The following is a 112727-nucleotide window of genomic DNA, read 5'->3' on the forward strand; positions in this document are numbered from 1 at the left end:
CATACAAATGAATTTAGATAAACCTTTTCTTAAATTCTTAAATGCTTTTAAGAACACACCTGGAAGCTTTGCATCATCACACTGTACTGAGTGCTATAGGCTGGTAAAGCAGATATAGTACAACTCTGAGAGAGACTTGGTGCTGGATAGTTCTAACCTGCAATCAGGATGGGTGTGTGATCTTCTACATAATTGCAGTCCTAATGTATTAAGCCACAAACTACTATGTGTGTTTAAATAATGTTAAGGCACACTCACCAAATATGGAAATTCAGCATCACAGGGATGTAACTCTGTATTTAGCTCACCCTGTTGAACTAGTTACTACAGCACATGCAATATGGTTATGTAAAATGAGCTATTTGGAGATTCCTGCAATGCTTAGCATGATACGAGTTAAGACTAGGGTTTAAGCTTTAACTCTGACCCTTGTTTTTAACTTCCTAAAAGTCCCAATCCACTAGTAGTTATGGTGGTATCTGATTGTGCCTTTTATCTCTGAAAATCTTTCCTTCTAAAATAAAATATTCAGCAATGGTATCTATGCCTGACATATGGAAAATGGACACAAAGGAAGGATAGTTTTGTGCTTAATGCACAAGACTGGGAGTCGGAAGACCTGGATCCTATTCATGGCTTTGCCAGAGACCTCCTGCAAGTCACTTAGGCTACCATTTTAAAACCCGGATCCTAGTTACTTGATTTCAGGCAACCAAATACTTATTTAGATAGTTAAATAAGTGACCTGATTTGTGGCCTGATCCAGCACTCATGGAGGAGTCTTTACGATGACATCCATCTGCTTTGTATCAGGCCCTTTCAGAGATAATGAACTCTTGCAGATCCCATTGAAGTAAATGGGAGCTGTGGATGCTCAGCACCTCTGAACATCAGGCCATTTTTATTTAGGTGCCTAAAGATGGATTTACAACCCTAATTTTACACACCTAAATTTTTACTTTAATGTCTTGTGTGCCTCATCCTACACCGAGGAATCTAAAACTTGCCTCACATGGGTGTTTTGTGGACAGATGTTTGTAAGGAGTTTTGAGATGCTTTGATAGAAGGAGCTGTAAGTGCAAGGTTTTATTAACTCACTTCTTGAGATAGATAAAAGGAAATGGGGTCTGACTATATTTTAGGTTTTTGATAGCAGCACCGTATTGCAGGGAAAGAAACATGAATGGAAGTTAATGAGAACTGATATGAAACACAGAGCTCTCACTGGCTGACTACAGGTTAACTCAGGTGAGGACATAGCCATACAAATTTTTAAAAAAAGATTAATTACTTTAGGGCCTGGTTTGAGGAGTAACTAGGAATGATGAGGCTGAAATTAAGAAAAGAATAACTCAGGCGGAATATTAAGAAAACGTTCTGAGAATATGTTTGGTAAGGCTGGGGGGAGGAGGTCCATCTCTTAGGGCTTTAGTAAATAAGTCAAGAAAAAAATAGATATTATACCTGAGGGGACAATCCTGCATTGACAAAGAGATGAATTGCATTAATTTAAGAGGTCCTGTAATTTCCATATTGTGACCCCTTCCTCACATTGGTGAGCAGTTACTCACAGGGAGTCCCACTGAACATGAGTAAATGCTCCTCCATGTGAGCAAGAAAATTGCATGATCTGAGCCATCAAATATTAATTTTTAAAGATCATTAGCTATTTGGATGTTAATTTTTATTTGCCAGACCTGTCTATTGCTAGAACAACTTAATCAAATACATGTAAATTTTGCAATATTTGTTAAAAGTTTGGTACTTCATGTCCAAAATCTATTTGGGGGTCCAATAGAGCACAGTATACACCACTGACCTCCCCCCATTCCTCAGGATTCTGCACTCACTTATATCCTTGCCACTGGATTGACTTAAATGGGGTTACATGAGTATAAAGGAGGGCACTTTTTAAAGTGTTGTATAAGTCCCTTGCTGGGCTATTCTGATATTACCCATGATATGAATATTGAATGCAGTTAATGAAAACAGGTTACTGGATTATGCATGCACAGCATAGTAGGTGGTTTTATAACCATCAATAACACAGCTGCTCTGGTGACCAAAATAGCTTAGATCTACACTCTGCAGGACATTGTGGTCTGCAAAAAGGAGACATTTCTGGGATGTTGTTCAAGCGTGCACAAAATGCATGGAAAATCAGAAATAGTCTATGGCTCCCGTCTTTCACTTACCGTTACTTGTGCAAACAGTCCCCAATGTTGTGTCAATGTGACTACTCCCCTGAGTAAAGTGTTTGCAAGATCAGAGCCAATACCACTTTGATCTAATGGGGTGGTAGGATTGCATTAAACTTTTTTAAAAAAAACCTAAATAAATGTACCTCCAAGGCTGAGTCACTGTATGGAAAAGTTTGATCTCGAACAAATTTTTATAACTAAATTGTAAATCTTAACTGTGGAACAGTATAATGGTGCCAGGATGCTTCCAGGACTGGCTCTAGACCAAATGGCAGCCCAGGTGACGAGCGTCTTCAGCACCCCCTCCCATTTGGCTAAACTTTTGAATACATATTTTTATTGCATTTGTAGCCCATTTCATGACTTTGATGCACGATTTGCACGTGTGATTCATCCCTGTCATAGAAGATGATAAATCTGCACACTATGATCTGTAAATCTGTATTTATTCATGCCATATATAAGCAAATAAAAAAATCATTTCCTCTAAGCTTACAGAAACTTTTTAATTTTAAGAATAACTGAAATGTACTAACATCAATAAATTGAACTGTGCACCAACATTGGGTGGACCAGTATTAAACAGTGTTATAGTAGGTGACAGCCTTATAATGTTAATTCTAGTCCCTTAGTTCAAAGGTTGCTTTTTGCACATTTGCCCTCACAAAGCACAGAGTCAGAGAGATCCAAAGACTGGCCAATGGCATTTTCAAGCAATAAAATAGCAAGCAATGTCAGTGTCTCGTCAGCCATCATCGCTCAAGGATATGTTTTAATGAGCCTGAACTTCAAAAGGCTGTACTCACCACTCATGACTGTGATTGGCAGCGTGAGCAGAATCATCAAAGCTATCCACACTAGGAAAAGTGTCCTTCAGCACTGCATCATGAATGAATTGGAGAACTTGGAGTGGAGAGTGCTTCCCATTTGGCAAAATATGATGGATGTTGTCCAATTCAATATCTTTATCATTGACGTCCGAACTATTCCCCAGGTGTCAGCATCTAGTGAAGACCTGTAAAATTGTTTAAGAGTGTTTTCCAGTCTGTTGGCATACAAAAAAGCCCCCAGATTTTTTTCATGGTGCTTCATTTGTCGGAACCTTTCTTCAATGGACACTTGAGCAGTGTCAACAAGCGAGCAAAAAAACTGCCTCTTGAATTTTTCTTGAGAGCTTTTTTCCCAGGGCCGCCCAGACGATTCAGGGGGCCTGGGGCAAAGAAATTGTGGGGGCCCCTTCCATAAAAAAATTGCAATACTATATTCTCGTGGGGGCCCACTTGCTCCCTCCCCCGGGCGCCCCTGGGAAAAATAAACCTTCCGCATCTCAGCACAAACCCAGTTTTGAGAAAACTTCTTTACAAGGTATCACTGGTTCTCAGCATCAGCTAGTGGTAAAAGGCACTAAAGCTCATTAAAAGGGCTGGACAAATATTTTCCATCAAAACTTTTTCTGGATCGAAAACTATGGGTTTTTAAAAAGCAGAAAAAAATCACGGACAATGTCTGCTTTCCTTCAAAATTTGTTGAGTTTTTTTTTAAATTGAAAAGCTGAAATTAGTCTGCCAAAACCTGAACATGGTTTGAGGTTTCAGAAGTGTGTGGCCAAATATTTGCTGCTTGCTGTGTTTGATTGTTTAAAGAAACAATAAAAAAATTCTGCTTAAAAAAAAATCCAAAACTTTTGAACCACCTCAGCTTGTAACCAAACGCCCAGGGGCGGCTCTAGAAATGAGGCTGCCCCAAGCAGCGCGGTGCGCTGCGCCGCCCTTTCCCGGTCCTGTGGCGGGTCCCCTCTTCCCGCGGCTCCGGTTGAGCTCCCGCAGGCATGACTGCGGCAGGTCCACCGGAGCCCGGGACGAGCGGACCTGCCACAGGCATGACTGCGGCGGGTGCCGTGGTCCCGCGGCTCCGGTTGACCTGCCGCAGGCATGCCTGCGGGAGCTCACCCGGAGCCGCGGGAAGAGGGGACCCGCCGCAGTCATGCCTGTGGGAGGTCCAGCCGAGCCGCGGGACGAGCGCCCCCTCCGCAGTCATGCCTGCGGCAGGTCCACTCGTCCCGGGGCTCCGGTGGACCTCCCGCAGGCATGACTGCGGTGGGTCCCCTCTTCCCGCGGCTCCGGTTGAGCTCCCGCAGGCATGCCTGCGGCAGGTCCGCCGGTCCAGCCTGCCACCCTCCCCGGCGGCAGGGGACGCCCCCTACATTTTGCCGCCCTAGGCACCAGCTTGTTTTGCTGGTGCCTAGAGCCGCCCCTGCAAACGCCTGAGCCCATCCAGGCAGAGATTTTTCCAGGTTTCTGATACTCTGCTGGCTTCCGTGACTCATATCTGTCTCCATAACTTTGGGTTAATTTAGGTTAGAACATAAAAACAGCCATACTGGGTCAAACCAAAGGCCATCCTGCCCAGTATCCTGTCTACCGACAATGGCCAATGCCAAGTGCCCGAGAGGTAATGATCAAGTGATCTCTCTCCTGCTATCCATCTCCACCCTCTGACAAACAGAGGCTAGGGACACCATTCCTTACCCATCCTGGCTAATAGCCATTAATGGACTTAACCTCCATGCATTTATCTGTTTCCTAGAGACTGGCTCCATGGGGTCCCTCACAAACTGAAGACGGTTACTGTGGGTTTGTCTTTAGTATAGCTTATGTACATAGTCCACAAACTGAGCATTTGAGCTTGTTCCAGAATCTGGGATGAGCCTATGTTGTCAAAACTGAAATGCTCAAAATAGGACATGCATGTGAATGGACACAGGGTGCTAAAATTAAATTAACCCAGGGGTTCTCAAACTGGAGGTCAGGACCCCTAAAGGGGTCACAAGGTTATTACTGGGGGTCGTGAGCTGTCAGCCTCCACCTCAAACCCTGCTTTGCCTCCAGCATTTATAATAGTGTTAACTATATAAAAAAGTGTTTTCAATTTATAAATGGGGGGGGGGGTCGCACTCGGAGGTTTGCTATGTGAAAGGGTCACCAGGACAAAAGTTTGAGAACCACTGAATTAACCCCTCTGAAGCCTCAGGGAATGCAGGGGAGGGGGGTCTCCCTTGGTAGGGTTGGGAAGGATATTGCTCTTCTCGTGATCCCTCCCCAATGGCTCATTTTAAATGAAGCTACCCTCCCCTGACATGAATCTCTCTATGGCACTGAAATTAAATATAAACTATAGTTTGGCATTTGAGAAGTGAAAGGGTTGGTAGCCCTAATGGAAAAGCTAATAGCTTGGCTCTTCTGCAAGCCTCAAACTGCTGAATGAGCTTTAGAGTAGGGAAGACTGTGCCTCCCAAACAGCCTGGCCCTGCCCCCTATCTGACCCCCACCCACTTCCTGCCTCTTGACTGCCCACCCCCTCCCAAAATCCCCAACCCATCCTGCTCCTTGTCTCCTCACCATCCCCCAGAGACCCCCCACCCCAGGACCTCACCCCTGCTCCCTGTCCCCTGACTGCCCCGACCCCTATCCACCCCCCGCCACTGAGTCCTGACAGACCCCGCCCCCAGAATGCCCACAATCCAACCCCCCCCATTCCCTGTCCCCTGACCGCCCTCCCCAACCTCTGCCCCCTCCCTGTGCCCTGACTGTCCCCAAGACTCTCTGCCTCTTATCCAACCCCCCCGGCCTCAGCCTCTTACCCACAGCTCCCCCCTCACCTGGAGCCTCAGCGCTTCACTGAACAGCTGCAGCGTGTGTCCGGCGGAGCCTGAGCTCCGCCCCGCTCAGAGCCGCGTGGTGAGGGGGCGGGGCTGTGAGCTCCAGCGAGGCCTGAGCTTCCTCCACTCAGAGTGGAGCTCGCAGCCCCGCCCCCTGACCACGTGGCTCTGAGCGGGGTGGGGCTCAGGGGCCCCGCCAGAGCCACGCTGCAGCGCTGTCCGGGGACACTGCTTGATGCGCTAAGGCTCTAGAAGAGGGGCAGAGGTGGGGGTAAGGGGCCGGGGCGGGACCCTCAGCCGTTGTCATGGGGGCCCCTGCAGAGCCCGGGGCAAATTGCCCCACTTGTCCCCCCCTCTGGGCAGCCTGGAGCTTCCCATCACTTCATCTCTGCCCCCCGTAATCAAACTGTCTCTTCTGCGCATGAATACAAGTTTCCTTGAAGACAGGCTCAACTCCTAAATTTTCTACCATTTCTTTGGCAGCAGTGATGGCCTCTTCAAATCCATTGTCACTATAGGCCACAATGAAACCAGGGCAGCTTCTCATCAAAATGGTAGTGGGCACGATATCCATCGACTGAGTTTGTAATACCTTGCTTACAATGATTACTTGGAACAGGATATCGTGCCAAACAACAATTGAGACCAGAAATTTGAAGTCAGTTATATGGTTTGCCAGGCTTTGTGCCTTGGGCCCGATTCTGGCTTCGGCTTTATGCGACTGTGCCAGTTCCATCAGGGCGTTATAAACCTCAGTCACTTGGTAACTCACTGGCCTTACACTGTCAATGGGGCTCTCCCAGTGAGAGTCACTTTGTGGCTTTGTGGTCAGATTTGTAACAGTGTCCATGGGGATCTATGACTTAATATGATACTCCATCATCATTCTAGGAGGTTTGAGGAAAATGTTGTTCTCAGAAAGTCTGGAAAGTTTCACACGATTCGATAAAGGCCCAGAACATTCTAGGAGGTTAGTGAACAATGAATCCACATAGGGAATACCTGAAACATGTTACTTCAAACATTCTGTTTTCCCCTTTCTCGCTAACAACAAGACCAGCACCCCAAGCTGGGCACCTGGGTCACGTGTCCCTAAATCTGGCCCTAGATGTCCCCATAATAAGAACACATCAGTCTTGTTAGAGGTCTCGCTGTCCCCCGTTTTTAGCCTAAATGCAACTCTAGGTGACCGTCTCCCATCTGGCTGATTATCTGTAATATAGAGTTGTATTGTACAGAAGCAACATCAGCCCCAGGGTGACTGCCCCCGTGGTGTCCCTGCATAAATCCAGTCCATCCTTCCCGACCCCGTCTCTGCACCAGACGGAGCGGAGTGATCCCGTGAACGCCACCCCCACAGGGTGTGCGGCGCCTCCATCCCTGCGTGCAGTGGTATCTCCTGCATCTCCCCGTGGCGCCGCGGAGAGTAGTGCAGCCTGCGGAGCTCCGGGCTCTGCCCGCTTCCTGGCTGGCTCAGGTTTAGCTGCCTGGGAAGGTGCGAGCAGCGCAGCCGGGGAAGAGGCGGAGCGGGGAACAAAGCGCAGAGGCAGCTGCAGGCGGCAGAGGAGCAGGCACAGGAGACGGCTGAGAGATGGCAGCGGGAAGGGGCTGGGGGCTGCTGGCGCTGTGCGGGGCGCTCAGTGCCTGCTGCTGGCTGCTGTGCGCCGAGGCGGCGGAGCCCGAGGCTGCCGCCGGGGCGAGCCGGCGGCGGAGGCTGAGCCAGGAGGACGGCATCTCCTTCGAGTACCACCGCTACCCGGAGCTGCGGGAGGCGCTGGTGGCCGTGTGGCTGCAGTGCCCCTCCATCAGCAGGATCTACACCGTGGGGCGAAGCTTCGAGGGCAGGGAGCTGCTGGTCATCGAGATTTCGGATAACCCCGGGAGACACGAGCCTGGTAACTGCCACCCACTCTCCGCCCTGAGGTCCCCTCTGCCTGAGCCAGCATTAGCCCTGGGAGGAGGGACAGGCACTGCCAGGGCCGGGGGATCATGTCAATATCGCTTACAGGGCAGCGGGAATAACGGCAGGCTTAGCACTGCCATGGGGCGGGGGATAGGCATCATCCCTAGCCGAGATAGGGAGAATACACGAATTAGTAGTTCTTAGGCAATAGGAATGCAGTAGTATTTATTAGTACATGTAGGGCAATAGCAATCATGTAATATTGGGACTGTGGAAATAGTAATTAGTATATCAAGGCTACATGAATCATTGAACAATTATTTCTTATAAGGTATAGGAATCATAGATTAGGCATAATAACTACTTGTAGTGCTATAGACAGAATAGAATGACACTTGCAGTGCTTTAAATTTTCAAAGCCCAGTAATAACATTATTATTAAAATCTTCGCTTTGCTAGCAGGGATAAATATATGGAAGCTTCTATCAGTCTTTTTGTTGATCATGTTTTTAATTTTATCATTAAAATGAATGCCATATGATTAACATCCAATAAAAGTCATATTAAAAATCCCAGAAAACATTGACCCTGATAGGTAGGGTGACCAGACAGCAAGTATGAAAAATTGGGACGGGGGTGGGGGGTAATAGGAGCCTATATAAGAAAAAGAACAAAAATAGGGACTGTCCCTATAAAATCAGGACATCTAGTCACCCTACTCATAGGGACTGAAAGATCTCCCTTTAATTCTGATTTATGAGGGAATACCATGTGCAGGCATATTGGAAATTACCTTCTTTATTTCCTGACCTAAACAAAATTACAATTTAAAATCTAACATGTCTGTGCATAAATCTAGGTCACTGTTAAGTGTGTAAAATGCTGTGTTGTCTTTGGGAATAGTAGAAGTATATATTGTTACAGCTAATGATTAGCAGTTGCACCAGTTATATTATGGGGAGAGAAATTAACAAACACCTTGTTATTATTTGTACTTACCTTTTGAGATAGTTAAAGCAGGTGATTCCAATGACTTTTATAGTATATTGGTTTTATATATGTACACAATGTATTTCTAATCAGTGGAAGTTTACTCATTTGTATAAAAATTTATTTCCAAATATTGTGTTTTTAAAGGCCTAAGCCTGAAAGGTGCTAAACAGCTGAAGTCTGATATATAGCCCTTTGCAGTCAATAGGAGTCTTTCCATTGACTTCATTAGCTTTGGGGGCAGGCCCACCTACATTAGCACTGATTTCAAGGGGAGGTATGAGTGCTGAGCACCCATCAGGTTCAGGCCCCACATGATTTGAGCTTTATCTTTAATTGTCTTTTTGATCTCAGGTAATTATACCCCTGCCTGGCATTCTTTGGGAGTTACATTGCTTTTGACAGCACCCTGGCTATTGATAACCATGTTAACAATGAGAGGTGGTAGGATATCTGACATAATAAAAAGGCAAAATAAGGGGGAAATACAGGATAACACTAGTATAGTTTTGGAATGAAATATAAATACCAAAACTGGAAGTGAGTTAAGGTATTTTATCATTGGTTTTGGGGCCATCTTGACAGCAAGCATGATATTTAAAATAAGAGGTAAGTACCATTGATGATGATTATTTAATGTACACATTTGAATGATGTGCAGATGTTACCATGGCTTTCTGAGAGTTATTGCTTTTTATTATTATGTACTTATCTAGCATTCACTCAAACTATTTAAAATAGGAAGAAAAAGACAATTTTACATATTGTGGGGTGGGAGAACATAATTTGCATGGAAGCTCTGATCCTGCCCCCTTTGAACTCACTGGAGGCTTTGCTACTGACGTCAGTGGAAGCAGGATCAGGCTCTATATCATTTCCTTACTTCGTCCTTTAACAAAAACATTTTAATGGACCACGGATAGGGAGCTTTCTTTGGGATTGACCCTGTAAATGACTGCAGTGAACACTGAGGATGTTCACCACTTCATAAGAGGATCCCCTTGCTGTAATTAAAATGTTCACGCTGAACATATTGTTTGAGAGCCTCTGATTCAAATATGTGTAATATGACATATCCTAGCAAGTTGTAGCAGCCAATGCTGAAAATGTGTATTTTTTCCCCTAAAGATTAACCAGGATTTAAACTGAGAGAGTTTATTGTTTGGATAAAAGCCTTAAGGTCTGATTCTACAAGGTGCTAAGACACCTCTTGAGAGGTGCTGAGCTCCCTTTATGTTCAGTTGCATTCAAGAAGCACTCAACACCTTGCAGGATTTTCTTAGGATGTCTAGAGAGTAATATCTTGTGTCTGGATATATACATTAACTAAGGGCTCGAACCAAAACCCATTGAAATAATTGGATAAACTACTAATGACTTCAATGGCCTTTGGATCAGACCCTGACGGCCTAAATACTATTAATGGACATTTTAGAAATGTGTTCAGTAATAATAAAAATGCTAGAAACTTTCTTCAGATTAGTAAACAATGTCACTTTTTATTTTCCTATGTATGCCTTTGTGATATCTATAGCAAAAAAAGTGGAGCCCTGTATCAACCCTGCTAGAAAATGAGAGTATGATTCTGCAACCTTTATCTATGTGAGTAATCCTTGCTTACATCAGGAGTCCACACTGAATTCTTTAGAGGGTGAAGACTAGCCACATGAGTAAGGATTATTCATGTAATTAAGGTTTGCAGGATCAGACCCTATATAATTTATTTTAATCTATCATTCAATTACGATTTACAGAATTTTGTGACACACTTCGGAGTTGTGATCCAGCCTGTCCTTACAATAAAAATACCCTGAGTCATTGTTTTTTTAAAAACATAGTGGCCAACAGGGCAGTGATTTGCAGAGAGCTGATAACTGTAGAGACCTGATAAGAATGCTAGGCTACTCTTTGAATTATCCAGTCAGCTGCTGCAGCAATACAAACATTTTCTGTCTGGGTGCATACTTCAGGAAGTTCACATTTCTTAAAGAAACTCTGATTATACCTTTTGAGTTGCAAAAGTAGCATCTTTTTATAAGTAAAAGCTGTACAGAATCTATTTGTGTTGTTGGTTTTAATGACCGTGAAGGAATAAAGAAGCACAAAACAGGACATCCTTTGATTTATTGTGTGAAGCTGAACCAAAAGGTTGGTTGCCAACTTTCTAATGGCACAAAACCGAAAACCCTTGCCCTGCCCCTTCTTTGAGGCCCCACCCTGCTCACTCCACCCCCCCCTGTTGCCTCACTCTCTTCCACTCTCACTCACTTGCTCATTTGCATTGGGCTGGGGAGGGTCCCTTTTTTACTGGGTGTTCTGATTGAAAACCAGACACCTGGCAAACCATAAACTTTGTCAAATTTTTTATATATCTAAACACACATCAACAGGCAGATGTCACCTAAACACAGGCATTAATATATGCACACAGGCACAATGTGCATAAGCATGTGCATCAACCTGTGGTTTTAAGGAATTATTCATGAAAGGAAACAATTTAATTTAGGTGCAATATAAGAAAACATGAAAAATGGAAAGGACATTTATGTAAGCATGTATTAAATTACCCAAGCAACTGGAATGATTCTTTAAGATCTCATATTTGCTGGGATAAAAATAAATTAAGAGGTTTTTTTTAAAACCCATAATATGCACATTAGGAACAAATCTGGTTTCTTGCATAAGTGTAGGAAGTATTTTGGCAATCCTTTTGAAAAAATAACACAGATTATGCACTAGAAAACAAGAATGACTTTTTCTGAACTGTTCTCATAGATCTGCTAAATGTTAAAGGTAGGAGAATGCCAGGTTTTACTTTGCCAAAAGTTTCTGATTGTGAATTAAACACTAGCAGAATGTGTTGCATTTTGTGCAAGCCTGAATACTATACAATTTAAGCAATTTAGGGTGAAATGTTTTTCTATGACTCTCTTGTGATCCATGACCATGAGAGTGGATTCTGACTAAAAGGGAATTAAATGTACTTTTGATGGTGGCAGTTCCTTTTTGAGTACTACAGAACTCAAACAGGAGAGTAGAGCCCATTGCCATTGTCAGAAAAGGCATGTCTGAAAAAGTAGATGAAAATTTCTGGAACTCTATCAAAGAGTTTCAGATAGAGAGGGGAGTCAACACTGGTAGCATCAAAGACAGCAGTATTCTCAAGGAGATGGAGAAGGAACCAGAGTAAGCTGAAAGCAAACCATTGATCTAGAAGGGCAGTTTTATTGCTGTTAAGGTGGTGGAAGCTGAACCCAGTCTAGAAATGATCAAGGACATAGTTTTGGGAGAATTGGTTAGGTGAGAAAAGACAACTTTCTCCAAGCTCTTGCCAAAAATAGCAAAAGTGAAGATGGGACAGTAGGCAGTGAGGTGTGGGAAATTCTGGGGCAACGGCTGACAATAAATAACTGATTATTACTCTGATGAGGGATAATGGGTGAAAATCTGGCCCCATTGAAGTCAATGACAAAACTCCCATTGACTTCAAAAGGGCTCGGATTTCATGCAATGTTTCTTCCCTCTTTTGTAAAATGCTTTGAGATCTTCAGATGAAAGGTGTGTGTGAAGGGTACCTCATTATTTTATTATATAGAGGGCCTTGGTTGAGAGGCTAAGGTGAAAGGAAAAAGTATGGCATTGCTTTTTCTTTAATGATTGTATGTACTCTCTCCATCTTGTGTATGAAAAAAGCATTCTGTTTATTAATTAAACTAACAAACAAAGTAAAAAACCCATCAGTATTTTGCTGTAATTCAGTTGCAGGATAAATTTGCCTATTGTTCTAAGGATTTTACAGGGTTTCCCTTCAGTTTAAAAAGAAAAGCGATGGGCTTAGCCTCTGGAAATATGATTTCCAAGGGGACAAACACAGTAGATGCAGATGGAATCTTTGTGACTGGGGATAGCCAAATCCTATGCAGAAGATTTTTATCTGGTAATAGCAATGATATAGAGGGGCTGATGTTGCACCATTGAAGTCAATGGGAATTTTGCCATTGATTTCAATGAGAGCAGGATCAGGTCCATATCATCCAAGAGAATAGGTTTCTGGGCCCTGTAACCATAACTTATACAGTTTAATAATAATATATTACTACAGCATTTTGTGACTAAAATTTAAGTTAATAAGTAATCAAAACCTATTTGCATTGGTTTCTCAACCATTAATCTCCTGATCCTAGTCCTCACTGAGGCAAAGCTTTTAGTGATTTCACCATGAATTTTGCCTGAGGAAGGAACAAGAAAGTGCAGGAACAGGAACTAGCTCTGTACCTTATTGCTCTGCTTAGTGCACCTGAGAAAATGGGTAGGCTGGGGCAAAGGTGTCTCTGTGTCTAAATAAGTGGCCTGATTTTTTCAGAAGTACTTAGCAACCAGCAGATCACATATGTGGATTAGGAGTCTAACTTTTGGCATCCATTTTTTGGCAGTCTTGACCCTAAATAACAAAACCTAAATGTGGGCACTATAGTTATTTGCACCTGAAAAATTTTAGGTACAAAAAAAGGGAAGCCTCTTTAAAGCTGGACCTAAAATCAGGCCTACAATATATTTTAACAAACAGAGCAAATAAAGCTACTGCCAGCCAGCAAAAAGGCTCACACCTGATGCTTAGACTCTCTGATGACATCTTATTTCACAACTTTCATAGCTCACCTTAACTGATCACTCTCATTATAGTGTGTATGGTAACACCCATTGTTTCATGTTCTCTGTGAGTGTGTGTGTGTGTGTATATATTCCCTCTGTATTTTCCACTGCATGCATCCATTGAAGTGGGGTTTAGCCCACGAAAGCTCATGCTCAAATAAATTTGTTAGTCTCTAAGGTGCCACAAGTACTCCTGTTCTTATTTCACAATTGTGACATCAGCAGAAAATACAACCTTTTCTCCCAAAGGTTGTAAAGTTGATAGTAAGTGATAGATTACTTGGCAAAATTGCCTGTGACATTAGAATTTTACTGCCTCATAATGACCCATTTCATAATGCTTTTAAATCAGTTTGTAAGTTTAAAAGACTCTATACAAATTTTAGAAAAATGGTGATCAGTTTTATCATACAAAAAACAAGCAAATATGGGGGAAGAGAGAATGATCTTTAGTACACTGTGTGAGTAATTTTCTGTGCTGTGTCTCCTAAGAGATGTAGCACAGGAGGAACGGGGGTGAGGTGTATGTATGTGTGTGGAAGGTGGCTTTTTGCCATCTTTGTGCCATATGTGCTGCTGTGGGGGCTAAAATGCATCCAGCATAAATTAAAGCAGCCTATTTTAATTTATGGGAGCCTTTCCCCTGGCTGCCTATGGGCTGTGCTGCAGCCAGGAATCCCCTACTACTAAGGAACCCTGAAAGGTCATTGAGTCCAGCCCCCTGCTAAATCCAGGGTTGTGAGTTCTATCCTTGAGGGGGCCATCTGCGGCAAAATCAGTACTTGGTCCTGATAGTGAAGGCAGGGGGCTGGACTCAATGACCTTTCAGGGTCCCTTCCAGTTCTATGAGATAGGTATATCTCCATGTATTTGTTGGCTGTATTTTAAAGAATCCTTATTGAGGTTGCAGGAAAAAAACATCCTGATGTATAGAAAGAATAGTAAATACAGCAGGAGACCAGCTTGGCTTAACAGTGAAATCCTTGCTGATCTTAAATGCAAAAAAGAAGCTTACAAGAAGTGGAAGATTGGAGAATTGACCAGGGAGGAGTATAAAAATATTGCTCAGGTATGCAGGAGTGAAATCAGGAAGGCCAAATCACACTTGGAGTTGCAGCTAGCAAGGGATGTTAAGAGTAACAAGAACGGTTTCTTAAGGTATGTTAGCAACAAGAAGAAAGTCAAGGAAAGTGTGGGCCCCTTACTGAATGAGGGAGGCAACCTAGTGACAGAGGATGTGGAAAAAGCTAATGTACTTAATGCTTTTTTTGCCTCTGTCTTCACGAACAAGGTCAGCTCCCAGACTGCTGCACTGGGCAGCACAGTATGGGGAGGAGGTGACCAGCCCTCTGTAGAGAAAGAAGTGGTTCGGGACTATTTAGAAAAACTGGACAAGCACAAGTCCATGGGTGCTAAAGGAGTTGGCGGATGTGATTGCAGAGCCATTGGCCATTATCTTTGAAAACTCATGGCAATCCGGGGAGGTCCCGGATGACAGGAAAAAGGCTAATGTAATGCCCATCTTTAAAAAAGGGAAGAAGGAGGGAACTACAGGCCAGTCAGCCTCACCTTAGTCCCTGGAAAAATCATGGAGCAGGTCCTCAAGGAATCAATTCTGAAGCACTTAGAGGAGAGGAAAGTGATCAGGAACAGTCAGCATGGATTCACCAAGGGCAAGCCATGCCTGACTAACCTAATTGCCTTCTATGGTGAGATAACTGGGTCTGTGGATGAGGGGAAAGCAGTGGATGTGTTATTCCTTGACTTTAGCAAAGCTTTTGATACAGTCTTCCACATTGCATCCGACGAAGTGGGTATTCACCCACGAAAGCTCATGCTCCAATACCTCTGTTAGTCTATAAGGTGCCACAGGACTCTGCTGGTCTTCCACAGTATTCTTGCCGGCAAGTTAAAAAAGTATGGACTGGATGAATGGACTATAAGGTGGATAGAAAGCTGGCTAGATTGTCAGGCTCAATGGGTAGTGATCAATGACTCCATGTCTAGTTGGCAGCCGGTTTCAAGCGGAGTCCTGGGGCTGGTTTTGTTCAACATCTTCATTAATGATCTGGAGGATGGCGTGGACTGCACTCTCAGCAAGTTTGCAGATGACACTAAACTGGGAGGAGTGGTAGATACGCTGGAGGATAGGGATAGGATACAGAGGGACCTAGACAAATTAGAGGATTGGGCCAAAAGAAACCTGATGAGGTTCAACAAGTACAAGTGCAGAGTCCTGCACTTAGGACATAAGAATCCCATTCAGTGTTACAGACTAGGGACTGAATGGCTATGAAGCAGTTCTGCAGAAAAGGACCTAGGGGTTAAAGTGGACGAGAAGCTGGATATGAGTCAACAGTGTGCCCTTGTTGCCAAGAAGGCTAATGGCATTTTGGGCTGTATAAGTAGGAGCATTGCCAGCAGATCGAGGGATGTGATCATTCCCCTCTATTCGACATTGGTGAGGCCTCATCTGGAGTCTAGTTTTGGGCCCCACACTACAAGAAGGATGTGGAAAAATTGGAAAGAGTCCAGCAGAGGGCAACAAAAATGATTAGGGGGCTGGAGCACATAACTTATGAGGAGAGGCTGAGGGAACTGGGATTGTTTAGTCTGCAGAAGAGCAGAATGAGGGGGGAATTTGATAGCTGCTTTCAGCTACCTGAAAGGGGGTTCCAAAGAGGATGGATCTAGACTGTTCTCTGTGGTACCAAATGACAGAACAAGGAGCAATGGTCTCAAGTTGAAGTGGGGGAGGTTTAAGTTGGATATTAGGAAAAACTTTTTCACCAGGAGTGTGGTGAAGCACTGGAATGGGTTACCTAGGGAGGTGGTGGAATCTCCTTCCTTAGAGGTTTTTAAGGTCAGGCTTGACAAAGCCCTGGCTGGGATGATTTAATTGGGAATTGGTCCTGCTTTGAACAGGAGGTTGGACTAGATGACCTCCTGAGATCCCTTCCAACCCTGATATTCTATGATTCTATGAGAGGGCACTTAAATTGGCCTTATGCTGCTCCTGAACTGAGGAAATTCTCCCTTGGCCCATTATGACCTGTTTAAAGCTGCTATTCACTGCTGGAGTGGTGTATATGGACCAAGGCAGGGGCTAGACCTGGGCAAAATTTAAGTCAGGTTCAGCAACACCAAAATGTTTTGCAAATTCATGAAGATTCCACAAATTGTTCATTTAAATGTCCCAGCTACCCCATTTAAAAAAAAATATCAAAATATGCCCTTTCAACATTTTCAAAATGAAAATGTTCAGTTTTTTGGTTTGAAGTGACATTTTGTTTCAAAATTTCCTTTAATGTTTTATTTTTTAAAATAGAAAAATATTTTAAAATGGTCCACATTGAACAAAATAGTTCATTTAACTGAACTCAAAATGATTTTTAAAATGTTTTTGATACACTAAAAAATTGGACAATTTTTGTTTTCAGTCCAATCTGGAATTATTTTTTTTCTGACTTCTCGAAATTATGATGGTTCACTCAGCTCTAGAAGGGACTAGGACCCAACCTGTGAATTTAATTAAAATACTTCTTAAAATCTTGACTGAATTGATCAGAAGTGTATAAAACATCTTACAGGAAAACTTTGAATTAGGCAATAATGAATACATCATCTTAGGCTAATGTTAACAATAGAAACCACTTAAGCCTCATTTTCTTGGTTACCATGAAGTCATCAGAACATCAGATATTATTACTTATAGCCTTATTGTTTACAGTTAATTGCACTTCATTGTATAATATTTAGTTCCTTTCTGTTTCTGTCTCTGTCAGTCTCTCTCCATCTAGAAATAGAAATCCCATGTGTTATTTGATAAAATCTATTATTATCTCCTGTTCTGGTGAAGCATTAATGCAAATTGAATATGGCAAGTGACTTGTTTTTAACCCTGAACATTAGAGAAAGGCTCATTTTATCATATCTTTAATGTTTAAGTAGACAGCACTTTTTGTTAAGTGATAGTGTTTAGCATTATCTTGCTGGAGGGAGGTCATGGAGAACATGGGGCCAGTCTCCTATATGCAAGAGCACCGATGGTGGAAACTGAGGTTATATTTCTCCACTGAATAAAGCCGGGGAGATTACAAATACAATGAAGACAGGAACACAAAGAAAATACTTTGACGTATCTTGAGTATAAGAGGTGCTACAGAGTCACCAAATTACTCCATATGTTCTCTGTAATTTGTTGTTCAGTTTGTTCTTCTATAGCAGCTCATCATTTGCAATCCTCTTAAAACATGTACCAGCCTTCAGCTAACATCCCCCACAGTGACTCTTTCCACCTTCCTGTTTCTTAGTGCTGATCTTCCCTCTTCTGAACTGGGACACTATTTTCTCCCCATTCTTCCCTACTTTCACTGAAAATAATTCCAAGGCAAACATTTTTGTTGTCATACGGACACACACAGGCTCTGAAAATGGTACAACTGCCAAAAATATCCATTCTCATTCTCATTTAAAAGAAAGCACCAGAATTGTTGGGGGGGGGGGGAATCAACCAAGTCCTGGGAGGTGCTGAGCATCTGTAGTTCCCAATTAAACTGGAGATTTGTCTTTATAGAAATAAAATCCTACAATAATACAGGCCCAGATCATACCCAAGGATCTGCACCTGGATCTCCTTTGTGTGTGTGGAAAGGAGAAGGTTACTATTTCTGTGGAAGTCCTCTTCTCTTTCCCACCCACCCCTGCAGAGCACTCTACAGGTCCAGAGAATTTGTTCACTGTGAGGGAGTTGAAAATGAGGAGGGCTAGTCTGTGGCCTCAGAGGAACAACCAGCAGCTGTATTAACTTTCCTGTGAAACCGCCTCTGTGCTGGCGCAACTGAGTAAACTGGAGAGTCCCAGTGCAACTATTGGTGAGGAGAGTTCCCAGCAGCATGGTTTTAATGGATCCCAGAACTAGTGTGGGATGGCAATATGTCCGTAGCAGATTCCATAATGTACATGGATCTCATGAGATCTGCAGGGTTTGTGAGCCAGACTCCTGGTTTCTTCAATGAAAGAACAACACCCCTGAAACAGAAAAGTGTGGCGTTCACTCCAAAAAGGGAAATGCAGAGTTTCCAAGCTCTTACATGGGTACTTCCACACAGTCAAAATCTGCCCCATAATGTTTTAGTAACACTTTGTTGCGGCTTAGTTATTCCTGTTCTGAGGTTTAGTTATTCCTGGAGTCAAATTTTGAGCAGCCGCATGTGAAACATTTAGTACAAATTATTTAATGAGATAATTTGCACATTTAAAAATTTGCATATAACAATAGACTTCCGTTTATGATCAGCACTCCCTGCACCAAACAGTGGTGAGAGTAAGTCACGAAGCAGCACAGAATTTGGCAGCTATAGTCATAGTTGGGGTGGGTAGGTGGATGCTTGAAAATGGATGGGGCCTTTACCTTCTGCCAACTCTTCAGCTTGCTCCTGCTGCCTCTTTCCCTTCCTGGGGCTTGATGCTTTTCCCATGCTCACATCCAGCAGGAGGAGCGGTGAGATGAGAGAAATATGGGTGCCGTGTTGCTTAGTAGGCACCATCCTAGTTGCTTGCAGCAATTCTTGGCCATTCCGTTCTCTCAGCTGGATGCATAGGATCTCAGTTGGGCTGCAGGAATGTGTGACACATGGCAGCAGCCTAATAGTTTTCTTTGACAGGATAACAAGCCTTGTGGATAGGGGGGAAGCGGTAGATGTGGTATATCTTGACTTTAGTAAGGCTTTTGATACTGTCTCACATGACCGTCTCATAAACAAACTAGGGAAATACAACCTAGATGGAGCTACTATAAGGTGGGTGCATAACTGGTTCCAGCACCTATGCTCACTCAACACATAGAATCATAGAACTGGAAGGGACCTTGAGAGGTCATCTAGTTCAGTCCCCTGCACTCAAGGAAGGACTAAGTATTATCTAGACCATCTCTGACAGGTGTTTGTCCAACCTGCTCTTAAAAATCTCCTACTTCAGAGTATCGTGGGTTAAGTGAGGACATCTACTAGAAGGCATGAACTGCATCTTCCCAGCACATCTATCTTTTGTAATGAAGAATTTTTAAAACTTTTTTGACAGGAAAAGCAGAAAGCACTTACTGGTTTGGGCCAATTCTGTTTTTTGGTCATGATGCTAGTGCTAGAAAAGCAGCTCTTGGAACATACGTAAAATTCAGGTGAATCTAGGATCCAAACTTGTACTCCTTACTCAGGCAAAACTCTCTTACTTTAATGGGAGATTTACCTATGTGAAAAATACAGGCTCAGGCCTTTAGATGCAGATTTTAAAAGGTCCATGCTAGCTAGGGCCTGATTTTCAGATGAGTTGAGCACCCACAACTCCATTTCATGTCAATGGGAGCTGCAGATAATCAGCACTTTTGAAAATCGGGCCAGAGGCACACAAATCCAAATGATGAAGAATGGGACCTGATGCCTGACTCACGGGTATCCTTTTGAGAACATGCCTGTTTGTATATCACTGATGAAGGAAGGTTTGAACTTTCAGCTGTGGCTTGGCTGTAAGCCCTGTGTTGGGACAATTCCTTTCTCATTTGCTGTGGTGGGGTGGGAGTAGTAATTTACTCCTGGCCTATACTAGCAGCAAATGATGACAACTTTTGTGCTGGCTCAGCTACATTGGTTGACGCATGAAAGAGAGGAGCCAAGCTTTGCCCTGCCCTGCCCACCAACTATTTGAGGGGGATTAGCAGATGTACAGCATCCTCCTCTTGAACACTTATCTCCATAGCCTGAACAGGAATATAAGGGAGGTTCTTCTCCCTTAAGCCCCTATATGAGCAGGTAGTTCAAGTCACAATCTAGCCCTGTATATTTGTGGAACACTCAATATTACCTTGATGAGCGCCATAGAAATGCCTATAATTAAACAAACCACCAGATGGAAAGATCAAAACTTCACCTGGAGCTTCATGTGATAATCAAAGTAAATGAAATTCTGTAGCTGTAGCCAATGAAAAATGAAAATGCACCTGCTTGCATCAGACCCTTGGCTAGAGAAGTTTTAGAGCAGGCAGACTCATTTGACTTGAAAATTGAAGAATTGTCTGAAATAGATGTTGCTATGGTGACAGAGAGGATTAGCAGTCTGAGACTGATTTCATTGGTCTGCTACTAGCACAAGTTGCTTGTTTGAGTAGCATTAATATGTTGTCTCCTGCTGCTTTATATGCCGAGACCATCTGGTGTTGGTTGTATTTAAAGGTGCAGTTCTGTTGCAGAAAGAATTGGCCAATGTGATTTGATTTATGTTTAAAATGCATCTTATAAGAGTAAAGAAGTATTTAAAAAGAGTACTTATGACTTAAACATATTCTAAAAAGTCACAGCATGTACAATGATAGAGAATGAGGTGCCAGTTCTAGGCAGCAGCACAGGGAATTTCTGAGATTTGTTTAATATTCAGTCAATGCACGTTTTAAAATATTCATTGCAAATGTACTCCTGCACATTTCTTTAGGGCCTGTGCATTTACAGCTATATTTCCCTTTTCAATAGTAATTCTTGTCAATGTACACTGGAAGACACTTTCTAGCTTGAGAACTATACATGAAAAGTCCCCAGTAAGTGCTAAGTGTTGTTATTTTGTGTTGGAGTAATGCATATCAGTTTAACTTTAAAAAAACAATAACTTATAATTAACTAACTTTGGGGTCCTTTTTTCAAGAAGGAATCAGTGCCCATTTTATTTTGGAATGAATCTACAGAATTTAAAAACATTTAAAAATATTTTTAAAAAGAAGAAAAATAAGATAAAATCCCAAATGCCATTGATCTTTTAATAAGCATGAATCTTCTTTTGCCTTTACCGTTGTCTGCAAGCTGTAGCATGGGAATTGCTATCCTCTGAAGAGCTGATTTACCTAAAATTATAGTACACTACTGATTTACACAGGATGCTTTTGAATTTCCATTGATTTTTTTTCCTGGTGATTTGTATCATAGTGTTTAATTATTCCCAAGACTGTAGGACTAGATAAGTGAATCAAGCGGTGTCAAATTCAGAATAAAACCAGCTCCCATAGAAAGCTTAAGCATTATAGTTTTGAAATATGCTCTTTAGACCAAACATTGTGTGGATTTACATCCTTGATGTCAAAGAAGGATTGCAGGGGGAGTAAATCAGCACAGAATTTCGTCCTCTGTAATGTATTGAAATCAACTTCAGTCTTGATTATGAACATATGAGAGACATTATATAGTATGATAGAAACATTTTCATATTCTAAACTTATTAACAATGACACTGCATAATGCTACTTTGCACTTTGATCTCAATGCATTTTACAGAGGGTAATCACTTTGGCTTAGTGTGCAATAGTGCAGTTACATACTAAAAAGGGTCTTGGAGCTACTTCACAAATCCTTACTGTTAAGCCGCCTTCCTGAAGTTTTGGCTTTAGTGCCCAAATCATTTTTGATTATAAAGTACACTTGAAATACAAGGCCTTATAGTTAAGCCTGTTGATGCTTTACATAATAACAGGTGCTCTGTTTTGTCTTCAGAAGGCTTTAAAGAGGATCATTTTTGATCCCTATTGTATTCACAACTCAGTCCTAGCATCATTCCTACTATATTAATTATAATTGTTGATGTATAACAGCAAAAGGTTATATTTTGTTATCTGAACTTAATTTACACTTAACTGATGTAGTTCTAGAGCAAATAATCTTGGATTGCTGATTGTCATGACTGAAATCATATTGTGTAGATTGTTGGCCAAATGCTACAGTGTTCCTTGTAAATATATGTGTAGCATTGTCAGTGGTGCTGGAACAATTTTTATTGTGGGGGTGCCAAGGTGGATTTGATTTAAATCAAATTGATTTAAATCATAATTTAGATCATGATTTAAATCACGAGTCAGGAAGACTCAAATTTAATCATGGATTTCTACATAGAAGTGCATTCTTGTTGGTTGTTATAAGTCATTGGGAAGTGAACTATCTCCAATTGAACAGGTTAATCATTAATATTTGGAGGATTTTCTTGCCAGGCTGTATTAGGAGGAGATCACCACCAGACAGATATTTAAATTGTTTTATTTAACTAAAATAACACCATTATGTATTCTGGATTTTTTTCTTCAATAGCAAACATTTTAACAAAACCAGCATATGAATTTTTCGTTTTAGTTAAACATTCAAGTTTTCAAAAATCAGGTTTGTTTTTGTTAAAATTGTTTTAAACTAAAATAGTTAAATGAAATAAAAAAAATTAAATAGACTATGTCAGTGAGGTCAACGTTAGAAACTTAAAATATTGACTTCTGAAGCTAACTCAGTCATCTTCATCTTCATTTTCCTGTTTGTTCATAATCTAGAAAAGAAAAGCTAGTTTTCCTGCTTTTTCAGGTCCCAAATGATTTCTCAATTTGGAATGAATTAGTCCAAAGGAAGAAAATATTTTTTCTACACCAGCAGAAGAAGCTACTGCTGTTAAAAGTGAGATTATCACTTCACCTGTCTCTGAATCCAAGTGCTTAAGTGACTTCCACCAGTTCACTGGTGTGACTGTCTTCAAAACACCATCAGCAAACATATATTTCTTGAATGGTTCACCCTTAGCTCTGAAGCTTATTGTAGTTGGCATTATGGAGGGATGATTGTTGGGTGTTCATGTCATAGCCATCTCCTCTTCTTCAGCAGTTAATGTTTGACCCCCTGGTACAGAGTGTTGAGAATATTTGCAAGAAAATGAGCTAGAGCTCAAATAGGACAAACACTTTCTTTTTAATGCTTGTAATTTAACTCTGCCATTGCATATTTATCTTTTTAAGATTTCACTCAGTTCCTTCCAAATTTCAACAGTGTCGGCACTAAAACAGCTATTTCCCTGCATTTTGTTCAGTGCTACAGAAATAGGCTTCAGGGTACTCAGCATGTGTTCAACATTTCTCTTAAGGCCAATGTTGAGAATTTTGGCTGTGACAGTGCCATCTATTTTTTTTCACAATTTTGTTCACAAACTGTCATCAGATTAGGTCAGTTCTTGATCTAGTGCTCAAAACAGTCCACTACTGAGTTCCATTGCATGTCTTGTGGGAGAGTTAGCTTGGTTCCTCCCACTTTTTTCAGAGCAGCTGCTGCAAAGTGCTTGTTACGGAAGTATTTTGCAATTTCAACAACATTAGCCTTTATTTCTGGAACACTGAAGTCTTTGGCTAGGAGGTGCATCAAATGAGCATTGCAACTGTATGTTATTAGCTTAGGACTCTCTTCTAAATAATTTCTTCTCATTCTGGATACATTTGCGGCATTGTCCATGACCAAGCTTCGTACTGGACATTTGAATTTTTTTCCCCACAGTTTATCACTTTTACTGCTACTTCTTGTAAGTATTCTGCTGTGTGTGCATTTCCTGATGTATCAATTGTTTCTGTATCATTCCTTTCTTCTGTTGTCACACGAGCACATACAACAGGATCATTGTGGACATTACTCCACCCATCAAGACTCAGGTTAACAATGTTACCCTCTAGACCTTTTGCACACTGCTCAATTTCTTTTTCATACACTTTATCCAGCAATTTGCCTGAGATATCTGCTCTGTTGGGTGGACTGTATCCTGGTCTTAACGACTGAACCATGTTAATGAAGTGTGGGTTCTCAATCATACAGGAAGGACAGTTTGTTGCATAAACAAACGGGGCAATTTTTTCATCAATTACCTCTTTTTGTAATCTGCTGGTTCTTATCACAAACTTCTTTATGGTTGTTTCTGGATGATGGAGATTTTTTTTCTTTTTGCTACAGGTGATATACTGTGACTATGGCCTGGTCTACACTGGGTTGGGGGGGTCGATGTAAGATACGCAACTTCAGCTACGGGAGTACCGTAGCTGAAGTTGAAGTATCTTATTCTGACTTACCTCACGGCGCGGGATTGACGTCCGCGGCTCCCCTGTAGACTCCGCTACTGCCACTCGCTCCGGTGGAGTTCCGGAGTCGATGGGGAGCGCGTTCGGGGATCGATATATCGTGTCTAGATGAGACGCGATATATCGATCCCCGATAAATCGATCGCTACCCGCCAATATGGCGGGTAGTCTGGACGTACCCTTTGTAACATACATGATGTGATTGAAACACTATCATTGGCAGATAACTCTGAAATTATAGAAAATGATGGTGATTTTGAAGGTGGATAGTCTTCAGAATCCTGTATGTTGAGGATGGATTCTCCTAAACAAAATAAGCCAATGCAGTTATTTAATTATTATTACCATACTGCTCATTTAGTATTACTCATTGCATTCACTGACACTCAGTACTACTTCAAAGGTGAAATTGTAAAAGGAAGATCTGCCTATTTGAGCTATATATATTTTTTTAAATCACAACTGCATCTAAAATGCTAGTACCATGGAGTAACAACTATATTTTTTGCTGAAACATGAGAATTCAAGAATAGTCCAGAAGGAAGACAGGCAGTCCTTAAGAAAAAAGTATGAAATAAAAAAGTTTACCAACCTGAAGATCCTGCATGTTCAGACATGTTCCTTTCATCATCTTCAACGCAGCTTCCTCCTGAGAAGGAACACTTCTCATGATGTTGTTTCATTTGGGCAACCAGGCCTTGCATTTATTTGTTGCACTGTTTGCATTTTGCACCCATGCCTGCCTTACCCACAGGTAGAGGAACTTCATTAAAATATTCCTAAACTGGGCCTCTCTTATGGCCTGCTGCCATTATAGGTTTTCCCTTTTAGTGAGAGAATGGTATGGTAGAGCTCAAATCAATGAAGGCTACACTCAGGCCTCAAGACTTCTGGAATATGCTGCTCAAACAGTTTCACTTTTGTTTCTACTGCCTGTCCCTCCCATCTCACATTTATCTCCAGACTTCTTCTCCTTGTCCAGATCTATTCCGCCTCCAACAATCTTGTATTCATTGAACTTTTTGAAACTTTGCACTTTTAGAGAGAGGTAAGGGATTGACTGTGTACACAAATTTGCAGAGGGACAATAGGGTTGAGGTCTGTTATTTCTCACTTCTATATATTTATTTATTTAAAAGCATTTTTGCTGTTAACAAGCATGTTATCTCTGGAGACACATCCACAGTTTGAGAACTGCAAAACTAAGCATCTCTGATGGTATCTTCTAGACTGGAGTACTGAGTCCCATTGGGTAGATAGAAAGATTAACCTAAATAATCTCTACAGAAGCCCCTGGAACACCATAAGATTGGGTCCCTAATCCATGAACTACTGGAACTCATTTACAAAACTTTTCTTAAACATTACATGAGTATATTGTCTCATACTATAGAACTAGAATTTATAATCCTTATTCCATTATGAGATATCTTTGAGCTATAATAGTTTTAATTAAGATATATCTTTAGGTAGGTGTTTTCCTCAAAAAGCATTTTATAAAAAAATCCGATTTCAATAAAAAAAAATCCTATTTTTTTTTTAAAAAAAATTGTGCCAAGGGCCAGCATAGGGCCCAGGGTCCATTTAAGGGCTCATAAGAGTTTATATTGTGTTTATGTGAGACATATCATTCGTAGTCCTTGTGCTCTGCAAAATTAATCTTTAAGCAGCATCCAGTGCATAGTCCCAGTTAGTAGAATAGAATAGCCTTGAAAATCAGGGAATAGTCCAGCAGTGAGGATGTTAGTCTGGTACTTGAGAGATCCAGGTTCAGTTCCCAGAACTTCTACAAAACTTCCTTTGTGACCTTTGATAAAGTACTTCATCTCCCTGGTCCGCAGTTCCCCATCTGTAAAACAGGGATAATAGCACTGCCCTACCTTGTAGGAGCACTGTGAGGATAAATACATTAAAGATTTTAAAGTGCTTAAATACTTAGTTAATGGGGGTGGTGTAAGTGCAGTCCAACCATGTTTCTTCCCCTCTTCCTATACTGGGCAGTAGAAACTGGTCTAGTGTAGAGCCGTGTAGTAGATTCAGCACTCACTGCCACAGCACCTCCTGCTGGTCAGTCTCGGGAATTACCTCCTCAGCCTTGGAGTGCCCCCTGCTGGCTGGTGTCTCGCCTGCCGCAGGCCCCCGCTATCCCTCCCAGACTCTGGTACCCTCTTATATTGGGGTTCTGCCCCACAGCAGTCCCCACACTCTGGGTCTCCCCTCCCAGGGGAATCCCCAACCCTCTATGCTCACCTTGCCTCAGTGGCTACTGCTGTCATCATCTATCCCCCTTTCTCTGGGGCAGACTGCATAATGGCCACTCATCACTGGCAAAGGGGTTGGACCTGCTGCCTTTTTTGGCTCAGCTGTCTCCTTGCAGCCCCAGTACCTCCTTTGGCCTTCAACAAGGCCTCGGCTTGGGGAGTTGACAGGGTGGAGCTCCCCAGCTCCTCTTGCCCTTCCCCAACACTGTGCTGCCTCAGGTACCGGTGCTCCCAGGCAGCTAGGCCCTTCTCACCCCAGGGCTGGAGTTAGACTGTCCCGGCTCCACTCACAGCCCTCTTGTCAGGGCCAGCTGGGCCCTGGTTGAGCTGGCCACACCTCAGCTGCTCTCACTCCTTTTATCCCAGGAGCAGGGTAACTGCCCTGCTACAAGCCATTACGTAGTTTTACATAGACCAGGATTATTATAGTATCAGAGGGGTAGCCATGTTAGTCTGGATCTGTAAAAGCAACAAAGAGTCTTGTGGCACCTTATAGACTAACAGACATTTTGGAGCATGAGCTTTCGTGGGTATTCACCCACGAAAGCTCATGCTCCAAAACATCTGTTAGGGTACGTCTACACTACGGGATTATTCCGAATTTACATAAACCGGTTTAGCAAAACAGATTGTATAAAACCGAGTGTGCGCGGCCACACTAAACACATTAAATCGGTGGTGTGCGTCCACGGTCCGAGGCTAGCGTCGATTTCTGGAGCGTTGCACTGTGGGTAGCTATTCCGTAGCTATCCCATAGTTCCCGCAGCCTCCCCTGCCCCTTGGAATTTCCGGGTTGAGATCCCAGTGCCTGATGGGGCAAAAATCATTGTCGCGGGTGGTTCTGGGTAAATGTCGTCAGTCACTCCTTCCTCTGGGAAAGCAATGGCAGACAAGCATTTCGCACCTTTTTTCCCTGGATTGCCCTGGCAGATGCCATAGCATGGCAATCATGGAGCCTGTTTTGCCTTTTGTGACTGTCACCGTATGTGTACTAGATGCCGCTCACAGAGGCTATTCAGCAGCGCTACACAGCAGCATGCTTTTGCATGACAGCAGAGATGGTTACCAGCCATACTGTACCATCTACCATACCATAAATTGGTAATAAGATGATCATGGTTACCAGTCCTGTTGCACTGCACCATTTGCTGCTGTCATAAGTGCCCCTGGCTGAGATCAGCCAGGGGCGCAAAAGCCAAAATTGGGAATGACTCCCTGAGTCAATCCCTCCTTTTTGGTATCTAAAAATAGAATCAGTCCTGCCTAGAATATGGGCAAGTGTACTAGAGAACCACTGTATCATAGAACCAGAGAGCACAGCTGCTCTGTGTCAGATCCCGCAGAAATTATGAGCTGTATGCTATTCACAGGTGGTGCTCCTGCAACAACCCCACCTGTTGATTCCGTTCTTCCCCCAGCCTTCCTGGGCTACCGTAGCATTGTCCCCCCACTTGTGTGATGAAGTAATAAAGAATGCAGGAATAAGACACAGTGACTTGTTAGTGAGAAATGAGTGGAAGGCAGCCTCCAGCTGCTATGATAGTCCAGACAGGACCTTAAGCAGTGTGGAGGAGAGGAGCCCAGCATCCCTCTGCTAGTCCAGGGGCAATTGAATCTTTTCTTTACACATGAAGGGTGGGGGCTGATGGAGCTCAGCCCCCTGTTGCTATGATGAGGACGGTTACCAGCCATACTGCACCATCTACCAGGAAAAATTAGGGCCAGGCGCCCTTGATCGACCTCACGGATGCTAGTCGGCATGGTTACCAGTCCTTTTGCACTGCCCCATGTGCCAATAGGCTGATGATGATGATGGATATCAGCCATATTGCACCATCAGCCACCCATGGCGGGGGGGGGGGGGAGCAAGGATGTTGGTGTTGAGTGCTGCAGCATCGTGTCTATCTGCATCATTCAGTAAAGATAGGGTGACATGTAAAAGAGTCAAGAGAGGATTGTTTTCCCTTTCACTTCTGGGGGTGGGTGGTGGGGTGCGTAAATTGCCGAGCTATGCCCTGACCCACCGCGGACACTGTGTTTGACCCTAGAAGCATTTGGAGCTCAGCCAAGAATGCAAATGCTTTTCGGAGACTGCAGGAACTGTGGGATAGCTTGAGTCCTCCAGTCCATGAGCGTCCATTTGATTCTTTGGCTTTCCGTTATGCTTGTCACGCAGCAGTGCGCTGAGTCCCTGCTATGGCGTCTGTCTGGAGATTTTTTAAAAATGATTTTGAATTTCGTCTTCTGTAACGGAGCGCTGATAGAACAGATTTGCCTGCCCTTACAGCAATCACATCCGCATGGTCCATGCTGGAGCTCTTTCTTTATTTTGATTTTTAACTGCATCGCCACCCGTGCTGATCGGAGCTCCACGCTGGGCAAATAGGAAATATTCAAAAGTTCGCGGGGCTTTTCCTGTCTACCTGGCCACTGCATCCGAGTTCAGATTGCTGTCCAGAGTGGTCAGTGGTGCACTGTGGGATACCACCCGGAGGCCAATACCGTCCATCTGCGGCCACAGTAACCCTAATTCGATATGGTAATTCCGATACTAGCGCTACTCCTCTCGTTAGGAAGGAGTACAGAAACCGGTTTAAAGAGCCCTTTATATCGATATAAAGGGCCTCTCAGTGTGGACGGGTGTGGCGTTAAATCGGTTTTACGCTCCTAAAACCGGTTTAAACGCCTAGTGTAGACCAGGCCTAAGTCTATAAGATGCCATAAGACTCTTTGCTGCTTTTACAGGATTATTATAAGGGATCCTGTTCTGCCCCATATAAATGTCCCTTCTATTCTTCCAGAACAGTGTAAAGGAGTCTTAGTGTAACTGAGAATCAGGCTTTTTGTATATAAAGGGAGCTTCTTCAAATGTTATTACCTTCCTTTTTGTTTTATGCATTATATCACTTTCATGTAGTATGGAACACAACATCTCTCAAAATCCCTTATTCATTTTAGACCATAATGTATTTCAAATTGACTTAGAGGCCTTGCTGCATAAATTAGGTTTTTAGTGCTACATACTAGACAAGGCCTTGATTATTATTCTGCTAGCCAAGCAGTGTATTAACAATAATTATAATTCCCCAGTGTAACACCAGCAGAAGGTGAAAATTAGGAATGAGTTTTTAGCAGGGAATAGAAGAGATTCCTCCCTGAACCATAGCTCATTTTTAGATGCAGAATCTTATTTAAGATCCTAAATGGTCAGATGAACATGGGGAGTCTCTTATCTGAAGAAGACAAAAAAACGGAAAGTGGGGAGGGTAATATATTACTGTGCTCTCCCTCAACAGGCAGACCTGCATGGGAGCTGGGGTGAGGAGCATGTGGAAGGATTCTGGAGGGATGGTTGTATGTTATGAGCGGCAAGGCTGCAAAAAGATGGATAAGCTACCAGATCTGAACTGTTAGGGGGTTTGCCTATCCCTAGCTGAGCTATCGCCTGCGAGCACTTTCCAGTAGCAATGAGCAAACAATCTTTCGATTCAGTGGCCAAACTAGAAAAAGAAAGGTTAGTTTCAAACTGAAACTGAATTTTTTTGTTGCCTAAATCAAAAACCAAAACGAATTTGTTCAGGTCAAAAAAATGTTTTGAATGTCGATTTCAAAATGAAATGTTTATTTGACTCAATTTCATTTTGAAGATGTTTTGAAACAAACGTTGAAACGGTTCATTTTGATATTTCTGAAATTTTTGTTTTAATTTTTTTTGGCCGAAACCATTAGTTGATTTTTTTCCAAATTCCCAAAAAGTTTCCGTGCCCCCAGAATGCATTTTTTTTTTTTTAGGAAATACGCCATTTGCTGTGAAAAATTCACCCACCCAGTAGACCCCTGTGCAGATACAAATTTATATCTGCAGATATAAATCAGTCTCTGCTCTACCAGGAACAGAAGCGGAGAAAGGAGCAGCACATTGGAGTGCCACTCCCAGGAGCCAGCGCCTCCAGCATGGCTGTACTGCCTCCAGCCCCGTCCCCTCACCTTGCCCAGTGGGCACCAGGCTCACCAGCAGCTGTCCTTGGTCGCGCCCATGTGTTCAAGTGCCTTGCACGCTCCTAGACAGGAGATGCAGACTGCTGCATGGAAGGGACTCCTGTCTGGGAGTGTGCAAGTTGCTTGAACACACAAGCACGACCAGGGACAGCTGCTGGTGCCTGCCTCAGTGGGTTAGGCTGGGCAGCGCGGTGCACTGGGCTCCTGGGAGCAGCACCCCTGACATGCTGCTCCTTTCGCTGCTGTGGTTCCCGGTATAGCTCTGCACCTCCACGGATACTGACGTGTATCCGCTGATATCCGCATCCGTGGATATAAATTTGTATCCGCACAGGGCTCTACTCCCCAGTCTGTGTAAATATAACATGTTAATTACATGACCATTGACTTGAATAGACCTCATCACCTACTACTGCTGTCAAAAATCTAGGGTGTGACCTTTATGCACTCTCAGTTCCATTTTTAAATTAAGTGTTGTGCACACTGGAAGCCACTGTTCTGTATGCATTTCTTCATGGGAAGGAAGGTTTAACTTTTAAAAGTAATTAGAATATTTCTATTCTGTTTCTTCCTCCCATTTTTTCCTCCATCTCCATTGCTCTTTCATAACTCCTCTTTTACCCTTTCTCCTCTTGTTCATAAAGAAGCCTCTCCAAAATGCAGAGAAGTGGGACAATGGAGAAGAAGCAGAAGAGATTGAAAAGAACAAGTTATAAGCATTGCTGCAGATTCTGCAGACTTATCAGAGCAGGCCCTAATTTCTGTTTCACCCAGTCTTCCATTCTGCAGTATATGGTATGGAATGGAGGAGAAGTCCAGGCCCTTTATCAAGAATTCTGCTACCCAAAAGGAAGCTATAACTATAGTTTAGAACAAGAAAGAAGTGAGCTAAAAAGTAATCAATTTTCAACATTGTAGTTTAGAGCAGAATGCACCTTTTCTCTAAGGAGGCTCATTAGTGGATTCTGAGGAAACTCAGAGCAGCTCTGAGTGAGCATTTTAGAAGGAAGTGTACATGAAAAATGCTGGACAAGGCACCCAAGAGATACAGTCAGTAATAGTTCTGTTATTAAAGGCTCTATTCATATCTCTGAGCAAAGAAAAATCACACCTGTACATTTAGGTACATACTGGAAATAGACAGAAATAACAACAACTGCTGTTCAGATGATTACAGCAGTTTATAACATTCCAGAATCTGTTATTTTAGTAAGTACCCTAATAGAAGCCTCCCTAATCACACTGAAGGCAGTGAGTATATGAGGTATCCAAGCCATACCTACTATGCACCTACTGAAACAGTGAGTTTTAGGAAACAGCAGTGTGCTAGCTTTCAGTGTATTGGGTTCCTACAGGAAATCATAGAATCGTAGGACTGGAAGGGACCTCAAGACGTCATCTAGTCCAGTCCTCTGCACTCATGGCAGGACTAAGTATTATCTAGACCATCCCTGACAGGTGTTTGTGTAACCTGCTCTTAAAAGTCTCCAGTGATGGAGATTCCACAACCTCCCTAGGCAATTTATTCCAGTGTTTAACTACCCTGACAGTTAGGAAGTTTTTCCTAATGTCCACCCTAAACCTCCCTTGCTGCAATTTAAGCCCATTGCTTCTTGTCCTGTCCTCAGAGTTGAGGAGAACAATTTTTCTCCTGCCTGCTTATAACAACATTTTAGATACTTGAAAATTATTATGTCCTCTCTTAGTCTTCTCTTCTCCAGACTAAACAAACCCATTTTTAAAAATCTTTCTTTATAGGTCATGTTTTCTAGACCTTTAATCATTTTTGTTGCTCTTCTCTGGACTTTCTCCAATTTGTCCACATCTTTCCTGAAATGTGGTGCCCAGACACAATACTGCAGTTGAGGTCTAATCAGCGTGGAGTAGAACAGAATAATTATTTGTCATGTTGGTAAAGATGGCACTGATTTGTTTACTGTGAATTTCTTACCAAAACTTAACTCAAGTGAAGGGAAACCACTTTCATCCACCTTAACTGAAGATCTCTTTGATCTTATTGCTGTAACCCTTGTCCTCCATCACCTCTTCCTTTCTCTGCCTTTGTGTTACTCCCTTTACTCACGTCATATCTAAAATGATATTGTTAGCCCTTTGGGATAGGGACATGTTCTTTCTACTTAAGCTGTTGGGTAAATACTGTAAGATGCACAGAAAAAAAAACAGATAAAAGCTCTTCATTTTAGTATTATTTTTTTCCAGCTGTGGAAATGACTGGTTATTATTCTATATTTCATAGATTCCAAGGCCATTGTCTGGTCTGACCCCCTGTATAACACAGCCATAGCACTTCCCCAAAATAATTCCTAGAGCATATGTTTCAGAAAAACAATCAGTCTTGATTTAAACATTGTCAGTGATAAAGAATCCACCACAACCCTGGTACATTGTTCCAGTGGTTAATTACCTTCACCATTAAAAATTTACCGCTTTATTTCTAGCCTGAATTTGTCTAGTTTCAGCTTCCAGCCATTGGATTGTTATATCTTTCTCTGCTAGATTGAAGAGTCCATTATCAAATCTTTGTTCCCCTTGTAGGTATCTATAGATTGCAATCAGATCACCCCTTAATCTTCTCTTTGTTAAGATAAATAAATTGAGCTGATTGAGTCTGTCACTATAAGGCATGTTTTCTAATCCTGTAGTTGTTCCCATGGCACTTCTCCGAACCCTCTCCAATTTTCCAATATCCTTCTTGAATTGTGGACACCAGAACTGAATGCAGTATTCCAGCAGCAGTTGCACCAGTGCAAAATACAGAGATGAAATAACCTCTCTTTGCCTATTCAAGATTCCCCTGTTTATGAATCCAAGGATCAGATTAGCCCTTTTGGCCACAGAATTGCACTGGAACTCTCATTCAGCTGATCAGCCACCATGACCTCCAAATCTTTTCCAGAGTCTCTGCTTCCAAGGATAGAGTTCTCCATCCTATAAGTATGGTCTACATTCTTTGTTCCTAGAAGTATACATTTATATTTAGCCATATTAAAACACATATTGTTTGCTTGTGCCCAGATTAGCAAGTGATCCTCTGTGTCAGTGACCTGCCCTCTTCATTATTTAACACTCCCTTAATCTTTGTGTCATCTGCAAACTTGATCAGTAGTGATTTTATGCTTTCTTCCAGGTCATTAAGAAAAATATTAAAAAGTGCAGGGCCAATAACTGATCTCTGTGGGCCCCAACTAGAAACCCACCGACTCAGTGATGATTCCCTGTTTCCATTTACATTTTGAGATATATCAGTTAGCCAGCTTTTAATCCATTTAACGTGTGCCATGTTAATTTGATATAATTCTATATTTTTATGCAAAATGTAATGGCACCAAGTCAAACGCCTTTCACAAGTCTACGTATATTACATTAACACTATTAGCTTTATCAACCAAATTTATAATCTCATCAAAAAAAGGTGTTCAGTTAGTTTGATGGGATTGATTTTCCTTAAATATGTTGATTGTCATTAATCATATTACTTTCCTTTAATTCTTTATTAATCAAGTCCCATATCAGTCACTCTATTATTTTGCCCATGATCAAGGTCAGACTAACAGGCCTATAATTATCCAGAACATCCTGTTTATCCTTTTAAAAATTTGGCACAACATTAGCTTTCTTCCAATCTTCTGGAACTTCCCCAGTGTTCAAAGACTTATTGGAAATCAGCATTAATGGTCCAGCAAGCACCTCAGCCAGTTCTTTTAAAATACATAGATGCAAGTTATCTGGATCTGCTGATCTAAAAATGTCTACTTTTAGGAGCTGCTGTTTAACATCCTCCTAAGATAACAGTGGAATGGTAAGAGTGTTATCATAATTATATGATCAGACTCCATTATCTATTTTTCCCCAAATACAGAACATAAATATTTATTGAACTCTTCTGTTTTTTCTGCATCATTATTGATGATTCTACCATTTCCATCTAGTAATGGGCCAGTACCATTGTCAGGTTTCTTTTTGTTCCTAATATACTTAAAAACCAGCTTCTTATTATCCTTAACTCTGCAGGCCACAGAGTTCTCCTTGTGTCCCTTTGCTTTCCTAAACAATTTTCTAAAATTCTTAGCTTCTGACTTATATTCATTATTATCAACTTCCCATTTCTTCCATTTGTTACATATTATATTTTATAGCTGCCCTTCACTTCCCCTCTAAACCAGGTTGGTTTTTTTAAACAGTACAGCCTTCCTTGTTTGTGGCTTTTGGGGCATTCAGTAAAATGTTCTTAAACAAATCCAAATTATCGTTCACATTATTCTGATTAAATTCTTTGTCCCAGATGATCTGGCTCATAATTAATTTGAGCTTTGTGAAATTGGCCCTTTTAAAAATAAGTATTATTTATTTGGACTTTATTCTGATTTCTGGACTCTGTGGCTTTATTTATTTTAACTATAGAGCCTGGGCCAGTTGTAATAACGGCACAGTAGACTACATTAAAATATTATTTGAAATGTACATCAAGTAATTTTTTCCACAACTGTTTCCTAATACTCTTGTTTTGCTTTTGTCTTACATTGATCATTGTACAGTGATTATCTTCCAGAAGAGCTGTCAGTGGTATCTTAATATTGTTAGAAAAGAAGCTTCTAATAGATCTCTTTTGGAATTTTCAAATCAGCTGAAAAAGTACTGCATGACTAAGACTGATATTTTGCAATTTGAAAGTCTTTTTCAGTGTGATATAATGGCAGCAGAAAAATGAATGGCTGAAAAAAAATTACTGTTATTTCTACCAGGGGACTGCTTTTATGATAAAATCTTAGATAAGAAATTGGCACTGACATAATAATTGCTAGTGTTTCAAAATCTTTGGTCCTTTTGGCTTTCAAATTAGTTTTTACAAAACAACTGATTGATTATCATATTGATCAATACAACCTTAATTGCCAAGATGGCTAGCAGTTTGCTACTGATCTCAAATGTTAGAGCATATTACAAAGGGAATGAACAGCTCCTTGTCTCACTGAAAGTCTGAGAGAATAACTTGATTTCTGCTGCCCTGCTTTTTTTTTTTTTAAATGTATTTATAAAATGTTTGGGATAGATCCTGCAATCCTTTATCCCATGAGTTATCACATGTCCTTAGTCAGTAAAGACTATTCCTGTGCATACTCTTTTCTCACCACTATATTGTTTAATAATATGCCTCATAGATAAAATCCTGGCCCATGGAAGTTGATGGCAAAACACCCATTGAATTCAGTGGAGCCAGGATTCGACCCCTATTTGTTTTGATGCTGTTTGATTGTGTATTTCTAGAACCAATTTCCATAGGACTTCCAAATCTCCTTTTCCAAACCAGTCTTTTCTACTGAGCTTTTTAAAGACCCTTTTTATTTTTAAATCCTTAGAGAAGTTGTTTTGTTTTTTATTCCCTTGAATTTTGCCCTTTCAAAGATGACCAGGAAAGAAAAAAGGATTGAGCCTTTTTTTCATCTTTATAATGTTTAAAGAGGGACACAAAGGTCCCTTTGCGCCCCAAGAAATATTGGGGATACCAAGTCTTGCCTCTCGTTCTGTTTTGTTTTGTTTTGTTGGCTGACTTCATGAATGGCTCAGAACTGTGTATTGGGAGCTTTTCCCACCTTTTTTTGAATCCTGAAGAAAGATTTTTCTTAAAAGTGTTTTGGTTAAATGGATTTTAACAAAAATAAACAAGTAAACCAAACCAGCCAACCAATAAAAGACAGTTTTAAATAGTCTGAATAAAAATCATTTCCCTTCTTGATTAATCAACTTTCAATTCCTTGGTACATGTGATGTCATCATCCTGCTAACTCTACAGTTATCCATACAGTTTTCTAGATGGTGGATTTCTAATGTAAAACCCTGCCATTATTAAAAAAAAATCTTTCAGGCCTTCTTTAGGCATCATGCTCTGAGCATGTCTAAGACCTGATATTTGCCAGACTCCAGAGCAGGAGAGCTGGATGAGGCCATCGATAGGTGTATCTGTGGAGGGGCAGCACAGCACCTATTAAAAAAAAAAGATATCTGGGGTCATGGGAACACAGAGGGTCAGTGTGAGAGAGGTATTGAGCATGAGCAGGAGAGAGAGGGAGAGATTATTTTGACTGCTAGTTTGTGGGCTACCTAAGCAGCTGACTTAGGTGCCTGAGTTCAGGGTAGTGTTGATGACTGAGGATCCCAAGCAGAGGGAGGTGCCTATCTCTGTCCTGTCAGCCAAGAGCACCAGATCAGACACTTAGGCATCTAAGCCCCTCTCCTCTCCTCACTCCTGGCTAGCTTAGATGGCTGGCTTCTGAGAATTCCTTTCTTAGGTGCCTGATTCTCCCCATGCATTGTATATGGATCCTGGGCACCTAACTCAGGGCTGTGGATTCCATTGGGTGGCGGGACACTAACATTAGATGTTGCATTGTGGAGTGGAGCAATGCATAAGTACCTTTTGAATATCTGGAAGTCCTGCCCATATATATGGGGAAGAAAAGTATTGTCAGTGGACTGATGATGATCTGCTGTTTTCCACTGTGGACTGGAGGCTATGGACCTAATCTAAGGTGGTCATGTCTGCAAAATCAAAGCTAGTACATGTTTGTGGCAACACATTTAGGGTTGTGGTATACTCAAGGGCTATGCATTCTGGCTCCTTTCTTTGATTCATTCAATCCTATTTTGAAAAGCTCCACCAGGAGCAATATATAAGGTCACAGAGAGGCAGTACAGAGGGATCACTAGGTGCTCATCCTGCCGCTACATGCTCCCACCCCCCTGGGAGGCTTCATCAATTCATAAAACCCATGTTACAATGAGGTCACCTAACAGGTTATCAGAGACTTTGATTTTGAACAATGCGTTGCACAAACACATACTTGCTATGTATTGAGTTTGAAGCAGGGGTGTTGAAAATATGTATATCAGTGCAGCAATATGTCTTGAACAAACATGAAACAGTTACAAAGAAACAGAATATTTTGGTTGATGAAATGAAAAACCAGGACATTTGGGACATCTGAGAAGACATACTTAGGGTACTGGGGCATCATCTGAAAACCAGGGCTGTCCCAATAAAATCAAGAGGTATGCTTAGTTTATTGCAATGCTGCGTTGGAATCCAGTAGCATTGATGTGCGTGGGGTTCTGCATGGGCTCTGGGGTCAGCGCATGTGGAGTAGCTTGCAGGGTCAAGGCTAATACATGCAGCACTATGGAGAGAGCTAGTTGAAGTCAATGATCACTAAAGAAACTACATAATTATTTATAAAATAAAAAAAAATTACAGGGTTTTGAGCATCAGTCACTTAATTAAACCTTGGAATAATTTTACTTCCATAATTCTTTGAGTGAAGCTAGAGGTTTCCAAATGCTAAATAGAATAAAGGAAATTTAGAAGTTCCTATTCCTTTTGGTTGTGATTATAGCTATTTTTATCATATTATGGCCAGTGCTGTTAATTGTGGATGTTTTATCCATGATGTCCACACTCTCAGGAGACTGTGCCTCCTTTCCATGGCAACAGACGCAGTGCGCTTAGAAGTAGGAGTCCCTAGACATTGTGTAGTGCACATAAGTGAGGAGCTCTCTAATTAATGTAAGTATTTCCATTTAAGTAACCGTTTGAATTCAACCTTGAAACTTTGTTGCTAGGCTTGATATCTTTTTGTATTTTTCCACATACTCTATCCCAGAGTGATCCAATATGAAACAGTGTGCTTTTGCATATCTGGTAATTTTTTGTGAAAGGCATATTTTATAAGTAATTCCTTTAGTGGTCATTGTTGACTCTCAGGCAGTTCTCAGTTGTCATATCACGAAGATTACACATACATACAAGCTACTACATTACGCATTGTATCTCGTGCTTTGGATTCTAAGATTCACATTAATTTAGAAGATGAGATATACTGGGGTAGAATGAACATGTAGCTCTTTATTTTGAAGGACACATTTGACACTCACGTGTATATGCATTGGTAATCTAAAAATGTATGCTTAATGGATCTCTACAAAACATTAATAAGTGCTAGCTTAACAATTGTGTAAGGCCTCCAAGCAGTAAGAGGCAGAAAGGAAATCAATCAGGATATGTTTAAAGACACATGTATGGCCATGTGCCTGTAAGGCTACATCAGGATTAAAGTAGGGGAGATAGTATGTCAGTAATACCTTGCACGTATATAACTCCAAATGAAGTCAAGGGAGTTGCAGGTGTTTAGCACTTGTGAAAATCAGGCTCTGTTTGTATATTGTATAAGGCAATGAGGCCACAGTTTTGCTGGGGTCTCAAGGTATCACTAAAATACAAATAAATAATAATAATGGAACTAATTCCAGGAGCTCATTCAGAACCCGGCCTGATGGAAATATATACAATCACAAATAGAAACAAACCAAATTCCAAGGCTAAAGTTTGACTGCAACTGATGAGTGAACACAAGAGGAGGCACAACCTGCACCGTTAGAGTGAATGAGAGCTAATGTTCAAACTATAGCATAGCAGATTTAGATTAAATTTTAGGAAAAACTTCCTAACTATAAGACCAGTAGGACAATGGAACAGACTGCCTAGGGAGGCTGTGGAAGCTCCTTCACTGGAAGCTTTCAAAAGGAGGCTGGTTAGCCATCTGCCTGGTTTAGATATAACTTATCCTGCATCTTGGCAGAAAGTTAGACTAGATGACCCTTGGGGTCCCTTCTAACCCTATGATTCTATAATGTCATGAGTGAGTGAAAACAGGTTGCTTGATGAGCTGAAAGCCATGGAAAACATTGGTGTGAATCAGAGACAGGGGGCTTGATCCAATGCTTTTGCAGTTGAAGGGCGTTCTTTCATTTACTTCACTGGATTCTGGCTGAGACCCTGGATGAGCTACTCAGGAAGCAGGAAGTCATAAAAGGTTTTAAAGAAATAAACAAGATTTTACACAGTTGTCAGGTGGCAGAGGAGACCAATAGGAATTGGAATTAAAATGTTTGTGCCTACAAGGTCTTAAATGAAGCACAAATCATGTTAAAGTAAAGAGTTTTGTATATAATTTGGTGATTTCAAAGGGAAAAGTGTGACTAATTGCTGGAAAATTAAAAGGGGTCTCAGAGAATGGGAACAGAATATAAAAGGACAACTTCCTAAAGTTTTCTCATATGCTGAAGGGGTAAATATAGGTAGGTTAAAGATGGGTTAAACCATAAGGTGTATCTTGAATAAGCATTTTGTTTATTCCCCCATAATTGTTAATAAAAAGAAATAAAACAATCAACATATTTTAAGGTTTGAAAGCTCTTTAGATTAAAAAGAAACAAAAGAATTCTACTGACAGTGTTAGTGTGACGCTATGCGAACAACTGTAATTTAGTAACTGAAAGTGTTTACTATGTACTCGTTATTCTAAGGGGGATTTCTGTAAGGAGTATCACAGGATAAGGATTAGTCTTTTTGATGCCCTCTAAAAAGATTTGAAATTTGTTGGAGAACATTTGCTTTGAGTAAGTCAAGACAAGCATACTTATACACCGCAGACAAGACCTTTCAAAGCTGCTGAAGAAATGCTGACAGTTTCATTGTGTAATTGAGTTTTAATACTGAATCAAACTTAAAAAGTGTAAGGGTAACTACTTGATATCAATATCTGGTGGGATTGTTTTCTTGGCAATATCCAAGGCACAACTTTATTCAGAAAGAAGGTTTGAAATAAAAAGGCAACTCTGTAGTGTTGAATGTTTATAGATCCATAAAGATAGAAGTTATTGTTATTTATTGTATTTATGTATTTCAACATTATTAATTTACAGTGTTCTTCAGTGCTTAGTCCTGAGTTGTTTTAAATGACTCACATGGAGGAGCTTCCATCTCTTTCATTAGGAGACTCTTCCATGGTTGAATTGGAAATCAGATTGTCAGACAATTTTTCCTGTATGTTCAGTCTCTATCATTACTCTGGTTTAAATCTTTATGCATTCCTTTGTTACACTAGGTAAAACTTTCTAAAGCACCTAAATACCATTTTCAAAAGGGACTTAGGCACTTAGAAGCCTAAATGGAGGCTTGAAATAAAAATGTACTCCTAAATTTCTGTGTCTCCCTCTCTGTAAAATGGGATATACTTATGTTCCTCATTAAAGTTTGCAAAGCACCTTGAGATCCTTGGAAAGAAAGTGACATATGTGAAGTATTATATATAGGAAGAATAATTTCATTCATCACAGGAATGCACAGGGTGCTACAAAACAGAAAGTCTTCATGCAGTGTGATTGCTCAAAGTGGAATTTAGACAGTAGACCAGGGTTAGTAATTCTATTCTTGTGCAAAGTACCATGGGATTTTTAAGGAGCAAAAGTGGGTTAAATTCTTATGTCTACAGCTCATCTGAAAGGTGTTAAACTCAGTTTCAGAGCATGCAACGTAATTGGCTTAAAATTTATCAGAGAAAATTGTCATCTACTGAATTATTAACATTTCTTATTACAACACCCAGGTATTCTTTGGAAGCATGCTATTATAACCAGGTCACACTCTGCTTACCTGGTGAGAACTGATGAGCTCATTGCCTGAGACGGAATGACTGTAAGCCCTCTTTGGTTTTGCGATATTTAACCCTGGATAATACCACAGAGATACTATGGAAGAGCCTTAATAACTTATTGATACTGCACTACTGCTATATTATTTTACAAGGACTAGTCTAAATATTAAAATTTAGTTTTATTGTGCTGAATATGTGATTTAGTTCTAATTTTTCCCTTCTCTAAGGAAAATCATGATTTTGGAAATTAATACACAGACCATACTCATATTAGTTCAGGGTTTCCTTCTCCCCAATTTTTAAAATTTTTATCATTGCACTTGTAGGAAAGGCCTGTCGTTTTGATTTTCTATTTGATGACTCAACAAATAGTCACATTTTCAGTTCCAAATACTTGTCTCCATGGGATTTCCTGAGGAACCAGGAATCCTGAACTGCAGTTGCAGATATACTCTGTGGAATTATATTGCATTGACATGGTGAATGTAAGCAATGAATTATGAAGTGTTTAGAGTAAATTGTTAAGCATTATCTTTTCTGGCACAAACCAGAGGAAGACCTGGAAAAACCTTTTAATAATTTTCATAAGGATGAAATCACAGTTTACTGATTAATTTGACATTTGAAAGTGCCCCCTTAAGTGAAATATGGTGGCACCAGTTTAAAGGAATATTTGACATGATTGTTAGATATGTGTTAGACAAGTTGTCCCATAAATTATTTTTAGCTTGTAAATGAGGTTGTGTACCAAAATATGACTGCAAAAATGTATCTTTCTACTAAATATACACATTATAGCAGCTTACTTATGACAAACAGATTTCTGCTCTTGTTAGCACAGCAGAGACAACCCAGCTGGGGAAAAATGAGCTGGGATCTATTCTGGCTTGTGAAGCATCTACCAAATTAAGTGCTAAACTTTGATTGCAAAATTTGTATTATTGGTAATGACACCCTGGTGATGAGTGTAATATGAAAACACAGAGATGGATTAGATAGGGTATGGAAAGCACAGTTTAATTTTTAGATTCCAGTTTAAATCTGCAGGGCTGGCAGTTGGGAAAATTTAATCTTTTGATATGTAACCTGAGCAACGCTTTTACAAACCGCCCTCCAATGTGTAAATAAGGGTCCCAAAATCTGCACAGTACTTAGAATAGTGGGAGTCCATTGAGGCCTTGTGGCAGGCCCAGTGCTAGTGATTTTCAGTGCTTTCCTCTCCAACAGAAGTCTGTGTGTGCTAAAGTGTTTACCAGGCAGTCAGCTGATAGTTGTTGAGCAGGCAGCAAAAGTGACATCTTTCTCCCTGTACTTCCAGTAGGCATAAACAATGCAGGGGCAACTGAATCAACTGGCAAACTCAATGAGTAGCAGTATGTGAGGGGAAAAGGAGCAGGCACTGACTGAGGGAGGAGATGGGGGAGAGACAGAGGAGAGACTAGGAACAGATATTAGGGATAATTAAAGAGGAGAGAAACTGTAGGAAACTGGAGATAGAGACTAGTGGGGAGCAGAGAAGGTGCTGGAGCCTGAGGGGAACCAACAGAGGAATAAAGTGGATGGCCAGCAAACAAGGCCAAGAGTAAGGTGCCGGTCCATTATGGAACCCAGGAAAGCAGGTGGATGTGCTTTGGAGTTGCAAAAGGGAGATAATGAGAAAAGGGCCCATTTAGAAGTCCTGTAACACTCTTAATCTTGTGCTTCATATGGGGAGCACCCAAATCTCTTCTGAACTTCATAATATTTGTATGGTCACTTTCTAAATGTAACTGCACTTTCCATATTACAGTGCTGCATGCCCACCTCCACCTCTCCAACTTTGGCTAGAGTCAGCTTAAAACAAACACTTGATTTACTGAAAGACGTAAACAGAATAAACATATACACATTATCACCTGAGGCGTACTCCACTACCGAATAAATAAAGAATACCAGTAATCATCCACAGGCTATCAGAAAATAGAGAATTTCACAAATTAATATATCTGCCATATTAGGAGGGGCAGCATATATTAAATTAGTCTATCCCCAAGGCACTAATACCCAGTGTGATCAGAATGTATATTTTTCTTTGTGGAAAAAATGTATTTTTTTCAATTATTGCATTTGAATCATATCATTTGCACTAAAGAAAAGGAGCCGTGGAGTATTGCTGAAGGGAAAGTTTCAGATAAAGCGGTATAGATACCCACGTCTGAGCTGTGGAATACATGCTACTTCACCACAGATCTCCATTAAGTAGACACTGATTACTGTGCCAAATGCAGTATTTTTTTCATGTGGATAAATCACAACAAAAGACTAGGCTGAGACTTTGGTGAGATCACGCTTATGTACTGCTTTCAGTTCTGAACACACTAATAACAGCACGGTGATGACAAACTGCTGGAAATTTAGACAAGAGTAGCAAAAATAAGGAAAAAAAAGTTTCTGAGACAGGATTAAAGGAACTACATAAGCCAAACACTAAGTAGGAGAATGGCATGAAAATCATCTGTACAGATTTGAAAGTTGTGACTCCAAAGAGGCAATTAGTTTAAGGTATTACAAAGGAGCACGGGTTTGTTGGAGTTAGTGTGCTGGTGCTGGCCTGTGATATACAGGAGGTCAGTCTAGATGGTCTGGTGGTCCCTTCTTGCCTTCAACTTTATGACTCTGTGAAGTTGGCTTCACAGCCTATAGAATCTCTTCTTCCCCTGCCCAAACCAGAGCACTGTGGGGGTACAAAGAGGAAGGGAGAGAGCCCAGTGTCACTGGGCCAGGGATCAGAGCATGAATGGGGAAGTAGCAGGAGGGAAAGAGTTGCATCTTCCTCTCCTTGCCTGGGCTACTGTTGGATCTTAAGAAGCGTAAGATTCTTCCACTGGGCATTCCCTCTCAGCCCACCGGTGGGGAGAACGCATTTCCACCTCACTATTTTATATTAGGGAATAGTCTCCCAGGATTAGTGATGGAATCTACAGTTCCATCTTGAAGTTTTATGACATTGTGACTTAAGTGTTTTCTACAGTAATCTCCAGAGGAAAATATGCTTTATAGTAACATACTTTCTTCAGTTTTAAAAAGGTCCTGCTTAAACAGTTGCTTCTCCTATCCCCTCAGCTAGCATTTTAATTGCTCCTCTCCTTTTAAATTATAGATTTATTTATTTAATTTTTGTAAAAAGGAGAATACGTTGAAAAATGAGAAGGGCAATTCTGATGGTGGGTGGGCGGGCGGGTAGGTGGCATGTACTAGGAGTGCACAGAAGAAACACCTTTTGTGTTTAATACAACAGTGTATAAATCAGTCTAATTCTGAATAAAGATGGGTGATAATTCCATGTTCCTAATTCCTCAAGGGTCAAAAGATTTATCTTTCCATCCATTTGGGCCTTGCATTCCTGGCCTATTCAAAACTCTTAGGAAGTTTTGGGTGCACAACAATGCAAACTTGGGTCAATAGAGACCATGTAACCTTCAGCAAGGTGGGGTGCATATGATGGATTCACCATAGGGTTGCCAACCCCCCTGGAGTCTCCAGGAACCAAAGATTAATCTTTAATGAAAGATCACAATCCATAGCAGCCCCTAGCATGTCCTAATCTCATCTTTTCCCCAACTACCCATGACTTGCGGGTGGACTACCACTTACATTGTACAAGATATGTGATTAAAACCCCTTTCTTCTCTACTATATGTTAATTTTCACAGTTGTCAAAAACCTACTATGCTCTTTACCAAAACAAAAAGGACTAAGACCTGATTCTGCCCTCATTTATATGGTGAAACTCCCTTTATAGACAATGGAAGTTACACCATGTAACTGAGGGCAGATTTTGGCCCACATTTCATTCACACCCTCCGCTACATATCTGTGGGGCAAAACTCAGAGAATAATTAGAAAAAAATATATAATATAACACAGGGGTAGGCAACCTATGGCACGGGTGCCGAAGGCGGCACACGAGCTGATTTTCATGGGCACTCACATTGCCCGGGTCCTGGCCACCGGTCCGGGAGGCTCTGCATTTTAATTAATTTTAAATGAAGCTTCTTAAACATTTTGAAACCTTATTTACTTTACATACAACAATAGTTTAGTTATTTATTATAGACTTACAGAAAGAGATCTTCTAAAAACATTAAAATGTATTACTGGCACGCAAAACCTTAAATTAGAGTGAATAAATGGAAACTTGGCACACCACTTCTGAAAGGTTGCCGACCCCTGATATAACACATTCTGCATGGAATGGGATTGGAGTCTCTCCTATAAGAATACTAGATCTGTCTCGGTCCATCTCACTTTGCCTGTGTGGATTAGTGGGCTTCACTTTGGCTCTTAGTGTATCTGCCCAGGTAAGTGTTTCTGAAAAAAAAAAAAAATTATGGGACCAAGCCTACAAAAAATAGTGAGCACAGTGCTTACTCCCAGGCTCAATAACTCTTCATATTGTTGTAAAAGTATATTGATGCAAAAGCAGAATCTAAATTCTGTAAATATGACAGAAGGAAATTTAATGTATAGAACATGTCCTGTGGGGTTCTGTCTTTCTTCTTTATTGTTCTGAAATTAAAAAGTCACAGAGAGTAAATTATTTATGAGAGAAACATCTGTTTTATATGGTTAACTCACCAGCATAGTTAGGTTCTACGTTCTGCATGTGCTGCCATCTGAAAACAGCAGAACCTCCCTTTTTTATGCCTAGTATCTGTAATTATACATAAAATCTAAACAATCATATCTGACAGTAACAAAAAACAGATAAACCCCTCAAAAATAAAACAAAAAACAGAAACAAGCCCAGCAAAACACAAACCAGATCAACCAAATAAATAAAACCAACTTTGTATATAAACTAAAGTAGTTGTTATTATGGCAAGGTAATACTCTACATTTTGCCCTGATTCACCACAGGACTTAAATGTTTATCATTAAGCATGTTAGCTGTGGGGGTTTTGCACCTTTTTCTGAAGCATCTATTACTTGGTACTGTTGAAAACAAGATACTGGAGTAGGTGGACTACTGCTCTGATGCAATAGGGTGGTTCCTATCTGAGTTGTTGCACTGGCTTCACTGGAGTACTTTAATGCTGAAAGTTAGGCTCAGACTTAAGTACCATGCTAAATCACAGCCTTAGTACTTCTATTCAGACAACAATCCTTTCCTTGTTCATATACAAAAGGTGAGGCACAGAGTTTGAAGTGAGCGTGGCTGGGCAGGAACTCTATCATGCACCTTTTTGATGTGCAGAGTTCTCAATTTCTGCAGAATTTTATGTTTTCATTAAAATTAAGTTGATAGCTCTTCTTCTTGTGCTAATAGCTTTACAAGTATGAACCAAAGCAGTACTGACTTTCTGAGTCTACAGACTCGAGCAATAGCTCTAATAGATATTAACTTTTATCTCAACATGGAGTTGACTCTAAATCCTAGTGATGAGAGTTTAAATACCAACACTGGCAATGTTGGTCCCAGGATATTAGAGAGACAAGGTGGGTGAAGTAATATCTTTTATTGGATCAACATCTGTTGGTGAGAGAGACAAGCTTTCCAGCTTACACAGAGCTCTTTGTGGGGTCTGGGAAAGGAACTCAGAGTGTCACAGCTAAATCAACATTGTTAGCTATTGTACTGATGATGATTTTAGCAGAGAGATCCAGATAAGATTTGTAGGAAATTGCAAGTACAATGTACTCCTCCTCCATTGATACGTATTTGTTTGGATACTGAAAGTTCAGGCTGAACACAATCTTTTAATTTGTTTGTGGAACAAACAAAACCCTACTTACACTTTGGATGAGATCCTCAGCCCAGCTGTGACCCTTTACACCATGTAAAATAGCCAGATTAAATGAGCCCTAAAAGCTCTGTATACAGATGGAGGGAGGATTCATTCAGTGCAGGCAGTATGGAGGACAGCCATAAGGCTGCCTCTGAGGACACCATGGCATGGGGGACATGCTGGGTTTGGGGTTGGGAGGGATGTGCAGCGATGGAGAGATTCTGGGCAGTGCTGTGGCCCATAGGGCAGCATAGGTTACGCTAATGGGGCTTTGCAGCCCCCAGAATAGCCAGGATTGGGAGAGCACAATGATGGGCTTAAAGCCACCCCAGGCTACTCTTCCATTGGGTTGAGTTCTGTGCAGTGCCTCTTGCAGGGTCACTGCAGAATCTCACTCTTTATCTGTCCATTTTAGATTGTAAAAACAACAAAACCATCCACAATTTCATGCTTAGCTCTCTAGGCTAATAATCACTTGCTCTGTTTATAAATGCAGGCACACAGATCAGGAGTGGGCCCCCTTGGAATAATATGTCCATTGGGGCAGCATTTTTGAAAACATTATTTATGTCCCTTCTCTTCTGTTTTTTATATGTATAAAATGGTTTAGCTACATTTAGCAGCTGCTTGTTTTGAAAAGGGAAGGTCCCTGCCCAGCACTGCTTTGAAAGGATGTTGATGATAATAGATAGGTTAGGTAAGGTGCTTGGTTAGAATAGGAAGAGGTTACACACAGATGTTAAGATAAAACAGACTCTTTATCAGAGAGAATTAGGCGTGGAGATTAAGTTCACAATAGAACAGACTTGTAAAGCAGCACAGAGCTATAGCACAGGAACTGTTTGCCTCAGTGAACAGGATGCACCTACACTGTAACTTACAAACATAGGGCCAGATTCTGATATACTAGTTTGCACTGGTTTTCACCTTACTCTCAAGCAGCCCCATTGAAATCAATGGGGCTATTTGTGGAATTATTATTTTATTTTATTTATATAATCATAGAGCCTAGCAATCCCAGACATGGACCAGACCCCATTGTGGGCACTCAACAAACACAGAACAGTTACTACTCATGTGAGTAAGGGTGGCAGAACATGGCCCATAATTTTTCTTGGTGGTTCAGTTTTCTGCCAGGGTCACCCATCAGTGTGTCTGCTGGCTCTAGTTGGCAGATAACCAATAGTGTTCTAGTCACATTACTGGTTATACAGGGGTCCCTTACTATTGCATGACCAGTACTTCTGAAACCACACTCTATCACCAAGGACGGTGAGATTTCTTCTCTCTGTAGCACTGATGGGAATGCCTAGAATACTGTTTTCAGTTATAGTCACCTCAGTATGAGAAAGATGACAACAGATTGGAGGGAAATCAGAGGAAAGCAACAAATATAATTAAAGGGCCTGTGTTTGGGTTGGCTAAATGACAACTAAGGGGGAATATGAGAACCATGTTAAATGATGCAAATGCCAAGAGTGTATTCAGAGGAATTGTTAAGGGAGGTCAAAGGAATAAAGGAAAATATCCTGCCAGATCTTAGACTGTTGAATAGTCTCCCAGGGAAATTATGAAAGCTAAATAGCTAGTAATTTAAAAATAGACGACAAAAAACTCTTGAGAATACTTTAGGAAAGAGTCCTGAGCTAGCAGGGAGATAGACATAGTGTCCTAATATGTTTTCTCTCTCTCTAGTTTCTTGATTCCTGTCTTTTTCATTCACTGAGTGTCTGAAAAGAACTTGGTTTGTTCTCACTCTCCCTTCAGCAGGGAAGGGGATGTGTGTTGGGATTCAGAAAATTCAAAGGGAATCACACAAAACTGTGCAGCAAGGGCTCAATGAACACAACAGACATATTCCCTGGTTTAGTTTGATTTATCTGGACAAGCGTCACTTTGCAATGACTTACTTTCTGTGTTCTGTTGAGTGGGATATAGGTGGATTTGTCTGGGTGTGATTACAGATCAGAAATTCTAAAAGAAACCTACTCATAACACATTGTTCTTCCTTCCCATAAATTACTTATGTTCCAGGATTGATCTAACTGGGTCTGAATTTATTAAAATAATAAATAGCTGTGTTTTAGCTGTAAAGACCAACAGAAGACAACAACAACTGCAATATCATAAATTATCCTACTTTCACCAGTGCACAGCAACATGCTCTCAAAATGTCAGCTCTTAGTGTATTTTGTTTTGGTGAAAATCTCTGTAACAAGACAACAAAAGCAACAGAATATGGCTTAACAGTACAGTTGTTGATCAACTTTTTAAACAAAATAGAATAATAACTTGAAACCTTTTTATAGAAACAATGTTAATTTTCTTTTAAGAAGCTGCTCTGATTCCCAGAGGTAAATACTGTACAGTAATGTGAAGCGATTGCTGTTACAGAAAGCAGGTTGGTTCTCTCCCCAGTAATCACCTACATCTACTCATGTAAATGAGAGTTCTGCTTGTGTCTCTCTTTGCTTCCTTAAGCAAAACTTGCATTGACTTCAGTGAAATTTTGCTAGAGTTTTGCAACACAACCTTACCGTCCCGGCCACCGTCCGACCCTCAGGAACGATTAGTCCATTCAGTTCATTTTTGTCTGTATTTACGTTGGGGTTTTTTGCTATATTTGTGCTTTGTTTTGCCCTCCCCTTTATTTTTGTGTTTTCTTTGGGTCCCAATGTAAAGATTTAGACCATCATTTGGGTTTGGGACTGGAGCTGGTTGGGGGTGAAAAATGAATTGCCATTTTGCCCTTGGGGAAATATTCAGAGTTTTGTTAAAAGCATACAAATGCCTCAGTTTTTGCAGACAAGAATTTGCAAAGGAAAATGAGAAGGAGCTTGAATCACAGCAGACCAGTCCATCACTCATGTAATTCCCTCAACTCAGTGGAGTTATACTTTGGGTGAATTTGGCCCACAATAGCATTATTCCAGCTGAAAAGTCACAACTTCAATAAGCTCATTTCATACTTGGATACTGTGCATCTCAGAAATCCTTTACATTTAGTTGCATTCTTGGTCTAATTTCAAGTATTCTGTTTGATTTCAGTCTTTACTGGAACATTATTATTTCTTTCAGTGAATGCAAATATTGGCTGCTCCTCACAAAATGCTCCTTTCTAAATATCAATAAAAAATCCTATGTTTGCCCTTTTTCTTGTAAAGTTAACTCAGATTTTCCTACCCCAAAGATTAGAGTAGTACAATATGCTTAGAAACAGGTAAAGCCAACCAAGCATACTCCCTTTCTCTGTCTCATATGTTTCCCTGTTCTTTTTGCGGATACAGACTAACACGGCTGCTACTCTGAAACCTCTTCAGAGTCTGTTTCTTACTACGTGTTTGTTCACTGTCTAACACAAATGGGGCCTGAGGCTCCTCAACTGGTACCCTTGGGCACTTCTGGAATTCAAATAATTCATACTACTAATAATCATAGAATGGCAGGACTGGAAGGGATCTCAAAAGGTCTTCCAGTCCAGTCCCCTGCGCTCATGGTAGGATTAAGTATTATCTAGATCATCCCTGACAGCTGTTTGTCTAACCAGCTCTTAAAAATCTCCAATGATGGAGATTCCACAACGTCCCTAGGCAATTTATTCCAGTGCTTAACCACCCTGACAGCTAGGAAGTTTTTCCTCATGTCCAACCTAAACCTCCCTTGCTGCAATTGAAGCCCATTGCTTCTTGTCCTATCCTCAGAGGTTAAGGAGAACAATTTTTCTCCCTCCTCCTTGTAAAAACCTTTTATGTATTTTAAAACTGTTATCATGTCCCCTTTCACTCTTCTCTTCTCCAGACTAAACAAACCCCAATTTCTGAATCTTCCTTCATTGGTATACAGGGGAGTACAAGAATCAATGAGCTAATATTGGTCAGCAGGATAGGCAATGTTCTCAGTGCAATAGCTGGCTCACTCCTTTACTGTTTTTATAGGCTTCATGGTTTCCAAAATTTTGGTACAGTCAATCAAAACAGGGGGGTTAAGAGGGTATGTTCTCATAGTCGTCTCCCACCTCCCTTGACTTGTCAGCTGCCTGCAACACAATCCCAGCCCCTCAGCTTCCATGACTCTGTCCTCTCCTGGTTCTCCTGCTGCCTGTCTAATTGCTCCTTCAATGAGTCCTTTAGAGGTTATACTCTTTATTCCCTCTCCAGTTTTCTGTGAGAGTTCTGTAGGGCTTTATCCTTGGTCCCTGTCTCTTCTTCCGCTACACTTTATCTCTGGGTAATCTCAAAGCAACGCCTTTGTGCCTTCCCTCATGCTTGGAAGGAACTCCCTGTAGATATCCACAAAGCTGCCTTTTCATCCTCCTTCAAATCCTGCTCAGAACTCTCCTTTGCCACAATGCCTATAAAAATGGGACAGCAGTGAGGCTGCTGTTGCACTGAGAACATTGCCTAACATGCGGACAAATATTAGCTCACTGATTCTTTGTACTCTCTCGTATGCCTGCTATATACATCTGTTGTCTCTTGTCTGATACTTAAATTATAAGCTCTTTGAGACAGACACCATGTTTTTGTTCTGTGTTTGTACAGTGCCTAGCACAATGAGGTCCTGGTCTAGGACTGGGGCTTCTAAGTGCTACAGTAATACAAATAATAAATAATAACAACACTGAAATTATCACACTTTAGTGTGGCAGTCTTGGGAAGAACATAAAATATACCTGACAAAGCTATATAATTTTGTCAGAGAGAGAGAGAGAGAGAGAGAGAGTCTGGGCAAATGGATGGGTTAAGTATTTCAAAAAGAGCACATTGTTTCAATAGAAATAAAAGAAAAACTGGGTATTTCTATACGGAAAAAAACCTCCTGCATCAAGAAGTCTCAGAGCTTGGGTCGGCCGACTTGGGCGTGTGGGGCTTATGCAATGGGGTTAAAACTAGCAGTGTAGATGTTCCTGCTCAGTCTGGAGCCTGGGCTCTGGGAGCTACCCCGCTCTCTGGATTTCAGAGCCTGGGCTCCTGCCCGAGAAGGAATGTCTATGTTGCTTTTTTAGTCCATAGCACAAACCCCATGAAGTGGAGACTGAGACTTGTTGCCACGGGACTTTATGTGTAGACTAACCTATGTTAATTCATATTTGTGCATACCATTATTTAATCCTTATCTTCCAACTAGCAATTTTTGATTTGTAGGAAAACATCCTGTTCTCTCTGGTGAATGATCTATATATTTGCCTGGCTGCAGGGAGCAGTGAATACTTTAAAGTTTGATATCTCATGAACTACCATGCATAGAAACTAATAATACTTCCCAAGGTAAGGCTGATAATACCAGTTTTTCCATGTTATATAGTGTGTTGCTTGTAACCTGATGGTTTGCAAGATATTGGACCTCAGTATAACACATTCTGATGAACCAATGCTGCACATCTATAAATTTCTAATCCCAGTTTTTAGCCTTCCTTTCTGACTGTTAAATCATGCTGAAATTGCAACAAGACAGTAATCAGAATGACCTGATTTTTAAAGTCTGGGTGTCATCTCATTTATTAGGTTTGATGATTATGCTACTGTTTCTGGCATTATAAGCAGTTCCAATTTCCATATTCAAGAAGAGCTACAACTGCTTAGTGAAGTTAAGTTGAGAATATATTCAACATTGCAAAAAGAAAGTCAATGAAGTGTACTTTACTTCACAGTGCTATTGCAGCTCTTCTTGAATGTGGAACTAGGAACTGCCTATGACAGCAGCAGCAAAAACATGGGACTCAGATGCTCAGGCTTTTCTGGTAGAGGCAACCAGCTGAGGGACAAATATTAACTTTTCTTCTTTTTTTGTAACCAGTGTAGTTTTTTACATAATGTATGTGAATAACAGCCAAACATTTCTACAGTTGATACTCTCCCATGCTGGAAGTGGTAATGAATAACTTCTGTAAGTTCTCCAGCCATCTGAGCTGTAGATGTTAACTGCAATACAAATTATGAAAGAAAGAAAATTATATTTAATTTGGAAAAATAAAAGCTAAGAGGAGATGATGAATTAAAATTAAACTAAGCTTTAGTTTTGAAGCAGCTGGTGTATAATTTCTATATATTAATTATAAATTAAATGTAAGTAATTTTAGGTTTCAGTTTTAAACACACGCAAGTCAGAAGATACAAGAATGCAAGAGGCCTGAATTAAAGTTGTCATAATGTCCTCACACACATTGCAGGATACAGAGCTCAATCCTATATTCCAAGCACACTCATTGAATTCAGTGGGCTTTGGGTGTGCTATGAATGCAGAAATATTTATTTAGATTTATATAAAATGTATTTATATACAACTACAACACACAATACAAAATAGAACACAGAGGACTGCTTTTCCCCACCTTAGTGCAGAAATCAATGTTGACCAGTTATCGATAAACCCAAACCTCAGGTCAGCCCCTCCACAAAAGCCTGAGAAAAAAAGATGGACTGTATAGGATGCTAAGCCCCAGCAGTTCAAGGGGAGAGCAGTTGTAAAGTCCAGGGTATTTCCTGGAGAACCCAGCTCCCTCCTGTTTATAAGAAAAGGAATTAGGGTCCTAAAGAGTCAATTTTGCCCTTAGCTACAGCTGTGCTACTTCTTTTGAAATTGATTTGAGTTGCTTGTGCGTATTTAAGGTTAGAAATAGGTTTAAATATTATGGAAGATATTTAATGGCATAACTAGCAATTTAAAATACTCTTATGATTCAAGTTCACTCCCTGTGCTGCTTCAGTGACATTAGTTGAATTAAACCAGAGATGAGTTTAGCCCAATATGTACAATGTAGATGAGTATAGGTTATCGTGGGAATCCTGGGCTGCATTCATCCCTGGTACAGGCAAGGGTGCTGGAACTAGGGGTGCCTAGGGTGCAACAGCAACCCCTGGCTTGAAGTGGTTTCCATCATATATGGGGTTTACAGTTTTGTTCAATGGCTCTCAGCACTCCCACTATAAAAAATCTTCCAATGACCCTGGGTATAGGTATATTGGCTTCATTGGGCATTCATTCACCAGGGATAACTTTGACCCCTTAAATTTTATATTTCCTAACTTTGGAGGGTTACAATTGTCGGCTAAATATTACAATGATATAAGATTTTAAATATAATCTCCCATTTCTTAAATAAAGGAAGAAAAATAAATTTTAATATTTTTATTCACTTTCTTCTGATTTTGCTGTGCATTTTCACAGCTGATTAGTCAAAAATGTTCACAACTATAGAAATCCACAATGAAATAGGAGCACAAAACTACACTGATGTAAGTAATGTTGCTGTTTTGTACGCACATTAGTCCAAAGTCCTGTAAATTGTAGCAATGAATGAAGCCAAGTCCGTCAGTCTGTTCCCGTGGAGCCGCCCCAAGGGGGCTGTCCACGTCTATTTATTATAGTTGGTTACATAAATCATTCTATTATACGCATGTACAAACACAAGCCAGCGTCTCGCCCCCTCTCCTGATTGGTGCTTTATGCACTGCGTACTCCAGTGTTATGCACCTGGTCGGCGCTTTATCAGTGAGTCTCCTGACCGGAAGTGTGGGGGTGTGGGAACTACTTCAGCCGCTCTAAATCCGGGGGCGGCATTCCTACCCCCTTAGTGTTTAAGAAGTGTAACGTTCCTACATCCCCTCCTTTTCTGTTTTGTCGACCCGTGCCTGATCCGCATGTTTCATGATTCTATGGGCATACATGACGGCTTGGAATGTAGGCAGGGGTTTGCGCCGACAGGGTGTAAAACACATCCTAATTATATTAGGAATACACTGAGCAAAGCAACAAAAACCAATCAAGCAGGCGATAACAATCAAAGCATATTGCAAAACAATTCAAACCCATGCCATGGATGGCAGCCAAAAAATGTACTCAGCCCAACTAAAAAGGCTGACATTGGCATTACATCCTGATCTCATGGGGGTTAAGCTTCGCCGGCATCGGGTGCGGGTCTCATTAATTTGGGAGCCAGTCAACATTGACCTCGTGGGGAGTATCAATGTGAGCCTGCTTAGGCAACATTGAGCTTCTGAAATATTGGCCGAAATATAATTAAAGGTCCTCTGACCACATGTAAAAAACCAACCCTCCGGTAACGCGATGTGCCCGTAATTGCTGGACACATTATGAAAGTGTGTACAATTCCATCCCGGGGTACCCACTCGCAAACATCCTTTTGGGGGCTTGTGACGTGTGCAATTAACCATCCGCACACAGGTCAAATTGGCATGATTGGCTACCCATGGGGTGAAAAGGGACAAGGCACTCGCGGGTTTCACATAAGTGGCCTGGCCCCATAGGCTCATAGAAAAATATAAATCTCGGTGGCATTCATAAAATTTAACATCCCCAATGCATCTGCAGCATTGCCTGGTGCCTTACATACTGGGACCAGGCAGGTGCCCAACAGGCCATGCATCTCAGGGGCCTGCTGTAAACAAAAGATAAATTGATTGGCAAGGATCGCAAGTCGAGCCCATATATTATAACGCATGCGGCTATACAATTCGGGTTCGGCCCTAGCCTGTAACACACAAAAACAACACAACAATATGGTAAAAGAATTAACAGTCAAACAAGCAAAAATAGCAGCAGTAAAATTCTCGGGGGTAGGCTTGGCCTTATTATTCTCCAGCGTTTGCTGAGCCTGCTGTGCCAGTCGTTTCACCTGCCCCCAGGTAACCTTTGGTGCCATCTTTGTGGCTCGGCACACTGGAAAGGTCTTGGTTAGGATTAGATTGAAGTTGGATATCGGGTTCTTGAGGCTTTGATGCCACGTCATTGTGCCGCGGTCGCACATTCTTGGCAGGGACCCACAACGGACCTGTGGGAGTAAGCACAGCGGCATGCCCCCGTCCCCAGGTTCTCAATGGAACGGGGCCATACCAATTAGGGTCTGGGCTCTGCCTATATCTGACAGATGGGCATGGGAGCGGGGTTTCCGTCTTAAAATGTCATTCAGTGGCTGTAAAATTCTGAAAGATATTTAAAATATTTAGGGTAAACAATACTATCGCTAATTAATTTTGCTTGGCTCCCCTCATCCCCCACTGTTTTATTTTACTTTATCAGGTACTCTTTAAGTGTACAATTGGTTCATTCCACAATGGCGTGACCCGTGGAATTATACAAAATACCAAAAATGTGGTTAATTTGCCACTACGTGCAAAAATCCGCAAATCTGTGAAAAATGCAGGCGGGGCCGTTATCGATTTTTATCTATCGGGGGCGGCCCATAACGGCCACCGCAGCAAGAACATGATTAATTACATGTTTGGCCTATTCGCCCCATTGGGGGGTGGCCCAAATGTAATGAGAGTAGGTATCAATGGTAACATGTAAATATTTCCAGGAAAAAAAAAAGAGGGATAAAGCGTGACATCCATTTGCCAAATTTGATTGAATAAAAGGCCGCGGGGATTAACACCCAGTTCGGGGCAATGATAAAGACTTGCACAATGATTACGGGTTTAAACAATACATTGGGCCTAAATTAGGGGGATCTTAAAATGCTTCACTAAAAATTTAGCATTTTAATGAAAAAAATGCATGACTATCAATGGGATCCAAAAGGGAACAAAATGGGTTAACTGGAAAAAGCTAAAAGTAAACAGTAGCTTCAGCCAAGGACACCTCTTCGCAACTAAGACTTGGCGAACAGCCAAGAAGAAGGGAGGGCTTGGCGAACAATCAAAAAGAAAGGGAACTTGGTGAACAGCCAAGAAAAGCTGCAATGAAAACGGCAGGACTCGGCCAGGCAATAGCAAAATATATTAACCAAAAAGGGAAGGGCCACCATCTGGGCCCAAGAGTCCCCTTGGTGCAACTATTTTGGCATAAAAGAACAAATCTGAACATAAATTCTTCCCATATATTCACTATCTATTACCCTGGGAACTATCTAAATGCCATATTATCCGGCATGGGAACGAGGGAGGATTAACCCCATCGTGCCCGGGGGCAGGGGTCCAAAAAATTGGATAAAAACCACCACCACCTCCCCGGGGAAAATAAGCTCCCTATCTTTAAAACAAGAAAAAATCATTAAAAAAACAATCTTTAAAACCTATTATCATAAGCTAATAATCATATGGGATAAAACTGGAATTTGGGGTTCCACACTGCAGGGGTCCCATGGGTTGAATGCATGCATTAATCGCTCTAAGATCATGGAGCATTCGCCATTTACCAGATTTTTACTTGATAACAAAAACCGGCGAATTCCAGGGGCTAGTGGATACTTCCACATGGCCCGCCTGGTATTGTTCCTCACATAAGTGATACAAAGCAAAAAGCTTCTCCTGGGGCAGTGGCCACTATTCCACCCACACAGGGGTACTGGTTAACCATACAAGGGGAAGGGCAATAAACTCAGGCATGAATAGTAAAATGTGAACAGAATGAGTTAACTGAAAAAAGGCTGAAGAAAAAAAAAACAACCACCACAGTCAAGGACAGCACTTGCACAGCTGAAACTTGGCAAACAGCCAAAAGAAAGGGGGGCTTAACTATGCCCAAACACAAGCGGCAAAACTTGGCCAGGCACTAACAGCACTGGCCTCAGTCATGAATGGTAAAATGTGAACCCAAATTTGCTTAACAAGTCTCTTCCCCATAGGGATACAGCAATATCCATGATATAGGGCTTAAGGAGAATCTCCTTTCCCCCTTCTCGCGGAGTCATAGCAATCCATCGGGTGCTTTGTTGAGCAGCCTGCAATCCGCCCACTCCCCAAATGGCTGGCACTTCAAACTTGTCCCAGGTGGACGGCCGCTGTCAAGCGGAGATGACTGTAACGTCAGCTCCAGTATCTACCAGTCCCTCAAGGGGGATACCGATAAGCGAGCTTCCTCATTAATTCCCACTGGGCATCAGGATTATCTGCCTGCTCTCGTATAGCGGCGAACTGTCCTGCTCCATACAATTGCTCGGGAGTATAGGCCTCCCCCAATGCCTGCCTCTGTTGTAATGCTTCCTGTTGAAATTCACTATCCCAAATAACATACTGCGTGGGGCTTAAAAGCATCCTACAAGGATCCTTCCAATCTTGGGGGAGCATGCTATACCCATTTGCAATCCCTTCTAACATGCCTCGGGTAAAGGTGGATTCCAATCCAGACTCAGTAACCGCTCGTCTCGCCTCTCGGAGAACAGAATAGGGGAGGGCTGTGATCTCCCCTTCAGCTTTCCCCGCTGCGTTGCCAGGGCGATGTGTCACTGGGAACGCAGCCAATAACTCCCTTATCTCTTCGGAGCTCTGTCCTCCCTCCTCCTTCTCCCTCTGTAACATTGCCTGAAAAGGGGACAGCCGATAATTCGGCTGTGAAGAGCCATCTGTACCCGGATATGCATCATGGCACTCGGGTACCGCCACAGGCGGCTTAGAGGGCAAGATCCGAGGGTAAGGAGGGGGGGCCGAAGGCGCGGGGGCGAGAAGGATAGCCCTGGATGACGCTCCAACCCTGATTGAATCCAGAGCCTCTGTACATCGCTGCCAAAGCAGGAGCCACTGCACCGCGGCTCTAGGCTCCGCGTGCAGTGTCGCCCCTATCTTTATCCAATCATCTACTGACAGTGACCCGTGATCCGGGTACCAAGGACATTGGCGATTGATTTCAATTAGTAGCTTTTCTAACTGACCCAGGGAAACTGGCCTGCCAGTCTGTCGTATAATAGCCTGCAGCTCTTTTGCATGAACCTTCTGCGGAGCTGACAATTTACCCCCCCATACTCACGAAACGGGGCTATTCAGCGAGGGTCGATGCATCGGAGGCTATTCCAGCCGGTGAGCAGGGGGAATCACGTCGGGGTCACCAGATGTAGCAATGAATGAAGCCAAGTCCGTCAGTCTGTTCCCGTGGAGCCGCCCCAACGGGGCTGTCCACGTCTATTTATTATAGTTGGTTACATAAATCATTCTATTATACGCATGTACAAACACAAGCCAGCGTCTCGCCCCCTCTCCTGATTGGTGCTTTATGCACTGCGTACTCCAGTGTTATGCACCTGGTCGGCGCTTTATCAGTGAGTCTCCTGACCGGAAGTGTGGGGGTGTGGGAACTACTTCAGCCGCTCTAAATCCGGGGGCGGCATTCCTACCCCCTTAGTGTTTAAGAAGTGTAACGTTCCTACAGTAAATAGTATCATGACTCTAAATTTCATACCATGCATATGCAATCCATAATAATTTGTTATTTTACAACTGGCCTGGAGATTAGTGCTCAGTGAAAACAAGATACCTGGAAAGTTTCAGCTTGTGAAATTCATCTGTAAGAAAAAGTCTTATCATATTTTTTTAATAGGAACTTTATTTACTCCCTCACATAACTCAGAACTGTGCAAACAGATCATGATCAAGCTTTTTCTTTAAAAGAAACAAACAAACAAATAATTAAAAAAAATCTTTGGACAGAGACCAAAATTCCACCCAAAATGAAATCTTCCAAAGTAAGGGACTGATCCAAAGTTCATTGGAGTCAGTAGAAAGACTCCTGTTGATTTTGATGGTTTTTGCATGAGGTCATGATACCCCAGTCTAGCAAAATACTAACATTTTCAGCATGAGCATAATCCCATTGAAATCAATATGTGTACTAAAAGTTAAACACATGTCTAAGGCCCAGATTTTTAAAGGTATTTAGGCATTGAGGCACTCAATGTTCCAATGTCTAACTGATTTAGAAGCCCAAATCTCATATTCTAAAGAGACGTAGGCACTTAGGAGCCTAAATGCTATTGACTATCAATAGGGCTTTGGCTCCTAAATGCTTAAATCCCTTTGGACAATGAGATTAAGGCTCCTAAATCTGTTAGGCGTTAGAAAAACACTGAGTGCCTCAATGCCTAAATACCTTTAGAAATCTGGGCCCAAGTGCTTTGCTGGATTAGCATGGGAAAATGTGGTTATAATGGAAATCTAAATATAATTTTAATGATAGCTTTTGCACTAGTAGAGATAATAAAAAGGGTGGCTCTACTGTATACACATGCAAACCTTTGCAGTTGCAGTTAGAAAGAGTCAAGTCAGTTCAAGGAGCAGTGGTATATTTTTGGAAAAGGAGAAAGATGGAGAGCATTTTCACTGCCTATTGAGCTAGCACAGTGTTTAGATAAGATCTATGTTGATTTCTCCTTCGTAGGTTTGTAATATTCCATTCAGTACTGGGTGTAATGGACAATGTGGTAATCTTGTGCCCCTTAGCCTTCATGTTCTTGTGTTCCTATAATTTGAATGCTTTTTAAATTTTACTTTAAATTTTGAGCCCAAGTTCTCTTTTCCTTTTGTGGCTTGGCAGACAGCTGGATAAAATATACTGAAACATGCTTTTGGCAGTCATCGTAGATTCGGTCATAAAACCTAAGTTCAAGATGAGAGAAATTTAAGTAAAGTGCATTTTAAAAAAGGAAAAAGAAATAAAAATATTTTAAGAACCAGATTTATAACATAAAATGATCACAGCGGTTTTACGTTAATCATATACTGAAACAATAGCTTGGCACATAGGGCTTTTCTTTCACATTGTGCAATTAAATAAAAACAAACCACTCAATCGGAGGGCAAAGGGGGGTTAATGAAGACCAGTGATTATTGGGTTGCTCCCTAAAAGAATTCTATTTCTTTCTCCATTGGAGTCATGTGGTTTGCATTTAGTTTTCAAAATGTGCCAATTTTTTTCTTTTTCTTGCCATTTTAACTGTAAATGCTACTCCTTTTGTTTAAAATTAGGTGTTTTTTATATATGAGTACTTCGTGAACAGCATGGTATGAAAAATATTTACATGAACTCAGAATGACCTTCCTAACTCCTGAGAAGAAGAGTGAAGGACATCGGGTATGTGTGTATATAATACATAAATCCAATAATGTATAAACATGTATCTAAGACCAGTGGGTCAAAAAAAAGATGGATTTCAGTTTCCACACTACTCCACAATTTTTCTTTGTTCTATAAATTACTGGCTTTGGCTAAACAGATAGTCAAATGTGTATTTAGCCATGCACCACACCTTTCCTCCTACTTGATCTAAGCAATTATTTCTGTAAACTCTCTCTTCAACTCACATTAGGAAGACAGTGCTTCTCCCATAACCATGTCATTCTCTGCCCTAATAGTCTGAGAGAAGTAAAATATGGGGAAGAGAGTCATTTGGCTGGGGTAGTGCAAGCAATGGGGGTGTTAAAGAAAAAATTGCAGAGGAGTGGACTGAGAAAGCAGCAGTGGCAGAATGATCTATTAGATCATCTCATTCTCCCCCTGCTAATGTGGGATTGTTCCCAATAGTGGGTGAAATCTTGGCCCCATTGAAGTCAATGGGAGTTTGGCATTGATTTCAGTGGGACCAAGACTTCATCCATTATATTTGCTAGTGCTTTGTCCAGGCTAGAGGCTGGGATGAGATAGAATGAGAAGTGAGAGAGAAGGAGGATGAAGACAGAGCCAACTAGGGGAAAAGGCCCACTTTTATTTCACCTGGCAGTCCATCATGAAAGGTATCAGGGTTCCTTCTAGAAGTACCAAAGATGAGTCTTAGCATAAGTACAATGCTGTTTGGACGACATCATCTCCACAGTGCTCTCAGCCACATGCTGAGAGTCTGGAGCTCATTTTGTTGGTTTTGTATTAACCAAACCCCAAAAGATAGGTGTGTGTGTGTGTGTGTGTGTGTGTGTGTGTGTGTGTGTGTGTGTGTGTGTTTTAAAGCTTTAGAAGTATTTTCGTAACTCTGTTTGGCCTTTAAGCTGTCACTTCCAGATTGGATTTCTGCGGCTTTCTCAGGGTTAGGCCCTTTTGTGAAGAAATTATTCCTACAGCTTTGATGAATTTACACTTTTGCTTACAGAGATTATTTGGCCATCTGCCTGCTATATCTCCTTATCTGTGCATTGAAGTTTTAGCTACAGTTTACACTTCTCTTTGTCTCCTGGTGCTGTTTGACATTTTCCACCCACACAGTTTCCGGAGACGCGTCATATCTATTAATTCTCTTCTGCTGTTGTGTACAAAAGGTGCAATTGGAAAAGTTGTTCAGAAGCAAGGTGATTAATGAAGTCGGATTAAAAAGTTAGGGGAAGGCTCCTAGTACTTCTCCTATTCCTATGTATCTGAACAGTCCTTCCCATTTTTCATTTGTTTCTTAGAGCTACAATTTTTTTTGTTTAAAAAAAAAAAGACAAAATAGCAAAACTTACAAAGGCCAATCAGAAAAATTTAAAATAAAAATCGGCTCCTATGTTTGTTTCCTGTACAGGTTTTGCATAAGTCACACTGGTTACTGGTTTGCACTTCATCAAGTCCCTGTTTTCATTATAAAAAAATTAATTATACTGTCGTCTACTTGAGACTCAGGCAAAACAGGGGGTATGTGTATCTCTAGAGAGCAGAGGAAGCAGAAAATACTCTAACCAGGGAACAATCATTTCCGATTTGCTGTTCAATAAGCAGGTGGATAATTCATGGTATTATTCTTATTCTATTGAATGGGTCTGGTCAGTTTTGATGGAAAATGTTTGTATTTCAATGGAAAACTTGATTTTCAATTAAATGAAATTTTTCATGAAAAGTGTCTGCTTTCTTTGGATAATTTTAGTGTTTTGTCAAAAAACCCAAAACATCTGAAAACCAAAAACGCCTATTTGAATTGCCACTCTGGTACTTCATAGGAGTTGTAGTTCAGCTGCCTTGTGGTCCCATTCTCTTCAATGGCCAGGCTTCCTGGCCAGACTACATTGGTTTTCAGCTAAAAAAGCTTGGGTTTTGATTTGTCACCAATAAATCAAAATGACCTGTGGGAAACATCTCTGCTCCACTTTTCCAACCAGCTCTAATATTGAATATTTATTAATGTATGCAGACATACAATATACACCACAGGCACATTAAAAGGGCTATGGTTCTAATTTTTCACTGCCTTGCATCTTGTGTAGTCATTTATACCTGTATAACATGAGTGTAAGACACTATCAGATCAGAATGGTAGGGCACAATTGCCTTTTTGCTTGCAGTGATTTTACTCTGGCACAACCCCATTGACTTCAGAACTTCTGATTGACACTAGTGTGACTGGAGAATCAGGCCCATAGTGTTCTGCACTCCCTTGCCATAGGTGTGAAAGACTGCACTAGATGCAAGGTAGAAGACCAATCAAGCCCAAAGTGCCTGATCCTGCTGCCACTGAAGTCCAGTGGCAAAACTTTCCTTGATTTTATTGGTGCAGGATTACGTCCTTAGATAATGGCAAAGAAAATGTTCATTCTCACCAGCTTGACTTGTTTTTTTGATGAATTGGCAAGAAAAAGCCTCTGTGATGTGTTGCTAACAACATAAAAGGGCTAGAAACTTTTGAAAAAGATGAAAGAGCCCACAAAATCTGGATTTGCTGTAGCTTTTAATGTTTCTTAGCGGAATTAAAAAGCCAGATAGTGCTGGGAAGAGAGATTCAGTTCCTGATCCTGCTGTTGCCTGTTACTTGGATATGCGTAGTCTAATGGAGGCTATAACTGTAGGAAATGGTTATTAGTCATCCTTTTGTAAAGAATATGCCTTGTTATTTTTAACTAGCCCTTCTGCCTGTCTGCAGCTGGGGGGTATAAATCATGTAGATTTATATTGTGTCAAACTGCATGAAACAGGATTGTCACATGCAGAGATCACCATGCAATTGTCTAGTTATAAATTTCACAATGTTCATCCTGGAGTTCATTCACTGCCTTCTTAGGGTATGTATACACTGCAATGTAAGCCTGGGGTTAGTGGGACTTGAGTCAGCTGACCTGTGTTAGGGAACCCCAGGTTTGAGTATCTACACTGTATTTTAACCCTATGTTAGCACTGTTCTAACCTGTGCTTGAACCTAGTGTTATGGCGTCCACACTGCAGTGCATAGATCCAAGTCAAAGTAATCATATCCCATAGTCCCTAGTGCTGCCTCCTTGAAATATGGCTGCTTTAACCCTAGGACCATGGTGCACCGTGGGAAAACTTTGCTGCCCACCCTGCACATTACCAGGAAGCAGCTTGCTTTGCAAAAGGCTTGATAGGTTCACCCTCCATTGCAAATCTAGGAGGCTCTCTGACAGTGTGCTTGCAGATCAGAGATCAGAAGAAAATGGATTAATGCTGAGCTGAGCTTGCTGTCATGAGCAAACGGTGGGGGAGGCTTCTATTTTCAGTAGAGTAGATTGTTGGGATAGAGAGGACTAAGGAAGTTGTCCCATTGAATTGTGGGATATTTGTGGTTGCCTCTCAAGACCTGAGTCAGGTGGGGCTATGTCTGCACTGCAAAGCAATAAGCTTGGATGCTGGGTACTGGCTTAAGTTGAGCTCGGACTCTCCAGCCCTGCAGGGTCCTGAGACCCTAGGTCTGAGCCCTGGCTTAGCACAATTGCAATGTAGATGCAAGGGGTTTAGGATTGAGCTGGGCTCAAACACAGGCTTATGTTGCAGTGTAGACATCCCCATAGGTGTGACGGATACTGCAATTTCTGCTGTCCTTTCCTGGGTACTTGGACTGTAATCTCATGCCTGACTCAGCCTTCTCTGAGTTTAGAACCTGCTGATTGCTTCTCTGAAGGCAAACTCCAATGGAAATTCTGTGAGGGAAACCTGAGGGAATTTACCAATCCCTGACCTTTTTTCGTATACAGCGAACAATCTGACTGTTAGCAGGTCACTATGATGTGTCTCCCTAAGCAGATGCTAAAGCTGTTACAGACTGTTACGCAAGATGAAATCCATATATATTAATGGCCTATAGTGACTCACAATTGCAATGCTGTGTCTCAGCTTCCAGTTCCAAGGTCACTGTCCATCTGGCATTCTCTGTCTGGCAGTCCCTTGTGTGAGGAGGAAAAACAAACAAACAAACAAACCACTAGAAACAGCCTCTTTTCCTTTTTTTCCCCCATTTGCTATTGATGCAAATCTTTTACCCAGCTCAGTAGGCTGATATCATTATTCTTGAGTCAACAGACTGTAATACGGTTCACTTCTTCCTCTTGCGCACCAAGCCTGATTAGGTTAGCTTTTACATCAGACTGGCTTCCTCTCCTTAGATCTGGCTTACATTAAATTATCATTTCTTTTCCTGTCTTATTGTTTACAGAGACATAGGAGGGCATTTAATAAAGGATTTCCATGTGTCTAACAAATATGTGAGTAGGGACATATTGGCCCAGGAAGCATTGCATGTTGGTCTGGCCATCCAGGTCTGTGTTTTTGCCTAGTGTGAGGGATGAATCTTTGAGGAAGGATATCAAGTTAACCAAAAGGTTAAAAACAAATCATCCATACTGTACGTACATGTTGCAATGGTGTATCACACTGGATATTTGAAGATATAGTATTTGACCGTAAAATCATATCATTCTGATTACCATTTTGCCTCTTTTTTCCTTCCTCTTCAATTCTGGCCTGCTGTAGTGGTTTCTGTCTCAAGAACAATTAGAGCTATTTTCAAAGCTGCACATTATCTAAAAGCTTTTAATCTCAGTTTTCAGAAAGCATAAAACATTCATCTCTAACTTCAGAAGCTTGTGAGAATATTAGCTGCTAAAACATGCTGGAATTGATCACAAACAACCTGATTTAAGAAGAAGGGTGTGATAGGTTCCCTCCCCTTCCCCTATGCCACTTGGAACTGGGGTACCACCGAGCCTGCCTGACCCAGCAGCCTGGGTTCACTTTACACCATACTGCTATGCAGCCTGTCAAGCCCTTCCCCAGGATTCAGACTGCACTTTACCAGCACACATAAAGGTAGGAACACATCCAGCACACAGATGCTGAGATCAGCTCTGCTGGGGAACTGCCCAGTTACTCTGGTGCACACCCCCTCTGGAGTGTTAAACCCAAAATTATACTGTCTTGCGCTGCACAGAGAACTGTACAGCGTAAGCTCATGAAATTCGCCCCCTCCCTCAATGTGGAGAGGAATTTACATAGCTTTCTGCCCCAAGTTATGATTTCTACACACACTGGTTTTAGACAAGACAAAAAGAAGTTTATTAACTACAAAAGATAGATTTTAAGTGATTATAAGGGATAGCAAACAGTTCAAAACAGATTACCTAGCGAATAAAACAAACACGCAACCTAAGGTTAAATATACTAAAGAAATTGGATATGTTTTAGGCAGATTGCAGAGATTCTTGAAGGCAAGCTGCACTTGCATGCAGCTTAAAACAGCAGTTATTCCTTTCACAGGCCAGACAACCCTCTAGCCTGGGTTCAGCCCTTTTCCCCGTAGTTCAGTCTTTTTCTTCTCAGGTGTTTTCAGCAGTCTTCTTTCTTGGGCGGGAAATCAGTGAAGAGCCAACCACTCAGGTGATATCACTCCCCTGCCTTAAATAGTTTTTGCATATGATGAGAATCCTTTGTCTCTCCCAGTTTTATCTCCTGTGACAGGGTCAGGCCAGATGGCTACAAGAGAGTGGTCGAAGGTAGATACATTAGCTCCAGGTTAAGCAGGTCCCTTTTCCCTGGGTAAAATAACAGGAACTATTCCAGAACACTCAGGAACTTTCTAGAACTAATTAAGGCAGGCAGGCTAATTAGGACACCTGTAGCCAATTGGGAAGTTACTAGAATTAATTAAGGCTAATCAGGACACCTGGTATAAAAAGGCTCTCACGCCAGTTAGTGGTGTGTGTGTGTAAAAAAAAGAGTAAGTAAGTAGCTGGGGATAAGAGGATAGGCTGCTGGAGGACTGAGGGGCACAAGTGTTAACAAATATCAAGAGGAAGGTCCTGTGGTGAGGACAAAGAAGGTATTGGGAGGAGGCCATGGGGAAGTAGCCCAGGGAATTCTAGCTGTTGTGTAGCTGTTCCAGAAGGCATGCTAGACAGCTGCAGTCCACAGGGACCTGGGCTGGAAGCTGGGGTAGAGGGTGGGCCTGGGTTCCCCCCAAAACCTCCCAACTCCTGATCCAACACAGGAAGATCTCTGAGGCTAGCAAAATCTGCCAATAAGTGCAGGACCCACCAAGGTAGAGGAGGAACTTTATCACACTCCTGAATCAGGGTCAGACAACTTGCACAAGCAAAGGGTTCTGATTTTGAAGATTCTTTACTTTTAAACCAAAATTGGTAGGGATTTAAAAAAAAATGTTCTAGCATTTGTAATGTGGCAATAACTACTGACAGTGAAGACAGGAAGAATGAACCCTCTGAAGTGGTTACATGATACTGCTTGGTACTATGAAAAGTGTACAAGAGACCACTCTCATTATGTGACCTCCTCTTTTAAGAGAGCATCACAAAGTACCCCAAAAGATATTGGATGTTACAAGACGATAACTTGCCCTGCAATCGTTCTTGGTCACTGTGTGTACTGAAGCACATCAAATCATAAAACCTAATATTCTGATGTAATTTGTGTCCTTTGTTAGTCCTCATAGGTTTGTGTTTCATAAAGGTAGATTTCTTTTTTTACCTGTCAACTCTTGCTCTGTCAGCTTGCTTTTCCTATAATTGATCAAATAAAGATGGCTTTTCACTTTAAAAATCCTTTCACAAACTTCCTGACAAATAACAGTGAATTCAAGAGAAAGCTAATGAGCATTAGGGCTTGTCTGTGAGGAAAGTGGAATAATTATTCTGGAATAAAGTAAATTTTATTCCAGAACAGAGTGTCCACCCAGGGGAGCTATACAGTCAATTTCCCTGGGTAAACAAGTCCTTAGTCACTGGCAATTTCCAGAAACAGTTACTATCTTAAAATGCATCATGCTGTTGAAATGCAGAAGATAGAGATTATTTTCACTAAAACACACTGAATTGCCATAGAGACAAATTGCCGTCACTGCTAGTAAGAGTCCATCCATGATTTCATCTGAGGCATATTGTTGGGGCAGTGTCAGGAAGCCTCCCTTGCTGCCTCCTGGCTGTACTTGTTCTGTGGGCTTGTTTCAGGATTCTAGTGCTGTCAGTCCAGCCCCTGTTCACTAGTTACAATTCACGTACAAAGGTGGTTTACCTGTGCTGCTCTGTTTTTTATCTCTGAGGGCCAGATTCCTCACACTCCTCCAACAGGGGCAAGGGAAGCAATGGAGTAAGAAAGACCCCGAAACCAGCACAGAAAGTGCAGCCAAAGTCAGCAGAAATCCCCCTGCACTAGAACTTGGAGGCTGGAGCTTTGGGTGTGATGGGAATGAGGGTGCAGGGATAAAGCTGAGGAGCAGCTGCTCTACTCGGCATGCACCCTGGAAATGGGATGTAAACTGCAGGGCAAGCTGCTGTTAGGTCCAATCAGCATTAGCTCCCCAAGGACAAAGAAGATCAGGAATAGGCTGCTGCAGTGGGGGGCAAAAATGCCACTGTGGTTCCTGAGAGAGCTACTGGGGAAATGGGGGAAGAAATCTGGAGAAAGGAACAGGATTTGCAGGGATGCCCCTGGATTCTCAGGTTTGGAATCTATTTTCAACAAGCTTCCACCCCACCATCAACCTCAGCCTGGACCAATCTACACGGGAGGTCCACTTCCTAGACACTATGGTGCAAATAATTGATGGTCACATTAACACCACCCTATACCGAAAACCTACCGACCGCTATGCCTACCTTCATGCCTCCAGCTTCCATCCCGGGCACACCACAAGATCCATTGTCTACAGCCAAGCACTGAGGTACAACCGCATCTGCTCTAATCCCACAGACAGAGACCAACACCTACAAAATCTCCACCAAGCATTCTCAAAACTACAGTACCCGCACGAGGAAATAAGGAGACAGATCAACAGAGCCAGACGTGTACCCAGAAGCCTCCTACTGCAAGACAAACCCAAGAAAGAAACCAACAGGACTCCACTGGCCATCACATACAGTCCCCAGCTCAAACCCCTCCAGCGCATCATCAGGGATCTACAACCCATCCTGGAGAATGATCCCACACTTTCACAGGCCTTGGGTGGCAGGCCAGTCCTCGCCCACAGACAACCTGCCAACCTGAAGCATATTCTCACCAGTAACTGCACACCGCTCAGGAACCAACCCATGCAACAAACCTCGATGCCAACTCTGCCCTCATATCTACACCAGCAACACCATCACAGGACCTAACCAGATCAGCCACACCATCACTGGTTCATTCACCTGCACGTCCACCAATGTAATATATGCCATCATATGCCTGCAGTGCCCCTCTGCTATGTACATCGGCCAAACTGGACAGTCTCTAAGGAAAAGGATAAATGGACACAAATCAGATATTAGGAATGGCAATATACAAAAACCTGTAGGAGAACACTTCAACCTCCCTGGCCACACAATAGCAGATCTTAAGGTGGCCATCCTGCAGCAAAAAAACTTCAGGACCAGACTTCAAAGAGAAACTGCTGAGCTCCAGTTCATCTGCAAATTTGACACCATCAGCTCAGGATTAAACAAAGACTGTGAATGGCTTGCCAATTACAGAACCAGTTTCTCCTCCCTTGGTTTTCACACCTCAACTGCTAGAACAGGGCCCCATCCTCCCTGATTGATCTAACCTCGTTATCTCTAGCTTGCTTCTTGCTTGCATATATAAACCTGCCCCTGGAAATTTCCACCACTTGCATCTGAAGAAGTGGGTATTCACCCACGAAAGCTCATGCTGCAAAACGTCTGTTAGTCTATAAGGTGCCACAGGATTCTTTGTTGCATTTTCAACAAGGATTCTCAGGCTCTGCAGGATTTGACGGCTGCTTCACTTCCCTGAAGTGACAAATCCCTCTCCTCTAAGGCTTGCTCTAGTCCCTGCTCATGGACGCATACTCGTGCTAGCTCTCATCAAGCTAGCGTGAGTATAAATAACAGTGTAGCTGCTGTAGCACTAGTGGCGGCAGTGGAAGGCTCAGGCTAAAGCAGTCCTGAAGGCTGCCCTAACTTGCATCCCTGTTGCAGTGATGCCTATGGGCCTGTACAGGGGCACAGAATTACTGAGGCATGAGAATGCCACCTTTCTAATGGTTGATAACCGGACCCCTGAGGCCCCGCCCCCTGCTCCACCTCTTCCCCCAAAGGTCTGGCCCCTGTTGCTCACTCCTCTCTCCCTTCCTCCTGTCGATCACAGGATTGTCCCAAAAAACATGCTTGCAGGTAGGAGGCAGCATCGGCTGAGCAGGGACTGGCATAGGTTAATGACATGGCGCCTTTCCCTGCCCTGCAGTACTCAGACTTTGGGTTTGGGTGCTATAAATTAGGATTGCCAGGTCCCCCAAAACTGGGCACCTTGTAACCCTAAATGGCATTCGGATACAGAAGCCAAAAACCAGACTGTCCAGGTAAAAACTGGATGGATGGCAACCCTAGAATGCCCTGACTTTGCCCCCTACTCCCTCACTATGTTCCTTCTCTCCTCTGGTCCCACTGCTACAGGGGCTGCTGTGAAGGTGATGCAGAAATTCTGTGAGCTGGGTTTGTCCCTGCCCTTTTCCCCAGCCTAGCTGGTACAAGAAACTGCAGGGCAATGTTAAATTGGGCCTGCACCACTTCCTGGTTATGTTTTCCCTTTGCATGGGTCCCTCCTGGAAAGGAAGTATTTTGGTGTAAGTAGTGATTTTCTTTGTTTCCAGTGAATAACTTACAAATATAGTAGAGATAGTTAATTTAATTTCTTGCTGTTTTTCTTTGTCCGTAGTCTTACTGATGCCTCTCACACAAGATTGCATCTGGACAGAATTGACTATTTCAGCTTAGTTTTTGTCTCATGAACTCAGTGAGGGCGGTTTATCCTCTTGGTCTTATCAGTCATTAATGCACAACAATAGGCAAATAGACCCCAAAGTTCTGAATGTCTCCCACTGGTAACAGCTGCAGTGTATTATAAAGAGGATTTGAGCTACAATTTAGTTTTAAATTTCCTACGTATCTACCCCAGGAATAAGGAATGAAATTGTTAATCCAATTCTTCTGAACCACAGTGATAGTGTCAGACATTTCTATAGCTGAAATAAAATCACTGATACTTTAGAGTCTGCTGAAGAGATAAAAGCTTGTCAGATGAACTTGATAATGAACCATCTTGCATACACCCACCTAAACCTGTCATATGTATAAACTTCCTTGTGATTAAAAAGATACATTGCAATGATAAATTGGCAGATTAAAGAAATATCTTTGTATTGTGTGCCAGCCAAACTATAGGAATACAGCCAATCCCTTTGAAATGACACTTAACCACTGTGCAGACTGTGTGATTAATTTAAAAGTTTGCTGGTATTAATAAACAGAGAGGACAAGGTGAGCAGCACCTGTTGTATTCCACAGCTAATATTCATGGTGATATGTGAACATTTGCTCACACAGTCATTGCACTATCAGCATCTACCTCCAGAGAAGGCAGTCTTGTTTAGCAGTTAGAACAATGGAGGGGGAGACAGGAAAGCTGGGTTCTGTTCCCAGTTCTGCCACTGACCAGGTCAAGTCACTTACCCTCTCTTTTCCTTACTATCCTCATCCTTAATGTAGTGCTAATAACACCTGCCATCATAAGGATATGATGGATAAAAGTCATAATATGAGTGCAAAGTATTGTTACACATTTTCTTTCTAAACCACTTGGGAAGAATTTGAATCTGATCAATCTAATACAAAAACAAATATTAATCTAGTCTCTTGGCCAAACCCATCAGAGAGAGATTTATTGCTTTTAAAATTTTAATTTAATTCTTACTCATTATTTATCTGCTTTGAATTAAAATGAACAATTCTAACCATCTATTTACTAAATTTCTCAATTTTTAAGAAACCAGGACTTTGTGGCTATTGTTATACTGATTCTTATTTAGATAAAGTTTTTCAGAAAATGAATGCAGCTAGAAATTATTTCAAATTATTTATTATAATGTGAAAGCATGGTTATTTATTTATTCATTTACATAGCACCGGAAGTGTTCACAAGGCAATATGGCCCTGTCTTTACTGCTAAAAAACAAATTAAGAAAAGGGCACATCTTGTATCTCATGGGGAAATAATATCAATGATCTCTCTAAGTTAAAAACACAGTGAAGACCAGGCACTTCAGTTTTACCATGAGGTAAACTGCAAAGTCAACAGCCCTTTACCCTCTTCAAAGTGAATCTACCTCATGGTAAAATTGAAGTGCCTGGTCTGCATTGCATGTTTATTTCAGGATAGATCATGTGTGTTAGTTACCCTCAGGTAAAAAGTACACCTTCTTTAGTAGTGAAGACAAGGCTTATGTGGCCACGTAATAGACGTATAGTTTGATCCTTTCGTCCATTAAAGTAAGTGGTCCCTGTCCACAATATCTGACAGTCTAATTCAGATGGGTACATCAGATAACATTTGAAGTGTAAGTATCAGAGGGCACATCATCAGGGAGATATCAGCCTTGGAACGTTCATGAAAGAATAGGTCTTCAGGTGGGATTCTCGAAACAGAGCGAGAGGATGCTTGGCCTACATCATGGGGGAGGCTGTTCCAAGTATAGTAAAGGCTTGTCTGCATATGGAGTTATTCTGGAATACGTTTGAAAGTGGACTAAGTTAATAGGAATGAGGCACTGTTGGAAATAATTTCTCTAATATGTATGTTAGGGTTTACCATGACTCAGCTGCCACACAAGCATTCTTTCATTAGTTCCAAGACCACTTGGTGTTGGTTACCTTTAATATATGAGTATATACACCTGTATATCCTATACCATAGCAACAATACAGTTATAAGCATTGGCGAAATATTCACAACCAGATCAGGCCTGGGGGACACCTTCCCATCATGGTGGGATGCCAAAGGGGTAAGGAAAAGCTCTGATGAACCCGTAGAAAATCTTGCTTTTTATATACTGTAAAAAACAATGTCATTACTGGTAATTGGACTTTAAAACCAGCTGAAGCAGTTTACGACTATATTCTACTTTCTTCAAGGTTTTCTTCTTATCTTATTTGACAATATTTCCCCCTGGCTGCTGGACTACACATTTCTAACCAATTTTCTGCACCTGGTGCCCAATTGACCATGTTTTCTTTATTTCTATTGCTTAGCCCAAATCCTAAAATAAGATCACACTGATATTCTGAGGGTCACTACAAGTTTGACACAAACAATTCTTCTTTCTCATAAATTCATTCTTTTTGCTCACATACTTTTGGCCTATTGCTTACGTCAAAATCCAAACTCAGTTTACTCAGGTCTAATGTCCTATTTTCCTATGGGCACTCTTATTCTGGAATAAGAGTGTCCACAAACAAAGTTATTCAGGAATAGCTATTGTGTTTTAAATTTACACACTACCTTAATCTTAACTAACATTCAAGTGTAGAGAAGCCTTTAGCAGTGCGTGACAGGTTATTAGAGAAGAGCTGTAAGGTAGAAAAGCACAGAGTCATGAAGAAATGACTAGCTTGAATATGAAGCGCAATGCACATCTGCATTTCCTGGTTTTGTTCAGTGGTGAAGGAGGTGGGAATACACTGAGAAAAGTAATTTTGTGAACTTCATTTCCAAACCAAAGCGATTTGGATAACGTTTCAGACACCATTTTACAGGCATAACTAGGCCCTCTGAACTTTTTGGGTGTTCATTCATTCAATAGTACTGAGGTGGCTTCTTACTTTATAAATGCCAAGATGAGCTGTACAAGTTCAGCTGTTCTTTAGCTTTATCTCATAGTTTAATATGCTACACAAAGTTATAGTTTCACTTTTATATTAAATTAGGATTATGTTAATATTTACTTTTCAAATTCAGATATGGGAGTTGGGACCTGTCTTAAGTTCAATGAGATAAAAAGAATGGATCTGTTACTTTGCTTCAAAGGAGCCATCTGCCAAGGGCTTCATGAATTTTTGTTTCTGTTGTCTTCTGCTCTGGCTGTTTTCTGGTGGTTAATTACAAGGGTATGAAGGATGGGATTTTTCCAAAATCATTCCATGTTGGCCTAACTTGGCTCTCATTTAACTAAATGGTAACACTCTGTTAATTTCAGTGGGAGTGGAGTTAGGCTAACATTTGCTTTTTTTGAAAATCCCACCCTAAAATTATCTGTGGCTGCTAATATATAATGATTTAGAAAATATCATTGCATTGCATAATTTAAATGAAACATACTAGCATTGACTTCACACAACTCACTGAGGGTATGTCTATACTACGGGATTATTCCGATTTTACAGAAACCGTTTTTTAAAAACAGATTGTATAAAGTCGAGTGCACGCGGCCACACTAAGCACATTAATTCGGCAGTGTGCGTCCATGTACCGAGGCTAGTGTCGATTTCCGGAGCGTTGCACTGTGGGTAGCTATCCCATAGCTATCCCATAGTTCCCGCAGTCTCCCCCGCCCATTGGAATTCTGGGTTGAGATCCCAGTGCCTGATGGGGCAAAAAACATTGTCGTGGGTGGTTCTGGGTACAGCCTCACCCCTTCCTCCGTGCAAGTAGCAGACAACCGTTTCACACCTTTTTCCCGGTGAACTGTGCAGACGCCATAGCACGGCAAGCATGGACCCTGCTCAGCTCAAGACGGCAATCATGGACGTTGTAAACACCTCGCGCATTCTCGTGCAGTCAATGCTGAACCAGGACCTGCAAAACCAGTCGAGGAGGAGGCGGCTACGGCAGCGCGGCGACGAGAGTGATGAGGACATGGACGCAGAATTCTCTCAAACTGCGGGCCCCTGCGCTTTGGAAATCCTGCTGGTAATGGGGCAGGTTCTAGCCATTGAACGCTGATTTTGGGCCTGGGAAACAAGCACAGAGTGGTGGGACCACATAGTGTTGCAGGTGTGGGACAATTCCCAGTGGCTGCGAAACTTTCAGATGCATAAGGGCACTTTCATGGAACTTTGTGACTTGCTTTCCCCTGCCCTGAAATGCCAGAATACCAAGATGAGAGCAGCCCTCACAGTTGAGAAGTGAGTGGCAATAGCCCTGTGGAAGCTTGCAACGCCAGACAGCTACCGGTCAGTCGGGAATCAATTTGGAGTGGGCAAATCTACTGTGGGGGCTGCTGTGATGCAAGTAGCCAAAGCAATCATTAAGCTGCTGCTACGAAAGGTTGTGACTCTGGGAAATGTGCAGGTCATAGTAGATGGCTTTGCTGCAATGGGATTCCCTAACTGTGGTGGGGCAATAGATGGAACCCATATCCCTATCTTGGCACCGGAGCACCAGGGCACCCAGTACATAAACCGAAAGGGGTACTTTTCCATGTTGCTGCAAGCACTGGTGGATCACAAGGGACGTTTCACCAACATCCACGTGGGATGGCCGGGAAGGGTTCATGACGCTCGTGTCTTCAGGAACACTAGTCTGTTTAAACGGCTGCAGCAAGGGAATTACTTCCCAGACCAGAAAATAACAGTTGGGGATGTTGAAATGCCTGTAGTTATCCTGGGAGACCCAGCCTACCCCTTGATGCCATGGCTCATGAAGCCATACACAGACAGCCTGGACAGTAGTCAGGAGTTGTTCAACTACAGGCTGAGCAAGTACAGAATGGTGACAGAATGTGCATTTGGCCGTTTAAAGGCACGCTGGCGCACATTAATGACTCGCTCAGACCTCAGCCAAACCAATGTCCCCATTGTTATTGTTGCTTGCTGTGTGCTCCACAATCTCTGTGAGAGTAAGGAGGAGACCTTTATGGCGAGGTGGGAGGCTGAGGCAAATCACCTGGCCGCTGATTACACGCTGCCAGACACCAGGGCGATTAGAAGAACACACCAGGAAGTGGTGCACATCAGAGAAGCTTTGAAAACCAGTTTCATCACGGGCCAGGGTACGGTGTGACTGTTGTGTTTGTTTCTCCTTGATGAAACCCCCCGCCTTGATTGACTCATTCCCTGTAAGCCACCCACCCTCCCCCTTCGATTACTGCTTGCTTCCTAAGGAAATAAAGTCACTCTCGTTTAAAAATCATGTATTCTTTATTAATTAATTATAAAAAGAGGGAGAGAACTGACAAGGTAGCCTGGGTGCGGTTTGGGAGGAGGATAGGAGGGAAGGAAAAGGCCACTAAAAAAATTTCAAAATAATGACAGCCTTTTGGTTGGGCTGTCCACTGGGGTGGAATGGGCGAGTGCACGGAGCCTCCCCCCACGCGTTCTTAGTCGTCTGGTGGGTGAGGAAGCTAAGGAACATGGTGAGGTGGGAGGGCGGTTATACAGGGGCTGCAGCGGCACTCTGTGATCCTGCTGCTGTTCCTGAAGCTCCACCAGACGGTGGAGCATGTCCATTTGATCATGCAGCAGCCCCAGCATTGCATCATGCCTCCTCTGATCTTCCTGCCGCCACCTCTCATCTCGGGTGTCCCTCCTCTCCTCACGTTCACTGGCATCTTTCCTGTACTTTGATACCACGTCCTTCCACTCATTCAGATGAGCTGTTTCATTGCGGGTCACTTCTATGATTTCCGAGAACATTTTGTCTCGCGCCTTTTTTTTCCGCCACCTTATCTGAGATAGCCTTCGGGACGGAGGATGGAGACTTGAAAAATTTGCAGCTGCAGGAGGGAGGGAAAAAAGGGAGAGAAGTATTTAAAAAGATACATTTTACAGAACAATGGTTATACTCTTTCACGGTGAACAACACTATTCACCTTACATAGCACATGTGATCTCACTACAAGGTCGCATTTTGCATCTTAATAATGAGTGCCTGCGGCTTTGGTGTTAGACATCACAGACGCAGGTCCGGGCATCAGAATTCAGCTTGCATGCGGCCATGGTAAGCCATTGTCTTTCGGCTTCTGCAGCCTTCATATATCCAGCGCCCTCCTTTCCCAAATAGCAAGCAAAGCCCGTTGAGTGCTGCTTCTTTCCTGTTAACATGCAGCACCAGAACCGCCCTCATCCAATTCTCTGGGATGATCGCTTTACCCCTCCCCGCACCACATGGCTGGTATCATGGAAGATTGCTGCTAGCCACCCTCCCCCGCACCACGTGGCTGGTAGCAGGGAAGATCCCAGCTAGCCAAACGCAAAAAAGCTCAGCGCCAGTCACCTCCCCGCTCCTTCCCCTGCTTGGCTAAATGCAGGGAAGGATTTCTTTTAAGCTACAGGCAAACAGCCCAACCATCTCTGTCCCCTTAATTAAATTCCTGAATTTCAACCAGGTTACCATGAATTATATCACTCTCCTGAGGATAACACAGTGAGATAAAGAACGGATGTTGCTTGAATGCCAGCAAACACCGGGACCATACGCAGCTAGGCTTTGTCATGCAATGATGCCAGATTACTTGCTACATGCATGGCGTGGTCAAGTGACCTACCATGGAGGACGGAATAAGGCTGCCCTGCCCAGAAACTTTCTGCAAAGGCTTTTGGAGTACCTCCAGGAGAGCTTCATGGAGATGTCCCTGGAGGATTTCCGCTCCATCCCCAGACATGTTAACAGACTTTTCCAGTAACTTTACAGGCCGCGAATGCATCCCAAGTCCTCAGGGCAAATTAATCTTTAAAAAATGCTTGCTTTTAAACCATGTTTTATATTTACAAAGGTACACTCACCAGAGGTCCCTTCCATAGCTTTGTTGTGTGGGATAGTGGCTTGGGAGGGCTGGGAGGGTAATTCCGTCAGGGTGAGAAAAAGCTCCTGGCTGTTGGGGAGAACGGAGTGCTGTGTGCTCTCTGCAAGCTCGTCCTCCTCTTCCTCTGCCTCATCTTCCCTGTCCGCAGAATCCTCAGGCATGGCTGAGATTACCACCCCCACCTCGGAATCCATAGACAGGGGTGGGGTAGTGGTGGCGGACCCCCCTAGAAATGCATGCAGCTCAGCGTAGAAGCGGCATGTTTTTGGCCCTGCCCTGGACCTTCCGTTTGCTTCTTTGGCTTTCTGGTAGGCTTGTCTGAGCTCCTTAACTTTCACACGGCACTGTACTGAGTCCCTGGTGTGGCCTCTCTGCATCATGGCCTTGGAAATTTTTTCAAATGTTTTTTCATTTCGTCTTTTGGAACGGAGTTCTGTTAGCACAGAATCCTCTCCCCATACAAGGATGAGATCCAGTACCTCCCGTGCGGTCCATGCTGGAGCTCTTTTTCGATTCTCAGGAGACTGCATTGTTACCTATGCTGATGAGCTCTGTGTGGTCATCTGTGCTGGTGAGCTCTCCATGCTGGCCAAACAGGAAATGAAATTCAAAAGTTCGCGGGGCTTTTCCTGTCTACCTGGCCAGTGCATCCGATTTCAGATGACTTTCCAGAGTGGTCACAATGGTGCACTGTGGGATACCACCCGGAGGCCATTACCATCGAATTGCGGCCACACTAACCCTAATCCGACATGGCAATACCGATTTCAGCCCTAGTCGGGGAGGAGTACAGAAATCGGTTTTAAGAGCCCTTTATATCGATATAAAGGGCTTCATTGTGTGGACGGGTGCAGGGTTAAATCGGTTTAACGCTGCTAAATTTGGTATAAACATGTAGTGTAGACCAGGCCTGAGAGAGATCAGTCAGGCTGCAGTCATTTAGGCCTGGTCTACACTATGCGTTTAAACCGAATTTAGCAGCGTTAAACCGATTTAACCCTGCACCCGTCCACACAATGAGGCCCTTTATATTGATATAAAGGGCTCTTTAAACCGATTTCTGTACTCCTCCTCGACGAGAGGAGTAGCGCTGAAATCGGTATTGCCATGTCGGATTAGGGTTAGTGTGACCGCAAATCGACGGTATTGGCCTCTGGGCGGTAACCCACAGTGCACCATTCTGACCACTCTGGAAAGCAATCTGAACTCAGATGCACTGGCCAGGTAGACAGGAAAAGCCCCGCGAACTTTTGAATTTCATTTCCTGTTTGCCCAGCGTGGAGCTCTGATCAGCACGGGTGGCGATGCAGTCCCAAATCCAAAAAGAGCTCCAGCATGGACCGTACGGGAGATACTGTATCTGATCACTGTATGGGGAGACAAATCTGTCTATCAGAGCTCCGTTACAGAAGACGAAATGCCAAAGCATTTGAAAAAATCTCCAGGCTATGATAGACAGAGGCCACAGCAGGGAGTCAGCACAGTGCTGCGTGAGAAGCGTAACGGAAAGCCAAAGAATCAAATGGATGCTCATGGAGGGAGGGAGAGGGTTATGAGGACTCCAGCTATCCCACAGTCCCCGCAGTCTCCAAAAAGCATTTGCATTCTTGGCTGAGCTCCAAATGCCTGAAGGGTCAAAAACATTTTCCCGGGTGTTTCAGGGTGTATGTCGTCAATTTACACCCTTCCCCACCCCCGAAAGAAAAGGAAAAAAATCGTTTCTCACCTTTTTTCAATGTCACCCTATGTCTACTGCATGCTGCTGGTAGACGGGGTGCTGCAGCGCTGAACACCAGCATCCCCTTCCCGGTGGCAGACGGTACAATATGACTGCTATCCATCATCATCATCAGCCCGTGAGTGCTCCTGTTGGCCTCAGTGAAGTCGGCTGGGGGCGCCTGGGTAAAAATGGGAATGACTCCCGGTCATTGCCGGCAGACGGTACAGAAGGCTTGGTAACCATCCTCATCATAGCAACTGGGGGCTGAGCTCCATCAGCCCCACCCCCCTTTCATGTCTAAAGAAAAGATTCTGTACTGCCTGGACTATCATAGCAGCGGGAGGCTGCCTCCCCCTCATTTTATCTCACTAAAAGTCAGTGTTTCTTATTCCTGCATTCTTTATTACTTCATCACACAAATGGGGAGGACACTGCCACAGTAGCCCAGGAGGGTTGGGGGAGGAGGGAAGCAACGGGTGGGATTGTTGCAGGGGCCCCCCTTAGAATGGCATGCAGCTCATCATTTCTGTGGGATCTCTGGGGCTCTGACATGGAGCGGCTGTGCTCTCTGGTTCTGTAGTACACTTGCCCCATATTCTAGGCAGGACTGACTCTATTTTTAGACAAAACATAAAGAAGGGAATGACCCAGGGAGTCATTCCCATTTTTGTCCATGCGCCCCCGGCCGACCTCAGCGAGGCCAGCCAGGAGCACCCATGACAGCAGCAGACGGTACAAAAGGATTGATAACCGTCATCGCCAATTTCCAAATGCAAACGGTGCAAAATGACTGATAACCATCATCTCATCGCCAATTTACAATGGCAGACGGTGCAATAGGGATGGTAATCGTTTCTGCTACCTTGCAAAGGCAAATGAATGCTGCTGTGTAGCACTGCAGTACCGCCTCTGTCAGCAGCATCCAGTACACATACGTGACAGTGACAAAAGGCAAAACAGGCTCCATGGTTGCCAGGCTATGGCGTCTGCCAGGGCAATCCAGGTGAAAAAGGGCGCGAAATGATTGTCTGCTGTTGCTTTCACGGAGGAAGGATTGAGTGACGACATTTACCCAGAATCACCCGTGACACTGTTTTTGCATTGGGATCTCAACCCAGAATTCCAATGGGCGGGGGAGACTGCGGGAAGTATGGGATAGCTACAGGATAGCTATCCAAAGTGCAACGCTCTGGAAATCGACGCTAGCCTCGGTACATGGACGCACACCGCCGAATTAATGTGCTTAGTGTGGCCGCGTGTGGGATTGAATGTGAGATGCTGAAGGCTTCTGGATTGAGAATTGTGAGTGAAGGGCTGGCTTTGGGCTTGTTCTCATTGGCCAGCTAATTGTGAATAGGTAGACAGGTGTGTAGAATGATAATTACCTTATGAGTTACAGCTGCGGCTGTGTGGGTTTAATTAACTAATTAGCAATTGTGATTGCTTATCATGTTGTATATAAGAGCATGCTGGGAATGAATAAAGATGGCTGCATACACACACACTCTCTCTCTGCTTGGACTTCGTTCCTGCTCTTGCGATGCAACAAATGGTGACCCCGATGTGATACAGACTTACAGTGCAGTGAACTAGTCAGAACAAGCTGGATCATCATTGAAACAAAACACAGTGAGAGAAGTACAGCTGTGGATGTTTCTCTTTTGAAGGTAATCATCAGAAATGAATTTAAGGAGCGTTACTCGCTGAATCCAGAGTATATAACTGATGTTGTGTATGAAAAACCTTATATCACTATTGAACTGAAACAAAATGTTTCCCAGAAGTCTGCCAAGAGTGTGGATATATCTGACGTGGCTTACTACTTTGAAAAAGATGTCAAAGGTGACTCACACTACAGATAAACATCAGTGAAGAACCTCTAAAATTTGATCAAGCTCTAATCTACTATGTTGATGAAAAGCCCCCAGAGTTTTCCATGAAACGTCTGACTGCTGGTATTATTGCAGTCATTGTAGTGGTGGTACTAGCAATTGTTGCTGGAATTATTGTACTGGTTATCACTAGGAGAAGGAGAGGAAAGTATGAGAAGGCTGAGGCAAAGGAAATGAATGAAATGCAAAAAGAACTAAACCCATAACTGAAGTCACTAGAAGACAAATCGTGAACTATCAAGAAGGCAAACAGAACTAAAACAAGATAAGTACTAGTACCACTGTTGCCAATCTTGAATGAAGATAGTGTTGGTGGCCTGAATTGATAAAAAGAAAAAGAAGGACGCGCCTGAAGTCCCAGCGTCGAGCGGCCGGAGGAGAGAGAGAGAGAGAGAGAGAGAGAAAAAAAAAAAAAAACGCACGGCGTCCGAGCGAGCAGCTGAGAGCTGCAGGGCGTCCGAAGAAAGGAGGCGTACCTGACAAGTGGCTGGGAGCCGCAGGGTGTTCGAGTAAGCGGCTGGGAGCCGCAGGGCATCTGACAAGGGAGGCACACTCGAACCAAGAAGTGAGCAGCTAATATGGGAACTGCTGCGTCAGCAGATTTGATACGCATCACGGAGCGGTGGGGAGAAAAGTTCCCCTCTGATGCGTTATCCCGCCTGTTGCGGTGGGGACGAAGAGGGGGACTTTCCGTTCAATCGAGTAGTAATACTGTTTGGGAGCGGTTGGGCTGTGAGCTCTGGAAATCAGTGGCTCAGGGCGATAAGAAGGTTTTCTCCCTGAGTCCAGTATGGCTCACCGCGCAGAGACGATTGAAGGAGCAGTTCTTACAGCAAAAGGTAATGGTGGAAGCTTATCAAAGAGATGCAAGTTCACAGGACCAGCTGATTAGTGAATTAAAATCTACAAAGAAACGGCTGGATTTGGAAGTGAAAGAATTAAAACGGGAGTTACTGAAACTTCGAAGTGAAAAGCAGTCCATTGATGTTGAATGCTCAAGACTTCAGAAGGAAGTATCCCAGGTTCACCAGCAGATAGTGGAGTTAGAAAGCCACCTCCAGTCAGTGCAAAAAGAACGGGATGCACAAATCGCTGATGGAGGAAATAACCAGGTTTCCCATGAACGGATTCAAGCTTTAGAGATAGAGCTGCAGGCTGTTAGCCACAGTAAGATGATGTCAGAGAAAGAGCTGCAAGAAGTAATTTCACTTACCAGCCAGGAGCTTCGAGAATCTAGGAGAAAGATAAAACTTTTGGAAGAAATAAACAAGAAGTTGGCCCTCGAACTGGAACATGAACGGGGGAAGCTCACTGGTTTTGGTCAGTCTAACATTGCTTTGCGAGAGCACAGCACCATTCTCGAAACAGTACTAGCAGAGAGAGAGGCAGACCTGGTGCAGCTGAATCTCCGGGTTCAAGCAGTCCTAAATATTCAAGCTTTACAGACTGCCTTCGAAAGAGAAAAGTCAAACGTTAATAACCTTCAAAGGCAGGTTGCGGCAGCCAAAGTAGATGCAGCACATAACCGTCGTCATTATAGAGCTGCGGTTCTTGAGCTGAGTGAAATTAAGAAGGAGCTACAAGCCAAAGAACTGCTTGTCCAAACCCTTCAGGCTGAAGCAGACAAACTACACGCTATTATTGAATATGCTCATGCCTCTTTTAAGGCGCTCCTTTTAAGACAAAAAGGGGGGATTTGCAGTGAGCGGGCAGACGCCTTGGATAAGACGCCTGCCGCTCGGTTGCTGCAAGCTCTTAATTGGTTACATCTTGGTAAAAACAGCCAGGTGCCCCCCGCGATTAAACATGTCAACGGGATGACTGGGGAAGAGCAGGGTGCGGCCCCCCGACCCTCGGTCAAATGGTTTGATTATCAGCAGCAAATATGGAAAGGACCAGTTGACTTGCTAACGTGGGGCAGGGGTTATGTGTGTGTTGCCACTGATGCGGGTCCCAGGTGGATGCCAGCGAGGTGGGTCCGGCCTTGGTTGCGTCCTCCGGAGTGACGGCAGGCAGATGCGGAGGAGCCTCACGAGACGCGCTCAGATGTCGCGAAACCAGAGCCCCCGGAGGAGAGCTGTTTGTTAGCTCTGCCAGGACTTTTTCTGTCTGATCCTCCATGAATGAATTACTCACTTGAGATGATTTTTTGTGTTTGAAAAAAAAATCTGTGTGGTACCATGCAATTATTATTTAGAACTAAGATTTATGTTTTATGTTCCTTGTTATGTTTTGTGTTGTCTGTTTTCTGGCCAGAATTGTTGTTGTATTGTCATGTGGTTTGATGTTTTTTTCTTAAGACCCCCCACCACCCTCAGTGTCAGTTTGATCACCTGACAGCTGAGGGATGTTTTCAAAAAAAAAAAAAAAAAAGGGGGGGGGGTCCTGCAGAGGTTACATTATTTGTTTATTGTGTTTTGTTTTGTTCGTTTGATGTTTTTGAAATTATATGTTAAGGATTGAATGGTCATATAGGTTGATCTTATAAAGTTTTGTTTATGATAGGTTATAATGTTATGCTGTTATGAGTTGCAAATGTTTTATGAATAACATAATATTTGATTAAGATAGATTGTGGTGTTATGCTGTTATAAGTTAAAAATGTTTGGTGAATGTTTTTATCTTGTTTTCCTTTTTTCCTTTTCTTTTGATTGTAAATAAAGGGGGGAGATGTGGGATTGAATGTGAGATGCTGAAGGCTTCTGGATTGAGAATTGTGAGTGAAGGGCTGGCTTTGGGCTTGTTCTCATTGGCCAGCTAATTGTGAATAGGTAGACAGGTGTGTAGAATGATAATTACCCTATGAGTTACAGCTGCGGCTGTGTGGGTTTAATTAACTAATTAGCAATTGTGATTGCTTATCATGTTGTATATAAGAGCATGCTGGGAATGAATAAAGATGGCTGCATACACACACACTCTCTCTCTGCTTGGACTTCGTTCCTGCTCTTGCGATGCAACAGCCGCGTGCACTCGACTTTATACAATCTGTTTTAAAAAAACGGTTTCTGTAAACTCGGAATAATCCCATAGTGTAGACATACCCTTAGTTTACAGGGTAACAGAAAGCTATACTGTATTTCCTCTCTTTTTCTCCATCTGATTTTTTTTTCATATGGACCAAAGAAATCCATTACATAACCCCCAAACTTTTATTTAATTGATCCCCAGAGAATTTCTGTCTCTCTGAACTACAAATAAAATCACAGAGCATGAAAAAGTCCTCAAATACAGTTAGAGTAATGAATTTCCTCTTGGCAAGAGCTCCAAGATTTGCAACATTGTGTAGCTGCAGGAATAGTTTACAGGTTGTGATATTTAAAAATGACAGGCAAATGGAAGTAATCAGAAACACTAACCCTATTACCTAAGAAATATTGCTAGCTTTTCCATAGGGGATATGAGAGAGCAGAATGTCCTTTCTAAGGTTATTTCCAACTCATTTGCAAAGCCATTTATAAACCACTTTAATCTTTCAGCCGTTACTCTTTCGTCATATGATTTCCCCCGCCCCATTCCATGACATTACTTATTATACATTTCTTCCATGTTAACTCTTAACATTACAACAAATGTAACTGAATGGCATCCTCTGGACTCATAATTTATTTGATTAATAGATTCCAAATGTATCTGTCTGTCTATGAGTTCAAACACTTTAAAGCTCCAGGAACTTCTCAAACCAATATTTTAAAAGCATTATTGCCTTTAAACAGGCATTCAAAGAATTATCTGGATGTTTATTTATTTTTTTTTAAACTTGCATTTGTGATATAGCCTTTATTTGAAAATAAGTGGCTCTTCTATAAATTATCTTTAGTTGGACAATCTAACATTAGTTCCGTACGTTGTGTTTCTAGGAAATAATTGAACAAGACCTTAGGTGACAGTGCCTTTAGAAGTGGTTAGTGACATGTAGCAGTGCTTGTCAATTTGTCACCTGAAAAGCTTAACATTTTAAAACACTTCTTCCTTAATCAGTTCTCAGGCTCTAATGTACTCTGAGGTCAGTTCAGGATTGATGTAAAGGCCCTCTAAAAGCCAGAGTAACTGAAGGAGTTCGTGCTTTACCAAAGATATTAAATTGTTTTAGAAAAATTCAGTACTGAATTGCCAATAAAAATATTGCCACTTTTTCATTTAGTTTTTACTATCAAGAGCCAGTCCTAAAAAAAAAAAAAAAAAAAAAAAGGAATTCTTTGGAAGCAGAAATTGAGGCAAGCTGCTTCTGTTTTGTGATGACCTTATTAGATGGTGATAATAAGATTATCTTTTAATAATAATATTTATAGGACTTTTCATCCATAGATAAAACTAAAGCACAGAGAGGTTAGGCCTCCTTTTCAGAAATTGACTCTAATTTTGAGTGCCCAAATTCAGATATCTGGGGGGTGGGGTCTAACGTTAGACATCCAGTTACTGAGCGCTCAAATTTAGATGCTGTTTTTGAAAATTGATTGAAATGACTCTTGCATTTCTCTAATCCTGAGCCATGGGAATCAATTGAGTCAATTTCATGTTTTGTTTTTAGTCTGTTTCACTTTTAGGTTTTTGGATTACAAACACTGGAATTCTTCACTGAAAACTTGTCTACACATTTTAAAAAAATCAACAACATAGAAATACTTACCCTGGTCTTAGGTTTTGGGGAAGTTAATTTTTACAAAAATCAACATTTTACATAAAATTTGAATTGACAGTGTCTTTTCACAAAAACATGATGTTCTATGAAGGATTATAAATTGTAGTAGCCGTATTCAGAAAGGGAGCAGCAGATACCTCTACTGGCTCTTAAAGGATTTCTGGACAGACAGACATGTGGTGCCTTAAAACACTGACAAGTGTTTTAAGTGTTATAATTTTCTGCCTGAAATTACAGGGAAAATAATTCTGATTCCAGCAGGTAAATTGCATGTTCATGTGCTTAATGTGAATGAGCTCTAAAGTTGAAATACTCAAGTGTAATATTGAGTAAACTGCAAGGGTATGAATGTTGGTTTATTATCATGTCACATAGAAAAGCACATTGGTAAATGAAGTTTTAGCATATGCGCAATGTGCCTGAGGTGACATGTGATCAGGATTCATCACTGAATCTGGTCTGCTGGTTGGATCATTGTGACATCGGAGGTAACTCAGCCAGTCATCACTCCCTCCCTCCAGTTCATTAGCATACTTCAATCCCATTGCTTGAAATGATTCAACAAATGAAACTGCAGGTCAGGACTGAGGTGCTTTGAAGGAGTTCAGGACAGGAATAACAGGCTGCTTCAGATCAGTTGCTATATAGGTGGAGTAGGAAAGAGAATAGAGATTTGCACTGTGGCCCCCTCCACACTATGCCTGGTTCAGGCAAGATCATTTACCTTTGCCTACTCAAAACTGTTTTAGTTCATCTAACCATGTCCACTTAGTGCTATAGGCAGAGATTCCTCTGCCTGCAGCACTAAATGGGCATGTTAAGGGGAGACATGACCCAGGCAGGCAGAAGGGTTAGGGTTAAAGGTTAGGATTATTGGAGTGAGTGAGTGATGATTGGCTACATTGCCTCTGATATCACTGTGCTACTGCTCATGCTCCTCTGCTTGAAGCACCAAATGGACACTGTCAAGAGGAATGTTATTGATAGAAAACTGATAAAGCAATGAAGAGAAGAAGAGGAGTTGGTTTTAGAGGGTTTAACAAGAACGTTTGGGTTTAGTGGTAGTAACCTGTAAAATTGCTACAGGTTCAGGGATAAAGTTTTTCTAAACCTTTGATCATTTTTGCTGCTGTCCTTTGGATTCTCTCCAGTTTGTCCACATCTTTCCTAAAGTGTGATGCCCAACACTGGACACAATACTCCAGCTGGAGCCTCACCGGGGCCAAACAGAGTGGGATAATTACCTCCTGTGTCTTACATATGACACACCAGTTAATAGAGATCAGATCAGGTATTCAAAATTAGATATTCAAAGCATATCATTGAAAGACTCCATGATCAGATGAGGGCAGTTATCATGGAATAAAAGTTAAATATTCATATCTAGAGATGAACACAGATAAAAAGAAAATTAACCCCCCAATCCTGCAAACACTTAGGAATATGCATACCTTTAGCACAAGAGTCCCCTTGATTTCAGTTAGAATTCTCATGTGCTTAAAGTTAAACATGTGCCTGAACGTTTGCAGGATCAGGGTCCAAGATATTACCTTCAAAATAATAAATGCATATAAATTCTTCATGCCTCTAGGGACCACAAACTCTCTCCTGCACATTCCTCTTGTATCTAAAGCTACAATGATAATGACCAATACGCATAATTTGGGAAGATTGGAGTTTTTATTTAATTAAGGAAAAAATACAGATTCTACTCATCAAGGTACTGCACTAAGTCTATAAGTCTGAAGTGAATGTCTCAGGCAGTTGTTAAATAGGACTTTCAGACCACTAGGAGCAGTACCTATTCATTGGAAGGGTTATAAAAAATATAATTCCACTTTAAAATATTTGCAAGTAGTGGGTGTTTTATCCTAGCCCTAAAATGACATTAACAATTAAAAGATTAATTTAGCAATACTTTTCCTTTCTTGAAAAGTGAATTTATTCTTTATAAACAATAAATGTATGAGCTAAATTTGGATTATATCAGTCGCGCAATGTAAATACAGAGATACACCATTAATATTAATGGTGCATTTACACTGGTATACTGGATCAGAATTTGGTGTCTTTTCTCAACTCTTAGACAAACTCCTGAATAAGGATTACTTTATTTAATTAGCTGGATTGTTCTGAAAATCTAAATTCACTGTCCTGAAGGAAATTTTCAATCTCTCTCTCTTAGATCTTCAGGGACAAAGGATGGGGACATAGAACTGTAATAATAGTGTTAGAAACAGCTGTAATATGGATCTGATCCACACTTTGTCCATAGGCTTTGGTGAATATTCTTTGCATCTGTCTAAGGAATGTTTCTTCTTTGTGTTGCAGGGGAGCCTGAATTTAAATATATCGGGAATATGCATGGGAATGAAGCTGTTGGAAGGGAGCTGCTTATTTTCTTAGCTCAGTACCTATGTAATGAATACCAGAAGGGAAACGAGACCATTATCAACTTGATCCACAGCACACGCATCCATATCATGCCATCCTTAAATCCAGATGGGTTTGAGAAGGCAGCATCCCAGGTTTGTAAGCCAACGTATATAAGAATTGTAATCACTATCTGTATCTACCTCCAACTCAGTGAAAAACACCACTAATATAACAAGTTCAGAAATATATGAAGTTTCACTGCAATGACTTTTGATTAGTCCAGCTGAAATACTATTTTTAATAGTAAAATACATTGTAACTGGCCTCTTTAATAAGGCATATGATACAGCTAGGCAAATACTGCAAAAAATTGTCTCCAAATATTCCTTTTAGTTTAACTAATTCGCTGTATTCATGACCTTTCTTTTGTCACATTTCATAAATATTCTATCAAATAAATTCACTGACCAGAATGTTTTCCCTCCAAACAGCAAATGGTAATGGAATATTGCAAAATATTGGTGGAAGAGTAAGTGTTTAAGTAATAATTAAGAGCAAGGCCAGCTCCAGGCACCAGCCAAGGAAGCAGGTGCCTGGGGCAGCCAATAGAAAGGGGCGGCAGTGCGTCCATTGTTGGGGTGGCACGTCCGGGTCTGCTGTGGTAATTCGGAGGCGGGTCCTTCCTCTTCGGTGGCACTTTGGTGGCAGCCCAATCGCTCCGCTTCAGTCTTTGGCGGCAATTCGATGGCAAGTCCTTCACTCCCTCTCTTCCTCTTCAGCGGCAGCTCAGTCGGGTTTTTCTTTTTTTCTTTCTTCGCCGCTTAGGGCAGCAAAAAAGCTGGAACCAGCCCTGATTAAGAGTATTCTCACTGGAAACCTGATTCTAAGAATTACATCCAGCCAATCAGGGAACAGAAACCTGTTATGTGACTTATATGTCTCATAAAACTGCTTTAATTTCAACTATCAAAGACTCTGAACAAGCGTCTGCTAAACCAACTACTGACCAAGAATTATTCAGCAAATTTAGGATAATTTAGGATAATGAATACAGTCAAGAAAATTGTGAACTTATCATGCAGATCTAAAATTGTATTAATGGATTACTCATCCACCATTCTGCACTTAGGCACACTTGTAATTTTACTCCAATGAATAAACCCATTGAAATGGATGGGACTACTGACATGCTTAAAGTTAAATATCCGAAGAAGTGTTTTCAGGATTGGGGCTTCAGTGTATGGTCACTATTAAGAAGTATAATTGCACCTTTAATAAATACGTGATTATTATTATGATTTATAATATAAAATATCAAATAGCTATAGTTTAGGTCGCTAACAAAATATATTTTCATTAGACTATGAGTACATTAAATTGTAAAGATTACTACTATAGTAATTTTGAAGTTTACCACATGAAAGCTTATATATTATTAAATAAGCAAGATTCTGTTTCTTAAAATATTGTTAAACTCATGGAAATGAAACAGTTGTGTTTGAATCGGTTACCATCACTATTTCTAAAAAATGTTCAGTATTAGCACTCCCTCTAGTGGCAGCAAAGTGGAATCTCTATTTCCCACAAATTACCAGCTGGTGGCCGTACGTCTTACTCAAGTTAAATCACTTTTTGTAAAACTTTGATTTAAAATGGGAAAGAACCTCTTTCCTGCCTTCAGAAGGAAACTGGTCTTTACATGTATTGCTTTTAGTGTTACTAGAATTTTATTTGTATAGTGCTACAGTATACAGAGCTATATGGCAGGTTTGATACACCCCGCAAATTAAACCAAAACGATATCTTTGCCATGAATTTTCCATTAGCTAAAGTTATAATGAGAGAGAATACAAATAATCATCAGAGAGTAGTTATGTACACTCTGTCACTGGTCGGCTTCAGGGAATAGATATTTTTTTTAATGCAAATTGAAGCATCATAGCCAAATCTGGAAGTTCTTGCTAATGCAAAACTCACGTTGTTCCTGATCCCTGAGAAATTCTGAACAGCTGCAACTCTCCTCTGGATGAGGAACATTGACTTTCATAGGAGTTTGTCCGCATAAGAACTTCAGTATTTGATCTTTTAGAAATAATGTGACCTGAAGCATGATAATACAAATCTGAACTTTCTGCCATGAAAGGCTGCCTTTCCTAAGAGAATTTGCCTTTAACCTCAGCTTTAAGCTACTAACACTCACTGATCTGCAATAATCCAACTCTAGGGTCAAATCCCAAAGTCTTCTCACAGTGCAAATTCACATAAAACACTGTTGACTTCAGTGGGAGTTTTGCCTTAGTAAGTGATGACTAAAGGCTTTGGTCCAGGGTGCAAATTTATTTTAGGTTTGTGCTGATTCTTTCTGCATAACATTTCAAAGATACAGCCTTCCCTGTCCATCATACAGCTAAAGCTCTCATCCAAGCTGTCATCATCTTGTGTCTCAGTTACTGCAACATCCGGCTCTCGGCCTTGGCAAATGCAATCTTGCCCTGCTCATATCCATTCAGAATCCTGCTCCTTAGATCATTTTCCTAGCCCATATCACCCCTCTTTTTGAATCTCTCCACTGGCCTCACCTTTCCCTGTAACATCAAATATGGGGGGAGGGATAGCTCAGTGGTTTGAGCATTGGCCTGCTAAACCCAGGGTTGTGAGTTCAATCCTTGAGGAGGCCACTTAGGGATTTGGGGCAAAAATTGGTCCTGCTAGTGAAGGCAGGGGGCTGGACTTAATGACCTTTCAAGGTCTCTTCCAGTTTTAGGAGATTGGTATATCTCCTATTTAAAAAAAAAATATATATATATATAAGTTGCTAGTATTCACTTTCCAGGCACTTCATAGTCAATCCCACTCTTTCTATCATCTCTCTTTCACTATCCACCTGTTGCTGCTTTCTGATTTGCCGATGATGCTGACCTTCACCATCACAAGCACTTTCATGCCTTCTTCCATGCTGCCCCTCACATCTGGAAGGTGGTCCCCTTAAATATCCACAAAACTACCTTCAACTCCTTCATCAAAACTCTCCTTTGCTATGATGTCTACAAAAACCATGGCAATGGTTAGGCTGCTGTTGTGCAAAGACCACTGCCTGTCACCTATATTGTCTCGTTTACTTGTACTCCCCCATCTTTATCCATCTGTTGTCTCTCTCTGATAATTAGATTGTAAGCCCTTTGGGGCAGGATCTTTTTGTTCTGTTTTGTACAGTGCCTAGTACAGTGTAGTCCTGGGCTAGGACTGGGGCCCCTGTGTGCTACAGTAATACAAATAATAATATTAATACATATGTGTTGGTCTGTACAGATGGCCTGAATTACTTTTGTTTTCCCTTTCTGTTCCCTCTTCCCTTTCAGCCTGGTGAACTCAAAGACTGGTTTGTTGGCCGAAGTAATGCTCAAGGAATAGACCTGAACCGTAATTTCCCTGACCTGGATAGAATAGTTTATGTTAATGAGAGAGAAGGTGGCCCAAACAATCACCTACTGAAAAACATGAGGAAAGCTGTGGACCAGAATCCTAAGGTAAATAATGTCGTGTACTTTCCACCAAATCATTGAGTGTGTTTCATCCTTTTCCATAGAGAGCTCTCTTGCTGGCTCTTACATCAAGAAGCCTATGTTTTTAAATAAATAAGACAAAGTTCTGGACTTGGACTATTTTGTTACTTAAACTAATCTATTTTGTGGTCTTAAATCTGTCAGCTCCTAGTGCACCATTAATTTCCTTCTATTGAACGTTTCATAAACTGGATTCCTCCTTTTATGTAGCAAGTCTTCTTTGGTCCATTCTGTTAGTTCACAGTCACTCTCCTTAACTCCAACCTTAATTTTTTTAAGACCAGAGATTATGAAGTCATCCTTGACTTTGTCTCCTACATTTTCCTTGTCGATCAGACAGCCCTGGTATTGCCATCTGTGGAACTCTGCCAGAATTCACTTATACATTGATCTTCCCTGTTGGAAACTCAGTTCTTGTTTATGTACCCATATTCTTAAATATATATGGGTTTAACACATCTGGAGGGGTTTTGCCTACTTCTGATCTTCACATGCAGAATGCTTCAGGAACTATTCCTGGTACACTGATGTACACTGTTAGGTGGCTATGGCTCTAAAAGCCAGCTTTTGATTACAGATTTTGACAACCTGTTGATGAAAAGTTGATGAAAATTAAACCCAGCTCATCACTGGTTTAATTTTACTATCTATCCATTGTACAGCATAGAATGTACAGTGGACGTCACTGAAATCAACATTTATTTTTTCATGGCTTTCAAAATTACCACAATATTTGCAATATTTCTTTTGCTATGTGTAGCAGGGTAAAGTCAAACACTGAAATGCAATAAATATAGAGTATAATTCTGATCTAATTTACACCTTTTTCCTTTGATGTGAATTCACCAAAGTCAATGGAGCTACTCCAGACTGACATCTGTAGAAGGGCCTAATGTCAATCAGCTGCCTTGAAGCCAGTTGAAAGATTCTCATTGACTTAGATGGATTGGGCCAGAAGTGTGATCAGAATCAAGCCTGTAACTTGTATTTTAAAGGCATTAGACTGCTGGGTATGTTACTACATGGACTATCAAGGTTAATTGCTGAAAATATCTGTTTTGTTATAGCTTGCTCCTGAAACTAAAAGTATCATTCACTGGATTATGGATATTCCCTTTGTCCTCTCAGCCAACCTTCATGGAGGAGACCTTGTTGCAAACTATCCATATGATGAAACGCGCAGTGGTGTGTATTATACATTTAGCTTCATATGTCGAAAGACACAAATAGGATGTAGACATGCTATCCTTCCATGGCTGCTAACTAAGATTCACTTTCCAAATCATAGAAGTGTAGGACTGGAAGGGACCTCAATAGGTCATCTACACTCATGGCAGGACTAAGTATTATCTAGACCATTCCTGACAGGTGTTTGTCTAACCTGCTCTTAAACCCCCCCAGTGACAGAGATTCCACAGCCTCCGTAGGCAATTTGTTCCAGTGTTTAACTGGAAGTTTTTCCTAATGTCCAACCTAAACCTCCCTTGCTGCAATTTAAGCCCATTGCTTCTTGTCCTATCATCAGAGGTTAACGAGAACACTTTTTTTTCCACCTTCCTCATTAAAACAACCTTTTATGTACTTGAAAATTGTTATGTCCCCCCTCAAGCTCCTCTTTAGACTAAACAAACCCATTTTTTTCAATATTTCCTCATAGGTCATGTTTTCTAGACCTTTAATCATTTTTGTTGCTCTTTTCTGGACTTTCTCCAATTTGTCCACATCATTCCTGAAATCTGCCCAGAACTGGACACAATATTCTAGCTGAGGCCTAATCAGCTAGGAGTGGAGTGGAAATACCACGCAACTGTATAGTAATGACCCATTCAAATAGAATATTCATTAATTAATTATATTTATTGGTTCAAAGATAGTTAACATGTAATCTTTCACGCTAGTTTTTGAAGATACATTTTCTACAGTTATAAGGGCCTGATTTCAGTGGGGTTACTTGGCATATAATTGGTATAACACAGTGGAGAATCAGGTTTAGAAAATTTTATCCATTTGCACTATAATTTTAGTGCAAACCTATAATGATGAATTAATTGAGAAGATCCTGAAACAGTTACCTTACATCAGCAAACTTTTACAGTTGTGCCCCCACCTTACCATTAATGGAATCTGTCCTTGCCCCGCCCACTACTGCATAGCCAAGGCTTCCTTAGCCGTGGAGCATAGGCTGAAGATGAAGCTGGGGGCAGAAATGGGGATGGGGGGGCAGCTGGATCTAGAGGGGGAGCTGGTCTGGGGGCAGAGAGGGAATGAAGGCAGAGCCAGGCTGGGAGTTGAGCAGTGGGGTGGAGTGGAACTGGGACTGGGGGGCAGAGGTGGTCTGGGGAGAGTGAATGAGGGCATAGCTTGACTGGGGGCAGAGTGGAGCTCAGACTGGGGTTGGAGCTAGTCAGGGCAGAGCAGGATTGTGGGGTGAACAGGGTTAGGGGAGGAGCAAGGGTGGGGACGAAGCTGGTCTGGGACTGGAAGGGGGGGGGGTTGGAAACATGGCACTCCCTCCCTGTCTCCCGTGAAGCCTGGCCCCAGCTCCTCTACAGAGTGCACCTCCCCAAACATTCTTAAGGGGGCGTGCCCCACAGCTTGGGGACCATTGCCCTACATTATATCCTTTTTAGTCATACACCAGATTTTCCTAATCAGGGAGAGGGGAATGGGTTTTGAGGGTCTGGACACCTGTCAGTGAAGAAATGGTAGTTAAATATTGAGTCATAAGTCTAGGAACTTCCCAAGCAAAGTGACTTAGATGGTATAAAAGCAAAAGCAGCTTGGGTGATATCCTGCCTCTGCTGAAGTCAATGGGGCTTTTACCATTAACTGTTGTGGAGCCAGGATTTCACCCTTTCTGTCCCCACTGTATAACTCGCCATGTCATCCTCATCATCTGTCTGAAGTATAGTCCACATATTTGGTAATTACCACATGACAATGAACCAGTGGTTATATGTACAATAGCTGACATGTAAGCAGAGGCTGTTTATTTATGGCTTGCAAACATTAGTGATATTCTTAGCTGAAAGAGTTCTTTATGATGTCAAGATTTAACTATTGGTACTTTAATAAATGCAGTCATGGAAGTGACGTGTATGTTAGTGAAAATAACTGTATTGCAGTTTCTCCTTCACTAGCACTGCTCAGCAATATGTAGTCTGTTATAAAATGGTTCACTCTGCAGCAGAATCATTTTACCAGTTTGCACATAGTATTATTGTTTTATTTCTTCAACCACTAACATGTGCACAGGCTTAAAACGAATAACGATCTGATCTTATTTGTAACCCTTGTCCTTCTTCAATTCATTTTCTCCCTATTGTTTGATACTCTCACTCATCATATCATTTAATAGTAGATTGTAAACTCTTTAGGGAAAGACTTTTTTTTGCTTCTTTGGTCTGTAAAATGCCTAGCACAATTTGGGGGTGTTTGGTACTGTAAAATTAATAACAATAATATTAATACAGGTATATAAATAATGAATATTAATATTGATATGAATATTTTAAATAGCAATACAGATCATATTAACATTTGAAGTAATAGAATTATTATTAAATATTAATTTTATTTTGCTATATGTGCTCTGGATACTTTACAGAAAAGTAAAAGAGACAGTCCCTGCCCTAATGAGTTAATAATCCAGTAGTCCTAGTCTGTATGACTAACCTGCTAATCCATGTGTCTGACTTTTTATTCTAGGTAGCACTCATGAATACAGCTCCTGCCCTGATGATGCGATTTTTCAAAGCTTAGCTCGGGGCTATTCATCTTTTAATCCAGCCATGTCTGATCCAAACAGACCACCATGTCGTAAGAATGATGACGACAGTAGTTTTGTAGATGGAACAACCAACGGTGGTGCTTGGTACAGTGTTCCTGGAGGTCAGTGCCACTTCATGGTACAGTACAGATTCAGTTGCTTTTGAGGATGGTCAGTAATTGTGGTTACTTTAAAAATCAATCAGATATTCAGTGACAAATTAATAGAACAAAATTGCTGGTGTAACACAAGCTGAATCTCAGATGGATCCTTAGGGAATATTTTCTTAACTACTGGAGCCGCAAAACTCCCATGAAGCAAATGGGAGGTAAGCATGGAACTCCTTATGTGCTCAGCTCAGAACATACACAAAGTGAAAAGGGAATCTGACCAGGATGCCTGTTAAAATGTTATCTTTCACCCTACACACCCAGCAGACTCAGAATGTTTAAGCAATTCAGTTCTGAGACAACTGCAATTAAGCCATTTTCTACAGTTAGAGAGCAATTAAAAATTATTTGTCTTTTTTCACAAAAAGGTTTTATCTCCAGGTTTGTAACAGATAATTCAGAGAATAAATGTTAAAAAATAATGGCTGTATAAACCATTGAAATATTGATTTTTATACATGCACAGTAGAAAAATGCCCACTAAACACAGTTACACTATTGCTTATGGGAGTATGGAGTAATTTATCACTACTGACGATCTAAGAGAAAAAAAGAAAGATACCTGGTAAGGGATGGCAGACTGCTGACCGCTATTCACTGTGGGCCCAATCTTGAAAGGTGCAGAGTGCCTTCTAGGAGGTGTTTAGGGCCCTAGTCTATGCCACTGTAGACAATGGAAGTTTTGCCCTCAGTTTCAATGGGAGCCCAAACAGGGCCTTAGATTCCTGCATCCGTTTCTCATTTCTTGCCTCCTCCCTATCAGTGGATCCTCAGACTCAATCAGGTATCAGAGGGGTAGCCGTGTTAGTCTGGATCTGTAAAAGCAACAAAGAATCCTGTGGCACCTTATAGACTAACAGACGTTTTGCAGCATGAGCTTTCGTGGGTGAATACCCACTTCTGTGGGTATCTGAAGAAGTGGGTATTCACCCACGAAAGCTCATGCTGCAAAACGTCTGTTAGACTCAATCAGAGCTCTCTGCAGGGTCCAATGGAGGTGGCAGGTGTGATGGGCTGGATCACAGAAACCCCCTTGGGGCTGCCAACTGATGTGTCAAGACTACTACTGCCCCTGCCTTCCCTGCCAGCTTGGGACTCCAGAACCCTGCCTGGTTGTGCCAGACACACTTGCTGGCTACAACACAGACTCAGGTCTGAACCACATCCCACAAGCTGCAGGCTTAACTGAAAGCAGCTTAAGAAGTGTTCCTGTCTCTAACACTCAGATGCCCAACTCCCAATGGGATCCAAACCCCAAATAAATCCATTTTACCCTGTATAAAGCTTACACAGGGTAAACTCATAAATTGTTTGCCCTCTATAACACTGATAGAGAGAGATGCACAGCTGTTTGCCCCTCCCCCCCGGTATAAATACATATTCTGGGTTAATTAATAAGTAAAAAGTGATTGTGTTAAATACTTGGAACCACTTAAATCCTACTTCTTGTAATAACAGACAGAACAAAGTGAATTACCAAGTAAAATAAAATAAAACACGCAAGCCTAAGCCTAATACAGTAAGAAACTGAACACAGATAAAATCTCACCCTCAGAGATGTTCCAATAAGCCTCTTTTACAGACAAGCCTCCTTCTAGTTTGGGTCTAGCAATCACTCACACCCCTGTGGTTACTGTCCTTTGTTCCAGTTTCTTTCAGGTATCCTTTGGGGGTGGAGAGACTATCTCTTGAACCAGCTGAAGACAAAATGGAGGGGTCTTCCAATGGTTTAAATAGATTTTCTCTTGTGGGTGGAGACTCCCTCCTATGCAAAGTCCAGCTCCAAGATGGAGTTTTGGAGTCACATGTCCATGCATGACTCAGAACTTGCCGGTAGCAGCCATGGTTCACATGCTACCTTGAATGTCCTCAAGTAGACTTCTTTTGTGGATTGGAGCCTTCCAAGATCCATTGTCCATTAAGTGTTTCTTGACTGGGCACTTTAGAAAGCAATTTGCAAGTTAAGAAGCTTCCCAAATGCCTTACTAAGGTTACTTAAAATCAAACAAGTACACAGCCAATATTCATAACTTTGAATACAAAAATGATACATGCACACAAATAGGATTAATAGATTCAGTAGATCATAACCTTTACAGAGATATGTTATGTGGCATATGTAGCATAAAACGTATTCCGGTTATGTCATATATACATTCATAAGCATATTTCCATAAAGCATTATGGGATGCAATGTGGTAGAGGTCGTTGACCCCCTTTACTATGTGGGGAAAGAAATAGTTCCACTCGTAGGCCTCAGGGGCATGAATTAGACTTTTGTCGGAGCAAAGAACTGAGTTAAAACTAAACTCCCATTTAAGTCAATGGAAGCTTGAGCTGGTTGGAAAAATTCCAGTGAAACTTCTCTGGTCAGAATTTGCCAATTTATTGAAATATTTGGCATAGAGGGTTCAATTTTGATTAAGTTCCTCTGGAAACCTGCCTAGTTATCTGCCAGATTGTCTGCCCAGCTCTCTGGCAATTCCAGGGTCTGCAGCTCCAGGGCAGCCCTCCTGCTGATTCCAAATGATTCCATCCACATTAGACATGCTGAAGCCCAGGACTTTGCAATTGCAGCTCTGGGCTACTGTGAGCTGGGCGGGGTCCAGGCACCTGAACTTAGAGTAGGGAACATGTCTGTCATACACTCACAATGCCCCCACTGCTGGGTTTAGGAAGTATAGAAGAGGAAGCTGCCTGGTTTGAATGTGGAGGGAACAACAACTAGATTTCCAGAGGTGGCAAAACAGATTGGGAGGATCCACCAGGGAGTGTGAAAACTGGAGACTGGTGGGGTGTGCAGGGAGGAAGGAAGAGGGAAATGTATATGGAGTTGGGGTTGGGGAAGACTGACTGACTTGCTGGTCAGGAATATTAGGGCAGGGAACCAGAAGCAAGGGAGAGATGGGGCTGCCTGGGTAAGGAGATTGGGAAGGGGACTAGGATCCAGGGGGAAGAGTAGGACTGACTGGGCAAAGAGACTGGAACTGGAAGCCAGGGAAGGAAACGGGGGATGAAGACTGGGAGCCAATCGATGGGGGAGACTGAGATTAGATGAATGATGAAAATAGCAGGCTAGTTAGGAGGAGTCTGGGGTCCCTTACACAAATCTCCTTCATTGCAAATCCTGATTCATTTCAGTGTATTGAATGAGGAGTGGCCCTATGGAAAAAATGTGTGATCTTGCAATTAAAGATTGTATCATAATACATACACATAAAGGGGATGAATTAATCTTACAGAGGGAACCTTAATTCTGGCATTTCCAAAATTTGAGTGCTTGACTCTGCCATCTTAATAATGTTCTCTTAAAGTAGTTTTTGTCTGTGTAATATAGATATACAGTATAATATAGGCAAGAGCAAGAGATAATAGCAAATCATTCCTAACATAAGCCTCCTATGGCAGTTATTCACTCATTACAGTTTAATGCTGTAATATGTACAATACTGTACTCCAAGTAGCCCTGCAAGGGCACTTGATCAGCTGAGTCTGATCAGATTCTTGTATCAGCATAAAAATAGCATCTCAAAGCAGCTTAACTTGCTCTGTAATTAGTAAAAGCAACAAAGAATCCTGTGGCACCTTATAGACTAACAGACGTTTTGCAGCATGAGCTTTCGTGGGTGAATACTGTAATTAGTCTATTGTTTAAGTGTCTTTTTATTCTCAGGCACGGCATAAGTCGTGCCTGGCACTTTGTCAGTTCATTGCTGACATAAATCACATTTCATGTTGCCTATTGCTGAATCAAAGCTGAGGACATTTTATTTTGGGTTTTACCAAGAGGCAGGTCGTATGCTCATGCTCTGCATATCACCCCCAAAGCTTTAGTTTGTACCATCCTAAGAACGAATGCTCTGATGTACTTTGTCTTCATATACTACCCATACATATTAATAAAGTATTATACTAGTTCATATATTAACTAGTAACACAGAGGTACGTGGGAGTTGCAGATGCTCAGCAGCTCTGAGGATTTGGCCCCAACATAATATTTATATTTTAAAATGGAAGAAAATTTATTTTGTCCAGATTCTAAACTCATTTATTCCAACGTAAATCCTGTGAAACTCCCTTAACTACAAGGGAGTGGAATAAAAGAACAAAGGGACATTCAACTCACTTGGTTCCCTAGAAAATCCCCACTCTGAACCAGCAATGAGGGACGTGAATCAAAGTTGTAAGTGATAGTCTGAAGTTTGCAAAGCATCAAAAGCCATTCCCAGTAATGACCCAATAATGTACATTATATTATGCATATGTAGCATGATAAAACATTATACATTATGTAAAAGGTGTACATTATACATATGTAGCATAAAACATATACACCTATGTAAAAGGTGAAGTCTGTCCCCCATGCACAGACCCTCCTAATATCCCTTCTCTCCCAAGAGGGTGAGAGGTCATGGCTAGGGGCTGGACAGCTGGCATAGGAGAGGACATTTCCTCTCCAGAATATCACTTACTGTACGCACCATCTCAAAGATCTTTTATTATTCACTTTTTTATTTTTAGGTGTCTCTCTCTCTCTGTGGTGAGTAGGATGGAACGGGGATGGAATGATCAGTCAGCTATGGTGAAAGAGACAATGGGAGGGAATGGTTAAGGGGCAGTTTGTTTAAAAGTGTAACTAGAAAGATGTGTACCTGGGTAAGGCACTTGACTGGGACTGAGGAGACCTTGGTTCAGTTCCTGACTATGCCACAGATATCCTGTGTGACCTTGGGCAAGTCATAGAATATCAGGGTTGGAAGGGACCTCAGGAGGTCATCTAGTCCAACCCCCTGCTCAAAGCAGGACCAACCCCAACTAAATCATCCCAGTCAGGGCTTTGTCAAGCCAGGCCTTAAAAACCTCTAAGGATGGAGATTCCACCACCTCCCTAGGTAACCCATTCCAGTGCTTCACCACCCTCCTAGAGAAATAGTGTTTCCTAACATCCAACCTAAACCTTCCCCACTGCAACTTGAGACCATTGCTCCTTGTTCTGTCATCTGCCACTACTGAGAACAGCCTAGCTCCATTCTCTATGGAACCCCCCTTCAAGAGGTTGAAGGCTGCTATCAAATCCCCCCTCGCTCTTCTCTTTTGCAGACTAAATAACCCCAGTTCCCTCAGCCTCTCCTTGTAAGTCATTTAGTCTCTCTGTGTCAGCTCCCCATCTGTAAAATAGGGATGACAATACTTTCTCCCACTTTCTCTCTCTCTCTCTCAATCATAAGCTTTCTGGGGCAGGGATTGTCTCTTTCTGTCTGTACTGCACATAACATGAGCAGCTCAAATCTTACTTGGGCCTTTAGGTGCAACCTCAGTACAAATAAAGGAGGACACTTCAGTTGAAAAGTGGCAGATTCAAAACTGTATGAAAGAAAAGGCTTTCACACAACACACAGTTAGTCTGTGTAACTCATTAGCACAGCCTGGTAGAGTATGGCAATTCCTATGCGTGTATGAGTTTTGAATTATACGAGTCTATTTGCTCAGGTACCTTTGCAGTACCTGGGCCACAGCTGAGAGCTTTGGGTAAAAAACAAACAACCTTCCCCCCCCCCTATTTTTTAAACAATAAAAACAGAGAAATTGTACAGCAGATATTTTCTGTTTTGTCCAAATGGTCTCTAATGTAATCATGGGAAGATAAATTGGACTTTGGAATAAATGAAGGTTTTGCCTAGCTATTAGAGGCTATAGAAGTAGGCTACAAACAAGTCATGAAATTTGAAAGTTATAGCTTGCAAGGTAACATGAATTCAGGCACATTGCATGTATTGGACCAGATTCTTTACTGTGCCCACCATGAAGGGGCAGGATGGCATCAGGAAGCTGACTGCAGTTCCCTGATTCTGAGGCCAGTTTTGAGATCCCAGTCATGGGAATTTAGAGCAGCCTGGGGACTACTGTAATTGCCCTTTGACAATAATCCATATGGGGATTGCCAAGGTATACTGTTCTTCAGCCAGGCTTCTTCCTGTCCTACACTGAAAACTACAAGGAGGCGGCATAGGAATTGGCTATACAAATCCTGTGCTTTCTGGGAACTCCCCCACAATGGGTGAATCCTCATCCGGGGAAACATAACTGGCTTCCACGCCTCTTTGTGCTGCATGAGTGGTGCAGAGAAGGTGGAGTGGGTGTCACAGAAACTGGTTCGGTAAATATAATGACTCATTGAGGTCAGGCAGATGAACATATAAATGCATAGCTAATCAAAAATACTATTGTACATTTTTAAATTCTCCTAATTAAAGTTGCATTAACAATGTTTTTCATTTATCATTTTCAAGTCTATTTCCCATTTTTTTTACTCTGGTGCTGAGTTTGAAAGAAACAAAAACAAACCAAGAAAAATAAATGCTCTAGCTGATTGGAAATTATAGGCCTCCCTTTCCCCATTCTCCCACCCCAGCTGAAAATTTCAATGAAAATGAAAACATTTCATTTTGGGGATGAGGGTTGTTTGTTTGCAGAAAATCATAGAAAAAATTTTCCGTGGAAAGTAGACCCTAAAAATTGTGATGAAAAGCCTTTTTTTTTTTTTTGCTGAAAAGCAAAATTTTGACCAGCCCTAATAAATACCTCTTTCAAAGTATTTATGTGATGTTTTATTTGCCTTGTCATTAGCTGTCATTCACAGGCTTACAGTGCACATAATGGTCAGTTTCTTTTTTCATCTGGAAATAATTGAACCACACTGGAAATTGTTTTTAGTTCCTAAGGAAGAAAAAAAAAGGGCTTTCCATGCCAAATGTCCCATAGGAATATGCAGGCCAGATGCACGGTCAGATTTGGTACAATCATTACATGCAGTCATGACTGCCAAGAAATTCAGTGTTTTCTGTGAAATGAGCATTTTTAGTGCACTCCGTTCCCCTCCCCCCGAGAACAGTATATTGGGTCTGATTCACCTCTCTCTCATTCTGGTTTAAACTCCAGTAACTTCAGTGGAATTACGCTAGATCAGTGGTTCTCAACCTATTTACCATTGTGTGCCATGTATACAGCTCTCTGTTATGTGGGCCGCATACACACAATATATATACTACCCATATGGCCCAAGGATGTCACATGGGCCACAGCCATGTGCTGATTGGGCTGCAGGTTGAGAACCACTGCTCTAGATTTACACCAATGGGAGAGGAGAATCTGGCCCATTGTGTTTAATGCAGATTTCTCCTAATTCCCCATAGCATTTCATAAATCCCTCCTTGCCAAGAGTTCCACTTTCCACACTGGACACTGTCAGTACATCCTACCTCAGAGTAATGCAAACAGTGTCAACATACCTCTCTGCTGATATTGCAGGAATGCAGGATTTCAATTACCTCAGCAGCAACTGCTTTGAAATCACAGTGGAGCTCAGCTGTGAAAAATTCCCATCAGAGGAAACTCTGAAGAGCTACTGGGAGGACAACAAGAACTCACTTGTCAGTTATATTGAGCAGGTAAATGGTCACAATAGAGTTTTCTGTAGAGTAATACAACTAAACAGAAACTGCCATCCATGTTAATCTGATTATATGCTGTAATTATGATTACTCCACACACATCCATGGGGTAAACCCAGAACTAATAGGTTGTTAAAAATTCAAACCCATCTGGATCTAGATCTGATTTTTGGTTGATATGCTATAGTTAACAAGTATATGCCTGTGATTATGATGAGAAAATTAGCTTGTTAGTACAGCTGTTGAAGAATGGGACACATTTATTCTTGAATAATTTATTTATGAAAAAAATGCCAAAGTTTGCCAGATCAAATATTTGCAATGAATAAATCACAGAGTTTTGCCTGTTAGTTTTATGTGGGATGAAGAGGCAATATATTTGCACTACAGAATTTCACCCTTTTGCTACAGGATCCCCCAGTTAACTGTTTAAAAAAAGCTTCAGCTTTGCACATGGGTTAATTTTAATTAAAATATGGCCTGACAAGGAATTTTCAGAACTGTAGATACCATGACACCTTTAATTGCCTGCTTCTATTGAACTGTTGGCTAGATCACCAAAGTTCAGTTGCTCTCATTTGATAGAGGATTTTACTCACCTTCTGGACTTTCCTACATGATACTTACTGGCCAGATTCTCAGCTATGGCTGAGGAGAGTGCAGTGTTACCCAGTAGAGGGTACATGGCCTTTCTGCTCTCTTGTACTATATGCCAGGCTAATCCTTTGTCATAAATTAGAGCGGTCTAAAGGCTGTTCTTGTCTAAATTATACCAGCTGCTAATGGTGCCTAAACAACAGCTGAAGATCAACAGAGTGTAGAGAAGCCTCAGTTGCATACCCTATCCCCATCTGTACCTGTTGCACCTGGTAGTAGCTCTGCCTGCTAAATGCCCTATACTGGCTGGTGATGCTGGTTTTAGAGCCACAGTCCAATGGTATTGCAACACAAAATGGCCACATCATACCAGAGGACCCAGGGTACAGTCTCCAAATGAGGATTCATGCTCCACTGACGTTAATGTGAGTTTTACCATTAACTACAATAGGAGCGGGATTGGATCTTGTGGGCTCAGTCCTCCAAGGGCTGATTGCTTCATGTAAACGAGCTGGTTTCATTGGGAGTCAGGGCTGCTCACACCTCATCTTAAGTTCTTAACGCCTTGCAGGATCAGACCAAAAATTCTTATATTTGAGAAAACTTAACAGCCTGTGGGAAAGATGTTTATCAGGCTGTCTCCCAACACCTTTCATTGAGTGTGAGAATATTCAATAACAAAAGGATTCAAGGGAATGCATACTTCCCTTCATGGTTCGCTGCACATTTGTGATGAATGCTGCACAGCAAAAAACAAATTAGTCATATCAACAGCTGAACGCCGTTGGCTCATCACTTTGTAATATTCCAGTGTGAGGTTCAGAAATTATCCTTGCTGCTTATTTTCAGCATGTAGCTATGGGGTGGATAACATGCAGTCTTAGATATTTTACTGACTAAAACAGCTGTCTTTTCCTTTAGAAAAAAAGCATAAGTAATTTCCCATGTATCGCTGGCTTTTTTCAGATACATCGGGGAGTGAAAGGATTTGTTAGAGATCTTCAGGGAAACCCGATTGCAAATGCTACCATTTCTGTGGAGGGAATAAACCATGACATTACATCAGGTGGGTATCACACCTTAGGTAATTAACTAAGGAGGAGTGCTAGAATGTATTGCTATGCCTCTGTAGCATGCAACCAGGAGTCACAGCATCTCCGATCTAATCAGAGATCAGTAGCTAAGTGTGCTCAGGCTGCATCAGTACTTAGATGGGAGATATCCTGGGGTTAGGAAGAAGTTTTCCTGGTGGGTAGGATATTTCATATCTGCTATCTGCAGAATTTCTTGCACCTTTCTTTGAAGGTGATGATAGTGGCTGCAGTTGGAGACTGGTTTGGACTACAATCACTGGTCTGATCCAGTGAGCCAATACTTTTAGTCCTAATCCCACATGCTATATGAAGTATTATTGGTGACTCAGTAGGTGACACCTTTCTCTCTGAGAATATGTCTAGACTGTAATTGTAGCTCAGGCTGACATCTCCAAGCTAGCTGGTGTGGCTTCACTGCTCTGGGATATGAGCTAGCAAGATTAAAACTTGTTTAGATACATCAATTTGAACTACAAACACACCAGTGATAGTTCCACAGTGACTTGGGTGTATGTCCAGACTATGTTCTTAACATAGCACTTCCAAAAGTACATTGCTCAAGGATGAAACCTAAAACTCTGCTCCAAATCCCTTGTGATCATTAAAGTTCCCATTGTACTTTTTGCAGGATTAGGAGTGTTAACCCCTAATCTCCTTGCCAAATTCCAGTTTGGGTAATTGCTTTCTGCCTAGATAAGCTCCTTGCTGCTTCAGTGAGATGGTGTACTTTTTCATTTCCTGTTCTAAACATGCTGTTTAGTAGTGTTGTACCTTTTCATCTTTGCTGAATCTTACCCTAGAGATAGATTCAGAGGTAGTTTCACATTGACACTGTGTGAAGTGTTACCTATACATTCATTGTTTGTCATTCTAAACAGCATTTTTTTTTGGTGCAAAGTGCTAATTAAATAAATACATTTCCCATATTTTGTGGACTATTGTATGCTACAGTCATTTCCCTGGCACTGAATCCCACTATTCCACTGAATTGTATTTCATGGGATTACCACCCAGTCCGAGTAGCATTTCCCTTTGTGATGTGCCCACATGTTACAGGCAAAGTGGACAGCAGTGCCACCAACCAGAAGTGAGCTGCATAGGGATTGAGAGAAGGAAAGAAGCTGGGGTGGGGGGAAGAGAGAGAGGAGTATGTCCTCCAGTTGAAAGGTCAAAATGCAATATCAAAAGGTTTAGAAATAAAGTGGTCAAAAGTCAGGAAATCTCAAAAGTGAATGGTGAACCTTAATTCTGCTCCTTTGTGTATGTTTTAACATACAGTCTTGTTACAGTGCCAGCTAATGTAATAGATCATATTTTTTCACAGAATCTGTCTTTTTAAAGAAAAAAACTGGAGAGCACTTTAGTTTGATGCCTCCTGAAGCTTTCTGAATAGAACTTTCACCAACTCTGATTATACTGACACTGTCCATTTTATTTATGAACAATTCTATAATATTCCCCTCTAGGCATGGAAGTTTTTTAAAACAGTGCTGGTGTAGTTGCAGAATTGCTCAGCAAGCATTTAGGAAAATGGCAGTGATTTCAAGTGGCATTGTTGAGTTCCCTTCCAAAGGTTCTTCTAAACTCTGTGTAGTATGAAGGGATGGAGAATTCTTGTCAAAGTGACTTTTGTAAACTCTGAAGTACTACACTATAAACAATGCCCAGTGGGCCTCATTATCCACCCATTGGTGTAAAACTGGTGTAATGGAGTAAACGGTTAGTCCTACTGTGCAGCTTTGGGATTGTGCTTTTTTATTTTTTCCTTCATTGGTTCACTGTAAGGAAAGATTACATAGAATACTCTGGTCCCTCCCTTCACTTATTGGTCAGCCTGAGAAAAATGATGCTTCTCTCACCTGGCTATATAATCTCTAGTATTCTAATCTTGATGGATGGGGATTTATGTCCTTAACTCTCACACATGTTGATGGGTGGCAAACTATATACATTAAAAAGATACTATATACCTAAAGAGATTCCTTATTACAGGGTGACAGTTCTCAGATTACCTATTTCCACAAGAGCTGTATCAGTAGTGAAGGGTGATTTATATTTGTTGAAAACTACTTTTTATAAATAAAAATTGGCTCTCATCATTGCATAATTGCCTGGATATTGAAATCCAGGCTGGTATTTCTGGGATTATATTGTAATGGCATTTACAGCCCATCTTTTTTAGCCTGGGATAATGTGTTTCATTTCTTCAGATTCAATGTTTTTCTTTTTTTTCAGCCAATGATGGTGATTACTGGAGATTGCTTACACCAGGAAACTACAAACTTACAGCCTCAGCACCAGGCTATCTAGCAATAACTAAAAAAGTGGCTGTTCCCTTTAGCCCTGCCATTGGGGTAAGTTCTTCCTCATTGGTTGGTTTGTCTTTCCTTATGTAAAAAGAATAGTGAAGTATTGTTATTTATATTATGTATATTCATATAGTTCATAAAAAACTTAAGTCTAAAGCAAAACCCTAGCTGATTTTCATTCATAACTCTCTATATACTCAAACCTCATCAGTTTAGAAAATGGGTTTGATATCTAGTCAGACTACACACTCTTTCTTTCTAATGCTTGTTGGCTTCCACCAAGCAAGAGCAGTGTTGTTTAAAGGTGTCTCATTTCTTTTGCTACTGGTCTTGCCTCCAAGCAGGAAACACATAGCTGGGTAAAAATTACACACACACACAGATGGACATTGGCATGTTAGTTTAGATTTGATGTTTATTATTAGATTATCTGTTAGGTTCACTCCCTCGGGGGCACCTGGCATTGGCCACTGTCAATAGACAGGATACTGGGCTGGATGGACTTTTGGTCTGACCTAGTATGGCCATTCTTATGTTCTTTTGGCAACTGAATATTCAGTTAAGGTGAAAATCTCCTTAACCTCTATGCAGAGGGCCAGCACTAGAACACTTACACCACTTAAGTCCTACTTTTGGGTTTATTTGGCCCTTCAGTGGGACTTAAGTAATGTATGGGTTTTGGTTTGACCCTCTGCACAAAGGTAAATTTTCCCTTTAAAAACTAAAGTAGGACAAACCTATGTAACTCTGTAGAAGATGCATCAGGGAAGATTTTCGATCAGAGCCTCTCTTTAAAATTATTTCTGGTAGACAATAAACAGTGAGTCAACCTAATATGACACCATTTATTAGGACATACTACAGCACATTGTAGCAGGGTTGCTGTTTACTGAGTGTCCTCTCATGGCCCAAGGTTTCTTGCTACCAATGCCCCTCCCCCTTTTCAGGACCCCTTAATAACTCACAGTTGATACGTAATTAAAACATTCCCCTCCAGCCCCAACCTGAGTCTAGTCAGCCTCCTATAGGTAGAGATACCCCAGCCCTTCTTCAGAGATCTAACTCCAATTCAAAGTCTTTTAGGCTGTATTTGGCAGGAGCTTTGCTTTCTCTGGCTTCCTGGGCCCCACATCCTTCTCCCAGTCAGGGTGTCTAGTAAGAGCTGGGCCCAGTACTCTCAGGCTTCACCTGGCTAAAATTCAGCCTTCTGGTCTGGCTTCTAGGCCCAAACCATTCTCTCACTCTAATAGGAGCTACCATAGCACTCTCAAGGTCTTCCCTACAGAAGCCTGTCACACTCACTGCAGTCTCTACAGTTTTCAAGACTTTATTACTTCCTCCTGCTGCTCTTTTTAGGGCAATCACCTACTCTCTCCCAGGTGTCTGCTTTTGTAATCAGTCTTGGCTAGCTCCAGTCCTCAGTGGGCGAGTCAACCTATTACATACCTAAAATAATGTGGTGTATGTGAGAAGGAACTCTGTGGTGGCATAAGGTAGCATATGTGCTGCTCTGCCATGCAGCAGACAACTACCTGAATTCTGATCTTGGTGTTTTTCTCCCTGTAGTGGTAGGTGGTGGGCAAAGCCACCATGGTAATTCATATCATTGCATGCTAAAGGAGTTTGGTGCCCAGCTGTCATTGAATTTCAATAAAAGTTGGGCACCTAACTCCTTTAGGCTCTTTTGAAAAACCCAGCCTAAAATGAGGGAACTTCCCCCAATAAATATTTGTTCTCCTATAATTCCTTTCAGTTAATTAATCCAAACATGGACTTCCCTTCCCTGCCCTACATTCCCTGCAGCGTGTGTTTAAAAAGTCACCTTTTGGATTGTTTCTCTGACCTAGGTTGATTTTGAGCTGGAGTCATTGTCTGAAAGAAAAGAAGAAGAGAAAGAAGAGTTGATGGAGTGGTGGAAGATGATGTCAGAAACTTTAAATTTCTAAACGAAGTCTTTGAATTCGCAGCTTTTAATCTATTATGTGTTGACTTAGTATAATGTGCTGTGGACAGACCCTATATTTTAGATCTTGTGCAGTTCACAATATTTAACTTTGATTTTTTTTCAGTAATCTTTTGATTAGTACCAGCACTACTTAAAAAATGACTAGGCTACTAACTAGACAAATACAAATTATTAATTTTTATTTCATACTGCTATAGAAAATGTACTCTCCTACATATACGATACACAAAAAAGAGTGAATGTCTCAGCAGCCTAAGTGGAAATACAATCTTCTATGTGTAATTTGCAAGTCCAGAATTTGTAGGTTAACTCTGGATTTAAGAATACCCATAATTCTTAGTCAGTTTCAGATACTGCCAGAAATGTCTGGCGATGTATATGAGCAGAAGATGTTCTGTATTGGGTTATAATGAATGTAGTTGAAAAGGTGTACAATAACAGTTTGGTGTTGTAAGTAATGTTTTACAAGAATTAAAATCCAGTATAAAGTTCTATAAAATTTGGTGGTGGAAGCTATTTAAACAAATAAGAAACAAACGTATAGCTTCATTTTAGTAATGTGGAAGGAACTTGTATAAGTATTTTTACTGAAGACCCAATATTAATAACAGGGGATAATGTAACTTTATCCCTTAATCTGTTACTGATACTCCAAGGTTGGATTTGAGGCTTTTTGGTCACTCACTAACCAAATTAAAATTCTGAATTGCAAAAGAAGAAATGCTGCAAAATGTGCATTTTGTTAATATGCTTCTTGTGCTTGTGGGGTGTTCCCGTGAGGAAAAGGTTCAGTGTTTCAGCTGATATATAACCACTAGACACCCAGTTATGGAAGAACTGACAAAGGTTTCAGTGTGGTTTGGATGAGCAGCCAAAAGTTCCAGTGCTCATCCAAAGCCATCTGACCCTCTTCAATTTACAAAATGGGTTGGAAATCTACGAAGGACAGGCATTCCTTTTAGTGCTCAATGGTCTGAGCCAGGCAGTAGTAGTGTTGTTTGAAACTCTTGTTTGTTCTGCTGCTGGTCTTGTCTAAATCTAGGAGAAACACAGGTGGGTAAAAGTGAAATATATATGTATACTAAAATTTTACCAAAATATTTTACAAGGAAAAAATATACATTTCAGTTCTGGAAAAAATTTTGGACCTCCAGTTTATTTTTAATTATCTGAACCAGTTTGTTTCATTATTTAGTCCATGAAAAATGAAACTTTCAGGTGTCTAAATGTAAAAGTATAAACATAGACTACCAGATCCTCAGCTGGTGTAAACTGACATGGTTACATTGAAATCAATGGAACTATGCCATTTTATACCAGCTAGGATCTGACTGAAAGTTTAGAGTGTATTGCTGTGTGTCATTTAATTTAGGATCAGGTGTTTGACTTTTTTCCCCAATGAGTAATGGAACAGAAGAAATAGAATATTGTATCATCCTCTCTCAAATAAATCTGTAGTTTTATTAGCCTGCATTTTCAGTCAATGGGGGTTGTAGGATTGAAAATTAGATCATCAGTTTCCAGTCTTGCTCCCATTGAAGTCAATGTGAAAACTACCATTTACTTCATGTGTTCAGGAAGAGACCCTAACTTGATCTGCTTAAGATTCTAGCTTGACATTCACAGCAAATTGTGTCCTTGGACTTCCTGCATTCCTTAAACATAGCTCTTTAACTTTTAAAATAAAATGCCCAAGATACTGCATATGTTCCTATACTGAACACTAATGAAAATGAATAATCTGATTCCTGTTGAACCAAAAAATGACTGTGTAACATGTAGATCATTGCTACAGTAAAGCAGTAGACACTGGACTACAAATCCCAAGGGAACTCTTCTAGTAAGAATCATGCTGAAGAACCTTTGTAACAAACACAAAAAAAGACATCGATGCACAGACATTTTGGTAAAAAAAAAATGTAACCTTCACCTCCCACCCCAGTGTGTGTAAAAAGTCGAGGAGACACAGACACAAACACCTACTACATAGCTTAAAATGTAGAGACATTAAATACAAACCCACTTGTCTGTATGATTATATGTTTGGAACTACTGATCTGGGTTCAGATAAAATGGGCAAAAGAAAAAAAAATGGTATGAATTAAAACAAAGGAGTGCTAGCATTTGGCAATGGCTACAAAGTTGCTTTCAGCCTGTAAATTCTTGTAATAAGGCAAGTGTACATTTGTACAAAATACAACATAAAACAGCATAATGTTAGGCCAGAAGGTGTTGTTATATGGAGCAACTCCTATCATGTAGCCAATTTTTCTGCATAGGGAATTCTGTGGTATAGTGCAGACATTACATCAAACTGAACCTCATAATGTATTTCTAAGCCTTGCTTGTATTCCATGCATGCCATTATCCGGTCTATTGTTTTATGCATTTGTAAATGAAATGTAATGTCTCCTAAGCTATCATTGTTTTACTTCAGATGTTTGCTTGCTATTAGTTGTACTGAAACAGGCTGAAGTAATTAAATATTACAGCACCAGAACCACTGCCACTGTTCTTACTGTATGTAAAAATGCTTAAGAACAGTATAATCAGGAGTGACAATAAATAGTTTATGTAGCTTCTCTAGCTGAACTGATCTGTGCTGTAGGATTGTGTACGTTGCAATGGAAGATTAAAAGTGTGTTACGTGATGCAGAGTTCTTTGGTTGAAAAAGGCACATACTGTACTCTTGTACAATAAATAGACGGGTCTGTTTAAAATGTAAAATGTATGAGTACATTCTATGGCCAACTTCCGCCCCCCTTTTCATTTCCTAAATGCTGAAAGGGCCCAGAATGTGTGCCATGTTTCAAGTGTTGATCTTACTGCAGTATTTCTGAGAACCCCTATATTTAGAATGGCAGATACCATAGTTAACAATAATGCAGGTGACAAATGTCCAGCTATTAATATGCTCACTATTTCAGTATTGCCAACCCCAGCATTCAAAAATCATAAATTTTAAAAATCATGAGATTTAAAAAAACAAAACATGTTGGGTTCTTTTTTCTTTACCTTTTGGTTTCTGAACCTCTAGGATGCACTTGGTTCATGTTTCCAAGCTTTTTCTACACAACCATGTGGGCCAGAAACTTACTTTAAAAAAAAAATGAAAAACAGGCTCTCACATAATCCTATGCCTCCAGGAGCAAAGGCTCTAAGACAGACACCACAAGATTGCAAGAGTACAGCAGTATTGCCAATATCTTTGCAATAGTGATTAAGGGGCTTGTAGTATAACTGTATTGGGTGGCCTTCAGACATTGATTTCTGCTCAGCCTGTCTCCTTCACTTTGCTCCTCTGAGCCCTAGATATTATATTTCAACATTAATTTTTACAACCAACACAAGCACCTTTTATTACAGATCTAGATCTACACTGAATTAAATGCAAGACTGAATAATGCACTCTGTATAGTATCGTTATGGCCTTTATATTACATTTTTTATTATCTCAAGGTACCACAGATTGTTATACTGAAGACACGATTGCATGGAAGAGGTCATCCACGAGAAAAGCTGGCAGTTTTAGGAACTGTGTAGGGGACAGTTGGGGCAGTCAGCATCTGGGAAAGTTATTGGAAACAGTTCAGCATTGTGATATTAGCTAGATTAGTGGTTCTCAAAGTTTTATATTGGAGACCCCTTTCACCCCTTTCAAGCCTCTGAGTGTGACCCCCCCTTTATAAATTAAAACACTTTTTATATTTAACACTATTATAAATGCTGGAGGTGAAGTGGGGTTTGGGGGTAGAGGCTGACAGCTCACAACCCCCCATGTAATAACCTCATGACCCCTGGAGGGATCACAACCCCCAGTTTGAGAAACTCTGAGCTAGATCTTTCTGCTAAATATTCAGCAACAAAATGCTACAAGCAGATTGGAGCCCTAGA

At 41.5% G+C, this 112727-nt stretch overlaps 1 protein-coding gene and 1 pseudogene across 2 annotated transcripts; both read left to right on the forward strand.

The window, feature by feature from the left end:
* Positions 1 to 7276: 7276 nt before the first annotated feature.
* CPE (carboxypeptidase E) lies at positions 7277 to 110802 on the forward strand. 2 transcript variants are annotated; one of them, XM_045019199.1, is made up of 9 exons: positions 7277 to 7754; positions 87869 to 88065; positions 91273 to 91440; positions 92544 to 92661; positions 95185 to 95367; positions 102724 to 102863; positions 104430 to 104529; positions 106793 to 106911; positions 108714 to 110802. In XM_045019199.1, the coding sequence occupies exons 1-9, from the start codon at positions 7451 to 7453 to the stop codon at positions 108810 to 108812; spliced, it is 1428 nt and encodes a 475-aa protein (XP_044875134.1). In that variant the 5' UTR covers positions 7277 to 7450; the 3' UTR covers positions 108813 to 110802. The 2 variants fall into 2 exon arrangements, with proteins under 2 accessions (XP_044875134.1, XP_044875135.1); XM_045019200.1 differs by lacking the exon at positions 7277 to 7754 and adding an exon at positions 86677 to 86828.
* Positions 80566 to 81247, forward strand: LOC123371154 (annotated as a pseudogene).
* Positions 110803 to 112727: the final 1925 nt, after the last annotated feature.

The sequence above is a fragment of the Mauremys mutica genome, chromosome 5, assembly GCF_020497125.1.
Source record: "Mauremys mutica isolate MM-2020 ecotype Southern chromosome 5, ASM2049712v1, whole genome shotgun sequence".
NCBI classification, from domain to species: domain Eukaryota; kingdom Metazoa; phylum Chordata; order Testudines; family Geoemydidae; genus Mauremys; species Mauremys mutica.

Coding starts and splice junctions, on each gene's coding strand:
- CPE (XM_045019199.1), top strand. CDS start 7,451: ATGGCAGCGGGAAGGGGCTGGGGGCTGCTGGCGCTGTGCGGGGCGCTC. Junction 7,755..87,868: donor CCCCGGGAGACACGAGCCTG/GTAACTGCCACC, acceptor TTTGTGTTGCAG/GGGAGCCTGAATTTAAATAT. Junction 92,662..95,184: donor ATATGATGAAACGCGCAGTG/GTGTGTATTATA, acceptor TTTTTATTCTAG/GTAGCACTCATGAATACAGC.